This window comes from Vulpes vulpes, chromosome 8, assembly GCF_048418805.1.
Source record: "Vulpes vulpes isolate BD-2025 chromosome 8, VulVul3, whole genome shotgun sequence".
Taxonomy (NCBI): Eukaryota; Metazoa; Chordata; class Mammalia; order Carnivora; family Canidae; genus Vulpes; species Vulpes vulpes.
Window position 1 is genome coordinate 8,566,373 of NC_132787.1, and position 144,179 is coordinate 8,710,551.

At 37.4% G+C, this 144,179-nt stretch overlaps 2 protein-coding genes across 7 annotated transcripts in view; one reads left to right on the forward strand and one right to left on the reverse strand.

Annotated features, from left to right (window-relative positions):
- Positions 1-9,658, reverse strand: part of ARID2 (AT-rich interaction domain 2) — a 167,432-nt gene extending 157,774 nt beyond the window's left edge. Inside the window, exons 1-3 of one of the 6 annotated variants that reach the window (XM_026000163.2) lie at positions 9,192-9,658; positions 8,902-8,995; positions 7,556-7,653 (exon numbers count right to left, since the gene is read on the reverse strand). In XM_026000163.2, the coding sequence (XP_025855948.1) occupies positions 7,556-7,653; positions 8,902-8,995; positions 9,192-9,283 (284 nt within the window). In that variant the 5' untranslated portion in view covers positions 9,284-9,658. Of the gene's footprint in view, positions 1-7,555; positions 7,654-8,091; positions 8,220-8,901; positions 8,996-9,191 lie in introns of those variants that run through there. The other 5 variants (XM_026000164.2, XM_072765490.1, XM_072765489.1 and 2 more) reach the window with 5 other exon arrangements.
- A 1,410-nt stretch (positions 9,659-11,068) lies between these two features.
- LOC112921065 (uncharacterized) lies at positions 11,069-99,318 on the forward strand. Its single transcript, XM_072767887.1, has 6 exons — positions 11,069-11,140; positions 11,658-12,480; positions 31,634-31,793; positions 31,999-32,049; positions 83,814-83,909; positions 89,174-99,318. Exons 1-3 carry the CDS (start codon positions 11,069-11,071, stop codon positions 31,687-31,689), a joined length of 951 nt encoding a protein of 316 aa, XP_072623988.1. The 3' UTR covers positions 31,690-31,793; positions 31,999-32,049; positions 83,814-83,909; positions 89,174-99,318.
- Positions 99,319-144,179: the final 44,861 nt, after the last annotated feature.

The window sequence follows — 144,179 nt, forward strand, 5'->3', positions numbered from 1 at the left end:
CTCACAAAGTGGAAAAGGATTCAATAAATTCAATAAAACAAATGGCATCTCATTTGGGATGAATATCAAAGTCCTGCACAGGGGGAAACAACAACAACAACAACAACAACAACCCACCTAGATACTGAGGGAAACGTAATTACTTTTTAAAATCCAAATTACACAAAATACAGTTAGGATAAGTTTGAATTGGTTATTAATTCATGTGCCCTTTTATTCCCCTTAACTGAAGTGGAGCCCTTGTTAGCTTCTCTGGAGTCCAGAGACAAAGTATAGGGTGTGTCCAAGCTCTGCTTAGAGATGACAGGTGCAGCTTGAGCAGGTGCCCCAGACCAGATGTCACCCAGAGGTTTTGTTCTGGATGTAACCCTGGCCAATATATTGATGCCAAGTTAAACTGGTTATCTCAGCAACTAAGTTAGTTTCATTACAATACTTAGATCAGCTGTTCTCAAACTTTAGCACACTCCAAGAATCACCCATGGCACACTTTTTAAAAATACAGACTCTTACTATTTAAAACCACTGATCAATCTTAGCACCACTAAAATGGGACAACATAAACATTGTATGTCTCATGATTTGATGAAAAGCACAGCACTACATATAAAGTATGCCTAAAATACTGAAGTTGAATGTTACCAAGCTTTAAATCTAACTATCAATTTTCAGGAAATAAATACAGGGGATAGTGGAACAAGTTAACTGACACTAGAAGGAAGCAACGAACCAAATCTAGAATTTGGTGCAGCCTGAAGAACAAATGACCCCATTTACTTCAACAAATCAATGGCATAATAGGAAAAGAAAAAGGGAACTGTTAAGAGACTACTGAGATAAAGCAGCCAAAACAACAGATTCAGCCGCACCGCAAAATGTCTTGCAATAAGATGGGGTGGACCCTGTAAACGCTGACATAGATACTAATAGATTTATGGATCTATCATTTTGGGGCAACAATTCAGAATGTTGACAGCTACTGCTAGAGATCACCAAAAGATTGCAGTATCAGCAACAGGTTATTACAATATACTTAGTTAACAGGGTATTTACCTTGTAGAAATGAATTAATTTCCATCTCACAACATAACGAATATACAAAAGGTATCCATGTACAAAAGACATTTCTTTATATTTAGAAACAGAAAAATACATGTTAGACCCTGATGTTAGTAACAAAATTCTTGGAAAGCTTAGTGAAATTCACAGATAATCTGAACAGTACTGAGAGTGACATTTGCTCTAAACCATTTTTTTAATTCTAGGTCCCTCAGAAGGATAGGTAACCAAAAACAATTATCAATTGGCATATATGCATTTTTGTGCACTTCTGAATAAACAGAATCAATCTGCCTATTTTCTTTAGTTCTATTATGGATAAACTGTACTAACCATATTATTTTAATTTATTTCAAATTTCACAATGCTTTTGCTTTTCATAAAAATTATGCTTATAACTTCAAGCCATAAAATATTTGAAGATAATCTTTAATGCTAACGTCTCCATTTTTAACTCCAGTAAGTTTGGTCCTTAAAACAATATTTACTTCTAAACAGCTTTTCCTAATGTCAAAATTGATGATACGACTTCTCAATTTTTAAAGTCATAGAATTGAAGCAAATACAAATTTTCAACAGGACTATCACTATATTTTAACAAAAGTAGTACTATTTCATAAAATAATGTGATCAATAATTCTGCTATAATTCTTTAAAGAACCTTGCCTAAACATAAATTGTTTTAAAAATTTAAATATAAATACCCTCTTTAAAAAAAGCCTTCAGTTAGAACAATGGACAACAGCAGAAATAAAGGGCAATTACTTGCTTTTTTGGGGGGGGGGCTGCTGATTCAAACAAGAATCTTAAGCTAAAACAAGACTAAGTGGTCAAATAAAATCAATCATTAATTCCTTTGTCATAAAGAATATATCAAGCTACCACAGGAACACTGCCTAAGACTTAAAAATCTTTATCATGGCCTTTTTTTTTTTTTTTTTTTTTTTGGTCTTTGGTCTTCTGTCCTTCATCATGTTATAGTTTAAATAATAGAAAAAAAAATATTGTTATGTATCTACAAGGACAGCTTTCTCCATTCCAGACTAAGGCCACTGCTTATCTTACAGGTTCAATTTTTCTTCTTCCATCTGGACTGCAATATTTCTTTACCTTTCTTTTACAAGCAATGAACACAAGATAATTTTAATGTCCTTTTATTTCAAACAAATATTTAACAAGTATTACCAAGTAATTTTGCACAGCCATTGATAAGGACGTGAAAATTGTAACTCCTAAATATTTACGTTCATATTTATATATCTCTCTCTATAAATACACATAATTACCTCTCATTTCTCATTTCCTCATTATTTTCCACATTTAAAATTTCTCTTCCTTAAGCCTCATTTCTTCTGTCTAGATCAGAGTTTCCCAAACTATGCTCTACAGAACTTAATAAGTGTTCTTCAAACATGGGGTTTAACACCAGACTACTGCGATCTGTGGTAGCATTTGAGAAACACCATTTACTATGGGTAGGCAGAAGAATGTAATAAATCGTGTTTCTCCAAGCTGTCTAGAGAATCCACATGCACATTAACAATATCAAGTCTCTGGAAGTCCTGCAATAAAGTAACCCAAGTTTAGCTTTACTGCTCAAATTCACTTGGCCCTTTTTCAAGGAAACATATTGACATTTCAAGAGAACAAGTACTTCATAAAGCACAAATTGGGAATTTCTACACTAATTGATCCTAAATACCAAAGAGTATGGTGATAACGGGTGGTGGCAGATCAAAGAAGTGGAAACAGAGAAAATCCCTCTCACTCTGCCCCATGTGTCCTCTAATTCCCAATTCAGACAAATCCTATTTTTGCCAGTAAACTTCAGTAAGATCTATACCACTCTGGAAAATGCCCAGTAACTAGACTTTACCAAATATTAATAAAAGCTCTAAACACTTCGCTTAAAAATATGTACTGAGTACCTGCTTGTAGACTAATGCGCCTAAATTCCAATGAATTAGAATGTTCGTTCTTCATTCCTTTTCCAACTTCCACTATCATTCAGTTTGACAATAAAAATGATTCAACAGTAGTGATATGCTTTTCTAGCAAAGTTACAGTGGATTTCCCACACGACCAACTACGAAAATACTCCACAACAGAGTACAGGTAGGATTATAAGAGTGCTCCTATTTAGAAATAGACATTTTTAGTTAACTGCTAAGGCAGAAAATGTGAAATGTTAAGAAACGCAAATATTTTTGGGAGTTACTACGGTTCAGTTCCTCGTTGGTATACTCGGTAAAATACGTGTATCTTCGGTGAACGAACTATTTTGGTGTTAGGTTTCTTTCTACTTTGTGGCAAATTTAAGCTGTTTAAACATGATTTCTAAGACACAACATTAACCCAGCCAAGTGCTGATCAGTCTTTCAACCTTCTCTGCATTCTACTCCTCCTTTCAACATGTCTGCATGCCCTTTAAAATGTAACAGAATATCCAAAGAGATCAAAATCAAGTTTGTTCAAAATGAAAGGATACAGTTTATAAGATTAAATGTAAAATGCATATTTGAATAATTTATTTAAATACAGTTATCCTTCCAATCTCCATATTACTTTTATTTTTCTTCCTTGAATAAAGCAAGCAGTGTCTGCTTAACAATTCTATTTGGCAAGTCACAAAGTCAGCGTACTACTTTATATATCACAATTGTGAAGCATTCATTCACTGAACGTCAAGTGATTCATAGAACGTTTTCTCTTAAAAGAGGTGATCTACATGGTGTACACCAACTAGAGAACACAAGTGTATTTATTCTATTTACTGATAAATGTAAATTCTTTCTATTGGTATAATTTAAGGGAGGGCTTTATTCACCAAGGGGGAAAAACCAGAATAAATTCACAATGCAATTAAAAATTCACTCTGGTGGATACAATGCTATGATTAAGTGGCCAACTTTTCTAAAGGTAGGTACGTGTAAAAAAAAAAAAAAATCATTTAACATTATAATAATATCACTAGTACATAGCTTTGTACAACAAGTTTTTTAAGGTCCAAAATATTTCACCTCCTTACCAAAAACTCAAGTTTTATAATAGAAACATCAAGTTAACCTTGACTACTGTTGGCATAAGCTACAGCAAAATTCTTCAACTAAGTATTTGAAATATTTACATAAATCTTCATACCAAAGCTTCAAATTTTTAACAGAAATAGAGGGGCAAATTGTCCCCCAATCTTTGCACCAAAACAGAAAATTAAAAACAAAACAAAACAAAAAAAAATTCATGGAGTAAATACAGAACACATCATGTATAGCTATACATTCCTATCAGGCATACCTTTAACCATTTGTAACTTACAACCATATTTTAATTTAAAATCATTTGTGACTAACTGAATTCATAACAGACTAAGTATTACAGAACATGTGTCAGGAACACAACTTTTTTGTCCAGTTAACAAGTGCCCCTAAAGCCATTTAGATTTTTTCTACACTTTTAATTTCTCCAACTACGAAACGTAGAAAATATTACCTTATCTTGTTATACTTAAAGGGATATTCTAGTAATAAACATTTGTGGAAGAAATGGAGATGTAGAGGCCAAGAAAGGAACTAAGTGAAAACAAAAAAAATATATGGACATCACAGAGGATTAATACCCAATTTTTAAATAAGAGTACTTTTTACACGTTACTTGTAGGTACTAATATTTAAACCATCACATGCTGATGCTTAAATAATCAATCACATTTTCAATTTCAGACTGAGGAATTTTTACATGCAATCTACAACTGAATAAATGTATGCTTGATACAATCAAGCAAAGTTTTGGCAGACCACTAAACTCAAGTCTCTACGTTCAATGACTGTCTGTGTTTGTATCCAAACGAATACAGAACTGTTAGAATATATACACGGCCAGCATACTAGTTTGCTCCTCTTTATTTACATGTCTGTAATACCATGAAGATGTAATCACATCTTCATACTGGCTATACTAAGCTAACAGCCATCCATCCAATTAATAAAATTACAGAGGAATGTCAGCAAATATTAAACTTACAGAGTAAATGAGAATTGATATGTAACAGCAATCTTACAATAAGTCCAATGAAAAAGCAGTCCTTATTTAAAAAAAAAAATTATTCTACCTGTGATTTAGAAAACACAATGCGCTATCTACTCATCAGAAACCATGATACTCAGTTTGATACATCAGAGAGGGAACTCACAAAGTCACTCAATTACTATTTCTTACTCTGAAGAGGCACTCTTAAGGTTAAGTAAGAGAATTACTGTGAAAGCTTGGCATCCTGTCTGCCAGTTAAGATTTTTCAGAGGAAGGTGTAAAACCCAGCATAATACATGTCCTCTAATTGCGCAATATTACACCACCATGGAAAAAAAAAAAAAAATCTTCCAAGGTTGGTAGTACCCAATTTTTGACCAGCATATTTCTCTTGTATTTCTTTACAAGCCATGCAAATCTTCACATGGCTTTATTTTCCAAAACAAATGCTTCAACTTTTTTCCTAGTAGCCTAGCTACAACCCTACAAAAACAAACCTGGAGAGTGACATATGGAGGAAAAACAAGTTTAGCTAAGGACATAGTTCAAAAAGCAGCTTCTAATGGGAGCGTAAAGCTCAAATTGATCTGAGAACAATGTAAAGAGTTGCAAACAACCCTAAAGCTATATAGTTGAAAATAGTACTTATAAGTATAATCAGTGAATGATATCATCTCAGGACAGAAATCACAACTGGAAAAACAGTATTTATGTGACTTGTAAAAAAAAGAAAAAAAGAAAAAAAAAAAACTAGAGTTCTAGACATTTAATTAATTATGCTAAAACCCTGTTAGTATGCGTGCAATTTCTTCAGTATAACACACATCTCCTGAATCATATGTATCTTTCAGTACCTTCCGGATATTAAATTTCAATCAGTCAACCCAGTAAGGCATAACTTTAAACTATGTTTAAAACAGTTTAAAATCCAAATAGTCCAAACTGGTTGCCAGAAAACCAAGACCTGTATAAATAATATTCCTCTCAATGTTATAAATGGAAATGTACAAATGAATATCACCACAAATATAAAATTCTCTACTTCTCACCACATTACCCAATCAGCAGTTTGGGGGGTGAATTTCACTGTTTTTTTGTTTTGTTTTGTTTTAGACCTTTATTTAAAAATGTACTCTGCCACACACTGCCATCACACACACACACACACATCAGAACAGATAACAGCTAGCCATATTTAATATTTTCGAGACTTCTGTGTAACTCAGTAACTACCTACAAAGTTCTGTGAACTCTTCAGCTTCAAGCCTGAAGTCAATCTAAGATAGCCAATAGAAAGTACACCTGGGCAATTACCGCATTTCCTACTTCAGAAAGCTGAACTTAACACAGCATATCTACATGTGGGTATTGCATTTGGAGCAATGATAAATGCCAAACTCAAACTATGCAGAAGGTACATTAACTAAAAAAAAAAAAAAAAAAAAAGGCTATCCTTTTTTTATATCCCTTAATGGTATCATTATTAAACAGCAATAAATACGAAGAGCACCCCCTGAGTTTTAAATCACCACCACCACCTAAAGACCCTCTATAAGTAAGCAAGCATTAAAAATAAAAGATGACCTCATAATAGGTTACAATATGAAAATATTCTTAGCAGAAAAAGAAAAAATAAAGCTTAATCAGAAAATACAATATCTAACGCGTACCACACATCAACTGAGTAAGAAACTTACTTTGTCATAGACTGTCAAAAAAGGAGGGAGAGAATGAAAGGAAATCCAAATCATAGTATTCCATTTCATAGTATCCTTAATCTTCCTACATATATAATAATCCTTCTGAACGTTTTTAAGTCACTCAAAAATCCCAAAGAACCTATTCTAAAAAGAATCCCGGTCACCTAAGGCACCAAACATGTTGTTATGCTGTGTGTAAATATTCTACTGAAAAACCACTCTGTTACACGGTTCCACGCAAGAGGTATCATTTTTGTTTTGTTTTGTTTGAGAATCTTAAAGTGAGGATTTTAAAAGGCAAAGGAGTTTCCGAAGCCAAGCAAAAATTTTCCCAGGGGATACAAAGTTTCGTTAACTATCTTAACTCTTTTACTAAGCATCACCTCTCTGCCCCTCCGTGGATATCAACCAATCAATAACAATGTCACAAAAGAATGTTTACCAAGATGGGAGGTGGGGTGTCACCTGTAATGATCCCGTATGAAAAACGTAAACAGTCCTAAAATAGGCGAGGAAAACTTTCACCTTCCTATACAACCTCACTTTATGGATATTTGATGTTTGTCGGACTGAAAAGATGAAGACAAGTTTAGAAACTGGTGTGCAAGGTTTGTTTGGGGGGAGTGGGTGGGGGGGGGGCTTATCCCTACCACCACCACCACCACCAAAAAACAAACAAACACAACAACAACAACAAAAAAAAACACACCCACAAATCTCCCCTTGGGTCCCTCAGTTCCAAATACTGTGCAAGAGTCACTACTACTCACCGCAAGTAATACTGTTTTAAAGCAAAGGCAGCGTTAGAACAACTTCTGGGAAAGTTGAACTCTTCAACAATTTCTCCCCACTGATTCTTCTCAGAAACCTGTTAAAAACACAGCCACACTTGTCTGAGAGTGCACCGTCCAGGGAGACTGCAGCCTAACTGTGAAATAAATACCCATTCTACAGAGATCTGAGGATACACCACCTCGGGCATCAGTCGGTGTTTGGGATCGATCCGTGAGGGGAACTAAGCAAGGGCGGGGGGGGGGGCCTGGAACCACTGTGTTTTCACCCGAGAGCCCTGTATTTAATAGCACTTGTTTTGTTTGGGGGCGGGGAGGGGGGGGGGCCGGCGGCGGCCGAGGAGGGGGGGGGGGGGCCCGGGAGGGGGTGTGTGTGGGGGAGACTGGTGGGTTTGTTTTGTTTTTGAAGCCCGGACAATAACCAATCGCAAGTCCCTCTGTCGCCCCCTTTTAAATCTCAACGCGGTCCGTTTACACTAAAAAAAAAAAAAAAAAAAGTTCAAAAGGATCAATACTGTTCCGGACAGCGACGTCCGCGGGTTCCGGGGGGGGCGCCGGGGCCGGGGCCGCTCCCGATCCCTCTCCCACATCTATCCATCTCCATAGGCCCTTCTTTGAGGCCTACAGCTTCTGCCTAGCCTTGAAGCCTAAGATGGCTATTTGGAGACAGGTCCTGGTTTCTTTTGTTAGCCGTATAAACCGAGGGCGACGGGGCCGAGGCTGTGCCCCCGGCCGCCGGGATCATTTGGCGGCCGATTATCGATGTTAAACCTGCCCGCGCTAATTTTGAGTTGCACGAAAACTGCTCTCAGAGTCTGTGTGTCTCTGTGTCTCCGCCTGTGCTAGAGCGGCAGCCGCGGCGGAGCCGACTCGCGAGCGAGCGGGCGGGCGGGCGCGCGGGCGGGCGGGCAGCGGGCAGGCGGGCGGGCGCGGGGCGGCGGGGCTCGGCCCGGCGGCGGGGCTCGGGCGGGCGCCCCCTGCACGCCCGCGCTCCCCGCCGCGGCGCTCGGACCCCGCCGGGCCGGCCGGCCGGCCGGGCGGGCGGGCGGGCGGGCGGCGGGCAGGGCGCGAGCCGGCGCCGGGCCGCCCGCCCGCCCGCCCGAGCCCCGCCGCCCCGCCGCGCGCACGCGAGCCACCAGGCCAAAAAAACAGCCCCGCCGCCCGGCCGCCTCCGGGCCACCGGCTGCGAGCGCGGAGAACGCCTCTGGCCCCCGCGGGCCGCCGGGCCCCCCCCGCCCCGGGCCCCGAGCGCCCACTCCGGGGTCAAAGGAGACTTTTCGGAGCAGGCCAGCGAGAGGGAAATACGAATTAAAACTTCCACTCACCTTCGCGAATCCGCCTAAAGTAGTGACTCTGGTGTAGAGACCGTGAAGATCCAGCTCCTTCCCACCCACCGCAGGGATTTTTTTAAAAGGCGACCTGCGGGAGAGGAGACGAGAGAGAGAGAGAGAGAGAGAGAGAGAGAGAGCAGAGGAGCCGAGAGCGAGAGGAGAGCGAGAGCGAGCGAGAGAGAGAAAGCCCCGCACTTGTCAGCCGGGACCCCGCGCCCGGCCCGGGCGGGAGAGCCCCGTCCGCCCGGCTCGCCCCGGCGCTGCCCCCCCGGCTCCGCGCTCACCCTCTGCTGTGGTGGAACTGCCGCAGCTCGTCCAGGAAAGCGAGTCCCTTTCTCCGCTCGTCCGGAGGCGCCTTCCCCGTCGAGTTTGCCATTATTTTTGCAAAGGAGGTTTCAAAAAAAACCCGGATCGGCGTCTTAAAGGCGGCCCCCGCTCCCCGCGCGTCCTACCAGAGCCCGGAGCCCATTCCTCGGCCGGCGGCGGCGGCGGGGCTCAGTCATGGGCCGGCGGTGGCGGCGGCGGCGGCGGCGGCGGCGGCGGCGGCGGCGGCGGCGGCGCAGGGAGGGAGGGAGGGAGGGGGAGGAGGAGGAGGAGGAGGGGAAGGAGGGAGCCGGAGGCCGGGGGGAGAGGAGGGAAGGAGGGAGGGGAATTTCTAAAAAAGTTTAAAGAAATCGGAGCGAAACTAGAGGGGCAGGCGGCTGCCGGATCGGCGCGAAGCCGCGGGGCGAGCGCGGCCCCCACCCCTTCCTTCCCTCCCTCCCTCCCTCCCTCCCCGCGGCCCGGCTCTCGCCCGCCTCTCAGCGCCGCCGGCCCAGGCGGCTCGGCCTGCGGACGCGATTCGACATGGGGCTGCTGCCGGGGGGCGCGCGGGCGGGCGAGGGGCCAGGCGGGCGGACGGCGAGCGGCCGGAGGCCCGGAGTTTCGGCGGCGGCGGCGGCGGCGGCGGGGCTGGGGCAGGCGGGGCTGGGGGTGGGGAGGGGGAGGTCTGTGTGGTGGTTTGTGGAGAGGGGTGACAGCGTGTATTCCGGCCGCGGCTCCGCGGGGCCCTCGCACACATTCACGCGCGGCCTGGGCCTGGGCCGCGGCGGCCGGGGCGTCCCCGGGCAGAAAGCACCGGCGGCGGCCGAGCCGCTGCGCGCCGCCCGCCCGCCCGCTTCCTTCCCCGCCGGCCTCGCTCGCTGCCGCCGCCGCCAGCGCCGCCGCCGCCGCCGCCGCCGCCGCCACGGCCGGGCAGCCAGCGCCGCACAGCGACCCCCGAGGGCCGGCCGCGGCACTGCGCCCGGCTCCACACCGCCCCGGCAGCTCCTCGCGGGGAACAATAGACTCGGCTCGCCGGGCTTAGGGTTCATCTGCAATGTGCCGCACATTTCACACGCACACAAAGCCGGCGGAAAGGGGGGCGGCGCGGGGAAACGGCCACTACCGGTTGTTCCAGGGTTAGGGGTGGAGGCGATGTTCGCGTCCCCGGCCCGGCTGTTGCGAGGCCCGCCCCGGGGTCCCCGCCGGCCCCGCAGCACCGGCCTGGCGCTCGGCGGCCGAGGGAAGCTCCGAGGGGCAGCTCCTGCCGCTGCGCATCCTTCACGGATCCGAACAGAGTCCTTTCTTTTTCATGTTTATTTTTTTGAGGGTCCAAGGGAATCGGCGTTCCCGAGCCTTCTGCTAGCATGTTGGGGCCTGATTAGCACATTTTCCATGAATTATCCACAAACTAACTTGAGCGAACTGTAAATCAAATACGATGGGAACCGTGTGTGTGTGTGTGTGTGTCCTAGTTCTCTTGGAAACACACGGATGCCCACGTCGTCTCGCCTCTCTGCTCGCTTTCACCTATCAAACTAGATTATTTTATGCTGAGTTATGCAAAAACAGTAATTAAACCGGCTCGGGAGCCAACCTCCTGAACTTGGACGATAATTAACGTTTTATATTTTCGCGTTAAGGTGCCTTCAAGATAGATGCGCTCATAAATACATGGCAAGACCTTGTGCCTCCTTGCTTTCAAACGTCTCAAAAGCCATCCCCGTGTTTAAAAAAAAAAAAGACAAAAAAAATGCTGAAGGTTAATAAGAAAAAGGCTGCTTAAAGGGAGGCTAATCAGCTCAACAAATACTCCCACCTAAGTTTGCATTTACAAGGGGGTGTCGGCTCCTCGCCACGAATGGTAATGAGGCTTCGCTGTAACGGGAGGCGTCCCGTCGTTCCCATTTTAGCGATGGCCACTACGGGCAAAGTCACCGAGTAACCCCAAGGTCACAGGCTTAGAAAGGTCTGGAGGATGATCATTTCAGGTAGTGGTTCCAATGGGAACATTTATTCGGCGGGTGGTGGGGGAATTAAAAAAAAAAAAAAATTATGTAATACAGCCCAGCGTGCTTCCGGTGCTCACTCTAGGAAACGGATTTATTTCCCAAGTAAAGTTTGTGTCTCGAACGGGGATTGGAATGAGGCTGTGGCTAGGAAGTTCCTGACACCCGAGGGCCAGTGAGTGTCACGGAAGCCGGGGAAAGGCGGAGACCCGGCTGGGGGAGTGGAGGAGCCGGGCCCGGGCTGGCGGGGGGGAGGGGCGGGGGGAGGGAGGGGGCGGGGTAGGAGGGAGGCCAGGTCATCTGTCCCTTCCCCCCACCGGTCCTCTTAGGGGTGGTGGAGATGTGGGCCGCAGAGCTGCGTGGCCGGGGCTGTGCGGATTCCCTAAACGCCGCACTTGCGCACAGCCCCTTACGTAACTGTCAGCGCCGGGGATTCCCTAGAGGGGGTCATTCTATTCAACCATTACACACACCCCGGGCCGCTGCCGCCGCGCCGCCGCCGCCGCCTCACAAAATGGCGGCGCCCATAGAGGAGACAGCGGCCGCCTCCTCGGCCCCATTTTGTGGGAGGCGAGAGATCTGTCAACATGGAATACCTCGGCTGAGGATGCAATCGGAGTTTGGAGATTCTGCTCAAGGGCTGGAGCCGAGGGGAAACGAGTTTCCGCGTTCAACGGAAAATGTCCGCGACGTCTCTTCCCTCCACGCTTTTTGTTTTGTTTTGTTTTTACTATTTTCATTGTCTCGAAGGGAGCGCCAGCAGCCGCCGGGGTAACTGTAACTAAGGGGAGAAGGGAGAGCGGCGGCCGGCTGCTCGGGGCCACTTGCCGCCGCCGCGGCTCGGCAGCTCCGGCGCGGCCCGTCCCGCCATGTCGTCCCGGAGGGTCGCCTGCGCCGCTCGGCCCGCCGCGAGGGGCCGGGGCCGGGGCCGGGGCCGGGGCGACGCGCGGCGGCAGCGGCCGCCTCCGCCTCCGTCTCCGCCTCAGCCGCGCCACTCGTGCCGCGAGACTTTCCGGTAGTTTGGAGGCGCCGGAGCCCGCGGCAGCGTCGGTCGCCCGTGTGAGAGTCGCGGGCTCGGGGCGCTCGCGACCGGCGGGGAGCCGGGGAGCCGCGGGGCCGGACGGCGGCGACGCCCGCAGCCCCGGCCCGGACGCCGGTCGCGCCCCGGTCGCGCCCCGGTCCCGGCCCCGGGCCGCTGCTGAGGGGGCCGGCCTGGGAGCCGAGGCGCGGACGCGGAGATCCAGCTCGGCCCGTCGGGATGTAGGTCTGTGCGTTCCTAGTGTCTCCGGTTCTCCGGCGTTGGGACGTCTTCCCTAGTATCCCGGTGTGCGGTGGGCACAGCTGTTTGGTCTTCTTCCGTAGGGAAGCGCGGAGTGGAAGGATGACCTTTTTCTTTCTTTTTCTTTTTTTTTTTTTTTTCATTTTTTTTTTTTTAGATCTTTTTTTTTAATTTTTATTTTTCAGGGGGAGGTTGCCACTTGGAAGCCACAGTTTGCTGTCTGTCAGTCTGTGTTTGTGCGTACACACACATGCCTATGCAATAGTGTGTCTTACTTTTAGGAACTAACTAATTTCTAAGGGTAAAGACTTGGAAGGTGATACTAACGTTTTAATGCCCTTTAGGAAAAGAGGAAAAAAAAGAAAAAAAGAAAGATGTGATCTGTCACTGGAGAGTTGACTCTGGGGAAAAAAGAAAAAAAAAAGCCTTTTCTGAAGAGAAGCTGTCATCTTCAAAATGGAGTCCTAAAGCATATCTAAATGAATAGAATTTAAATTCATGACACTTTGGATATGCTCTAGTCGGAGAAGAAAAAGAGAAAAAAACATAAAATTTGAGGGACGGATTACTACAACTTCTCCAGAACTAGAAAAATGTAAGGCAAGAGTAAGCTCTTAAGGGTATTTGCTTTAAGAGGAGTGCATAGGTTTTGGAAGAAGAGGAGATACAGCTGATGAAACTTAAGTGTTTTGGGGAATTTATTGCATTTTTTTGTTGTTGTTTGTTTACAGCTGCAGCAGTCATTTGTATTTCCGTGAGTGTTTTGTTTTGTTTTGTCGAAGTGTTTTATTTATGTTGAGTTTGACCCTCGTATTTACTCTCGAGGGCAGAACTGCGTTTTCCTGCAGGCTGTGCCCCCATCACCAGGTTCCATGCCCCAGGCCCTGCCGCACCCAATTGCTACTCCTGGCGTGTGGATCACCAAGATACAGCTTCTGGCACTGTCTGTTCCTGCTGATGTTCTTTTTATTTAATAAATGTAGTTACCACGAAATCAGTCTGTATCTCTTGCAAGAATACCGCATCTTAGAACCCAAGAGGCCCAGGGAATGTTTTTTTTATGGGACTGCATGCATGCACTACGAGTAACCCTGGCGGGTAGTATTACGTCCCTTGGAACCGTACTGCATTTCCTATAGTGGGCAGCATAGAGCCTGTGGATCCTGGAAAACCATGTCCCACAAGTTCAACAGTCTGACAACGTTCTCTAGTTTGGTGATATAAATAAAATGTACTTCATCGTTTTCAAGCATTAATAGAAATCATTCCTATAAAAATTACCAGTGACCATGGAAATTGCTGAAATTCAGTTGGTGTAGTTTACTGTTCTGGTGAGAAATATTGACAAGACCTTTTGATGTGGGGAAAAAAAAATGGAAAAGTAAGTGTGGTTTTTAATAGTAACTGCAAAGCCAGAACATCATAATTGGAGGTTTCTGTTATTCAATGTGCATCTCTGAGTCTTATGGTCAGTTTTAATATTATTTAGTCAAGGAATAAATAGTGATGTTTAAAAGCCCCTCAGTAAACTTAAAAAAAAAAATTAAACCAAATTTCAAATCAAGCATGTCAGGTTATAAAATTACAACAACTGGAACAGACTTAATTGAGGAATTGGTACAGGGATTTACTGGAGAAATTTTTGGATATTAAGTTACTCTACGGTTTAAAAGAACTGGTTAAACAGGGTATTGAATTTACATTTTTATTTCTTTAATGATCTTAAGAAAGGTATTGTTGGTAAGAAGAGAATGCTTTCACCTCTTGCTGCTCTTGCCTGTGTCTCTTGCTGTACTTTTCTATGTAATTTGTCTTATTTCAGCCTTTGATTACAATATAATATCACAGATAAGGCCTTTTTCCTCAGATAGTGACTCGGGAATAGTAGTAACTAAGATACTAAAGGCTATGCTTTGTGCATAATCTAGTGGAATTTGTTTTTTAAAAAAAGATAATTTTCAGCCAATGAAGACTTTTTAATAAGACTTAAGAAATCATCTTTTAGCCAATTACAGTGTTCTTTTGAGAGACATCCCTGACTATGCTTTTGACTGGGGGTTGTTCTCATTAATTGTTTAGGTCAGTTACCTAATCTTGAATTTTTAAGATTGTTATGGGTTTAAGGTGCTACATTTGTGCATTATTCATTTTATCTAATTTGATCACTGAAAAGAACAGTAGGCCCCAAATAAACTGTGCTCTTTATAAAGTGTCACAGTTTATAGTAGCTTAACACTTGGTTTTTTATAGCATTTAATCACTTGTGAAAACTGTAAGAGCATAAACATAAATACGTATTTTTACCAATGCAGATCACTGAATAAATTTTTATTGAATGCCTATTTTGGGCAAAAGGTAGGAGGGAGGAATTGGGAAATTGACTTGAGCCTCTAGGAAATTAGAATACTCTAGTACTACATTTTTCTTAACTGCTAGCTTTAAAAGATTATAATGAACTATTCAGACCATAGGGTTCTTAATTTTTAATACTTAAGCAGGATATTTAGCATAGAGTTAAATTCAAAATTCTAGTTAGAATAGAGACATTTAGATATAATTAGGTACAAATAGCATTACGTTACTGTTAGGATCAATGTAAGATTGGTGTTACTCCAAGTGCTGTAAAAATATTAAAAACAGCATTTAAATTACATTCTTTGAAAACTCAGATCCACAAAAAATATGATTCCAGTAATTAACTTTTTAATTATGGGAAAAGCAAAGGAGTGTAAAAAATATACTACTGAGCAAACGAACAGGAATTGTTTTAATGAAATTTGATTTTCTGTTTCAATTTTTTGGTACATTGACTCTTCTGACATTGCACTTTGCTATTAATTTAAAAAAATTAAACTCCAAAGACACATTAATTCAGTATTTAATGCAGATTTAATTCTTGACTAGCTGTAAAGCTTAAAGAGTTGGCAGTCTTGTTGGTGAAACAATAAAATAGGAATTAAGCCAAAATGCAAAACTATGTAATAATTAGGTTTCATAAATATATATGCAGGTTTTCTTTTGTAGCTATATGAATCAGAGTAGTATTGACTTAATAGTTTATTTAGTTTTTGTTTTTCTCTGAAAATATGCCACCAACTACATTTCAAAATTGCAAGTCAACCAAGGCCAGTATAAATAGTTGAGGCTTAGTGCTATACATTAAGGGAAATTCTAACCAACAACTTCACGGCAACAGTTTTTTAAAGGTGCCGTGGTTCTTTGATGTAATTCATAGTATATAGAATTGAAAAATAGTCTAAAAAAATAAAAATAAAAAAATAAAAATAGTCTAGAATAATCTGTGATAATGCACTTGAGAAATACTTATAATCTGTTCTTTGGGGGTATAAAATAACTGACTTACTATTATACGGGTAACTACAATGCTTGCAGGTACTTTAAACAAAGATGAAAATTTTAAGAGTGTTGTACTATATCTTATAACCAAATTTCCTTCTTATTAATAATAGTTGAATTAAACAGTTAGCCATCAGTCATTATTGATAGCCTAAATAAGTATAAGTGTAGGTCCTATTCTAACATCTAGTAATTTTAAGTACATTGAAAGATAGATTGCCTCGCGGTTAATTGGGGGTTAAACGATGGCCTCTTCTTTTGGAAACTGAGAAGAAGCTTCCCACTCTTTAGGAAATGCAGGAATTTGCTCTCTTCCCACTGAATAAAATCCGTCTTTGACATGTCATTTGCTAACCTCAATAGTTTTTCTACCCCATTAAAGTTGGGGCCACCAAAAATAGTAATGATATCAGACGGCACCACCCTGCGTGGGTTTGTGCTCACTATAGATACTCTCCTCCCTACCTTATCCTTGTTCTCAATGATAGTTTTTAAAGAAACTTGGAATATTACTCTTAGTATATTCCTAAACCGGGTAAGAGAGAGTTAACTTGTGGTCTATATATGGTGTTCAGAGAGTCCACTAACCCAGTGAAACAATGTGTTTATTCAGTTCTTCTAGGGAAAGGGTCTCAGCAGGCATGGGCATCTTAAAGGGCCCTGTGATCCCAAAAAGCTAAACTTATATTTGCTAAGGACAAGTAATCAGTTTAGAGGATCACCTCAGGCACTGCTTTTTATTTTGTGTGGGAGCCTCAAGGGAAAGCCATTTTGAAACATTAGTTAAGGAATACCATTATAGTTCATCAAATTATAAAAATTAGAGCAAATGAGGGGTGCTTGAGTTGGCTCAGGAGGTTGAATGTCTGACTCTTGATCTAGGCTCAGGGTCATGAGTTCTGCTCCACATTGGGCTTCAAGCTAGGTGTAGAGCCTACTTAAAAAAAAAAAAAATTACAGCAAACAAGCAAATGTTTCTAAAAAAAGAACTGTAGATTTTTAAATGACGTGTAATTAAATGCACTTCACCACCTTTCTTCATTCCTTGCCAATGAACATCCTCTACTGAAAATTTATAGATAAGAAATTAAGTCAATTCAAAATGGGCCTCAAATATAATTCCTCAACTAACTAATAGGGAATGTCTAAGGATATATATGCATTTATTATAATTGCATGCATAGGAGTGTGTGCTTTGTGTTCCTGGGTGACATTGATCAGAATGTTTATAATGGCCTGGCCAGGTCACACTGCAATAATCTTCCTGTTCTCCACTGTGCTTACTTGGTCTGCTCCTCTTTGCTGCAGTTTCTGAGGAATGTGCCTAGGAGTAGGCCCAGACCTTGCTTTTGTAGAGATCTGTCAACAGGGGTACTTTATCTCACAGCAGGTTCTTGCAGCTTATCTGTGGGCTCAGTGTATGATAATTGGAACTTCAAGGATACTAGTCTGACTGCAGTTCATCACAACCTTTTTTAAAAATGCTGAACTGCTTGAGTCTTAAACTACATATTCTAAATTGTTCAATGGATATTAGAAATACATTATTTCTCTGCCCTTTTTTGTTTATAGATCTTTATATGCATAATTCTTGTTATTTAAATCGAATTCCATGCATCATCTGTGAGGGTGGTGGAAGGGTAGCATCTCATCATGTTTTATATCTACATTAACAGTATGATTTTGGCCCACTCCCTACTGAACCAAAGGGAAAGGGCATATTTGAGAGAAAACATGTGCTTTACTCAGACTCCAATAATTAGGCTGATGCACTTGATTTATGTTACACATTGAGCTCATTCTTAAAAGGTAAACATTTTACAGTGTGCCTCCTGGCTCACAAATCAGTGCTTTTTTTTTTTTTCCTACTAAACACTCCTTCTGTCTTGCTAATAAAATCCAATTTCCAGAATCATAGTTAGTTGCTAAGCAAATATGCATAAAACCATAAATTTATCTGAATCATTTATTATTTAAAGAGTAGTATATAAAAGTTTAAACAGAAGTCATTGATCAGTGAAAGTGACAGAAAATAAGCAAAATAAAAATAGAATTATGGTAGAATAAGCTAAAAGACCTTACTTTAGGGAAAACTGAGCTCAAAAATGAGGTGTGGGGCTTCTTAGGCAATACTTTATCTTAAATTAGAATCTATAGGAATCCCCTTATCACTTATTCTTAGATTTTCTTTGCCAATGTGCGCTACTTGTTTATTAACCAGGTATAACATTTGAAATGAGTCTTTTAAGACTACAACTTCTATAACATATTTATAAATGTCACTGCTACATATGGACTAACAGTTTTAACCTTATTGCAATACCTTGTACAATTTTTGTAACTGCTAAAGGCCCTATAAAAGGCTAACAGCCCATGTAAATAGTTAGTTCTCAATCTGGTACAGATTGGCAAATTCTCTCTGACATAGCTTGAATTGCCAGGAATGTTGTGACATCATTCCTTGCCAATGAACATACATCCTTTCTTTGCTGGTGAAGGTGAAATCTGAGCCAAGTCATTCTGTAGGACCTAGTACAATGGCCATCCTCTGAGCAGATTTAGAGAAGCAATCTTATTGCTCTCTTATCTTAATAATTTGTTATCTTTCTGAGATTGTGTATAACCTCACTTGGAATGCTATTTCCTTAAACCATTGTGCTTCACAGATGTGAATATTTCCCACTGGGAAATGTTGGAAGATACAAAGCCAGGCCAAATGTGTATGACCATGAGTGTGCATGAGTTTGACAAATGAAATACTTATCTTTAAAAGTATCATGCTCCTTTCTTGAAAGTCACAATTTAAAGCTGGTGGCTTTGGGGTGCCTGGATGGTTCAGTTGATTAAATGTCTGACTCTTGATTTCGGCTCGAGTCATGATCTCAGGGTTGTGGGATTCAGCCCCACATTGGGCTCCACGCTCAGCGTGAAGTCTGTCTCTCTTCCCTCTTCTCTTCCCCCCCCCCCCCCGCCCCCCACCACTCATGTGTGCACACACTCTCAAATAAAATCTTTACAAAGTAAAATAAAGCTGGAGGTTTCACTCAGGGTCAAAATGACAGGTCGCATACTGGCTTGCTTATTTATTTATAAAGAACAACAGCATGTTTGAACAACATGTTTAGATTTAATTTCTTTTCATGAGACTGCTTTTTTTTAAAATAAGTGTACTATACACATAGTTTCAGCTGTACAACTTAGTAGTGATTTGATGAATTTATACATTATGCTGTGTTCACCATAACATGTAGCTTTTTTTTTTTTTTTTTAATAGTCCAGAATAAGCTGTATAAGAATTAAGGGACATCAGTTGGTTAATGTAAGGCAGGTACCTCCATATTCTCCCGCAGATTTTATCATGATAAACCAGTGCCATATTCTGAACTTTAAAGGAGGCTTTTACTTCTAGGTATCCAAACATTTGCACACATTATTCAGGTAGAAGATGGTGGTAGTGTAAAGAGTTTCTCCCTTAATGTTTTGGTTCTTTGAGAACAAACCCAACATTTAAGGAATGTATTGTTACTGTATCTTTTGAGTTTCTACAGCCAAAAATATAAGAGCAATAACTAGGTACAGGTCTATTATTTTTAGAAAAGTTCGTTTTATTCAGTCTTTGATAAGAAACCCTCCTCGCCTTTAATTGAGATTCAGTAAACCACAAAGCTCAAAAAGGGTGGTACAGCAAGTTGCCACCCTCACAGTGTTTGCTAGGTGTCATCCACTTATTGTTCTAGTGGTGGTCATTTGGCAGTTTTTGATGAAAGATTAGTGATCCTGGTTTCTCTGTGTTGCCTGCCGGGTCTCAAGTAATTTATTTTCCAAGAAGAAAAGTGATTAAATAGATGGAAAGATTTTCAGAACAGTAAATTTTACTGAAAAGTTATATAGTGTTTGGACTCAGTTCAGAAGTGTCCAAGACCAAACCTCAAAGCATGAAAGCAAAGGTTGGGCTATACTTCAGGGGGACAAGTTATAATCTAGTTAAGACCCATCAAATGAAGTCAGAGGCAAAACTTTACTATTGACATTGCCTGTTGGCAAGTTAGTGCTATCTTCTGGAGATTTTAGTTATTTCATGATGAATTCTCTTGAAACAGGTCTGGAAGGTTTTTTTAGAATTGTCTGACATACGAAGTTGAATTTTCCTGACCAGAAGGTCCACCAGCTATCTAGATAGACCCAGCACTACCAGGAGTTACCTGTAAGCTACTACTACTAGTCCAGTGCCTTAAGTAGGAAGTGTTCAAGAAACTTTCTTCTATACATTGTATCTTTAGGAAACTAAAAATTAATAAGAAATCTTTTGATGGGTGACATAATGATCTTCTTAAAACATAGATCCAAGACAAGAGACTTTGAACCTGACAAATAGGAATATTTTAAAAGGCTCCCTTAGGTGAGGTTCGGGTTACATCTTCCACTAAGGAACCTAGAAGGAAATAAGGTGGTAAGTACCTGGAAATCTCATAGGCCATTAAGATTTTATGAGGTTTTTTGTTTTGTTTTGTTTTGTTTTGTTTGATTTTTATGAGTTTAAAAAAGAAATCCAATCTGGTTGCTGAGGACTTCTTAAAAATGGCTAGTATACCTGGCCACTGTGATTGTTTTATAAGTTTCTTTTACTCTATCAGAAAAAGTATATTTCCTGATTATTATAAGTTTCTTTTTCTCTATCAGAAAAAGTATATTTCCTGATTATTACTAGACAGAATGACACTGCTGGGCTTTAGCAATAGACTTGCCAACAGTCATTATGTCAGCTCTTGCATATAAGTGTGTTTCTACCTATTCTGCAAAGGTACACATAATCACTGAAACATATTCTTGTGAACAGTACACATGATATTAACCTGAATATTTGCAAGGGACTCCTTAAAGGGATGGTTTTATTTAGTTTGCAGCCTCATCTTGCAAAACCGTAACATCTGAATGAGTTAGCAGAGGAAACCAGTTGGTTAATAAAGATAAGAGCAACGATGCCTGTGAACAAGAGGTCACCACAGCCTTAGTTTAGTAATAGCCACAACTCAAGACTATAAGGACGCCTAGATAGTTTAGTTCCTCCAAAAGTCAGGAACCTTAATTGTTATTAAAATCATCTCAAAGAACTATCCAAAAGTTTCAGGAGAATCTATCAGTTGTTAATGTTTGAGAAGGAGTATACTCAGGTAAAAGTAAAAACCGCACCTTCTGCCAAATAGGAAGAATATGGAGGAAGGGAACATTTTTCCTACTTTGTGCTGAAAACAAACTGCATATGCAGAGATCAATTTATGTTTTTTTCTGAGCTATCAGTTCCCTCTTCAATAATTATACTTAAGTGTCTGTTTTGGTCATATTATTTATTTAAGCAAGATGAGTTGGTGAAAACTCTGTCTTTAAATAAGATATACATAATTGGAGATATCTGTGTGACCATATATTTGGTCACATATATATTTGCAAGGGATGTGCCACTGATTCTGTTCTCACATTTGCCAAAAAACAAACAAACAAAAAAAAAACCTTTCAGAAATCAAAATGTTACTTTAGGTATTATTAACAAAGCCACAAATTACTGAGACAATCGGAATTACAGCTTATAAAAATTATATTCACAAGATATAGCAACACTGAAGTCTCCAGTGTCTAACAGAACTACTTTTTTAAAAGTCATGTTTGCAAAGGCGCTTTTATCATATAGAATTTTATCTGCTTTTCTGCAGCCACGAGAAAGAGACTACATGATTTCCTCATTTAAGCTTCCTAATTTTTTTTTTTCAAACCATCAACTAGAAGTGCCTAAATACTAGAATTCCATTAGTATCCAGAGAGAAGAGCAGGTACAAACTTAAAATTCAGAAAACAGATAGTGAATGTTAACAAATGGAATATGGAGCATGTAATGTCTTGCCTCTGCATGAAGTAAGAACATAAGTAAAGTTTATTGCAGATTAAGATATGTTTATTTGAAAGAGTCTAAACAGTATATTCACATAAGGTAGCTTTTACTAAAAGGCTTATATATTTAAATCACCTGTTAAAACTTTGTGACTATTTTTAGTCTTTATAAAACATTATTTAAAAAATAAATAAATAAATAAATAAAACATTATTTATAGTTATTGTTTTCCTTGGTTTCAGGATGTTATTTCTTACTCTCTTTCTAGCCCTTGACCCATCCATCAAATTATTTTTATAATTCCCAAGAATTTGCAAACAGAGGCTCTATTTTTTGTGTATTTTCTGAAAATGTGAAAAATGTTAAGTTTGTGTTCTCAGTACCCTAGGAAATATTTAGGAATACAATTTTTAAAATCTGTACCCAAATCAGCATTTTTCAGAGTGTGCCATGATCTGTTTATAGGTATTAGAAAGAAGAAGAAAAAATGCAGTTACGTAATTTTGGAAAGTATCAAGTTAAAGTTAAAATTCTTTTCTATACGACTTCTCAGGGCATTTCAGATCCTACTATGTTATCCTCTGGGTATTTCCTATTTTCCAAATATACCTGGCCTGATACAGTTGATGTTCTATCAAAAATACTGAAAAGCGGTCTTAACGTTGTTAAAAATTGAACACAAATGTCAAAAACAAAAGGAGCTATTCTGTGCTTGAGTGTGAGCTTCTTGAGAACAAGGACCGCTCTTTATTCTTTGTAACCCATATTGCATAAAATCAATATAATATGCTGAGTATACATTAATTGAACAAGTCAACATAGATCTAATAACTCTTGAAAGCCCATTTTTATTTATTTTTATTTATTTAAATTCAATTTGCCAACATATAGATAACACCCAGTGCTCATCCCATCAAGTGCCCTCCTCAGTGCCCGACACCCAGTCACCCCGTCCCCCCACCTGCCTCCCTGAAAGTGTATTTTTAGTCTATCCTAATTAAACTTCTGATTTGCTATAGTTAATTATATAGTATAACATTTAAAAATAACATTTTGTTAATTATATAGAATAATATTTTGTGTATTTTTTCTTCATACCTGGAAGAAGTAAAATATCTTTAAATGGTCTGTTTTATTTTATATTTAGGATGGTAACCAGTTATTTTTATCTCTTGAAGGATGTAGACCTAACCAATAATAGATCTGTTCTTAAACCATGAAGCACTTCAAAATTGCTAAGTACAGAAATCAGAAAATTTACTCACACTTGTATTTAATTTCAACCTAACATTTTTTCCTCTGAGAATCTGAAACTTTTCTCATATCCTTCTTTACCTTTGCTCCTACCTCCCAAGAAGACAATTTGTCTATTTTGTCCCCTTTCCTTTTGGAGTCCAAATAGTTTACCAGAATTCATGGAATCCCCTGACCCATTTCCTATTGCCTCATTAAAGATCTCCCAGTGTTTTCCCATTAGATTTACTTCTTCACTTACCAGAGGCTCCGCCTTGGACGTTTTTTGGATGTTCTAAAGAGTACTAAGTATACCTAATCCAAAATAAAGAGACTTCATTGCTATACTAGTTGTAATAGGCCCTTACTCTAGAAGGAGGACATTTTTTAGCATGTCAGTTACAAAACATGATGCATATTTATAGGCAACATTCACTACAGTGAATGGTTTTTATTGAAGAAACGGGAAATCTGGGTGTTCCTTGGAGATTTCGGGGCTTTAAGGTAATCAAAGAGTTTTGTAGACTTCAGCTGGCAATGTGGTTAATATTACAGACCACAGCCATAATATAATGTCAAGAGCAAATAGGAAAAAAAAATAAACAAGTTCTGAATTAAAAATAGAGAATGGGAAAGAATATTACTATCTAGTCATTAAATCAGTTTCAAAATAGACACATTTAGAATGTCAGGCAAAACATAGGTTTTCTTAATTGGATTATGCTTTTTAGAGGACACTTATTAGGTACTGTGAAAGTTACATTTTGAGGATTTAGGCATCTTTTTTTTTTTTTGTAGAATCTTGTAAAAATTTCCTGTGTAAGAAAGAACTTTTAACATGGGCTATTTGATAAAGAAAAAAAAAAAAATGTTTCTAATGAAAATTACAAGATTTCCTGCCTTGATTGCCTTTTAAAATAAGACCTTTTCATTGAGTAGCTTAAATGAATCTGTCTTATCTAGTAAATAACAGGACAGTTCCCTAATGCCCCTTAGAAACAGATGTTTCATTGCTGTTTTTTTTATATCTCCATTCAAACTAACATTTGTGGAAGGCTCTATCAGCCAGGCAACATGGTAAGACAGGAAACTTTAAAGAAGGTGCAGGAAATGCTTTACAGTTTTAGAGTTCATGAGGATAGAAGGAAGGAGTGGACATAGAAATAATTCAACTACAGTAGATCAAGGAATACAATGGAGGTGTTGGCTTCACCTGGAGAAGTCTGAGAAGTTTATAGAATAAGGGGTATTTGAGTCTATCTTACAAGAATGTTCATAGTTGGTGGTGGAGGGAAGGCTAGGGTTATTGAAAAGCTCAAAGGCATGAAAATATATGGTTCATTTGGGGAATGATGATTAGTCCACTTTGGGTGAGTCTATTTCTGGCTCATTGAGGCCAGTCTAGGAGAAGTATCTATGATGTTATGGAATTTGGACTTTTCAAGACTATTGTTCCCAGCCATTTTTCTTTTGCCACATAAATAATAGATGCATGTATATGCAATGACATGTAAATTCCTAGGCTCTTGCTTTTCCTGCAGTCATTTCCATCACATTCAAGCAGGAACTTTTATGATTATAGATAATTATATAGAGATATACAGATTTGACTGTTTAAAATATGTTTGATTTACAATTATTTGTGCACAACTGGTAAAAATGGTTGTTTTGACTTAGGTTTAGAACAGAAGGTGATGCAGTAAAGAATGACTAGTAGTAAACTACTATCACAATATAACAGGAGACTGGAAGACCTGTGGATGGATTTGAGAAATCATGAAGTACAATTGCGAGGACTAATTTCAAAGACTCATCCATACTCTAAATGGGTCAATTCTAGTAATACCGCCTTCATATTCCCCTTCCTCACACACTCTGTCTCTCTGTCTCTCTGTCTCTCTGTCTCTCTGTCTCTCTCTCTCTCTCTCTCTCTCTCTCACACAGACACACACACACAGAGACTAATTACTCATCTATTGCCTCCACATCGCTGTGGCCACTACCTCATCGCTACCATTTCCCGATAAACAGGACATTTTTCAGTAGCTGTTTTGACATAGGCTCATGCCTCTTTGAAATGACTGCTTAAAAACACACATCAAAAAAAGGAAAATTTAATAGGTATGCAACAGATATCCCTGGCCCTCATATTCCTTATCTTTGACCATCTCATCTTCTCATCACTCATTTAGGTGATGAAGTACAACATAGAGATGTGAGGATGAGTAAGATTATCTGTTACATGCATTACTTGGCATACTTGGTTAAAAACAAACACTTTTTAGGCATCTTCACAATGTCCCTTGCATCAAAATACTTAAGAATGTTAGGTACAACTTCACTATCATTTTCTTTCCCAAAAACATAAGTACTGATTTTTTTCCTCTTCCTCATTTAGAGGCTCATTTTTCCTCTAGGGTCTCCTAATGTCCCTTTTATGCACTTAACTCCAGCTCTCTGTTGTCTTTCAAGAGTACAACACCTGAAATTGCCTGTCGATTCTTTGTGCAGATACACCAGGCTTTGGTACAAAAGTAGAACAAAGCTTTCTAGTTCTTACATTCTTAAAGCTAAACAACTTGGCTGGTATTTAGATTTTAATATCTCATTGATCTGGTGGTTTCAGACAATGATTTATAATGATTGATAGTTCACAGTTCATCATAAAATACAGAGCTTAGAGATCAGCTAATCTTACTTGCACACTTTATGAATGAGAAAATGGAGATCAAGAGCACTTAAATATTTATTCCTGATATACAGCAAGTTAGGCCTAGAATGTCTTGATTCTGTGTCAGTGTCTTTTCTTCCCTTTCCTTTTTCTCTAATTAATTTTTGAATTGCATAATATAGATATATTTCTCTCATAAAAAGTTAAAATATTATTGGTAGCTTAAGGCCCTCTTTGCCCCCAGAATCACAGCCTTCTCCTTAGCATTAACCGCTGTTACTGCTTTGATGTATATTCTGTTAGCACTTTTCTTTGCATTTGCTTATGTAAATGTGTGAGTCTATGTGTGCCTATGTGTCACCTAAGTGGTTTTTTTTTTCATTAGTGAATTTTTCCGTGTACCCAGTCATCATGTAAGCATAGTCAGATTACTTGTTACAAATGTGTACTTTCCACTGAACACAGGTACACAGATCTGCTGCTTATCTCTCCTTTCCTTTAGCCTCATCGGATCTTGGTCCATTTATTCATTCAGTTAATATTAAGTGCCCATTACATACTCCCTTCAAGAATTTTATATTACATTTGCAAAAATAAAACATGTACAAAGATAACTAATATTAAATAAGTGCCATTAAATATGTATAAGAGATCATTCTGTTTTCTGTCTCATTACCCAGAAGACCTAAATAGCAAAGGAAAAGAATTTTAAATATAGAAATTCTTTGATGTCATTTTCTAAATTCAGTGTTTGTTTAGCTTAAAAGTATTTTGACAAGACTTCACTTCAACTGACCATAACTGGAGTATTAGAGCATTATAACGAAGACCTCAACTATTTTTGAATTTATGTAAGCTTAAGGGATAGCTTTAAATTAAAATGTCTGTCTTAACAGCTATTTTTTTTTTCAAAAATAAACTTGAGCCAGGTAGAATAGCAGAAGCTAACTGCAACCAGCAGTCATTCACAATAAAAACATTTTCAGTAAAAACGTATACTTATTTTAGAATTGGGCCAGACATAAGCAGGTGAGAAAAACTTTTGGGTGTTGATTGATTTGAAAGCTTGCTCTCGCTACTCCCTGATTCAGTTACAGCATCTGGATATCTGAGCAGAGGAAATCCTGGATCTTATGACTCCTCTTAAAGAATAGAATCTAGATTCAGATCTAACCATGTACATAGAGCGCCTACTTGTGCCAGGAACATTCATGTATGAGGTTTCATTCAGTCACTCACAGATGATTGAATCAGCTCTAAAAAGTTAAAATGATTTTACTTGAAATGAGATTAATGTTCCCTGAGACCTAGCACTATAAAATAATTATTTTTCCAGCCTGGTCATTTATTACAGTTAAAGGAAATGTTATAAAACATTTGGATATTCCTCATATGCTCCTTGTTTAAAGTGAACAAATTTATAGCTCAGTGTGATTAAACCCTACAGCTTAAATGCTTTCTTTTGTAATTATTATAATTCATAATAATTTTAACAATAATAAATATTTAAATATATAAGAATTGTCTAAAACTAAAATAGAAGTTCTGGATCTTACTAGCTCCAGTACTAGTGTATTTTGAAATATTGGGTGAGGAATTCCAGATTTCCAACCTTTCTCTTTTAAATAGGGAAAAGACTTTCTACTATATATGGTAAATTAAATTGCCTGAGAACTAGAGGTACAAGATATCGTATAAGTTTGAAGTGATAACTGCTTAAAGTATATTTTGGAGGGAAGTGGTTTAGGTTGAAAGATGTAAAGTGGGCAAAAAGAACATTCAATTTCATTGAACCTTTGAAAAGTACTCTCTTTCTGGGAGTGATAAGCCTTTAAGAACTATGTTCTTAAAAGCAGATATTGCTATTCATAGTTCTTTTAGAGAAAATAAAATCATGGGTGTTTGTATGTGAGCCAGTGTATTGATTATAATGGCAGACAAATCATGTCTATCATTTGGATCTGAAGCCTGTCAAAACATCAAAGGTTAATCAGGGTCTTTGTATTCCTATGTTTAAAAGCATGAGACATAGGGGTGCCTGGTGACTCAGTCAGTTAAGCATCTGACTCTGAACTCTTCAGTTCAGGTCATGGTCTCAGGGTCGTGAGACTGAGGTTCCATGCCCAGCATGGAGTCTGCTTGAGATTCGGTCTACCTCTCCCTCTACCCCTCCCTGTTCCCCATTCCTACACACATGCTCTGTCTCTCTGAAATAAATAATTTTTTAAATTTTATTTATTCATGAGAGAGAGGCAGAGACACAGGCAAAGGGAGAAGCAGGCTCCATGCAGAAAGCCCAACGTGGAATTTGATACCAAGTCCCCAGGATCACACCCTGGGCTGAAGGTGGCACTAAACCGCTGAGCCATTGGGGCTGCCCAAAAATAAATAAAAAAATTTTAAAAAGCATGGAACATAGCTCAAAAAAATAGTCTGATTCTCAAGGTCTTGCACCAAAGCTACAGAGAAATATAAACATTGGTAAACCAATTTGAATATAAAACATGTAAAATTCACTTATAACCCTTTCCTATGTATTTGGCTATTCTATGACCTAAATTTAAAGTCTTGTCTTTGGGGCACCTGGGTGGCTCAGTGATTGATCATCTGCCTTTGACTCGGGTCATGGTGCTGGGGTCCTGGGATCGAGTCCCACATCAGGCTCCCGACAGGGAGCCTGCTTCTCCCTCTGCCTATGTCTCTGCCTCTCTGTCTCTCATGAATACATAAAATCTTCAAAAAAATAATAAAATAAAATCTTGTCTTTAATTGTAAAAACGCTAATTTGCCGTGTTTAATATTATTTATACTAGGTTAGGAAAAGTTTTATGGAGGGAAAAAATATTTTAAATGAGATGAAGACTACTTAGTGTACATGGAAAAAGATTATTTTGGTTTTTTTTGAAGGAGTGGAGAGGGAAAGACAGAAAAAGAAGAGTTTGCCCATAGACTTGAGAGAGATAAAGGCAGGAGAGAAAATAGGTGATAGAATTGACATATGCATCTTCATAGATTTGTTGAAGTTTTTTTAAAAAAAATAATTGATAAGATACCTAAGAGAAAATTATATTCAATAAATTTGTATACACAGAGTAGAGAAGAAAGCTGGAAGCCAGTGAGGAAGTGGTACCAGGTGGTAACAACATATATGGGGAACTGAGATAATAGGACATTGAGAAAGGAATGAATCTTTAAAGTGCTAAGGAATTACTGTCAACAGTTACTCCAAGGTCCAATGACCAGAGTCCAGCACTTCAAGATATAGTAACTATAGTGCTGTCTCATGAATTTTGCCATTTCCTGGGTTCATGCTACCTTTTTTGGACAACACTATCTACAATATCTTGTTATCATTTGTCTCCTACTCCCATACTGGCTGCATTAGAATGTAAACTCCCTGAGGTTAAAAGTTTCTCTCTCTCTTTTTACAACTGTATCCTCAGTGCCTAGGATAGTGTATACTAAGTGAATTCCAGATCTAACCATCAGTGGTTGAAGTGTAGGCTCTCATTTCAATATTTAGAATCAATACATGAAAATCAAATTGTCTATAATTTGGTAGGGGCCTCAGGTCATACAGCTACTGTTTTTTCCACTGTCTGTGACTACTATGAGTCTTGCCTCAGGTTTGGGAATGACAGTTGTGATTCAGTGCATTTCTTTTCTCCATTTCTCTTTTTTGGGGATCCAAAGTACATAATTTAACTAATTTTCCAGGTAGTTCCTGATCTGGTTCAAATTTCCCACAGGAAAATATGCAGGAATTCCTTATAGGGCATATGGTTCCATGAGGGGACCCTTCTAGGAGTAAAGAGCACACCATTGCAGTGTGTGTGTGTGTGTGTGTGTGTGTGTGTGTGTACGCATGCACATGTGTTTCATCCAAGAAATATTTATTGAACAACTCTTATGTGCAAGACTAAGGATATAATGTGATAAAAGAGATGCATTATTCCCTGTCCCCTCAGGGCTTACAGTCTGGTAGAATTTTACAAACAACAAATGAAGTCTCTAAACTCTTTCCCTACTTTGTCTTCTCAAAGTTGTTTCTTTCTAGAAAAGGCAGAATAATGGGAAGAAATTAAGAACCATGGGAGTTAAACTTTTAATGAATGGTATTAAGGACAAATACCCATTTTTGTTTAGTTTGCAGGGCCTTTAAATTCAATCCAGTTCATTCAACAAACACCTGCTGGGGGGATAAAAAAGACCACCTGCTGAGCATCTCTAGCCCTTGGCTAACTTCTGAAGAATGAAAACAGAGTAGGATACAGCCCCTACTCACAAGGGGAAAAAAATGCAAATGTATACTCTTCAGTGTTTTAAGTGCCACATGTAACTATCTTTTGAGTGAGTCATTCCGTTGGACAGTTTTAGCTAATACAAAATCATACTAAATTAAAAAAAATTATTTGAGAGGGAGAGAGAGCACAAAGCAGGCAGAGCAGCAGGCAGAGGGAGAAGCAGGCTCTGTGCTGAGCAAAGAGCCCGACATGGGGCTCGATCCCAGGACCCAGAGATCATGACCTGAGCCAAAGGTAGAGACACTTAACAGACTAAGCCACCCAGGTGCCCCAAGATCTGCCTCTATTTGATTTTTATTTTCTGGTTCCAGTTGTATCCTCTATGCTCTTCATTCATTTATTCAACCCAAAAACATCTGTTAGGGATCTATCATGTGCCATATGTCAACAAGTTTTCTTCACAGACAAATAGGACAGATCTTGCTCTCAAAAAGATAAGGATATAATTTTGTGACTGAGGAAGTTGCTTAACCTGTAAGCTCAGTTTCCTCCCCTGGGAATCACAAATAGTATTAGTAACTACTTCTTAGGATTGTTGTGAGAATTAAATGAATAATGCATACAATGCACTTAATAGAGGTTAACAGAGCTTTCAACAAATGTTGGGTATTATTATTGGTGTGCTTAAAGAAGGATCCCAATAAGTAAATTAGCAGTTGCAGGATTGATACAAATGTCCTAATAGAAGTAATAAACCCAGAATGCTACAGGAATATAGCAGAGGAACACCTAATCTTGTCTGGAAAAGCTGGGGAAACAGCCTGTAGGAGGAGATATCTGAACTGAGTATTGCAGGACTAAATAGCGTAGGAAGAGGATAGGGAAAGAGGTGAAAGAGAATGATACATTTTGGGTGCTTGATACTTTTAGGAAAGCTACAATATGAATGGCTTTGGATGCCATGCTAATTAAAACTGTGTCATGAAGATAATGGGAACTATTGAAAGCATGCTGCACAATTAAACTTTCTATATTAGGGAAGCAATGTAGGAGAGTAGAAGACTGAAGAAAAAATTAGAATTTGATGACCAACTAAACGCAAACGTAGGAGGAAAGGAAGAGAAGGTGTCAAAGATAATTTCTAAATGACCGATTTGAATGAGTGAAAGGCAATGACATAGGAAGAGTGGAGGGGGACAGATAAGTTCAATTATAGGCCTGTTGAGTTTGAAGACAGGTAAGCACTTTATTCCGATCAGGAGTTTAGAACTGGTCTAAGGCTGCAGATTTGGGATTTGTCAATAGGTATTAGTTGAAGCCAACATGTATATACTAGATAGAGGAAGGCCAACATTTTGGGGTTATCAAACAGCTCATAAAATCGATTGAAAATGAATGTCCAGGCAGGTTAGTGGAAAATCAAGATACGGCACTATCCCAGAAACTAAGAGAGGATTGAGTTGAAAAGAAGTTAACAGTCACCAATGCTATGAGGAAAAGAAAAAAGTGTTCTTTGAATTAAGCAACTAGGAAGTCATTGGGCAAGAGTTATTTCAGTAGTGAAGGGACCAGAATGTAAATTGCCAGAGATTGTGGCGTTGATAGGAAGTGAGTGCAGAAGACATCGCCTGCAGGCCTCCTTTTCAGAAGTTGTGAAGAGCAGAGAGATAGTGTAGAAACTAGAGGACAAAGAGCAAGTCTGGTTTATTTAAAGATCATGGAGACTTGACCTCCTTTCTGTGTCCATAGGAAAGAGCCTGGAGAAAGGGAGAGTTGAAGATACAGAAGAGAGTGTAAATAAATAATAAAAAATTCTTAAGAAGGCAGAAGAGGTGACATCCTGTGGATTAATGTGTCTTGAACAGGCGAATGGATACCTCTGCCACAAACCAGAGCTATGTGAACACAGGTACATCTTAAGGGGGGGAGCAGACTTGAATTGTTTGATGATGTCTCTGAAGCCAGGTCATCTTCTGAGAGTTGATGAAGGTAGTGGGGATGGGATTGAAGTACAAAAACTTGTAAATGTCCCTTGAAAGGAGAAGAAACCTAGAAATAGTGGACAATTGGCATTGCCATCTGGGGCTCCATGCTTTGTCAATGTCTCACTTTAGGAATGGAGACACCCACAATGAGCTACGGGATCTGACCAGCACAGTGTTAAGGTAAGACCACAATCCCCCTTTAAGTGTTAGTTCCCTAGTTTGGAATCTTCTACTTTTACTAACGTAGCCTGTATTTGGATGGGCTGTTTTTAAACTCGTCCTTCAAACTGAAAGGCCAAGAAAATGCATTTCTTCAGAAGCCAGGGTCAGAGGAAATCTTGAGGCAGTAATGATTACCGTTCAAAAGAACATGCTACTTATAAAAGCCAAGCATTAACTCAGAAATTTTTGTTCAAATTTAATTAGAAACCCTCCTAAATATATTTTCAACAAAGTGATAGACACAAGCAAGAATGACTTGAAAAGTGAAGGCCTGGTTAATGTTTAAAAATGTCTATTGAATATTGAATGCAGATGGCAAGACATCAAATAACTGTATTATATGGATTTATCATTATTCCCAACTGTCAGTCACTGGGTTGGAAACCAGATTCAACTGTAGGTTGATTTTGTTTTTCAAAGTATTGTTTAAAAAAGTTTTTTTCCACTAACCATTTCCTCTTATCCCATACCTGGCTACTTGACAGTCTTCAAGTGGCAAGGTTCATTCCCTTGCCACTGAGCCCATTTAAGTATGTTACTCCTGCTCCACTGTGCCCTGAAGTCTACCATGTAACTAGATCAGCTGAAAGTTAGGGCCAATCAGGTTACGTTAACCTCAAATACAGTTGCTTTTACTAAATTGCTGTTTGTGTGCACTCATTGGTTTGCACTGAGGGAGGCAATAATAAAATATCTTCACAAAATATGTAGGGTAAGTGTACATTTTTATTTTGAAGGAACAGTCTCCGTTTATACCTGTCGTCCCAGCATAATGTCTAATAGTTCCCTTCACTCAAAAAATTGCAGTTATGTGGTCAGGATGTTGTTCTTCTCATTATACAATGTCCTGTTTCTGAGGTGCTTTGTGAGAAACTTTTGATCCTGTTCATAGGGATCAGTCGTATCTGTGCTTCTGAACAATGAGATTGTTTTTATTATATATACATGGTGACTCATAACTACTCAGGTAGCCCTTTTTAAGTTGGCCTGAGAAAGCCAGATTTGCCAGCTGTCTCATGATGAGCTCAGTGGTATACATTTTTTATTTTAATCTTCTCTGTTTTCCCTTTTTTTTCTTCTGGTTTCTTTTTCCCTCACCTATTTCTAATTTATATCTTGAATGTTATGCATTCTCATCAGCTATCTTAAGTTCTTTTTGAGATAAGGCAGCGAATAAAGCACAAAACAAATATATTGCTTCTAGAACTTATCTGATATTCTTAAATGACTGAAAAGAGCTCTTTTCAACTTGACTGTTCAATGTTTCCCATTTTTGTCTCTTTGATCCATGATAAGTTTTGTAGAAACTGTCAGATTTTGACCAAATTTTTGATACATCGTAAAGAGATGAAGGTTCCTTACTGCAAAGTTGATCTCTGATCAGTTTGCACATTAAAACAAAATATAGCTCGTAACATTTTTCAAATGGCTTTATCTTCTGTGATTGCAGAGCTTGAATAAAGAGGCAGTCCAGGGGCGGGGTAGGGGGTGGGGAGAGCACACAAAGGTTTATCAGACAAACCTATCCCTGCCATTTATTATGTGACTTTAAGAAAGTTTCTGAGTTATCTAAGTCTCACATCTTCCATCTGTAGCTTATACATAATATTACCTTATTCTTAGGGAGATGAAACAACTTGCATTATCTACCATTATTGTTATCTTTCCAATTTACAAATCACTAATAGTAATGGCTTTGCGCTTGATAAGAAGTCTGATTTTTTAATTTTTTAACAAAAAAAGGTTTGAAAAATCAAACTGTTTATGACTTATCCTCTGGCAGCATAGCAATCCAGATATTTTTGAAAAGGCTCTCTCAACAGCTAAACACTTAGACACTGGATAAAGTACAATAAACAAACATTTTTAAATGTGTTGTGTACCTTGCAAGAAAGTATGGAAAATCCTCAAGATTCTCATCCTTCCCCAACAAAAACGAAGCACCATGCTGAAATCAAAGGTGACTAAATGAGGAATTATGGATACTTTGGTGTTACATGCCAAGATTGAGAACCTAGCATCTTTTATATTATTATAGCATTCAGGACCCAAAAAACTAGGTCCCAAGGCCCATACAAGTTGAGAGAAGTAATTCTGAGACACACCCCCTAATGCTTACTGAATAAAATTGAGACATGTGAAGAGGCTATAGTCTCAGTGAATGGATGAGTGAAGAAAATCCCCTGCAGTAACATAGGCAAAATAAAAAAACAAAAACAAAACCTGTATATCATCGTCATAGCTTCAAGAGGAAAACAAAACAAAATAATAGAATGTATAAACTATGATCACATGGGTCTGGATTGAGATGTATACATTCCTTATGCACAGGGCCAAGAAATTAAAATGATCCCAGATTGATTGCCCCTTTTGACACCCAACAAAAATAATCAAATCTTTTCCACAGCAAAGTATTTTTTATTATAAACCCCTCAGAATTTCCTGAAAATAAATTCAGCCAAAAACAAGTTCACTGTAAAATTAAATGCACAAAGAATAAAAAACAACAAACAACAGATTTAGACTTGTAATGGCTTCCAATATTAGCATTATGAGATGAACAACAATAACAAAAAGACTGAATGTGAAGTGTTAAAGATGGAATTGAAAATATAACAAGAAAAGAGACTATCAATATGTGACCAGGCAGATGTTAAATGGAACCACATAGGACTTCCAGGAAGAAAAATACAATCATTGCAATTCCCAAAGCAACAGACAGGTTAAATGGTGGATTAGGCATAGTAGAAGAGAGAATTAATGAATTGAAAGATAAATTTGAAGATACTACCCAGAATGCATCAGAATTGTAACATGTGGAAAATAAGAAAGAGACATGACGATAGAGTGAGAAAGATAATAGAGAAAACAGGAAAAGGAAAAATATCTTTTTTATTGAAGTAAAGTGGGCACACAATGTAACATTAATTTCAGAGTGACTTTAGGACTCAACACATTATGCACTGCTCACCATAAGTGTAACTACATCTGTTACCATTCAACATATTACAGTACCACTGAGTATATTCCCTATGCTGTGCCTTTCATTCCTCTGAATTATTCATCATGTAACTGGAGGCCATACCTCCCTCTTCACTGTACCATTTTACTTAGCTCCCTAACCCCATTCTCTCTGGCAGCCATAAGTTTTTTTCTCTGTATTTATGGGTCTGTTTCTGATTTGTTTGAATGTTTGTTCATTTGCTTTTTTAGATTCCATATGTAAGTGCAATCATATTAGTCTGACTTAATTCACTTAGCATGATATCTTCTAGGTCCATCCATGTTGTTGCAAATGGCTACATCATCTTTTTTAGCGCTGAGTAATATGGAAGAGGAAATTTAAAAAATATATATATATATATACATATATAAGTCTATGTATATATATAGACTTCAGGATAAGATTCTTTTTCAGATTCGGGAGGCCCAGTGAATTACAACAGGATAAATACAATAAGAAATCACATTTAAAAAGAAGAAGAAGAAATCGCATTTAGACACATTACAGGGAAATTGTATTACCTCCCAAACAGATATATTAGTAACAAACCAGAGAAAAGATCACCTTCAAGGGGGCAACGAGTAGATTAACAGCCGATTTCTCAACAGCAACAATAGGAATCAGAAGGCAGTGAAAGCATATCTACAAAATACCAACAGAAGATGACTTACCACTTATTAACAGTCTACCCAGCAAAACTGTTTCAAAATGAAAGTGAAATAAGTATGTTTTCAGATAAAGAAGAACATTTTATAACCAATAAGCCCTACCAAAAGAATTTTCAAAGGATATTATTTCAGGAAGAAGGGAAGTCTGAGATGCAAGCAGAAAAGATTTCTAGAGAAGTTGGTGTGAATGTGCACAGATCTAAACAATGAATGTAAAAATAGCAAAATGACCCGGCCAAAAATAAGGGACACTAATTACTTTACTGTTTCCTTCTAATTTTTTTCTAATTTTGATCATATAAAAGTTCTATGGATAAATATACAAAAAATAAAAACAGGTATGCCCCTGCATGTCTCCTTTTGTATATGGTCAAGAAAATTAAAATTAAAAAAAATTAAACTGTCTTTTTGAAATAGCTGAAGGTTCAACATTAAGACTCTTTGTTTTAGGGAAATAACAATTTACTTGTAACAATACCAGTTATAAAGGAACTATTCTAGATTCTAAAAACCATGGTGAAATGAAAAAGAAGCAACTTTGTTGTGCAGGATACATGTTGCCTACAGTATTCTAGCACATACCTCTTTTTGGAGCCTCCAGTCCTCTCGTTTAAATACTTCTGCATGTATATTAGATCAATAAAAATGTAGAACATTAATTTCAAAGAACACTAAGCAAAATTATAGCACAATTCCATAAGCAAATAGGAATGATACACACCACAATAACTCAGGAAAATTATTTCAAATGTGTCCTAGTAAGTAAAGGATAGTTACATTCAAGATTTCATTTGAAAAATGTGATACACCATTTGAGATGAGCAATGCTTTTAGTATTAGCAAAACACGTAGCTACTCATTCAACTTTTCTTAATATGTAATTCTTTGTGGTAGCAGAAACTTCTTTATTTAGATGGAACTTAAGTTGAGCGCTCTCTCGAATTTTCTGCTGAATACCATTTCTCAAAGGATTGCAAAATGTGAGGAACAATCCAAAAATGTGCCTTTGTTTTTATTATTGAAGTTATATGCATATCTCAGTAAAAGGAGGAAAGACACAAAGATAATTTTGTATCTTTTATATAAAATAACCCTTTCACTTGGATGTGATGCCCAGAGATATTTTATGGTGACAATGTGCTTACAGTGCATCTGTTGCATGAGACAGACTTTTTCTAGCATTATCAATAAAGACTCTTAGGTTAAGCTGTCAATGATCTAGAATCAACAGTAAGAGACTTGGGCATTTGACAAGCAGGACATTGACAATAGAAGAAATCAAAGGCAAGTATAGGGAAGCAATGTTCAAAAAATGAAATCGATGCTCTATCAAATTTCAGACCTTGACCCTCACTGCAGCTATTATTTGAGACCCTGGAGAAGGGGATTATAAAGTCAGCTTCTTTGGGACTTTTGAGTTTAAGATCTGTGATACTAAATTGTGAACAGCTTGAGGTGAAAGATGCAGTGGTTTTCAACCATGTTTGAACTCTCAATTTATATTTAAAATGTTTACATCCATACTTATAAATTATATTTTCTCTAAAGTATTCTTATCCAAAAACAATACAAATTAAAAAATAAAGTATTATCCAGTTTTTCGATAAGGTATGTATTAGTCCTATACTTAATCCTTTCTATATTTTAAGGATTTATCATGACTCACTGTGAAATTTTCTACATTTTATTGGTAAATTTTGCTAATAAATGTATTTATATAATGATTGTTGGTCCTTTGAATAAATATGTTATAATTACTTTTCTGGGAATTATAATTAAATCTAAAGTTTTAAAATATTTTTACAGCAAATAATATTTATTCCTGTGTTATTTTATTCCCTTTCTTTTTTCATCAATCTTACCAGTATTTTGTAATTTTTCTAATCATTTAAAAGCCTTAAGATTATGGACACTGTTGGGACACCTGGGTGGCTTACCGGTTGAGCATCTGTGTTTGACTCAGGGCATGGTCCCGGGGTCCTGGATCAAGTACCACATTGGGCTTCTGCAGGGAGCCTGCTTCTCTCTCTGCCTATGTCTCTGCCTCTCTCTCTCTCTGTGTCTCTCATGAATAAATAAATAAAATCCTTAAAAAAAAAAAGATTATGGACACTGTTGATAAACCTCATTTTTCTTAAATCATTATACTGATTTTTGCTCTTCTTTTTCTCTAAAAAATGAGTTCTGTGATACTGTATATTGCTTTTACAATGAATTGGGGGTTTGGATGAAATTGGTCAAAAGGCATAAACTTCCAGTTACAAGATAAATTCTGAGATTATAATCTACCACATGATGACTAGCTAACATTTCTGTATGATGTATTTGAAATTTGCTAAAAGAATAGGTTCAAAGGTTCTCATCAAAAGGAAAAAGCTTTCTGAGGGGTAACTATATAAGATGATGAATGTTAACTAACCAAATAAGATGATGAATGTTAACTAACCAAACTCATGGTGATCATTTTGTGCTACAGGGGGGTCAAGTCATTATGCTGTATATCTCAAATGTGAACAGTCCTGTATGTCAGTTAGATCTCATTAAAACTGGAAAAAATATTATTCTACTTTGGAATATTATTCAGCTTTTTTAATGTTTTAATTTTTATTCTTTAAAAAGATTTTATTTATTTATTCATGAAAGACAGAGAGACAGAGACACAGGTCAAGGGAAAAGCAGGCTTCCTGCAAGGAGCCTGATGCAGGACTTGATTCTGGATTCTGGGGTCACGCCCTGGGCCAAAGGCAGATGTTCAACCGCTGAGCCACCCAGGCATCCCATTCAGCTTTTTTAAAAAAGGAAACCCTGCCACTTTTAACAACATAGATGAACCTAAAGGACCTTATGCTGGCTGAAATGAGTCGGACACAGAAATACAAATACTGCATTATGTGACTCCCATATAGAATCCAAAACAGTCAAACTCATAGAAGCAGTGGGGATCAAGGAAGGGGCAATGGGGAGATGTTGAGGGGTTAAAAATTTAAGTTGTGCAAGATAACTGAGTTCTGGAGATAGAATGTACAATGATGTGACCACATACCATATTACATTCTTGAAATTTACTACATAGGTAGATCTTAAGTGTTCTCACCACAAACATTTTTTGAAAAAGAGGAAATGTAATGACATCATCAAGGTGGCACCAAGAATGACAACATCATTCTTGACTTTGCTTCTCCACACAAAAACAATTATTCAAGAACAAGATGGCACTGAGAGAATCCTAGATGATGGAGGTGAGGTTGAAGCACCCCTCTGTACCTGAAAGACCAAGACAGACTACATCACAAGGTAAGAGCAGCACTACATATTGGCTGCGTTGCCCCTCCCATAGATCAGCACAGGACCATGCAGAGAGGTCTCTCCTGAACATCTGGTTCCCCCCAGTGGGTAGAGAACCCAGGGGGACGAACAGCCTCCTCAGCATTGCAGGCCATTTTGTGGGAGCCTCTAATCTGATGTCATACCATAAGGACTATAGAAGGATGTTCAGAGCTCAGTCATTTGGAATCTGAATGTGACAGGAGGGGAATGGGCTTGCAACAACTAGTACATGGATCTTGGCAGACTGAGTTCATACTGGCAAATAGTAATTCCAACCAGCAACTTTGCTTACCCACAGAGCCAAGTTGGGGATGGACTCTCACCCAGGAACTTGGAAGGGTGCAGATCCGCCTCAACTGGATCCTCAAGCAAAGAGTTTTGTGGGTTCTAGAACGCAGTTTGTGCATGTCTAAGCAAGGTGCTGAGTCACAGTCCCACGTGCTGTGGAGAGTGGCTCCATCTGACAAGAGGGCTGGCTGGTGACCACTCCTGGAAGCTGTGTAGTCCAGTGGTGCTCCAGCTGAGAGGCAAGCAGGTATTGCTGATTGTTCCCAGAACAAAGCCAATACAGAACAAGGAATGTTCCCATATTATGTCAGACAAGGGGATTGATTCACAGACAATGCTCAGGGAAGCTCTATCCCTTCCCAACCAGAGAGCCTGTATGGGAAACTGATAGCCTGGAGCATCTCCTCCCTTTTCTACCCAGGCAAAGGGGCTGAGTTATAGCCTCACCGGCTGTGGAGAGTGTCTTCTAGCTCCATCTGACCATAAGGGCTGGCAAAAATATCTGAAAGCTATGTGGCCTGGCGGTACTCAAGCTGAGAGAAGGGCAGACAGAGCTAATAATTTGAAGAGCAAAGCCAGTGGCTGTGTTTGGCCAGGGAACTTGACCTGTGGGTCAGCTTGAGTTAAGACAACAAAGAGCTTTACCAGCTTTAGAGCAGCCTCTTCTCACTGTGCCCAGGAAAGAAATCTAATTCATAGTCTCATTACTGAATACAGCCTTTAGCCTGTCACCAGGAAACTTAACCAGAGCACATGGAAAGCTGTATAGCCCTTTCAACAGTCTGATATACAATAGTGTTTGAACAGAGTGCAGCCTGTGATTTCTCCACCTGCAGAGCAAAACAGGTGGCCTCACCATACCAGGGAATTAAGTGCACAATGAGCTTTTTGGCCCTGCACCCTGGCTTGCTTGTAGTACTACAGCCTCACTTGGGTAAGGAACAAAGCCATCAGTCCTACCCAATTTTTTCTCTAGTCAGTGACTCACCATCCCCAACCTATCCCCATCCTTAGAGCTCAAAACAGTTGCCTTGTCCCAAAGTAGACCATAATAGTAGACCCTACCTGCTGAAAAACATTACCCACAGACACCTCCAGAAACCCAAATTGAACTGACAGGTAAAGAATTCTCCCTGCTAAGCAAACTTGTAAAGTTTGGAAAAGGAGATTTTCATATGCACAGACACTAATGTAAGGAATCAAAGATCACAAAACATCAGATAAATATGACATCATCCAAAGAAACTAATAAAGCACCAGTAATCCACCCTAAAGAAATGGAGATCTATGAACTGTCAGGTAAAGAGTTCAGAATAATCCTCTTAAGGAACTTTAGTGGATTCTAAGAAAATGCATACAATTATGTAAAATTGAAAAAAATGCTGGATAAAATGAGAAATTTGATAAGCAAATAGCAACCACCAAAAAAAAAAAAAATTCTAGACTTGAATAACTGAACTGAAGAATTCAGCGGTTTCAAAAGTAGACTCAACCTTGCAGAAGAAAGGATCAGCATCCTGGAAGATAGGACATTGAAAATTACCTAGTCAGAGGAGTAAAAAAAAAAAAAGAAAAGAAAAAAAAATGAAGAAAGCCTACAGGATTTATAGGATGCAATGAAAAGAAGAAATATTCACACTGTGGTAATTCCAGAAGAGAAAGAGAAAGGGACAGAAGGTATGTTTCAAGCAGTAATAGCTGAGAGCTCCCCAAACCTGGGAAAAGAAATAAACAATCAAATCTTTAAGTCCTAAGGGACCCTAAATAGGTTGAACTTAAATAGGATAAATGGGATTACACCAAGACACAATATAATTAAATTCTCAAAAGTCCAAAACCAAAGAAAGAATTTTGAGAACAGGAAGAGAAAAGAGAGGTTACATAACAGGAACTCCTATAAGACTAGAAGGAGATTTCTCAACAGAAATTTTTCAGGTCAACAGAGACAGGAATGATGTATTTAAAATATCAAAAGAAAATAACTGGTAACCAAGACTTCTGTACCTGGCAAAGCTGTGCTTCAGAAATGAAAGATGGATAAAGACTTTTCCAAACAAAAGCTGAAGGAGTTCATTCCCATTGGATCTGCCTTACAAGAAATGGTAAAAAAAAAAAAAGACTTCTCTTAGTGGAAGTTAAAGAACACTAATATCATAAAGACACAAAAAGGTAGTATAAATCTCAGTGGTAATGGTAAATATACAGTCATAATGTGATTCTGCAATATGATGCACAAAGAAATTCTAGTTTAAAAGTTAAAGAAGGGGCACCTGAGCATCTGCCTTTGGTTCAGGTCGTGATCCCAGGGTCCTGGGATTGAGTCCTGCATCAGGCTCCCTGCAGAAGAAGTCTGTTTCTCCCTTTGCCTATATCTCTGCCTCTTTCCTGTGTCTTTCTTGAATAAATAAAATCTTTTTAAAAAGTTAATTTTTTAAAAAATTTTTATTTATTTATGATAGTCACAGAGAGATAGAGAGAGAGGCAGAGACACAGGCAGAGGGAGAAGCAGGCTCCATGCACCAGGAGCCTGACGTGGGATTCGATCCCGGGTCTCCAGGATCGCGCCCTGGGCCAAAGGCAGGTGCCAAACCGCTGCGCCACCCAGGGATCCCTTTTTAAAAAGTTAAAAAAAGGAGTAAAGGTAACCATAATTCAATAATCTATTATTAGTTACATGATATAAAAACCATGTAAGTTGTATCAGCAGCAATCTAAAATGTGAAAGAGAAAAGAAGTAAAAGTGTAAAGTATATAAATTCTATTAAAATTATCAGTTTAAAGTAGGGTATTATGAGTTTAGGATATTTATGTAAGCCTCATGGTAACCAAAAGGGGAAATCTTTAGCAATTACCCTAAAGAACACAATAAAGGAGTCAAAACATACTGATACCAAAGACATCAAAACACACAAAAAAGATAGCAAGATAAGAAACAATACTGGATCTACAAAACAACCAGAAAACAATAAAAAGAATGACAATAGTAAAAGTCTAAAAAAAATAGTAAGTCCTTACCTATCAATAATTATTTTAAACGTAAATGGATTACATTCTCCAATCAAAAGACATAGAATGACAGAATGGATTAAAAAAAAAAAAAAGGTTCAACAAATGCTGCCCATAAGAGATTCACTTTAGCCTTAAAGACACACTGAGAGCAAAGTAATAGAAAAAGACCTTTCAAGGAGATGGTAGCAACAACAAAAAAGTAGGGTTAGTAATATTTATATCAGATAAAATAGACTTTAAACTAAAAATTATTTTTAAAAAAAGGTCATTATATAATGAGAAAAGGGTCAATCAAGAAGTGTAACATTGTAGGAGCACCTGGGTAGCTTTGTAGTTTAAGCGTCTGACTCTTGGTTTCAGCTCAGGTCATGATCTCAGGGCCATGAGATCAAGCACCTGTTGAGCTCCATGCCCTGCGTGGAGTCTGTTTGAGATTCATTCCTCCCCTTTGCTCCTCCCCCAGCATGCTCTTTCTCTCTCATAAATGAATAAATTAATTAATTAATTCTTTTTAAAAAAGTGACAGTTATAAATATTTATGCACCCAACATCAGACACCTAAATATATAAAGCAAAAATTGACAGAGCTATAAGGAGAAATAAACAGTAATATAATACTAGTTGGGGGCTTTAATACCTCACTCTCAACAATGGATAGATCATCCAGGCAGAGAATCGATAAGGAAACAGTGGATTACCTTTCTACAATACTGTAGACCAAATGGACTAATAAAATATACAGAGCCTTCTATCCAACAACAGCAGAGTACACATTTTTCTAAAGCACAGAACATTTTCTAGAATAGAACATACGTAAGGCCACAGAATAGCCTTAGATAATTCAAGAAGATTGAAACCATATCAAGTATCTTCTCTGACTACGGTATACTGTACTATGTTGAACAACCAACGAATCAAAAAAATTAAAGGGGAAATAAAGTTTCTTGAGACAAACGAAAATGTGTCAATTTCGAATGTCAGAACTTATTGGATATAGCAAAAGCAGTTTTAAGATGGAAGTTCATAGCAATAAATGCCTACAGTAAGAAGTAATAAATATCCCAGATAAACAATATAATATTATGCCTTAACGAACTAGAAAAAGAACAAACTGATCCCAAAGTTAGCAGTAGAAGAAAAATAACTAAGATTAGAGCAGAAATGAATGAAATAACAGAAAAACAATAGAAAAGATTAACCAAACTAAAATAGTTTTCTGAAAAGATAACAAAATTGACAAGCCCTTAGCTAGACCAGCCAAGGGAAAAATAGGGAGGACCCAAATCAACAAAATCATAATGGAAAAGAAGGCATTATAATGGATACCACAGAAATTCAAAAGATCACAAGAGGCTGCTATGAACAAACATATGCCAACAAACTGGACAATCTAGAAGAGATGGAAAAATTCTTAGAAACCTACAACTTACAAAGAATAACTCAGGAAGAAATAGAAAACCTGAATATACCAATTACTAGTCAGAAGATTAAATCAGTAATAATAAAGCTCTCAATGAAATAAAGCCTAGGATCAGATGACTTCATTAGTGAATTTTACTAATTTATTTAAATTTACATCTAAAGAAGAATTAACACCAGTGTTCTTCAAACTCTTCCCCAAAACTAAAGAGTGAATACTCCCAAACTCCTCTTAGGAAGTCAACATTGTCCTCATACCAAAATCAAAAGAGAACACTACTTGAAAAGAAAACTATAAATCACTATCCCTGATGAATATAGATGCAAGAATTCCCAATAGTAACTAGCAGCATATGAAAAGGATCATTCAGCATGATCAAATGGGATTTATTCCTAGTGTACAGGAATATATCACATTAATAGAATCATATGTTCATCTCAATAGATGCAGAAAAAGCATCTGACAAAATTCAACATCCATTTGCAATAAAAACGCTTAACAAATTAGACATAGAAGAAATGTATCTCAACATAATAAAGGCCAAATATGACAAGCCCACAGCTAACATCATACTCAATGGTGAAAGGATGAAAGCTTCTCCTCTAAGAACAGGGATAAGACAAGGATGCCCACTGTTACCATTCCTATTCAACATAGGCCTGGAAGTCCTAGGTAGAGCAATCAGGCAAAACAAAACAAAACAAAACAAAACAAAAGTTATCAGAATTGGAAAGGAAGAAGTAAAATTTTCTTTATTTGCAGACAATATGATTTTATATAGGGACAATCCAAAATAATCTTTAAAAAAACCTGTTCTATCTAATCAATGAATTCAGTAAAGTTACAGGATAAAGAATTAATATGCAAAAATCAGCAGTAGTATACACTAGTAATACACTAGTAATGAAACTTTTGAAAAAGAAATAAATTGTTCCTGTTTGCAATAGCATCAAAAATAATAAAATACTTAGGAATAAATGTAACTGAAGAGGCAGAAAAAAAAAATCTCTTCACTGAAAACTCCAAAACACTGATGAAAAATATTGAAGAAGACACAATTAAATGAAATGGCATGCCATGTTCACGGATTGGAAGAATTAACATTGTTAAAATGCCAATACTACCAGAAACCATCTACAGATTCAGTGAAATCCCTATTAAGATTCCAATGGCATTTTTTATAAAAGTAGAAAAAATACTCCTAAAATGTGTATGGAACCACAAAAGACCCCAAACAGGAAAAAAAAAAAAAAAATCCAGAGAAAGAACAAAGCAGGAGCTAACACATTTCCTGATTTCAAGCTATCAGATAAAGCTATAGTCATCAAAACAATATGGTAATGGCATAAAAACAGACACATAGGGGCACCTGGGTCGCTCTGGTTGAGTCTCTGCCTTTGGCTCAGGTCATGATCCCAGGGTCTTGGGATTGAGCCCCAATGCCAGGCTCCCTGCTCAGTGGAGAGTAAGCCTCTCCCCCCCCCCATCTGCCTCTCCCCACTGCTTCTGCTCTCTCTCTCTCATGCACTTTCTCTCTCTCAAATAAAATCATTTAAAGAAATTTTTAAAAAACCAAATGGACACATAGACCAATGGAACAGAACTGAGAGCCCAGAAATAAACCCAAGTATATATGGTAACTAATATACAACAAGGTAGCCAAGACTACTCAATGGAGAAAAAGTCTCTTCAATAAACAGTGCTGGGATAATTGGATATTTGTATGTGAAAGAATGAAAATAAACCCCCATCTCACACCATTCACAAAAATTAACTTGGAATGGGTTAAAGTCTTAAATGTAAGACCTGAAACATTGAATTCCTAGAAGAAAACATAGAAACAAAGCTCCTTGACATGATCTTAGTAATGATTTTTTGGTTATGACACCTGAATCACAGTAACAAAGGCACAAGTAAACAAGTTGGGACCACATCAAACTAACAAGCTTCTGTACAGCAAATGAAACCATCAACAAAGTGAAAAAACATCCTGTGGAATAGGAAAAAATATTTGTGAACCATATATCTCATACCAAAATGTACAAAGAACACATAAAACTCAATAGCAAAAAACTCAAATAATCCAATTTAAAAATGGGCAAAGGGCCTGAATAGATATTTCTACAGAAAAAATATGAAAGGCTAACAGGTACATTGAAAAGATTCTCAAAATCACTAGTCATAAGGGAAATGCAAATTAAAATCACGTGAGATATCACCTGATGCCTGTTAGAATGGCCATCCTCAAAGAGACAAGAGATAACAAATGCTGGCATTGATGTGGCAAAGGGAACACTTGTGCACTGTTGGTTGGACTGTAAACTGGTATAGCCATTAAGGAAAACAGTATGGAGGATCCTCAAAAAATTAAAAATCGAACCGTATGATCCAGCAATTCCACTTCTGGGAATATATTCAAAGACAATGAAAATGCTACCTTGAAAAGATATCTGTACCCTCATGTTCAAAGCAGCAGCATTTATAATAGCCAAGATGTAGAAACAACCCAAGTATCCACTAATAGATGAATGGATAAAGAAGTTGTGTGAGAGATATATAGAAAATGGAATCTTATTCAGCCATAAAAAAAAGTGAGGAAATCCTGCCTTTTGTGACAACATGGATAGACTTTGAAAGCATGGTCCTAAGTGAGACAGAGAGAGGCAAATCTTGTACGCTCTCATGTATATGAGTAATGTGAAAAGAAAAAATTTTAAAACCCTAAACTCATAGAAAAATAGATTAAACTTATGATTGCCAGAGGTAGGAGTGGGGGAAGGAGGATTGGATTAGGGCAATCAAAAGGTACAAACATTCAGTTATGAGGTAAGTAAGACCTAGGGATGTAAAATACAACATGATGAATATAGATATCACTACTATAAGATACATGAGAAAGTTGTTAAGAGACTAAATCCTAAAAGTTCTAGTCACAGAAGAGATATTTTCCTATGTTCTTTTTTCTTTTCTTCTTATTGTATGTGTATTGAGAAGGTGGATGTTAACCTATTATATAGTTTCATAAAACATGTAAATCAAACCATCATGCCATACATCTTATACACTGATATATGTCAATTATTTCTCAATAAAACTAGGGGAAGGGGTACCTGAGTGGCTCTGGTTGAGAGTCAGCCTTCAGCCCAGGGCATGACCCGGGGGTCCTGGGATTGAGTCCCACACCAGGCTCCCTGCAGGGAGCCTGCTTCTTCCTCTGTCTATGTCTCTGCCTCTCTGTGTCTCTCATAAATAAATAAATAAAATATTTTTTAAAAACTAGGTGGAAAAAAGAAAATGGTAACTCTATGAAGCTATGCTTGATTAATATGTTAATTAGCTTGATTGTGATTATACCACAATGTATATCAAAGTATGTTATATATGTCTTATATATAACTATTTGTCAATTACATCTGAAAGCTGCAAAAATTAAAAAAAAATATTGGCACTCAATAAGTAGAAAATAGCATATCATCTCAGTTCATAAACATATTATTAATTTGAAACATAGATAGGCTAGTCTCTAAAGGCCTGGCTAAAAAAGCAGAAAATTCAAGTATAGTAACACAATACTAAGAACAGAGGTGCTTGATAAATATTTGCCATTAACTATGACTTTGGACAAGTCATCATTACCTTTTTATGCCTCTGCTTTCCCCTCTTAAATCAAGATAACTTCTACAGTTTCCTCATTAGCTAAGCATCAAGAGTTAATGTGTTAGTAGTGTTTGAAAGTGCTCTTGTCATAGCCTCCACAGAACAAAACTAAATGAAGAATTATGCCTGTTTTTTTAAGAGAGAAACTGAAAGAACTGAGAAAAGACATATATTTTTATCAAAATTGGGTTGTACCTTGAACAAAACGGGGTTTTTCTGAAGGATCAACAAAGTTCAAATCAAAAGAAGCCACAGAATTGCAGAAACTTTAGAAGTCACATGTCCTAGAAGTAGTAAAGTTAGTTTGTGATTTGAGGCAGAGGAAGAAAATATATTATCTCTGTTGGATGATGTCATCCACTCCCAAACTGCTAATGTTTTTTTCTACTATTTTGAAACAGATCAGGGAGGAATTTTTCAGCTACTGCTTTTAGCATGCCACTGGGTGAGACTATTGGACAGTCTAAGGGCAAGCCATTTCCTGGTTTCCATCTATTACATGCTTACCGTGCCATTAAAAAAAAAAAAAAAAAGTATTTTAAGAAAGCCTTTTGAAAACAGTAAAAGCAATCAATATTTTTGAAATGGTGAAAACCTTTTGTCAAGCAACTGTGCTTCCAAGTTTTTCCATTATATCCATGGCACATGCTAAAAACAGTAAATTTTGTACGGTAAAATAGGATGAACATAGGGGGTTGCTTAAAGAAGAGACTGTCCCTATCCACTTGCTACAAGGATAGAGGAGATCATTGTATTGAAACATGTGCAACCCATTCAGGCACAGAGGGCTAGGATGTTGTACTCTAGACTTTATGTGGTATTTGGTGAAGAAAAAAGTTCCATGCATTAATGACTCATTTTTGATGCATTGTCATCAAAACCTCAGTCAATAGTCCTGGAAGAAGCTTTGCCTATTGCTAGGAAAGCCAGTGAGTCCCTTAAAATCATTTTGTCATGAAATGTGACTATATGACATTCTCATTTGCACGGAAATGTACTGACTCTCCCAAGGAACAATTGCAAAGCGTGTGATTAAGTTTTAAACATTTTTCTTTTGTTATTATTTTTGAAAAGAAAACAAAGCCCATTCTAAGAACAGTATGACAGGGAAAAGCCCATTCAAGTCTTCTTTGGTAAATTAACTGAGGTGAATTTTTAAATGTTGCTTAAGATCATGAGAGAAAAGATTTAAGAGAAACAGCTATGTAAAGTGTCCAGTGATACAGGAAGTGATTCTGCAAATAAAGTGGGGGTGGGAGGTGGGGATAAGCTTTATCAATTTTTCTGAAGGCAGTAATCCACAAAACCCAAGAAACAATGCAAAGCCCTTTTGAAGGTTGCTTCCTCCGATAATCTTAAAAATTGTTACAGATGTTACACATGACATGAATGTTGCTATGGGTAAAGACTACTCCTTAGAGTCTATTTTTGCAAAGAGAACAACCTTCTCAATGAAATTTTCTTTTGAGGAGAATTAAAGATAACCTTTTCCTTCCAGTTTGCATTTTAATTCTTTTTCCAGAATGAAGCTGTTAATCTTTGTGTGAAAAAACAAGGAGGACATAGTCTTGGTAAAGATTTTTTTGTGTGTGTTTGTTATGTAAGGAAGATCAATAATCAACGTAATAAAAATAATTGTATGTGAACATTATAGTGCACGCTTTATGAACATTTTTCTAGAGAGAATATAGTTTTCATTTGATTCACATAAAGGTCTGGCTCCACTTCTATCTCATAGTTTATGGATTGCTATTATAGAGTATCAGGATACTGTTCAGATCATACAATCTTTCCTTTGAACTCCCAATAACCTAATTATTATCAACACTCCTTTGGTATCTTTAATATCACTTTTACTATTGGATATATGTTTTAGGTTTATCTCATCTTTATAACATACATCCTAAGGGTAGAGGGATACCTTTTCTCCAGTTTAATTGGCAGTACATGGCAAATTTTTCTTTGGTTGCTAGTTAATTTTTTAAAATTCTGTTTTAAGATCAAACAATATGACAATACATTAATGGACTGCTGCATGTATTGTACTGATCAGAAGGGTGTGCTAGTTTTGCGCTTTTGAGAATTTGAATTACGTTGGTCACAGATTAGATCCTAAGCACCTACTTCTATTGTATATACCTAATGTAAGTTCTAAGTATTTTAACTTTATAGTATACATTCCTATTCCAGTAAGGGCAAATTCCCCTAGATTTTTGCCCAGATTTTCCCCAACACCTAGAATTTTGCTTTGCACATAACAAGTCCTCAACAAATATTTATTAACTGGGGAAATTGTAACAATTCAATGACAGATTCAGTGACAGGTGGGTTGCCTAAAAACTGTAGGCTTTTCCCTACATATTATAGGTACAAGAACAGGATGAGGAGTGCATAGTACTGATTTTACTACTAACTTTGCTTTGCCTTACTTCTCTCTCTTCCTGTTCAAGTGTTTGGTGGAAGGAAGGAGCAGTACATAAAATAATGAAGTTTGAGGGGCACCTGGGTGATACAGTGGGTTGAGTGTCTGACTCTTGGTTTCTCTCAGGTTTCGATCTCAGGGTCATGAGATCGATCCCTGCTTTGGGCTCTGTGCTCAGTACAGTCTGCTTGGGATTCTCTCTCCCTCTCTCTTGTCCCTCTTCACCTGACTTTCTCTCTCTTTCTAAAAATAAATAAGTCTTTTTAAAAAATATTTTATCTATTTATTCATGAGAGACACACAGAGAGGCAGACATATAGGCAGAGGAAGAAGCAGGCTCCACTCAGGAAGCTTGATATGGGACTTGATTCTGGGACTCGAGGATCATGACCTAAGCCAAAGGTAGATGCTCTACTGCTGAGCCACCCAGACACCCCTAAATAAATAAATCTTTAAAAAAAATAGCAAAAGGTATCCCTGGGTGGCGCAGTGGTTTAGCGCCTGCCTTTGGCCCAGGGCGCGATCCTGGAGACCTGGGATCGAATCCCACGTCGGGCTCCCGGTGCATGGAGCCTGCTTCTCCCTCTGCCTATGTCTCTGCCCCTCTCTCTCTCTCTCTCTCTCTCTCTCTCTGACTATCATAAATAAATAAAAATTAAAAAAAAATAAAAAATAAAAAAAAATAGCAAAGATTGAAAGTTGTGACTAAATGCTTTGTCACTATTAACCCTGGTAAGGATATGGTTATTTCTATACCAAACTCTATTTATACATCAAAGAGACTTTTTACTTCTCCATCAGATCAAGTCATCTGTGCAACAAATACAGTAACCAAAGCTAATTTTTTTATTAAATACTTACTATGTACCGGGAACTGTATTAAATACTTTAATCTTCCATTTAATACTTGTAACAATCCTGTAAAGTAGATACTGTGATTATCCCCATTTTATAGATGAAGAAATAGGACTTAGAGATGGTTAAGTATTTCACTTGTTATCACTCCCATAAGGTGAACCTGGGATTTGCATCCTGGCAGTCTGGACCCAGACCCAACATGTTGATTACTTCAGGTCATTACATTTGAAGTTGAAGCATGACAATGGCAAGGAGCTGTCTTTCTCTACTTCTGTGTTGACAAAGTCAGTGTTATACTTTTCATTGGCTAGTGAGAACTTTGAGGGACAATCAACCTTTCTTTCATAAAGCCTTTTTTGTGTGTGTGCGTATGTGTTTAATGTGCAAGGTTAATTCCTTAGTGTGGCCTCATTTTAATGTCTGTAGCTGTTAACAAAATGTGGAACGGTATTTGAAAATGAAGTGTTGCACAATGTTATTTTTATCCTTATTTTTAATTTTAATACAATAAATTGCAGATATAGTTCAGGATTACCATAAGTGTCCTTCTTCACAACTTTAAAGGGTCAGTGCCAAGTACAATTTTTTCAAGATTCAGATTTTCTAGATCAGCATAATATTAATTTCCTATTATTCCTTTGGGAATAATAAATTGAGAATCTCACTCACAATAGTATACTTTGATTTCTCCCCTCCAGACACTTATATTATTGTTGAGTATGTTTTTCTTGTATCCATATTAAACTTATACATGTACTATTAGGAATACATATATTATAAACCCCCAACACAATGTTATTGTTTTAGTTTAAGTAGAATTTTTATACGTAGAGCTTTATATGGACCTAAGTAAATGCTCAACAAATATTTTTTTTTTATTTTTTTTTTATTTTTTTTTTTCAACAAATATTAATGTTCTTTTTAGAGTGTGTATAATATGTTTTGCCCCCTGAATAGTTTAAAAGTAGCATTTTGTATAAAACACAACAAAATTAACTCCTCAAAAAAGATACTCAGAAAGATTCAAGTTCTGACACACAGCATTTTAATAAATATTAACTTAATGTATATTAAAGAATGTTTAAAAATATTAAGTTTCTGGGGGTGCCTGGTGGCTCAGTTGTGTCCAACTCTTGATTTTAGCTCAGGTCATGATCTCAGGGTCATAAGATCGAACCCAGTGTCAGGTTCCACACTCAGCACAGAGTCTGCTTAGGACTCTTTCTTTCCCTATTTTGCCTCTCCTCCTGCTCGTTCGTTCTCTCTCTCTCTCTTTCTCTCTCTCGTAAATAAAATCTTTTAAAAAATTAAGTTTTGGCACACACACACACACACACGCACACCTGGAATGTATTATAAGCAACTACATTTTTATTATGATCTTTTAATTACATCTCTGTTCTTTCTTTATCATTCATTTGGCATTCAAAGTATTCCTTCAAAGAGCTATGACTTGATATTTTGCAGGAAAATGGACACCACTACACTGTCCCAAAACATGCTACCATGAAAGAAATTCCTTCCTTTCTCCTCAGACCCAGGAAAAGTTGGGGGAAAATTTACTGAGAATGGCCATTTAGTGGCCCAATATCACAATAATAACACAAATAACAGAACTAAATCTGTTCTTTCTCACCGTCATCCTGATGATCTCCAGTAGGAAACAGGTCATCATATTAGATCTATGAGATTTGAAAGGGAATTGCACAATGATATACAAAAGGTATCTGATGAACATACAATTACTTTTCCTAATCTATGGAGACCCAAAAATACACACACACATTCAGTATTTGGTTTGGCTTGTACATTAAATTGCACAGGCATATGAGAAGTATTTATTAGCAATTGATTTCTCTTCAAAGTAAGAATTCAGCATGCTAATCTGAATTGCATAAATTCTGAGAAAGAGGTCTACAGTGATATTATTCCTGACAGAAATAGCACCAATTCTAAGTAATTTTAAGACAAGGAACATATGGTATTGTTCTTGATATTCTCCACAGTACCCCCAGCACAATGCTACATGTGGAATAGGTTCTTAGTATTTGTTAAATACACAGATCAGCAGGTCTCTGGTACATGCTGCTGCTATCTGGTGTGTTTCTTTTTATTTGTTCATTGATTGAATTTCTTAGCTATATTTGGAAAAATTCTTTTGAACATTAAACTTAAAACATCAGAGTCCTCATTAGAATTCTATAAGACACATGGATCTTAGATATTTCTGTATTTTGTAAAGGGGCATATATAGGGCAGGCCATTGTAATGATCCATCAGTCACTCTTATCCTGATGAACCAAAGTGGTTTTAGGCAAAGGTAGGATTTAACCATTTAAGTGTTTTTTGTTTTATTTTGACTGAACTCCACAGGTGAACTCAAGAATTTGAGCATGCTAAATATTCAAATTAGAGTCAGGTGCACAGTTATAAGCAGGTGCTCAATAAATAGTGCACTTGATAACAATGCTAAAAATGAGTGGTATAAGATTTACTCTATTAGAAGTGACTTACCAACCACACAAATTTTCGTCCTGGATTTCCAGTGGATTCTTTTTCCTTAGTTGTTATAATTCCTTACTCCTGTAAAGCCCTTTTGATATAAAACAGTGATTTCCAATTTGTATTTATCATATTTATTACTAAGGAATTGCATTTCCCCCACAAAATGAATAATCCAATTTAAAAATGGGCTGGAGAGATGAATAGACATTTTCCCAAAGAAGGCATACAGATGTCGAGTAGACACATGAAAAGATACTCAACATCACTCATGATCAGGGAAATACAAATCAAAACTATAGTGAGCTATCGCCTCATACCTGTCAGAATGGCTAAAATCAACAACACAAGACACAATGGGTGTTGGCAAAGATGTGGAGAAAGGGGAATCCTCCTGCACTGTTGGTGGGGATGCAAACTGGTGCAACCATTGTGGAAAACAGTATGGACGTTCCTCAAGAAGTTAAAAATAGAGCCACCCTATGACCCAGCAATTGTACTACTAGGTATTTACCCAAAGGACACAAAAATACTAATTCAAAGGGATACATGCACCCTGATGTTATAGCAGCATTATCTACAAGAGCCAAATTATGGAAACAGCCCAAATGTCCATTGACTGATAAATGGATGAAGAATATGTGAAGGATATATATAACTTTTAATATATATATACTTTATATATATATATCATTTTTATGGCCGAATATTATTTGGCCCTAAAAAAGAAGGAAACCTTTCATTTGCAATGATGTGGATGGAGCTAGAGAGTATTATGCCAAGTGAAATAAGTCAGGCAAAGACAAATATCATATGATTTCACTCGTGTGTGAACTTAAGAAATGAAACAAGTGAGCATATTGGGAAAAAAGAGAGGCAAACCAAGAAACAGATTTGACTATAGAGAACAAACTGATGATTACTAGAGGAGAGGGGAATGTGGTGGAAGGATGGGTTAAACAGGTGATGGGGATTAAGGAGTTCACTTATGATGAGCACCAGGTGTTGTATGGAAGTGTTGAATCACTAAATTGTACACCTGAAACTAATATACTGTATGTTAACTAACTGGAATTTAAATAAAAAGTTTAAAAAGGCATTTTTTTCATCTTTCTTATTCTGGTTGCTTTAGAAAGCAGACTCTGAGAAAGGATTTGAGAGTGAGAGTTTATTTGGAAAATAGGGAAAACAAGAGGGCAGGAAAGTGGGTAACTGTTCCCAGGAAAGAAAGGTAGCTAATAAAGGGTGCATTATAAAGTCAGCTAGTGACTGGCTGTAGCTTAATTCTATGAGAAAACTCTGGGAAGTGGTTAAAAATAGTGTCTTGGGCAGCCCCGGGGTGGGGGTGCTCAGCGGTTTAGCTTCACCTTCAGCCCAGGGCCTGATCCTGGAGACCTGGGATCGAGTCCCATGTCAGGCTCCCTGCGTGGAGCCTGCTTCTCCCTCTGCCTGTGTCTCTGCCCTTCTCTCTCTGTGTGTCTCTCATGAATAAATAAATAAAATCTTTTTTTAAAAAAAAAAAAACGTGTCTCAGAATGACCCCAACTGAGAGATGAGGAAGCTGTAGCATTTATACACCAACTCATGAGACGAATCACTGGGTGAGAACTTTTGGGTGGGTGTGGGAGTGTTGATTCTTTGGCACTTGGCCTGCTGGATGCAAGGGCTGGGGCTTTCTATCTTCTGGAATGGTGGGAAGAGTGAAAGGAAGGAGGCTTCAGGAGCAAAGATTCAGACACTGAGAGTGCAAGTTGTTGGTCAGAGAACAACAAAAGGCCAGGGCACTGAAAAGGGGCTACAGTCCTCTAGAGTTGGACAAATACACCCCTTAGAATAGCAGGTTGTGCCTTATATATATCACTATTTAATCAGATATTTTAATTCCATATTGTTAATTCAATTTTTCTTTTTTATTCTTTTGTGTCTTCTAGGCAAGTTATTAAATATTGTATTTGCTTTTTATTGTTGCCAGCCAGTGTTCAGTGTCCAAGTATTGTTTGACAAATGTTGCATTATGCAATACTTTCTGCTTGGACGAAATGTATTAAGAGTTATCATCCTGAGTTTTGACATATATGTGTTACAGTTTTAAAGTTTCTCTTGATTACTTTTTTGTTTCCTCTCTAGAAATCTTGAATATGTCTTTTGAATTCAACCCTACTTAATTCTCTAGGGTATAACCATGGTTTCATTACTTTACATTTCTTTAGCGTTTCTCCTCCTATCCCCAAATACTTACCAAAAATGTTATATATGTGCTCATAATAAAGAAATTGAATCAGAGTGTAACCATTAGCCTCAATCCAATTCCTCATTATCATCACCTCTCAGAGGTAGATCTGCTTAATTCTCTGGCTCCAAAATTTAATATTTGTATGACCCTGGACAAGCTATGTTACCTGTCTGTGCCTTTCACACCAATAGGCATGTTTTGAGAATTTATGGAGATAATTCAGGTGTAACGCTTAGGACAGAGGTTAGCATATAGTGTGTGTTTTATAAATGTTAGCTACTATTATATCTCTTTTCCACATATGTAAATGCGTGTCAGGGCTTTTTTTATTCCCCCCACAAAAATGGAGCTATACAAGTGGTTCTGACTTTAGCTTATCTATATATCTACCTGTTCTTTTTAATAATTGCATAGTATGCCAGGCCTCTATTAATGAACCATTTTGTAGTTTTACAGTGTTTGTCACTATATGTGAGGCAATTACCTAATAAATTGAAAAATGGGATTTTTAATTTTATTTATTTTCTATTTTTTTTAATTTAAATTCAATTTGCTAGCATATACTATAACTCCCAGTGCTCATCCCATCAAGTGCCCTCCTTAGTACTCGTCACCCAGTTACCCATCCCTCCAGCCACCTCCCCTTCTGTAACTCTGTTTCCCAGAGTTAGGAATCTCTCATAGTTTGTCTCAATAATGGGATTTTTATATTGCTTTCCTCTCCTGTCAGATTGTCCAATATTCAGAATTTAGCATACATTGGAGTTTTCTCACTTTATTATAATAGTCTGTATGCCTCTGGACTCTGGTTATTGCTTATAAATATTTGGGCTATAAGATAGATGATAGATGATAGATAGATAGATAGATAGATAGATAGATAACCTATTGCATCAGTTAGAATTAGGCTTGTTTGCAAGTAACAGAAATCCAAAAGAACAGTGGTCGTACAAGACAGAATATTTCTTTCTTAGGAAAAAGTCTAGATATTATGTGTAAATGGTGCCCTCAAAGTTGTGCAAAGCTCAACCTATGAGGTCCAAGAAGACTGTTTGAGATTCAGCCATCACAGCTGCATTCCAGCTAGCAGGAAAGAGGAATAAACAAAGAAAAGAGGGCAAAAGGCTCACCAACTACATTTTAAAATGTAGTTATAAGACATAAAATCGACCATTTAAACCATTTTTAAATGTATGGTTAGGTTAGTGGCATTAAGTACATTCATATTGTTGGGCAATCATCACTAATATCCATCTCCAGAATTACTTTTCTCTCTTCCCAAACAGAAACTCTGAACCCATTAAATAATAGCTCCCCATTCTCTCTTCTCCCCAGCCCCTGGCACCATTCTACCTTCTACCTTTACAATTTGACTACTTGAGTTATCTCATATGAGTAGAGTTATGCAGTATTCGTCTTTTGTAATTTATTTCACTTAGCATCACATTTTCAAGGGTCATCCATGTTGTAGCACATGTCAGAATTTCCCTTGTTAAAAAAAAAGATGTATTTATTTGTGAGAGAGAGAGACACAGAGACAGAGATGGAGAGGAGGGGCGATGGGCAGGGGGAGAGAGAGAGACTCTAGCTGACTCCCCACTGAGTGTGGAGCCCAATGCAGGGCTCTCTCTCAATACCCTGAGATCATGACCTGAGCCAAAACCAAGAAATCAAGAGTCAGACACTTAACCAGCTGAGCCACCCAGGCACCCCTCCTTCCTTTTTAAGGCTGCTACATTTTATTTATCTGTGTAACCATCAATGAACTAGTGGATTGCTTCTACATTTTGGCTATTGTCAATAAGGGTGCTGTGAAATATGGGTGCCCAAATATCTGTTTGGGTCCTTGCTTTCAATCCTTTTGGATATTAACCCACAAGTGGAATTGATAGATTATATGGTAGTTCTATTTTTAACTTTTTAAGGAATAGTTATTCTGTTTTCCATAGTGGCTGTATCATTTTATATTCCCACCAGCAATGCACAGGGGTTCCAATTTCTCCATATCCTCACCAAAATTTGTTATTTTCTGATTTCTTGATTATAGCCATCCTAATGGGCATGAGGTAGTATCTCATTGTGTTTTTGATTTGCATTTCTCTAATGATCAGTGATATTGAATATCTTTTCAGGTATTTATTGGCCATTTGAATATTTTCTTTGGAAAAATGTTATTTAACTCCTTTGTCTATTTTTTAATTGGATTTTTTTTGTTGCTGTTGTTGAATTGTAAGGGTTCTTTATATATTCTGGGTATTAATTCCTTATCAGATATATGATTTGCATGCATTGCCTTTTCACTCTGTTGATGGTGTCCTTTGATGCATGAAAGGTTTTCATTTTGATGTAATACAATTTATCTATTTTTTTCTTTTGTTGCTCATGCTTTTGTTGTCATATTCAAGAAATCATTGCCAAACCCAATGTCATGAATTTTTTTCCCTGTGTTATCTTCCAAGAGTTTGATAGTTTTAGCTCTTATGTTTAGGTCTTTGATACATATTGGATTAATTTTTGCGCATGATGTTAGAAAAGGGTCCAATTTTACTCTTTTGCACATGGATACCTAGTTTTTCCAGCAACATTTGCTTGAAAGACACCAACTACGTTTATTAAAAAGGTCCTGTAAACTGCCACATAATACTTTTATTTTTAACTTAGTCCCAGGGTTTCACTTAGCTGCAAGGTTGGCAATTTAAGTAGGAGAAGCTGTTTTAGTTAAAAATAAAATTCAAAACTTTAATCTTTTCCTTTTCTTCTTTGATTATCTTGAAGATGCTACAAAATAGCATTGTACAATGATGCGCATTCAGGTGTCTGCATTAATGTTGAGAGCAGGATAATTGTATTTTATACCCGTGATATAGTCTTAAGGGCTAGTATAATATCTCAATAGGAATAAATGTAAAATAAATGGTAGTAGTGGAGTTGGTGGGGCTGGAACACTTTTACAGAGCCTATAAATCTATTATGGTGATACTGATCTTGCTGCTGAGTCACCAGTATTATGTTTTCCATTATTCTTGCCCAGATACTTGAGGATTTTTAAAGGTTAAAGATGTATCTGCTACATTCAAGGGTCTTGGCATCATTTCAAATATTTTGCAGTGTGCCCTATTCTAAACAAACAATAGTGGATGTTGTAGACTTCGGCTTTCTTCAGAGCAATTTATCACATTTAACTTTTCCTACAAAGTTATTGATATGGGAATGTTTTCAAGCACCAACATCAGCACTTGATGCTACTTTTTTGGCTATTAAAAACAATTTACATTAAAATAATGGTGAATGTTAAACAGCAGAGTGATCACCAAAATTATTCCATTCCAAACCAAATAATTGGGATGTTCCTAGTGTATGAAGGATAGATAGCTAGGCATTTCTGTTGAGCAGTCATGGTGACAAAAGCATGAAAAATATTTACTTTCCTACTAGCTCTGAAACTGCAGTTTTTAATAATTTTTTTCTTGATAATTAAAAAAATAATTTTAAACTAGCATCTAAAATGAGGCTCTTATATTAATATTTTTGATGTGCAGGGCACCTGGGTGCCTCAGTTGGTTAAGCTTCTGCTTAAAGGTCCTGGGATAGAGCCCTGCATTGGCTCCCTGCTCAGCTGGGAGTCTGCTTCTCCATCTCTCTCTGCCCCTCCTCCTGCTCTCTCTCTCAAATAAATAAAATCTTTAAAAAATATTTCTGATGTGCTATTTCAACTTTGCATAAAGTAGTACTATACAGTGTCTTGGTGTATCTTGTGTTTTGGTCATGTGATTGATGAAAGAGAAATAGATATCTGAAGTGTTTAAGTTTAAAAGTCCTATTTTTGGGGGGGTCCCTAAGTGGCTCAGTTGGTTAAGTATCTGCCTTTGGCCCAGGTCATGATTTCAGGGTCCTGGGATCAAGCCCTGCGTTGGGCTCCCTACTCAGCAGGGAGTCTGCTTCTCTCTCCTCTCCTTCTTTCCCTCCTCACTGCTCATTGTCTCTCTCTTTCTCAAATAAATAAATAAAATATTTTTTTAAGTCCTATTTTTAAAGGAATCCAACTTGGTTTCCAAAACCAGGATGTAGATGGGAGGATGGAGAGGGGAAAATATAGATGAAACAAAATTGACCATAGGTTGTAATTATTGAAGTGATTAGTAAATGGGAGTTCTTTTTTTTAATATATTTTCCCTTTATTTTATTTTTTTTAATAAATTAATTTTTATTGGTGTTCAATTTACCAACATACAGAAAAACACCCAGTGCTCATCCCGTCAAGTGTCCCCCTCAGTGCCCGTCACCCATTCACCCCCACTCCCCGCCCTCCTCCCCTTCCACCACCCCTAGTTCGTTTCCCAGAGTTAGGAGTCTTTATGTTCTGTCTCCCTTTCTGATATTTCCTACCCATTTCTTCTCCCTTCCCTTATATTCCCTTTCACTATTATTTATATTCCCCAAATGAGTGAGAACATACACTGTTTGTCCTTCTCCGATTGACTTATTTCACTCAGCATAATACCCTCCAGTTCCATCCACGTCGAAGCAAATGGTGGGTATTTGTCATTTCTAATGGCTGAGGAATATTCCATTGTATACATAAACCACATCTTCTTTATCCATTCATCTTTCGATGGACACCGAGGCTCCTTCCACAGTTTGGCTATTGTGGACATTGCTGCTATAAACATCGGGGTGCAGGTGTCCCGGCGTTTCATTGCATCTGAATCTTTGGGGTAAATCCCCAACAGTGCAATTGCTGGGTCGTAGGGCAGGTCTATTTTTAACTCTTTGAGGAACCTCCACATAGTTTTCCAGAGTGGCTGCACCAGTTCACATTCCCACCAACAGTGTAAGAGGGTTCGTAAATGGGAGTTCTATTATCCCCTTCACTTTTGTGTATGTTTAAAAATTTCCATGATAAAAAGTTAAAAATAAAGAAGGCTTGTTCTCTTAACATGAAGTTATATCTAATTAGATTGGTTTCCTCCCTCTTCATTTTCCTATCAGAAACATAGGAAAAGGTAGGGAGGGGCAGGATAGCACATATACATTGGTCAGAGAGCTCTTTTGAAAGAGATCGGTATTATTTATGAAATTGATCGCCTTGAGGACAATGAGATTTTTACTTTCCTTTTTTAATATATATATATTTTAAAGATTTTATTTATTTATTCATAGAGACACAGAGAGAGAATGAACACAGGCAGAGGGAGAAGCAGGCTCCATGCGGAGAGCCCGACGTGGGACTCGATCCAAGGTCTCCAGGATCACGCCCCAGGCCGCAGGCGGCACTAAACCGCTGCGCCACTGGGGCTGCCCTTTTTTTAAAATATATTTTTAAAAGATTTTATTTATTTATTCATTCATGAGAGAGAGAGAGAGAGATAGAAACAGGTTCCATGCAGGAAGCCTGATGTGGGACTCGATCCCTGGACTCCAGGATCACACCCTGGGCTGAAAACGGCTAAACTGCTGAGCCACCCAGGCTGCCCAATTTTTACTTTCTCAATCTAAACTTGAACATTCTAAGACCCAATAGAAGTTTCCTGTGGTAGGAGATAAACCCTATTGACAGTGTGTGGCATCCTGATATTGGATGAAGGAGAACTTAACTCAGGTGTCACTGCCTCAGGCAGAGGCCTGTGAGTATTCCTGATAGACAGAAACCACGGAAAGAAGGTATATTTAATTCCTGGGATTCACCCTCACAGCTTTCCCTCTAGACTCAGAAAATTAATTGTTTCTTCTCCTGTTCAAAGTTAACTCCCACACCTAAACTGTTGATCACATTTATTTCATCTCCTGTGGGATTTTACAACACCAATTGCTCCCTTATTCCTCTCTCATATGTTCACCTTTTCTATCCACTGGCCCCTTCCCCACAGCAGGAAAGTGTGTTCAGATCTCCCATAACTTCCCATCCTCCTATAGCCAAGACTGCCTCAAGGGGGCACCTGGCTGGGTCCGTGGGTAGCACAGGGCTCTTGATTTCATTGAGTTCAAGCCCCACATTAGCCATAGAACTTAAAAAAAAAAAAAAAAAAAAAAAAAGACAGCTCCAGACCCCTTTCTCTTTCCATTCCTAAATAATTCCTCAAAATAATTGTGTGTACTTTTTTTCTCCTATGTCTTAACCTTTATTTTACTGTAATTAGACCACAACCACTATATTCCTGAAACTGCAATGCTAAAGATCACTAATTGCCTAATGAACAAATCCAATGGCCAGTTTTAATTCCTTGCCTTATTTAATCTCTCTAATTGCTTCTAAAAAAACAACTATAAGCCAGACACACCTTAGGTGCTTTATAAAGATTAGCTCACTTAATCCTATAACAAACCTATGAGGTAGTTACCATTTTTATCTGTTTTGTAGATACACAGAAAGATTGAGTAATTTGTCCAGGATCACCACCATCTACTCCTTTATTTCTTTAATGTTTTTGTTTAGGTTGATTCGTTTCTGAGATGACAGCTGGGGTAGTCAGAATAGTGCACCCCCCCCCCCTTCTAGCCACCCATGACTTAATATCCCTAGAACCTCTGAATATGTTAGGTTACATGGCAAAGGAGAATTAAGGTTGCAGAGAGATTAAAATGACTGATCAGCTGGTAGGGAGAAGAACCTGAGTTTTTCAAGTGAACCCAATATAATTACAAGAGTACTCAAAAGTGGAAGAGACAGAGACAGAGACAGGCACAGCCAGAAGGAGAGCTTGGAAGAAGGTGGTATGATGGCAGAAGCAAGAGTGATGTGGCATAGAATGATAAAGACTGGAGTTGCTATTACTGGCTTCGAAGACGGAAAAGGCCAAGGAATGCTGATGACCTGTAGGATCCAGAAGAGGCAAGGAAACCGCTTCTCCTCCAGAATCTCTAGAAAGGAATGCTGCTCTGCTGACACCCTGGGTTTAGACTAGTAAGACATAGGTTGGACTTCTAAAGCTAAAGAACTGTAATAAATTTGTGTTATTATAAGCTGCTGAAGTTGTGGTGATTTGTTAAGGCATCAATAAGAAACTCATACAATAGCCTATCTTGGCTACTTTGACCATTTCTTCCCAGGGTCCTTTCCTGGTTCCTTTTACTCTGATACCCTAATGGTTGTTGTTTCCCAGAGTTCTGTCCTTAGCACCTGTTCTCATCACATACATTTACTCTGGGTAATGTTACCCATTCTAATGGGCTTGACCACTATTTATACTCTGATTCTCAAATCTCTAATTCTAACCCTCCCAAATCCTGAACTTAAGAACTTTGCATCTGACAGCCTCTAAGATTTTCTACCTCAATGTCTAACTGGCCACTCAAACTTACTGTATACCCTCCTAAGAAGCATTAATTCCTCCTTTATTTTCTGTTTAGGATATACCCTTCGGTAGATCTGTAGATAGATAAGTAGATGATATCAAGCCAGAAACTCAGAAGTCATTGTTATCTTTCTTTTTCCTTATCCCCTAAAACCCAACAGTAGATAAGTCCTATTAATTTCACCTCTTTGATATCTGTATAACCCATTTTCTTCTCTCCATCCCACCACCACCTCCTACATCATTATGTGCCTGGTTCTTCTGACTTCTCTGGACTATAACTATTGCTTTCTGACTTTCTGCCTAGCCTGGGCCCTGTCACTCACTCCTCCCCAACTTTTTTTCCATATAGCCACCGCAGGTGCTTTTCAAAACACAAATCTAATTATGTTACTTCATTGCTTAAAATTCTTTAGTGTTTACTCACTCCCTCAAATGCAAAACAAGGCAAAATAGTATCTGGCCCCAGCCCAGCTCCAGTCTCATGTGTTCCGGTCATACTGAAGTACTCATGGTTTCCTGTTGAGCTGTGCTGTTTATTGCTTTGTGTCTTTGCAATACTAGTCTTGCTGCTTGGAACCCTGTCCTTGTCTTTTTCTACCTACTGTCGGCTCAAACATTACCTCATGTGTGAAGCCTTTCTTGTTCTTCTCAGGTAGAGTGAAATACACTCTTTTGTTCTGTACTTTTCTCTTAGAATGACGTTTGGTCCCTACTGTATTTCTTTTCCTGTCTACCTTCCCCACGAAACCAAAGCTCTTAGTGAGTAAGAAGCAGGTTTTATTCACCTTTCCATTCCTGCCACCCAAGATAATGTCTAGCTTATGGATAAGACATGCATTAATTGTTGAACACATGAAAGATTTGAGAATAGAGTCAGAGGGAAGCAGGTAAGTGAGGGGCTCTTAGAAACTTCTGTGACTGCTAGAGGACCTAAAATACTGTTGAAGCTGATAATGTGGTGAACTTGAGCTTAATAACCCTTTGTGGTCCATTCACGACATGGAAAACTAGTCCATATTCCCCATGGCGTAGGTCAATGTCTGGCAAACAGTACATGGTTAAGAACTACATACTAAATGAAGGATTGAAAGGGATGAAGGAGAGACCATGATGGGGGTGAGGGTAATTGGGAAGGAAGAGTAGAGTTAAATAGTACAGGCAATAAAGGATGTGGGGGTGAAGACAGGGAGATATGAAAATGAAGAAGACAAATCTGGCAGATAAGGAGACCCAGTGAGATATTTTAATGCTCCAAGTGTGAGGTATTGAGGGCCGAGACCAGGAGGTGGTATGGGATTAGAATGGAAAAGGGCTGTGTGAAATAAAGCCTCATCAGGGGAACTTAATGAGTGACTCCATGTAGAAAAGAGAGTGGAATTAAGAATGATTCCAAGATTTTGAACATCAGAGACATGACCAAATTAAGCAAGCCCAGGAAAGGGAGTTGGCTTTGCAATAAAATGGAAGACTTTAGCTTTCCCAAAGGTTTTAGAAGACTGTGATAGAAATAGGAGGCATCATGGCCCTTTTAAAAAACTAGATTAAGAGCACGCTTGGGTGGCTCAGTAGTTGAGCATCTTCCTTTGGCTCAGGTCATGATCCCGGGGTCCTGGAATTGAGTCCCGCATTGGGCTCCCCACGGGGAGTCTGCTTCTCCCTCTGCCTCTGCCTCTGCCTCTCTCTCTGTGCCTCTCATGAATAAATAAAATCTTTAAAAATAACACTAGATTAAGATAAACAGACTTTTTAAATAAATTCTAATAGTTGTCTTGTGTAATCTATAAATTAAACATTACCGTAGTTTATTTCTTTCTCAAATTACAAAATAAATACATAATTAATAGAAAGGACTTGGAAAACACACATACACACACACACACTAACACACACACAGACATTATCCATAATCCTATCACAGAGGCATAACAACCAAAGTCAAAATTTGGGAATACATCATTTGAATAATTTTCTGATGGATTAATGTCTTATGCACAGTTTTTCCATCAGAAATACCATTATTTCTTCAATGTATTTACATAAGATCTGTTCATTCTTATTTTCCTTCAATTCTACAAATCCCACTCTTCTAAAGGAACCACTGTGAACAGTTTGTGCACCAAAAGAATTCTTAAAATAAATACAATCCCATTAACCCATATAATGATGTACAAACATATTATCTATACACATGGATAGATATAGATCTCTACATATTGTGTATACATGAATCTCATTCATATGCATGCATACATACATGTACAATAATATAACAGCCATGTAGTGTCCTATATTATAAGTATCATAAATTAATTGTTGAACATTTAGATTTTCATTTTTGTGCTCTAACAGATAATGCAATAAAGAATACACTTGTCTTAATTCTGACTTTATTGGAAATTCTAGTGTTTCACTGTTAAACATGATATTAGTTTAGATACATATTCTTTGTCATGATAAAGTAGGGTTCCTTTACCCAGTTTACTGAGATACTTTTCTTCAATTATGAGATACTTTTCCACATTCTTGCAAATACCTTTTTTGGATTCTACTGAAATAGTGTTACTCCTTTGACTTATTAATGAGATGAATCATTAGTATAGATGGCCCCTGTCTTACTGATGGTTTGACATAAGATGTTTTGACTTTACAGTGGTCCAAAAGCAATATACATTCATTGGAGACATATTTTGAATTTTGATCTTTTCCCAGTTGAGTAATATGCAGTGTAATATACTCTCGAGATGCCAGGCAGCAGCAGCAGCAGTGAACCACAGCTCCCAGTCAGCTACATGGTCATGAGGTAAAATTACAACTATTCCTGTTTTCACTTTCAGTACAGTAATTCAATAAATTGCATGAGATATTCATACTTTATTGTAAAATAGACTTTGCATTAGATGATTTTGCTCGACTGTAGGCTAATGTAAGTGTTCTGAGTATGTTTCAGAGAGGCTAGGTTAATCTATGATATTCAGTAAGGTTAAGTATATTAAATGCACTTTCAACTTATAATATTTTCAACTTTGTGATGGGTCTACTGGGACGTAAGCCTATTTTAAGTCAGGGAAAATCTGTATGTTAATAATCCTTCCTTATTACTGGATTAACCCTTCTTGGCAAATGTTACTATTCTTTCAATGACAAACTGTTGAATTTCCTTTGCTCATCTTTTATTTAGAATTTTGAATCTATATTCATTTGCTGATATTTTTAACTTGAGCAGGAACTGGCTTCTAGATGTTTAAAGGATGTGTCATTGCAAATATCTGAGGCTTGAAAATAGACACATACCCAGGGGCCTAGGAATCTGGGATGTCTTCCACATAGCTCTCATAATAAGCAACTGCTTTAGTCTCTATTAATAATAGGAGAGAGGACTTCCAGCCCTTCTTGTCCTAAGTGATTCTACCTCTTTCTCAGGCCTCTAAGGGGCAGGGCCAAAGGGAGAGAGAGTCTGATCACTGTGTTTGTGCCCCCTTCCACTCAAATCCCCTATTTCCTCTTTCAGAGGAAATGTTTGCTCTATTATCTTTCTTTAAGGTTGGGCAACTGGGAGCCAGGCACATCAACTCTTTGAGAAGAAACAGGATCTAAACAAATTTAAAGGTGAATTAAAACAGCAATTCACTTGGATATCTTGAATCCTTATAGCCTTTAATATCAAAAACTTAAGAAGATTTTTTATTCAGTTTTTAAAACCGAATAAAAAAAGATATATTTATTTTTGTAAGTTATAATGGAAACAAATAACAGTTTAAAAATTTCACTTATTTTAGAATAACTCTTCTTCCCCATCCTGAGGACTAGTAGAGCTAGAGGAGAACTTTTTGTGAAAATACTGTTTGCCACTAGCTAGAAAAGGCCCACTTTGTGGATAAGAGAAAAGATTCTTAAGAAGAGTGTGGTTGTGGTAAAGTCAGGTTATGAGAATAGGTTTGGAGCATTCTAACATTTTCTCCATTAGAATATGGGAGCATGGCATTCTTTATTCTTTCCACCCCTAAGTGTAACCATGGCATTCCTCATTCCTGTTCCTCTGTCGTTTGGGCCTTGTTGCAAAGATTAAATGAATTAATATAGGTAAAATATTTGAATTGTTACCTGGCACATAGGAAGCCCTCAATAAACATTAGCCACTGTTAATTATTATGAAGGTAAGAAGCTCTGATATGACTCCCACTGATTCTCACCTCCTGGTATTCATGTTCTTGTGTAATCTTCTCATCTTGAGTGTTACTAGACTTAGAATATGGCAATAGTGATAAGCTGTCTCTCCTATGATTACATTATAATAGATCACAACTTCCATTTTGCTGAACTCTATTGTCTTCCCAGTTGGCACACTTCACAATCTGCCATATTTGGCAGAGAATTAGGGTAGCTTTGTCCCACTGCCTGCAAGAACCTGAATCTTACCAGTAACTATATGAATGAGCTTAGAAGTGGATCCTTCCCCAGTAGAGCCTTGAAATGATTATAGCCCCAGATGACACCTTGACTGCATCTTGTGAAAGACCCGGAAACAGAGGCTCCAGCTCCATTGTATTCAGATCCCTAACCCAGAAACACTGCTGGTGTTTTAAGCCCCTAAAATTGGAGCCCCTAATATTTGTTATATAACTTGTTATGTAACAATAGATAATAATACAATTTCTATTAATATTGTGATTATTAGCAGTATAGCAAATTTAAACTATTGACTCTGAAGCCTGATTCTGGGGTTTTGATCCCAGTTCTCTCATTTACTAGCTGTTTGACTTCATATAACTACTTAACCTCTCTGTGCCTCAGTTTCCTTATTTGTAATATAAGGATAAATAATAGTTGTGAAGAGTAAATGAGAATACAACTCACGACTCTGATACATGGTAAGCGCTATATATGTTGGATGTTATTTATATGAAGAAGAGACTAGTGCATAGACTATCATTGCTCACATTAACCATCAGCTCTGGTTTTTTACTAAGGTCTTTTGCAAACAAGGGTTTGCCTTATAGTTTTAGTTTATAAGTACATTTTGCCCAGTGCTGAAGTGAGAGAGGAACAGAAGGAATAATGGTATCTATATTATTTCATGAGGAGAAATTGGGTGTTCTTCCAAGTACATCTTCTTAAAGATAAGGAATTGGTTTATTTCTCTGAAAAAGAAGCATAATTCCATGCCACCTTGTCTTCTCAAATACTGAATATTACTAGATGGGTTACAGTGGATAGGGGAGTGTGCTCTAATTTTACACTCACAGTTCTTATGTGGCAGATTCAGCATGGGCCTAAAATTAAATTGAGTCAAATGGAAGCCAGAGAAGTAATAAAGTTCTAATAGTCCAAGAAAGAGGTGGGCAGAGGCAAGGTCTAAAGCAATAACTTTAAAATGTAAGAAATGAAATCTTGAGCCAATGTGAGATCAGACCTGAACAACCTTGAAGGAGGTCACTGATTGATTCAGAGAGTAGGTGCCAAAGATCTCTAAAGAGCAAAAATTATACATTTGTATAGCACTTCGAGTTTACCGAATATTTTCACACTATTTCATAAGATTATGTTTGAATCTGCACTAACATGTTATCCTCATTTGGTGATGAGGTGATGGAAGCTCAGAGGGGTTGCGTTTCTTGTTTGAGGACCCACAGCCTCTCAATGGGCTGAGATTCAAAGCTGCTTTCTGATCTGTATAACAGGACATTCTGTCTGCTGGGTTATTTTTATCCATTTCTGTGTCATTCAGGATAGAATTATTTAGGACTTAAAATTCCTAACTAGGAACGTACCCTACATGAGCTGTGCATGGCAGACAACCTATAAATGAGCTGGGAATTCAAATTCTAAGTTCCAAGTAGGTTTATTTTACTTCAGTTAACAAACACTGCTTTTCTCTATTACTGTTCCTGCTCAGCAGCTATTTTGTGACACTTTCCCCAAAGATTTCCCCTGAAATCTCTTGATGAATAGGAAAATGTTACATGGGCTTTCAAAAATGGGTAATGGAAAAATGAGCCTAGAGTCTCTGTTGACCAATGTTTTGATGCATGTTTTGTACTCTTTGTTCTAATATCTTCTATAAAGACTTTATTTATTTACTCATGAGAGACAGAGAGAGAGAGGCAGAGACAGGCAGAGGGAGAAGCAGGGTCCCTGCAGAGAGCCTGAAGCAGGACTTGATCCCAGGACCCCAGGATTATGACCTGAGCCAAAGGCAGATGCTCAACCACTGAGGCACCCAGGTGTCCCTAATATGAGGGTTTTTATCTAACTTTATGTTTGAAGCAAATGGTGCCTTAGCTTTATCTTTCTTTGTCAAATAGTATGCATCAGTAATCTTTATGAATGGTCCATTATTAGATATGAACAATGCCTGGGACCCAAGGCCTTCCCTAGTAATGAGTGTCAAAAAGATGTAATGTCATCAGGTCCACGTTGAGAAGTTTTGTTCTCCTAATAATTTGTGCCTTCATGGTGTAACTGGCTGAGTTGTTCCTCACTGGTATATTCTATTCAGATGTGCCATTCTTTGGAACCATCTCAGGATTCCAGATCTTTTTGCTATACACCTGATCTACTGAGTGCCAGATGCTCTGTTAGGTCCTCCAGGGATATGGTAAGACTATGCAAACACATTTAGTCATTAAACAACTATTTACTTGACCTCATACAGCTTACATTCTGATGAAGGAGTCATCCAATAAACACACTAACAAGATAGTGAAGTAAAATGTATGGTATATAGAGGGAAGTGCTAAGGATTTAAAAAATCAGAAAAGATGTATTGAAATTTTAGATAGACGGACCAGAAAGACCTCACTGAGAAGGTGAGTTCTGAGTAAAAACTAAAGAGAAAAGGCTTAGAAATAGGACACAAGCCATCCTACAGTGGAAGTCTGTAGAAGGAATTTCAGAAACATGTGACGATGGTGATGCAGCTGATGTAGCCAGCACTCCCATAATACATGTGATATTCCAGGCAAGTTTGTGAGCACTTTATTTTAAAGATTTTATTTATTTATTCATGAGAGATATAGAGAGTGAGGCAGAGACACAGGCAGAGGGAGAAGCAGGCTCCCCACGGGGAGCCTGATGCGGGACTCAATACTAGGACCCTAGGATCACTCCCTGAGCTGAAGGTAGATGCTCAACCACTGAGCCACCCAGGTGCCCCTGTGAGCACTTTAAGTAGATTAATTCATTTAATCTTCACAACAACCCCATTCTAAGAAAGCAGTCACCTGTGAGAAAGTGTGCTTCGAGGTGAGAGTGGGAAGGAAATCAGGGAAAGCCACATAGTGGTGATGTAAGAGTGGCCCAAAATGATAACTGTAGTGGGAAGTGAGAGCTCCTGGATGCAGGAACAGGAGAAGAGAAACAGACGAACAGAGACATACATGCAAAGTGCAGAGACAGAAATATGTTTGGTATGAACAAGGAATGTGTCTGTGAGTCAAAGTCATTTTTAAAAATAACTGTGTCTTGATATTTTTCCTAAGAGGAAAAAAAAATCTGTTTTATTGAAGATAATAACATTAAGGGGTAGAGGAGGGATACTTTTTATTTATGAGGCACAAAGGATCTTTCTACTGTCTAGGATTCTATCAGAGTGGGGGGGGAAAAAGACTTCCATCTACCACTGCTGACTTCTCTCAGGGAAGGCCAGGATTCAAGAAATGAAACATTAGAAAACTCCCTGTCTCATTCCCATCATCCCTTTTTCTAATCAGGCAGATATAAATGACTTTCAAATCATTTAAGTAACTACCACTTTACCTAAATATTGGGCCAACTTTGGCGGTACCATGTGGTATGCACAAAATAGCCCTGCCTTCTGATTTGTGTACATGGCCTATTGTTTTCAATGTCCAAGAGAATTTTTATTTATTTTTAAATTTATTTATTTGAGAGGGAGAGAGTGCATGGTCTTAGGAGGACAGAGGTAGAGGGAGAGAGTCTTAAGCAGACTCTGCTGAACATGGAGGTCAACGTGGGACTCAATCTCACAACCCCAAGATCATGACCTGAACTGAAACCAAGGGTGGGAGGCTTAACCAGTTGTGCCATCCAGGTGCCCTTCCAAGAGAATTTTTAAGTGCCTCATGAATTTTCTTATGCAATTTTTCTCCAAACTAACATCAAGGTGTTATGCATCTTGCTAAAGAAATTCTAATTCCATGCTTCTTTGAAAACTCCTAGTACAAAAGACAATGGTAATTTGAATATTTTAAAGCCATTACATTAGTTAGGAACTTACTTCATGACACTGTCACAATTTACATTACAAATATGAGCAAATGGAAGGAAATTTTTCTCGTGAGATTACGAGGCTGTTAAAGGACAACATTTCTCTCCTGAACTTGTCTACAGAGCTGCCCAAACTCTTGCAGTATTTTAACAAGTACCTTTAACTATTAAACAAATCTTTCTTCTGGATAGTCTTATTTTTTAAAGCAGAAATGCCTCTGTAAATGAATTCAAATCACATGGGCATTAATCTATTGGCTTTAAAACAAAAACCATCATCAGTGACATAAGTAGGTGACTCTTTGGAATGAAAATAGGGAGTCTGACCTTATGTCTCAGTTTCTGAATATGCTAATAACTATTAACTTGTTCTATTTTGTGGATTTTTGTTCCAGCAGCTCTTCAAGAACTTTGAAATGGCAATTTGCCAGGTGACTTTATCTCTCTCTCTCTCTCAAAAGCAGGGTAGAGTTGTAATAATATTTGAGTAATAAAAACAATAGTAGACAAATGGAATAAGAGGCAAGGAGGAAATCATTTCAAGGTTCATCTGTGTCTACCTATTTTAAATGAAAGATATAAAGTGACCATGATTTGTGCAATCTGTTATGTTTTACATAACTAAAACATATAAAAAGATTAAAGTATTAGCCTTGAGTTATTGTAAATAGCAAGAGTATCAACACTGCATGTAAGTTGCTAAAATGAAATTATGGAATTCTCTAATCAGAGTGAAGAACTAAGTTATTAAAATTAAATCAATGGAAGAAATCTATAAAATAAGCCATAGTTTGATATTGAAATGAACTGTACATATTCCACAAGGGTCCACACTCAGTCCCTTTCTATTCTCCTTTCTCTGTTCCCTAGGCAATTCTCTACCCATATCTGTAACTATCATCTGCGAACTGATCATTGCCAAATCTCATTCTCACCTCTAGCCACTGTCATGAGTTACAGACTTATATTTTTAATTACTAGATCTTTCCAGATTGGGGAACCTAAGAAGCAACACATCTCCAAACATTCTCCTCTTCTTTCTCCCCCAATTTTTGGCACTGTGGTTCATCCAGGTGCTCAAGCCAGAAACCTGTGAATCACCCAGGAGACTCCCCCTCCATCTGTCTCTGTATCCCACTGGTAACTATCTTCTTTTGCTTATTCTATTTTTTAAATATCCCCATCATTTACCCCGTTTCTTTTCTCTGCCCCTCCCACATTCAAGTCCTCATCACTTCTCAAATGAATTCCTGGTGTCTACTCCTCCTTGCCATCCCAACTTATTAGCTAACTTTGGCTAGAGTGATTTCTCTAAAATGCAGATCTGATCATGTTCTTCTCAGCCTTGTCATCTCAAGTCTCGTAGTCACTTACAAGGTAAAGGTAAAACTTCTTAGTGCAGCCTGGCCTTTGTCCTTATTCTAGGCTCATCTGTTGCTACGCTGTTTCACCTTGTGTTTGCAGCCACGTTGAATGACTCATGATCCCTCAGATGATCCTCTCTTTATCTTTATGGATCATCTTCTGGATTGCTTTTCCTCTGTTCTTTATTCAGAAAATTTCTTGGCATACTTTAAGACAGCTCAAGCACAACTTCCTTCAGGAATCTTCTTTATACTCCACGAGCAGTTAAGCACCTTCTCCTCTGTCCTGTTCACAGTGCTTGTTTTGTATCTCTAACATATTGTGTATTTACTCTGCTCTAATTATTAATTTATATTTTTCTTCCCTAAAATCGGACTTCTGAATGCTGGACCAGTGGTCTACTCACTTTTTCATCTCCAGTGCCTAGGTTATAGTCAACAAATTTATCAAACCACACTGTATATACCAAGCACTTTAGGAAGTGCTGGGGTACAAAGGTAAATAATACATAATATATTGATATATTAATCTATCCATCCATGTATCTACACACTGATCCTCCCATCCAGCCATCCAATAAATAATTGTTGAGGGCCTACTAAGTACTGATACTGTATTCTCTAATGGTAAACAAGGGCATGTGATCTCTCTTCTTGTGAAGCTTATAATCTACAAAGAGAAATAGGCATCAAGAGAAGAAATACACTATTCCAAATTATGAAAAGTCTATGAAGGTCAGGAACAAAACATGATGAGAGAAGTGATAGAGGGAATCTTCTTTAGATTGGATCACGAGAGAAGGCTGCTCTGAAGAGTGGCAAGTCACTACACAGTAGGCTGTATGTGTTTGGTAAATAAATGAGTGACCTAAAACAAAGTTGTAAATGGTTGTTCTGGAGGAAGCCTATTCCTTTGCTATAGCATGTAGGAAGTCAGTAGGTACCGGAGGCTGAATGGTCATAGGTGCTAAAGCTTCTGAAAGATGGAGACTATTTTCTGACAGGACCATAGCCCTTGTCCATGGAGTTGGTAAACATACAGCTGTGGGCTAAGGGAAGAGGAGGGTGTCTTGTGGCTCCTTTCCCTAAGATTTGAGTGTGAAGAACACAATAGCACTGGAGAGGATTTCCCCAGGAAGGCTTTTTCAACCAGACAGTCTTACCAAGGACTGAGACCATTTACTGGTTTAGAGTTGGATTTCTTTACTACAGGACTCTCTTCTTTCTCTTTTATCTTCACTTGTCTTCGTACTCGGACTAGAGCTCAGCATCTTGACTCCCTGTAACAATTTCTTGCTGTCACAATGCCCACTTGTTGACTTTTTTTCTCTTTCTCCTTCATTTACCTCCTATTTCATCATTTACCTTCTTGTTTTCTCCTTGCCTTACTTTACTGTAGGTCTTCATTTCCAGAGCTTAGGGATTTTTAATTCTATTTTACACTCATATGCTATCTTATTTTCTGATCTTTATTTGCACCTTTTTTTTGCTTTTTATCACTTACTTTATTTTTTTTTAATATAGGTAAACTCAGGAGATTACATATTATATGACACTCTTTTTTTTTAATTTATTTTATTTTTATATTTTTATTTTATGATAGTCACAGAGAGAGAGAGAGAGAGGCAGAGACACAGGCAGAGGGAGAGGGAGAAGCAGGCTCCATGCACCGGGAGCCCGACGTGGGATTCGATCCCGGGTCTCCAGGATCGCGCCCTGGGCCAAAGGCAGGCGCCAAACCGCTGCACCACCCAGGGATCCCTTATCACTTACTTTAATGTTTTTGCTTTTAAACTATGGTTCTTACGCCAAGATAGAATCTATCATTTAAAATTCCTGACTTTCAGAATTTTGATGGTTTTTAATTTTAGTTTAATTTCCAGTTTATTTTGTAAATAATTTAGTTTTTAAAATTAAACTTCCTGAATATAAAGAAATTTGTTTTGTAACAAAATTTGTGAGACCTTTAAAAATACAAAGAAAGTAAAAATTACCTGTAATTCCATCATCCTGAGGTAGCCACTGTAAAATAATATGTATATATATTATATATATATATACAATGGAGGCATATATTATATGCACATATATGCAAATTTATGTATCTATGTGGATTACACCTAAGATTAGTGACATATGGAGTTCTGTATTTAATTTTTTATTTTAGTTTATATTTAGGGCACATTACTACATTATTAATATTCCTTGAACATTTCCTGGTGGATTCCAATATGAGCGCTTAGGCAAGAAGACCATTATTGAGCATTCTGAACTGGTCTGGAAACTATATTCTCCATTCTTTGTCTTGTTCATTCTGAAGAAGATACAAATCATCCTAATAGACTGGATCCTGGGTATTGGAGCTTACCAGATCCCCTTATCAGAAACAGTCCCAGTTCTCATCTCTTCCTTAGATGTCTTAGATAGCTGGAGCAGATGCTCACATGGAGAAATGTGATCCCATTTGTTTTTTTGTAGCTTCTGCTCCAGCATGTGGATTTGTAGAGCAACTACTTGATAAACTCCATTTTTGACACAGTATGGGAGTTCATGTGCTGCTTTTGCTTATGATACCTGTCTCTATTCCAAACCACTGTTTGGTAAGTAGATCTTTAGTTTCCAGTCTGGGAAACTTATGTGTGATCCCCACACTTAAGTGTCTCCATTATTATATGATATGATGCAACGAGGAACCTCTACAAACCATGTTCATTGTCTTGACCTAGGCAGAGTTTTGGCTCAGGTATAACCTCTCCTGGCCTCAATGCAAAGCTACTCACACTTTCATCAGACTGCCTTGGTCAGCTAAAGGTGGGCTGATTTCCATAAAGCCTTCTGGGCAGAGGATATTGTGGGGCAATCTAAGACCACCTGGAAGTTCTATTTCTTCTCTTGATGCCTGGTTCTATGATGGTAATCCAGACATGTTCTCAGAAAGATGAATCACCTCGCCTGCTGTGAACAGAGTTACCTTGTCTAAGCAGGTTTCTCCATTGCATGGTAGTTGGAGCATGTTGTCCATATATTCATGAACTTCTTAAGATACTACTTTTAACAGAAAGACTCTCATCTCCCAACTGGATGAGTGATATCAGCTGAGCTATCATGAGAAATACCTGTAGTGGCAGAGTTTCTAGAACTGAATCCTCTTGGGAGAAACTGAGCTGCAGGCGTCTGTTTTGACCATGTAAGACGAGTCTGTTTGGGGCAAGACAGGATAGAAATGAAGTAAAATAAGCTTTTTAGTGTTTTAGTTCTTAGTTTCTTACAGCTATTAAAACAAATTACCATAAACTTAGTGACTTAAAACAACATGAGTTTATCCTTTTACAGTTCTGGAAGCCAGAAGGACAAAATCAATTTCACCAATATATGCCTCCATTGTATATATATATGTAATATATATACATATTATTTTAACAGTGGCTACCTCAGGATGATGGAATTACAGGTAATTTTTACTTTCTTTGTATTTTTAAAGGTCTCACAAATTTTGTGGTGTCATGGTGTCAGCAGAGCTGGTTTCTTCTGGAAGCTCTAGGAGAAAACCCATTTCTTGACTCTTCCGTGTCTAGAGGCTGCTGGCATTCCTTGTGGTGTCCTCATTCTAATCTCTCTGCTTCAGTTGTCCTATTTCTATCTTATCTCCTGCCTCCCTCTTAAAAGGACCCCTGTGAAATGTTAGGCCCACTTAGATAATCCAGGATAATTTTTCCAACTCAAAATCTTTAATTGTACCTGCAAAGTCCCTTTTGCCATATAAACCTGTGACATTGACAGGTTCTGGGGATGTGGACATCACTGGGGTCACCATTCATCCCACCAACGCTAAAATGTAATAACAACCTCTGAAATTCGTAAAAGTGATCTAGTGAGCATTCTGGGAATCATACACTGCCTCTATGATTTTATTTGAGGCAGTCATAATAAACATAGGAAAAATAATATGCAAATTGTGGGTCAAGTTCCAGGAAATGAGAATCTTTGATTTTCTGGAGAGTAGGTAAAGAAAAAATTTCGAATCCAAAATTCTTGATAATTTATTTGCATCATGTAGACCATCTAAATGGACACGATAAAGCAGATAAATTCAAACAGGAGTCTCAAATACAGAAGTTCATATGATGTTAAGTCCAGATACTATCTCTTGGCATAAGAGGTCACCTGGAAGGTAGTGTGGCCATTTCTTAGACTAAGCACTATTTATGGTATTGTCATTCAGCATGTTCTGAAGGCCATCTTCCACTCCTCACTTTCCTGGGTTCAGAAAATTTATAGGGCCTCTGGGGTATATAGTTTGTTAGAGCTTGTGTCCTATCAAGTTGAGACAGGGGCTAGAGAGTAGTAAATGTAGATAATGGCTACAGATTGTGGCTATTTAATGCCATGATGCTCCTGTGTAGAGCTCTCCATTCTTTTTTCATTATGAAGAATATCAGGAGTCCTGCAGGGAAAGTTAGAGGAACCCTCATCCATTATATTCTTGTGAAGTACCTCAGCTCAGAGAAAGGAAAACGAGTTCTTGGGATCTAGGCATGACATCAGCTGCAGAGTTGTCTCTCAATCAGAATTGGGGTGACAAACAATTGTTTCTTATATTTGTGAAAACAACCAACCCAGGCACCATCTTTGATGAGTCTGTTTCCTCTCACTGCTAATAAGTCAAGTCCTATCAATACTAATCTCAGTATACCATTTTAACCACCCACTTCACTTCCACTGGCTTTGTCCTGGCCTTGATAAGCTCCCACCTGGATTTCTGAAATAGCCTCCTAATTTCTCTATATTCTATCTTACCATGCTTACTCTACTCTCTATACTAAAATGAGACTTCATGTCACTCTCTGGGTCAGTTTAAGTCCTCTGGGAAGCAAATGCCAAGATAGACTTAGAAGTGCAAGAGATTTATTTGATTTGGGGGGGTGGGGAGGGGGATACACTTAAAGATAAAAGAGGGAAGAATTTGTTGGGGAGAGCCTCAGACCGTGGTGTAGGGGATGGGAGAGAAGGAAGGAAGGAGGACTGGGTAGACAGAGCCTCACACTTGAGAAAGTCTTGGCAAATCTGGTGAGAAGCCTAAGAGCACAAATCTCCTGTGAGAGAAGTCCCATGTTGGGCCATAATGGCGTGGCTCTAACATCCCCACTATACTGTGCTCAGTTCCAGGCTGGAAGCAGCCCAGGAGAAATGTGACCTCAGAATGAAGACTAGTGGATGCAGGTGCGGCAGCTGGAAGCTATTAGTTAACTATGTTCCTTGCAGCTGATTCTCTTGAAGGAAGATTTGAGGGGCACATTCCTATGACTATCATGTGCTCCTTTGTAGAAGAGTTCCTTAGCTTCTCCTTTGAGCTCCTTAATGTGGCTCACAAGCCCTGGCTCTCCTCTGTCTCTCCAACTTCATTTCAGTTTTCCCCTTCCACATTTCTCAGCCAATGAAATTCTGTGCTGGGTCCTATTTCCTCTTTCTTTTTACTTAAGTAACTCATACTCTTCCCCCCTTCCGGGTTTCTGCTTAAATATCCCTTCTTCCAGAAAGTCGTGCACTCCTCTATTTACTTCCATCCATTTACCTGTCCATCCACACACTGACCCAATTCTAATTTTAAAGTAATACATGCACATGATAAAAAAGAAACAAAACCCACCAGCAACAAAAATACTCTTCAAATGTAGCTCTTTTTAGCCATTTCTGATTTTAACATAATGGTTATCATTATATCTACTTATCCCTCTGCTTCTTGGTTTACAAAATTTAAGCAGTACCTATTGACTTTATGCTATGAGAGATAAAGAATTTGAGCACTTATATTCATCACCCCTCTGCTTTTCCTTTTCCACCTCCAAGTACAGGTTAAGTATACTTTTACCTATGTAAGTGTTCACCTTTGTAAGTGTGTGGTAGTTTATATTTGTATTTAATAACTTTTTGCCCTAAAAAAAGAATAACTCTTTGCTCTATAAAATAAGGAAATAAGCACAGCTCTCTACTTCCCTTGCATATACCTTTCCTGTCCCTTCTTTTTTTTTTTTTTACATCTTAATCACTTGTTTACTTATATGTTAACAAGGATTCTATTTTCTTTGTTTTATAAAAAATACACTTGTTTTTCATGCTTTTCCTGTAATTCTAAAAATTGAAAACCAGTAAGGTGCATTTACAGTATTGAGTATGTAAATATACATTGGAGAAGCAACTGGTGTGATTGGACTCACATTGACAGAAATGTTTGTGTGACTGATTCTGTCCCTTCAGAATGAGAATGTTCTAAGCATTCTCTTTCTTTCACTCCAGAATATGGCTCAAGATTGAGTTTCCAATCGCCATTCTTTTTTCTTGTTGACAGGAAAAATACCTGCCATCATTTTACTATTAAGGGTTTCTGTGTTTTAATCATACAGTTTGTGTAATAGGATCTCCTTTTTGAGAGCACCTGGGTGGCTGAGTAGTTCAATGTCTGCCTTTGGCTCAGGTCATGACCCCAGGGTCCTGGGATTGAGTCCCACGTCCAGCTCCTCGCAGGGAGCCTACTTCTCCCTCTGCCTGTGTCTCTCTCTCTCTGTGTCTCTTATGAATAAATAAATAAAATCTTAAAAAAAAAGAATGCTTTCTGATTTTCTATTTTGATTTCCTTGGCATCCTGCAGAGCTGTCATCCTGAAACCTCTGGATTCTCAGGTTACTGCCATTATCTCTTGGATTTCTCTTTCATCTTACTGAAGTATATCCTCAAGTAATTTTTTTTTCAAGAAGGCTATGTGGGATATGAATTTTCTGAGTGCCTGAACAACAGAGTGACACTATTGTGTCATAAGTAAGAGCATGTACTCTGCAGCCAAGCTCCCTGGATCCAAAGCCCAGCTCTGCCTCCTCCAAGTAGCATAATCTTCGGCAGGTTTTTCATTCTCTATATGCCTCTTGTTTTCTCATTTGTGAAACCAGGGATAATAGAACCAAATTAATTGGATTGTTCTGAGGATTAAAGAAGTTAATAATTACAAAGTACCTGGTTCATAGTAAGTAAAATAAATATTAGCCATTACGATATTCCTGAAAATGTTATTATTTTCCCTTACCCTTGATTAATAGTTAAATTAATCTGAGTATAGAATTCTAGATTCCAAATCCTTTTAAGTTTCTACAGAAACTTAAGTGTTTCTATTTAGATGCTTAATTTTATTTCATTTGTAGATGGCCTGCTTTTTTGGTTTTATCTCTTAACCATTCTGGGATATTTTCACATCTTTTCTTTGTGCTTGAAATTCTAAAATTTCATGAGGATGTACCTAAGTATAGTTTTTCTTTCATGCTCCTTACTATTTGGTGAACTCCTTCATTTTGAGAATTCTAGTTTTTCTCCCAATAACATTCTGTTCTATTAATATTTCTTTTTCTTCCTTGCATTATCTTCTTTAGTTATATTGACCATTTCTGTGACTTTATTTTCAAGATCACTAATTTAGTCCTTAACTTTGTTCATTCTGTTAATTCCATTACTTAGCTTTCCTACTTTTTATTTTAACAGTCCTGTTTTAAAGCCTATTTTCTTGATCTTTTTAAAATTAGTTAAAAATTTTTAAAAAGATTTATTTAATTTTTAGACTGTGTGTACATGAGTGCAGGGTAGTGGGTAAAGGAAGAAAATCTTCAAGGAGACCCCACGCTGAGCATGGGGCCTCAGAGGGGGCTGCATCCCACGATCCATGAAATCATGACCTGAACTAAACCAGGAGTTGGATGTTTACCCAACTGAACCATCTAGCCGCCCTTTATTGATCTTTTTTATAGCAGCCTATTTTCCATTCTTCAATATCTTCTTAAATATCCTTGCAAATACTATTTTTAATGTATGAAAGTTCTTTTCTGTTCCTTGCCTCTTCTCTTTCTTCTTGATCAAATGTTTGTTGCTCGTTGATCTTTTCTTTCATGCTTTAACTTTTTCTCAGATATTTGGCTGTCTGACTATATTTAAGAATAAAGGACTATGTTGGTCAGTATAGGTAGGCATCCTGGGCTTGTACAGATCTGAGAACAATAGTATAGGTCTGATTACCCAGAAGTCCTCTCTCCTAATGGAGGGCTGACTTTGAATAAGTGGTGGTTTCTGTGGCTCAGGCATCCTATACATTCATGGGCAAGGGATGAGCAGGTAATAAGCAAAGTAAGGAGGCCTTGTTGGGGTGGAGCTGATTCTGAGCAGCAGCTAATCATAGTGTTCTAGGAGCCTCCAGAACTCGCATATACTTGTATGTATGTTATCTCTATTTTTGTTTTTGGGACCCAAAGTTACTTTGGGCCTTTTTCTGCCTTTATTCCTCCAATCTCAACAGCCTATCCAAGTGGAATGGAATGAAATGCTGTGATCAGCTGCCCTCTATTCATATGAGAAGAGGATAGGGAATTTAGTTGCTTCTCAGAATTTCTGCCCTTCCATCCAAATGACTTGATCTTTGTACCTGCAGAATACCACAGACTGGGTGACTTATTAACAACAGAAATTTATTTCTCACAATTCTGAAGGTTCGAAAGTCCAAGACTAAGGCACTGGTAGATTTGATGTCTGGTGAGGTCCAGTTTCTTGGTTCATAGATGGTGGTCTTGTTGCTGTGCCCTCCCATGGTGGAAGCTGCAAGAGAGCTCTCTGGGGTCTCTTTCAGAGGAGCACTAATCTCTTCCTAGAGATCCCACCTCCTAGTACTGTCACATTTTAGAGGGTAGGATTTCAACATATAAATTTGGGGAGTGAAGACAGACACATCCAGTCCATTGCAATCACTTTAAACTAGAACTTTCCCACTAATTTTTAAAAACTAAATTTAAACTTATTTCATCTTTTGAAGGGTAATATATTCATATCATTTGAAATCACAAGACATAAAGTAATACTGTACTTTTAGAAAAATCTCTCTGGCTTAAGTATGAGGCAGTTCCTTGAATTAAGAATGACAAATGTATTTACTTATCAACAGAAAAAAATAATCTTGAATTTCATAAAAGTTAGTTGTGCTTCTAAACTTTTTATTTTCTTGTTGTTTTTTTTTTTCTGTATGAGGTCAGTCATATTTAAGAAAATTCCTAAGCAGGATTAATAAAGCGTTTCTTTTGCCCCACCTGCCCAATACCTCCCTTTTCTTTCAAAAGTATACTACTATGAGGGTGTAAATACAGATGACTCTTGAACAATGAGAGGGTAGGTGTGCCAGCCCTCACTCACCCTCACTCACCTGCACAGTCAACACTCTGTATACTTTTGAGGAACACTGAGTGGCTTAGTTGGTTAAGTGTCTGACTCTTGATCTCAGCTCAGATCTTGATCTCAGGGTTGTGGGTTTAGGCCCCATGTTGGGCTCCATGCTGGGAATGGAGCGTACTTAAAAAAAATCGGTTTATAAATTTTGACTCCCCCTAAAAGTTACCTACTAATAGCCTACTGTTGACTAGAAGCCTTACTGATAAGATAAAATTGATTAACACACATTTTGTATGCTATAAGTTATATACTATATTTTTACTATATTTTAAGCTAGACAAAAAAATGTTATAAAGAAAATTGTAAGGAAGAGAGAATACATTTATATTACTATATTGCATTTATAAAAAGAATCCACATATAGGTGGATCTATTCAGTTCTAACTCCTGTTGTTCATGTCAATTAGGTGGATATATATATTATCTTTATTTAACCCAAATAGAACATACTCTAGACAGTGCTCTATATTTGCTTCTTTCTTTTAATAATGTGCCTTATAGATATTTTTCTTTTAAATTTTATTTTATTTAAATTCAATTAACTATAGTATAGCATTCATTTCAGAGGTAGAGGTCAGTGATTTATCAGTTGCATATAACACCCAGTGCTCATTATATCATGTGCCCTCCTTAATGTCCATCACCCAGTTACCATCTCATCACCCACCTCCCCTCCAGCAATCCTCAGTTTGTTTCCTAGAGATAAGCGTCTTATGGTTTTCTCCCTCTCTGATTTCATCTTCTTTTATTTTCCCTCCCTTCCCCATATGATCTTCTGTTTTGTTTCTTAAATTCCACATATGAATGAAATCATATAATTGTCTTTCTCTGATTGACTTATTTTGCTTAGCGTAATACCCTCTGTTCCACCTATGTCATTGCAGATGGCAAGATTTCATTTTTTGATGGCTAGGTAATATTCCATTATATGTATATAACATATATGTATATTATATATTTTTATATATATTTATTTATTTATAAAAATAGCTTCCTCATTTTTTATAGCCATGTAGGATTCAACTTTTTGAATATACTATAATTCGATTCTTACAACAATGCTTCAGTGAATAATACTGTACATGTTGTATTTTCCATTTGTGCAAGTATACTGTAGGATAAATTTAAAAAGGCACAATTTTTGGAGCAATTTTATATTTTACTAGCTATTGCCAAATGGATCTCTATAGGTGTTTTATCAATTAACACCCTCACTAGCAAGGTTTGAAAATATTTTTCAAATATACAATATACAATAGGGTGTATTATCAAACTTGGAGATACTTGTTATTGTGATGTGAAAAATAGTATCAATATAGTTTTCGTTTGTATTTTTCTTATTATGAGTGTGGTTAAACATATCTTCAAATAGTTAACCATTTTTCTTCTTTTTTTGTAAATTGTCTTCACACATCTTTTGCCATTTTTCTAATTATTCTTGAAATAATTTTCTTAATTTTACAAGCTTCTTATGTTATCTGTGATATGAGCTGTCAATTATTTTTTGTTTTGCTTTTGTATATTATTTATGGTGTTTGTATGATCTGAGTGTTTGTGTTCCCCCAAAGTTCATATGTTGAAAACTGATCCTGAAGGTGATGGGATTAGGAAGTGGGGCCTTTGGGAGGTGATTAGGTCATGAGGGTGGAGTTTTTATGCATGGGATCATAAGAGGGGCCTTTGAGAGCTCCCCTCTACTTTCTTTGTGAGGTTGCAGTGAAGAGACAGCTGTCTATGAGCCAGGAAGGTTGCCCTCATCAGACACTGAGTCTGCAGTTACCTTGGTGTTGGACTTATCTGCCTCTAGAACTGTGAGAACTAAATTTCTATTGTTTACAAACTACTTAGTTTATGGTATTTGTTACAGTAGTCCAAGAGGACTAAGACAGATGTGTTTTGCCATGCAGTTGTTTTTTACTTCAATATGCTTAAATTCACTTTTGTTAATGGCTTCTTGATTTTGTGTCATAGTCAAAGACCATCCCTACTCTGAAGTTCTAAAAATTTGTTTTGTTCTAGTCCTTTCAGTTTTTCTTTTTCACGTTTAAATGTTTGGCCATTGGATTTGGCTTCGTGTTAACTGTGAGGCTTTAATCATGAGATGAGTGCTGGGTGTTATAATGTATGTTGACAAATTGAATTTAAATAAAATAAAATTAAAAAGTGTGAAGCTTTAATCCAAATTCATTTTTTTTTTCAGATGGCCACCCATTTGTCCCAAGAACGTATGCACTCATTTATGATTTTGGCATCAGGATCATTTCCCTCAACGATGGTGAATCTTTTAACATTCCAGGTATAATCTGAGCAAAATGGTATAAACTCTTTTCATTAGAATGGCTTGGGAGCCAGGAGCAAGGCCAGCAGAAGAAGACAGCCAGTAGACTTCGAGCCAGTGAATCCCAGCACTGGGAACCACCAGAATTAGTTCACTGACTGTGTCCTTTTAGACACAGTATACTCCCTTCACATGACTTAACAGTAGAGTGAATGCCTTCACAGTAGACTCTCCTAGAATGTAGCTTGTTGCTGTTCTAAAGGTAAGGCTCCTTATCTGTTGGGTTTTCTGTTGGTTTTTAATATCATATGCCGAAAATAGCCCTGGATTTCAGAATGTTCAGTTTCCTATATTGTCATGTATTTTGAACTTTTTCTCTAGCTATCAGAGAAAAACCTTCAGTCAAAGATAACAGTAGATTGGAAGCCTTTTTCTTGTTAGCCTCCGAGGGGCATGGACAAGTTTCCTGACTTATAAACATGAGGAATTTTTCTGATTATTTTCTCGGCAAGATGAATGTGATTTGCCTTCATACTTACATAGTTCCTGTCAGGAGACACATTGTCTAATTTGATATATGGCACCTTTTTATGTTCTTTCAACTTTTATTTATTCTACATACCCTGTAGTTGGTTAAGTTGCTGCTGGGGACCTCAGTGCTATGACAAGAGGTATGTTCAGCGGAGCCTTCCTAATATGGCATTTTTGGGGTATGAGAGAGCTCTTCCCTCTCGGAAGTAGTTTAAAAAGACAGATACAAAAAAAAAAAAAAAGGACAGATATATTTTCTACCTAAAATTTGTCTTCCCATATTTAGTAACCTAATCTGTTGGAGTGAAAAGGAAGAACATGGTGTTGAGCAGGGGGGATTTTATCCATAATATCTTTTAGAAACTAGTATCATAGATTACGTTAGTTATTGTTCCTGTATCCTAAACTACCAAGACTATTTTAGATTTCATGAAAAGTGATGATTTCCACTTCATTATTTTCATCTCAGAGTCTGTCTGTATTTGTAATGAGACCCGGGGACATTAGAAGATAAGAGTGGCACAAGTGAAGGGCTGCAAATGATGAGTACATTTTACTTTCTGAAAACTTTTAAAACTTAAAAAAAATCATCCTCAGGTATTTTGAGGTTTCTTTTGCCAATTTCTATTATCAGGTGACTAATGATTTAAAACCGATTTAAACTGTACTATAGTCTAGGAAATTCTTCTTCCTACTGCCTGGTTTGCAAGAATGCGTAGCTTGCAGACAACCCTGTAGTAAGGTAGCATTTAAGAAAACAGTAGGGTAACATATGAAAAGGAAATTAGAAGAGGTCACCTCAGATTTTATGAAATATAAATCATATCAATTTTTTACTATCTGAAAAAAAGTGTTGTCAGGTATTATAATATGGAAAGACCTAAATTTGACTTAACCATCCAGTGATTATGGCAGATTCAGGGGCAAAGCCATACAAGGTATTAATTTGATGTAAAGTTATAGATGTATAGATTTCATTCGTTTTCTGAGTACTTCACTTCTCTAAGTTTATAAATCAAGGTTAAGTTCCCTAAACTTTGTAGACTCCACACCAAGTTTCTGCTGGAATGTTATTAATACATATCTAGATTCTATAATCACTTAAACAAAAATACCTGAAGATTTCCTACCTTCACAATGATTGATATACAACTCAAGGCTCAACAACTCAAAAAAGAGTTTTGAGTCTTCACTATTTGTTTGCTTTTATTAAAGTTATGAATATGGTTTTGAGGTTAGATTATGACCTGCTTTTAGGAGAGAAAACAGATACATTTTCTGCCCCTCTAAAATATTGACCTATGGGCTTCTAGACATTCCATTCAAAAATATCCTCTCGTTAAATTCTAAGTCTGGGCCTCACAGACCAAAATTGTACTTCAAGTGCAGGTTGGCTTTAGGCTTCATCATCACACTACAGATTGTTTCACATTTTGTGAGAAGAAAATGTTAGGATTACATATGATTTTTTATGATGTATTGACCTTTTATTTACATTCCATTGTATTGGTGTGAATAAGCTATGTGCTAAGATATATTATTAAGCTAGGAGCTTAATAAAGACTAGTGTGTTTATGCTTTTTTTTTTAATTGACATTTTTAAGACACTTTTATTTTTAAGGGTTTTATTTATTTATTTATGATAGACATAGAGAGAGAGAGAGAGAGAGAGGCAGAGACACAGGCAGAGGGAGAAGCAGGCGCCATGCCAGGAGCCCGACGCGGGACTCGATCCCGAGACTTCAGAATCGCCCCTGGGCCAAAGGCAGGCGCCAAACCGCTGAGCCACCCAGGGATCCCCTGTGTTTATGCTTTTGCACAGCATGCAAATTGATAGGAATTTGGCCAAACTGAGGCCAAATTTATATGTAACCTCGGAAAGAGTATAGAACCTAATGTCATATATTTATGTCGTAATCTCCCTGAGGGTTGCATCTTGTTTTTCTGATACTTGTCTTTCCTTCCCCTGATTTCTTTACCTAATTATATCCCTGTTGTATTTGAATCCCATCTTCAATAACTTTGCAAAGAGGTGATATACAAATATGTTTTAGTATTCTTTTGTTCCAAAATAGCTCAGTTTTTGTTTGGGAATGGTTCTGAGAGGGTTAACATTTGATGTTAATAGATACCTATACTCTCATTCTATAATACTATCCTATAGAATTATAGTGGTGCCATGCTCTGTACAAAACACAGTTTTCTGTGGCTGAATCTTATAAAATGGTGTGATCAGCAATTTTGTAGTCCATAAGCTGCAAGTAATGCAAGCTTGAAAATCAATTGTGTACAATTTTCTGTAAGACTGATTTTATCTAGAAGAATTGTATTCCTTTTTTAGGTATTTGATATATAATTTCTTATTTGGGGAGTTTATAGAATGGGAGTTATAAATAGAGCTGATCTTATTTTTAGGTTGGTATCCTGTTAAGACACATCTAAAGAGCAATAATTCTCTTTTCACTAAAGTTGGCATACATTATAAAAAGAATTGTAGCACTTCTTCTTAATCCAGTTTTAGTACTCATATAATTATACTGCCAACATATTTTTTTTAAATTCCATCTTTTTTTGGGAGATGAGAGTACATGGTAAGCTTATTTACCTATTTATTGAATAATTACTTGCAGATGGTCTATTATGTCATTCAGTGCTAAGTTCTAGTAATTCAGTGATAAATTAATGTAAATTTCTTGGTCTGGAGGAATTTACCAGCTACATTTAAATATTCAGACAACTAAAGACAACGTAATTTCATAATTTCTATATGAATGTAGAGATAATCTTCAATGGCAGCAGAATAAGAACACTTCAGCCTATCTGGGATAGCATTTTAGCTGAAGTTTCAAGCATGAGAAGAGTTTTCCAAATCCAAAAGCAGCAGAGGGAATATCATGTGCAAAGAAAGGAAGTGTGAAAGCTTGGTGTATTCTGGGGGAACAAAAGGAAGGTTCCTTTATCATAGAGAAACCTGGATTGGATGATGAAGCTTAGATGTACAGTCATACGGGGCTTCTTAGTACTTCCTTCTGAATTACATTCGTGTCCTAACCTGCAACATCCCTTCCTCAAAGGGACAGAGCCTGCCCCTAAAATATTACCTTACGGATGAGCAGCAAATGAAGTATGTGTACAGATCAGCTAACTCTGGAAGGCTGAGCCAAGCATATTCCCTGAAACTCACCAAGCAGATCAGTGAGGCTTCATTGAGAAGATGTGAGTTGGGGATGATAGGCAATTTAAAAGACAACATGTATTATTGTGGCAGGAGTCTAAACATGAGACTAAAAGAATGAATGGAGATGATCTGCATTGAAAAGTTTTGAACTGGGGGGTGTGGTTTCCACTTTCATTATAATGAGAGCATGCAGTGTGAAGTATGAAGGAGATAGAGAAGGAAAGACTGGAGGCAGAAATTTCTTAGGAGGCTATGGTAGCATTCTGGAGAGAGGATCTGGGCTCAAACAAGAGTGGTCAAGGTGCTTAGAGATAAAAATTGGTGGGAACTGTAGTTCAATTGCATAAAGAAAACAAGAAAAAAATCAAGAATGACTCTCAGATTTATGGCTAAGGAAGTTAATTGTGATTCATTAATCTAGGTGATATAAAAAGAAAGCAAAGGGGCAAATTCAGTTTGGGGCCCACTGAGTTAAATACACTTTGAGGAAATCTGAGTATATATATTAGAGATTGGATAGATGGATCTGGAGGTAAGGAAGAGGATATGAATTAGGGATAGAGATTTGGGGTGATTAGTAATTTGGTTATAGTTAAAACCAAAGTCATGATTAAGTGAGTTGAGGAGAGGATAAGAAGGTGGTCCTACCTCTTCACTCCATGGGCCCAAATTATTTGGGATGGATATGGGGTACTTATAGAGTCTACCTATTTCCATCCTACACAGCACTATGTTCACTCTTTCTCTATTAGAATATAGCTGTATACTTTATTTTTTATTTTTAAAGATTTTATTTATTTATTCATGAGAGACACAGAGAGAAAGCAGAGATATAGGCAGAAGGAGAAGCAGGGTCTCTGCCAGGAGCCTGAGGTGGGACTCAATCCCAGGACCCCGGGATCATGACCTGAGCCAAAGGCAGATGCTTAACCACTGCGCCACACGGTTGCCCTAATAGTTGTATAATTTAAACTTGAACTCAATCTCAGGTTAAGGAAGTTTCTCCTATTGTTTCATACAAATCAGTGTATTATCAGAGTGTAAATTAGAGGCAAAATTTGAATTGTAGGCCTTAAGACATAACTAATGCTGACAACATTTTTTATCTGTAATAAACTCAGTTGACTAAGGCCCAAAATAATTATTTAGAGACTGAGTAGAAAGTATTGATATCACTTACCAAATCATTGTCCTAAGCTCAATATAGGTCTAAGACCATAATTCTAAAACATGCATTCTCAATGAAGGCAATAGGTGTCCCCTCCTGGAGTGGGAACAAAAATTTGTTCTTTTGGGGCAAAAATCGTAGATATAACCATGGTGGTCCTCCATGGCTCAACCCTACCTGACAGAAATCTTACTTCTTAGTACTTAATTTTTCTTATTACAGAGAATTTAAATCAAGTTTTTCTCCTTAGAGGCTAATAATGAAAAAAGAAAAAGGCTAGGAAATACTATTCTCCAGATATTAAGAAAATAATTTGTAGAAGAAATTAATTTTAGGTATCTTCCCTATGGTGTCTGAGATGGACTGACTTGTCTTTTTTTTTTTTTTTTCTTTTTTTCTTTGTAGAATTCATTCAGCCAAGAGAATGGAAGACAATCACTTGACCTAATTGTAAAGTTTTTGCCACTGTTTGGTGTAGGGATTACAGAAAATATGGGCATCTAACTATATAAGCCTTCAACTCTGATTTTTTTTTGGTCCATCTGACACTAAAAATATCCGATTATTTTGGGTTTTAGCCAACATATGAAATAAATATGTATCAACCTATCATTGGCAATTTGAATATTAAATCTATACCAACTCTTTGAGCTTAGGGATTGAGTCTTTTATGTAGATGGTGTGTTTTAATCAGGATTTTTAAATTATGAAAATGGAAATATCCTCTGCATATAAGTGCAAAAAGAATCCAGGGTAAGGTTGGGGAGCCAGACTTGAGCAGGTTCCAAGCTAGATGAGGCACAGCCAAGATCCTACCACAGGCTGCCTCTGTTTAGGATACTGCTGCTTGCACAATTGCCACTGGACACTGCCACTGCAGCTGTTGGCAGCACTGCCCTGCATGTGTGCCATCAAGAGACTAAGTTCCAAGCCACCACAGCTGCTGCGATGACTCTCTGACTCTGTGCCTGTGATTGTCATGGTCCAGGCAGGAGCCTCTGCTTGGGTCTGCTCTACCAGCCAGAAGTTAGGGAATATTTACCATTACTCTTGGTGAGGTGAGGTGAGGTGCCCTGCTCCCATCTTGAGAAAATGCCAAGAATTCCTTACAATATCAATAACTAAGATCTGAATAATGCTTTGTGTTTGTAGAGTGCCTTGGAATATTTTTCATTTGATTCTTAGTATAGCACAAAGTATTACAGTTTTTGAAATGAGAAAACTAAAGTTCAAAGAGGTTAATTGACAAGTCAACAGTTGCAATGTCAAGGAAGAAATGAAAAATTTTGAGTGGCTGTCATATACTAAATATAGTCCTAGATGCTTGCACATACAGTATCTCTTAAAAAATGTTTACTTTAAATATTTTATTTGACCATATATATTTACATATTAGCTTTTGAACATGTAATCAATATTAAACTGTCAATAGATAGTTTACTCTTTTTCTCCTACAAAGCTTGAAAAATCAAGTATATGTTTTCTATTTACAGTACCTCTCAATTAAGATACTAAATATTTGTTGGATATACTTCCTCTGTATTTATATTTCATAAAATGTATGGTTGAAAACAAAGATTTGTATATTCAAGTTCAAAACAGTTTCTTTTTGCATTGGCCCTATATATACACACATATATATACATATATAAAGCTGTGCATAATTAATTAATATATATATACACATATAGTTGTTGAGTTTGGAGATAAGTATATATCTGGTAAAAAAATTACCACGATCTGTGCCTTCAGCCTATCACTTCCAGTGATTTCTCCCTGTCCTCTTATTTTATAATTGTTATTATTTTTTGAGAAGAATACTTAAAATCTACCCTCTTAGCATATTTTAAGGTATACAGTACTTTTAACTATAGGCTCTGTGCCATACAGTAGATCTCTAGGGCTTATTCATAACTGAGTAACTGAAACTTTATACCCTTTAACCACTACCTCCCTGTTTCCATATCTTCCCAGTCTCTGGCAATCATCATTCCATTCTGTGCTTCTGAGTTTGACTATTTTAGATTAATCATATAAGTAGTATCATGTAAGTATTTGTTCTTCTGTATCTGTCTTCTTTCACTTATCACAATATCCTCCAGTTTTATTCATGCCAAAAATGGCAGGATTTTTTTTAAAGGCTGAATAATATTCCATTGTACGTATATACCACATTTTCTTTAACCATTCATTCATCCATGGACACTTAGGTTGTTTCCATGTCTTGGCTATTGTGAAAAATGCCGGGCAATTAACATGGGAGTATAGACACCTCTTTAAGATCCTAATTTCAGTTCCATTGGATATGTACCCCAAATAGGATTGGTGGATCATATGATGTTTCTGTTTTTAGTTTTTTGAGAAACTTGTTTTTTTTTTTTTTTTTATAGCAGCTGCACTGATTTACGTTCCCACCAACAGTATGCAGAGATTCCCTTTCCTCCACATCCTCACCAATATTTGTTCTTATTTTTGGGTAATAGGTGATATCTCATTGTGGTTTTTGGTTTGCATTTCCCTGCTGATTAGTGATTTTGAGCATTTTTTATAAGCCTATTGGCCATTTATATGTCATCTTTGGAAAAATGTCTATTCAGTTCCTTTGCCCAATTTCAAGTTTGAGTTTCTTATACATTTTAATATTAATCCTTTATCAGATAATGGTTAGCAAATATTTTCTCCCATTCTGTAAGTTGCCTTTTCATTTTGTTGATCATTTCCTTTGCTGTGCAGAGGCTTTTTAGTTAGATGTAGTCTCACTGTCTATTTTTATTTTTGTTGCCTGTACTTTTTATGTTTTATCCAATAAATCATTGCCAAGACCAATGTCAAGGGAATTTTCCTTATGTTTTCTTCTAGGAATTTTATGGTCTATGTGTTTAATACATTTTGAGTTAATCTTTGTCTATGGTGTAAGATAAGGGTCCAATTTTATTCTTTTCCATGAGGATATCCAGTTTTCCCAACACTACTTATTAAAAAGAATATACTTTCCCATTGTGTATTCCTAGCTCCCTTATCAAAATCAGTTAACCATGTATGCATAGCTCCATTCTGAGCTCTATTCTCTTCCATTGCTTTTATTATGTATTTCTGTTTATGCTGGTACCTTGCTGTTTTGATTACTGTAGCTTTGTAATATATTTTGAATTCAGAAAGTGTGATGCTTCTTTATTCTTTCTCAAGATTTCTTTGGCTGTTTGGGTTATTTTGTGGTTCCTTACAAATTTTAGGATTGTTTGTTATATTTCTCTGAAAAAAATGTCACTGGGATTTTGATAGGAATTGCATTGGATCTGTAGATCACTTTGAGTACTATGGGAATTTTAACAATTATAATTCTTCAATCCATGAACATGGGTTATCTTTTTATTTGTGTCTGCTTTAATTTCTTTCACTAGCATTTTACAGTTTTTTGTGTATAAATTTTTTAAGTTTATTCCTAAATATTTTAATTTTTTATGATTTTGTAAATGGGATTGTCAATTTCCTTTCTGGATAATTTGCTGTTAGTATAATAGAAGTGCAACTGATTTGTGTTGATTTTGAATCAATTTTTGCAGTCTTTAGGATTTGCTAGATATAAAATCATGTCATCTACCAACAGAGATAACTTTGCATTTTCATACTCTATTTTAAAATGCCGTTTCTTTTTCTTGTGTAATTCCTCTGGCTAGGACTTCTAGTACTTTGTTGAATAGAAGTGGCAAGAGTGAGTATCCTTCCCTTGCTCCAGATCTTGGAGTAAAAGCTTAGTTTTTCACCATTGTGTATTAGATTTTAGCTGTGAGCTTTTCATATATGGCTTTTATTGTGTTGAGGTTAAGTTCCTTCTACCTAATTTTTAAGAGTTTTCATTATGGAAGAGTATTAAACTTTGCCACATGCTTTTTCTTCAAGATAATCATGTGATTTTTACCCTTTATTCTGTTAATGTGGTGTATCACATTGATTGATTTTTTTACATATATTTATATTGAACCATCCTTGCACCCCAGGGATAAATCACATTTGGTCATGCTGTATGATCCCTTTAATGTGCTGTTAAATTTGGTTTGCTAATATTTTGTTGAGTGTTTTTGCATTGGTGTTCATCAAGGATGATGATGACCTATAGTTTTCATTTCTTATGGTGTCTTTAGCTTTGATACTAGGGTAATTGTGGCCCTGTAAAATGAGTTGGAAGTGTTCTTCACTCTTCTATTTTTTGGAAAAGCCTGAGAAGGATAGAAATTAATTCTTTAAATGTTTAGCAGAATTTGTGAAGTCATCTGATTCTGAGCTTTTCTTTCTTGGAAGGTTATTTTATTACTGATTCAATATTCTTATTTGTTATTGGTCAGTTCAGGCTTCTATTTTTTTCTTGATTTGATCTTAGTGGATTGTATATTTGTAGAAGTTTATCCATTTCTTCTAGGTTGTCCAACTTGTTGGCATATAATTTATCACAATAATTTTTTCACAATAATATCTTATAATTTTTTCTTATGATATTAGTTGTCTCCTTTTCCATTTTTCATTTTATTTATTTGATTCTTCTTACTCTGTTGATTTTTGTGTACCTTTTCAAAGGATCACTATTAGTTCTATTGATTTATTTATTTTTATTCTTTATTTCATTTTTTTCTTCTCTAATCTTTATTATTTTCTTCCTTCTGCTAACTTTGGCCTTAGTTTGTTCTTTTTCTTAGTTTTTTAATGTGTAATGTAAGGTTGTTTATAGAAAGTCTTTTTTCTTTCTTTTTTTAAAAGATTTACTTATTTTAGAGAGAGTGAGCATGAGAGTGGGGAGAGGGAAAGAGAGAGAGAAGCAGACTTCCCACTGAGCACAGAGACTGACATAGGTCTCAATCTCATGATTCTGAGATGGTGACCTGAGCCAAAATCAAGAGTCAGAAGCTTAACTCTCTGAGGTCCCCAGACATCCTTTCTTCTTTTTTTGATGTAGGCATTTATCACTGAAATTTCCCTCAATACTGCTTTTCGATGTATCCCATAAATTTTGATACATTGTGTTTTTATTTTCATTTGTCTTGTGATGATATTTTGTAATTTTTCTTTTTGATTTCTTCTTTAATCCAATGGCTATTTAAGAGTGCTTAATTTCCATGTATTTGTGATTTTTTTCATTTGCTAATGTTACTGAGTTCTAGTTTCATTGCATTGTGGTTAGAAAAATTCCTTGAAATGATTTTGATCTTAAGTTTGTTGTTTTGTGGCCTCACATGTGATGTATCCTGGAGAATGTTCTGTGAGCAATCGAAATATGTGTGTTCTGCTGCTGATTGGTGGAATGTACTATGTAAGTCTTTTAGATCCATTTGGTAGTGTAGTTAAGTCTGCTATTTCCTTCTTGTTTTTGTCTGTATAATTTGTTTATTATTTTAAGTGGAGTACTGAAGTCTCCTATTATTGTATTGCTATCTATTTCTCCTATTTCAGATCTGTCATTGTTTCCTTTATGAATTTTAGTGCTCTGATGTTGGGTGCATATATCTGGTGCATGTATATTTATAATTATTATATCCTCTTGTTGAATTGATCCTTTAAACATTCTGTAATAACCTTCTTTGTCTCTTTTAATAGTTTTTTACTTAAAAGTGTATTTTGTCTGACATAATTATAGTCACTCCTGCTCTCTTTTGGTTATCACTTGCAAGGAATATCATTGTTCATTCCTTCACTTTCAGCCTACAAGTGTCCTTAAATCTAAAGTGGATCTCATGTGGATAGTACATAGTTAGATATGTTTTTCTTTTCATTCTACCACTCCATTTCTTTTAATTGGTGAGTTTACTTTATTTACATTTGAAGTATTATTGATAGGTAAGGAGTTACTATTGTCATTTTGTTGATTGTTTACTGTCTGCTTTGTAGGTTTTTTTGGTTCTTCCTCTCTAATTTGGTGACGTTTTTTAAAAAAAATAGTGATACACTGATTTTTTTTTTTCTCTTCACCTTTTTTTTGGATCTGTTGTAGGCTTTTTCTTTGTGGCTACCATGAGGCTTGGATAAAATTTATTGTTGTAACGGTCCTTTTTGAACTGTTGTTAACAGCTGAACTTCATTTGCATAAGAAATTTGACACCTTTCTTTCCCTCCATACATACTTTGCTATTGATGGTCAGAATTTGCCTTTTTTATATTCTATATTCATTAACCAATATTTTGTGTTTATAGTTCTTAATATTTTTTAACTTTTATAGTGTGTTTAAAAGTGATTAATGCACATTTGTTCAGTATTGTATTATGCTGTATTTGCCTATATATTTGATTTTACCTGTGAGCTTATACTTTCATGTGATTTTATGTTGCTATTTAGTATCCTTTTTGTTTCAACTTGAATTCACTTTAGCAGACTTTGTACATCAGATTTAGAGGTGACAAACTCCCTCAGTTTTTCTTTGTTTCAGAAAATCATTATTTTTCCTTAAATTTTCAAGGACAGTTTTGCCAGGTGTACTATTATTTGTTGGCAATTTTTTCCTTCAGCCCTTTGAATATATCCTCTTACTTTGTCCTAGCTTGTAAGGATGCTAGAAGAGGATTATAGGGACTCACTTGTATATGATAAGTCACATTTCTTCTGCTGCTTTCAAAATTCCCTTTGACTTTTGACAATTCATTTATAATAAGTCTCAGTGTAGATCTCTTTAGAGTCACTATATTTGGGATCTTTTGGACTTCATGAATTTGGATGTCCATTTCTTTGCCCCGATTTGGGTAGTTTTCTGCCATTATTTCTTTAAACAAGATTTCTGCCCTTTCTCTTTCTCTTCTTCTTCTGAGATTTCCATATACAAATATCGGTCTGCCTGATGATTCCCCGTAAGTCCTGTAGGCTTTCTTCACTCCCCTTTTTTTTTCTTTTTTGTTCTTACGCCTGGGTAATTGTAAATGACTTTTTTGAAAGTTGGTTGATTCTTTCTTCCACTGTTGAAGCTCTCTATTGACATTTTCAAGTTAGCCATTGGTTCTTTAGCTTCAGAATGTGGTTCTTTTTTATGATTTTTATTTCCTTGTTGAACTCCATTTTATTCATGTATAGTTTACCTCATTTAGCTGTGTTCCCTTGTAGCTCACTGGACTTTTTAAAGGTAATAGTCTTGAATTATTTGTCAGGCAGTTCTTAAGAGTTTCTTTTCCTTAGGGCTAGTTACTGCTGCTTTATTTTGTTCCTTTGGTGGTGTTATGTTTCCCTGATTCTTTGTGGCCCTTGTAGCCTCATAACATTGGTGTCTGCATATTTGAAGAAATAGTCACCTTTTCCATTCTTTAAAGACTAGTTTCTTCAGGGAAAACCCTTCACCATTGAGCCTGGCCTGGCCAGAGATTCTGGGTAGGTCGTTGGTAGAGTCTGCAGGTAGGGTGTTTCTGATGCCTGAGTCTGTATGCAGGTAGGTCTGGCGCTTAGTCTCATAGGGACCAGTTGGGGACCACTGGAGTGAATGTGGAGTGCAGGTCTATGAGGAGCAGGCCTGGAGCCTGATATACAGTGACAAGCTCCACCCTGGGGTCCACTGGGATGGGCCTGGAGCCTAGGTCTACAGAGGCTGCCCTGGTGCTGAGTTTCACTGGAGTGGACCTAGTATCAGCTTCCATAGCAAAATCAGACACTCTTTTTCACTCTGTTTTCCCCATAAGAGAACGCTCAGGCAGAGGGGATCTCTCTCAGCACTGTGATGCATGGCCTTGGGGGAAAGGTGATGCAAGTAAAATGAAACCATTCTTCTTATCCTCTTCAATGCATCTTTTCTCATTTCCATACTCCACTCAAGTGCTGTAATCTGTCACCTGGATTCTGGAACTCTTGTGAAGGTACTCTTTATCTTTTGGTGGTTTTCAAATTTGCATTTTTGTGAAGGCATAAGGGCTTGAAACTTCTGTCATCTTGCTGATGTCACTGCTACACACAGTATCTTATTTGATTCTCACAAAATTTTATGATGTAGTGTAGTTATCCTGTTTTTCCCCAGATGGTACTAGCAAGTGGCAGAACTGGGATTTGTTCCCAAATCTTTTGACTCCAAATCCTATTCTCATTCCATGGCCCAATGAGGTTACTTTCATTCTTTCCCTCCCTCTTCTGATATTTTTCATGTCCTTTTAGTACCAGCTAATATCATACTACTCTTGCATCTCAAAAGTTTTTATTGAATAAATTCATCTGTAAAACTTTACCCAAAGCATGGGGATGGAGGGATATTCTGTAGTTATTTTTAGACAGTTTTTCTCTAGAACATTGCTCAATATAAAAATGCAAAATAGAAATAGATTTGTGTCTATTTGTGACTTCTGTACTCTGGAGATCTTTCCATGTCAAAGATGTCATAAAAAAGGTAAACATTACCAAATGCCAAAAATGCTAAAAATGAAGTGTATTTGTGTGGTATATATTATATGTAATCTGTGACTCACTGTTAATCGTAGTTTCTACTATCCCTTCTCTACGCATGATCCCCAGAAGCCTTGTTATGTCATGTAATTTGCTTATGTTATGGGGAGGACATTTGGTCACTCGAGCACTGCAAAAGGATAATGGCTAACCTGCAGTCACTGCCTAGTCTCTTTCTACTATGATAAACACCTGAGAGTCGAAGGATGTCAAATTCCAGCAGTCAAACTCATGATTTGGCATAGAATTTAGCTTTGTTTCCTGTTGTTATTCTTGCTGACTCTCTGCATTTCCAGATTTTAGCATAGAGTTGAGAGGACTTGATGGCTTACCTGTGTTTCCTTTCATGCCTTAGTTTATTTTTCCAGATTTAGTCCTTGACACCTACATCTCTAGGATTGCTCAGGATTCTTTGGCTGTATTTCCTCACCTACATTGTCTTTTTGATTTTCTCCTATAAGTACTCTAATTATTTCTAGGATTTTGAGTTAAAGAAGTCTGACCAATTGGATATCTACTTAAAACTAAGGAAAGGATTTACTTGGGCAGGCCTGGTTAGTCACTTTTCCTTCTTTTCTCCAGCACCTAGGTCTTAACTTTATTTGGTATGCCTAACTCCATTGTTCCTTCCTACAGCAATTCAGACAAAGAACAGTTGAAGATATCTCAGAAAGTTTGTTGACCTCTGGATTATAAGAAGGTAACTTGAAGAAAAGCCATTTGGCCTGACCAGGGGACAGGAGTATAGGGCTGGCTTAATGGATAAGTGTAAAGGTATTATAAAGGCACTTGATGGAACTACTGTTTAAAAGTTTCCATTTTAATTTGTTTTTCTGATAGCACAGATATGCTAACTGGCTTTTAGATTTGTGGTTTCATTGGTTTCCTGAGAACAGATTCTCTAATTCAGAGAGGTTTCTTCCCGCTATCCTTTTCATTGCTTAGTCCAGTGGATTCTATGCCTCTGAGATAAAGAAGGAGCTCGCAGGGGAAGTAAGAGACCTAAACCCTATAGAACTGAGTTTGGTTACAAAACCAAACTCTAGGGGCACAAAAGACAAAAGCTAAATGCTGGTGGTTAAATTATAGCCCTAAAGGAAGATGGGAAGTACAGTTTTAATCATTCATTTGTTAAGCATTTATTGATTTATTGATGTGTCAGACTTAAGATAAATAAGATCAAGGACCTCTCCCTACAGTCTTATTGACATAGACTCTCAAACTAGTAAGTCATAATGTAATGTGGCAAGAAATATAACAGGTTATGTTAACCAACAGGGAGATGGCATTCAAGCAAGAACTTGAAGATAACAGACTCCACTTAGGACTCTGTGATCAAGTTTTCCTTCAGAATTATCCAGGCAATTATGCTGAGGTAACACGATGGAGTTTCAACCACTGTTGACACAATTAAAGCTTGGGGTATGAGTGTGGGTGGAAAGGTAGAGCTTGAAGATTCCAGGAGGAAGTCCGGATTAAAGTGATGTCTTTATTTCAGAGGGTCATGAGATGGAGCAGCAGATGGGGCTCTGTGCTCAGCCCAAGATTCTCTCCCTCTTCCTCTGCCCCTCCCCCCACAGGCACACATGTTCTTTCTCTAAAATAAAATCAAATCTTTTCTTTTTTTAAAGATTTTATTTATTTATTCATGAAAGACAGACAGAGAGAGAGAGAGAGGCAGAGACACAGGCAGAAGGAGAAGCAGGCTCCATGCAGGGAGCCCGTGGGACTCCATCCTGGGTGTCCAGGATCACACCCTGGGCTGAAGGCAGTGCTAAACCGCTGAGCCACCTGGGCTGCCCATAAAATCAAATCTTTAAAAATAAAGTGATGTTTTAGTGGAAGAATGTGTATTTTTATATATAAGAAAATCTTGTAAATAGTTTTATTTTCTAAACATCAATAAAAGGATTTAGAATTTGAAAATATGGAGCAATTATATATGTACAAGAATGTGTTTGTATAGATGTATACACATTCACACCACAAATACAAAAATATATATATAACATTTTTTTTCACAGAATTACTATTTCAACTCTGAAACTTTCTTTTCACAACATTACTAAATATGCAAATACTAATTGGCTTAGATTATTATAAGAAAGGGTGCTAATAAAATAATAGCCTATTTTTGAAGCTTGATTTGTACATATTAAGAAAGATTATAATTTAAAAGATTGTGAAGCTTTGACGCATGAATTAGAACATAACCCAAAATAAATTATGACTAATGTAAGAAGTTTCCTAAAACACAATTTTCTTATATTCCAGAAAATTTTTTTTACAACTCAAAAAAGATTGTAAGATATTCTACAACATACTCATTACTTTAAGTCTGTAGTTTTAATTGTTTAGTTGGGAAATGAAATACTTTAGTGATATAAGTGCTGAAAAAATGTCTTAACAAAAATTGAGAATCAGAAATACATGCATACTTTAAAAATCTACTTTCCTTGGTCCTTCCCAGACCCATCACATCAGATCCTCAGGAGCAGGTATGAGTATGTACATGTAGATTTTTCAGACATGACATCCCTGTGTAAAGTACCATTGCTGATAGATGTTAGATGTTATTGATTTTAAGCTCCATGAGTGCAAGAGGTTGGTCTTATTTATTTTGTCCCTAACAACTGACATATAATGGGGTTTGCAGAGTGGATGGATGGGTGGATGGATAAATAGGTTGACTTGCTCTTTTTTAGATTCATTTAATTCTTTTTTTCTATTAAATTCAGACACAGTACCAACAAGTTCTTATTCTGGCACTAGGAAAGGAGTGTTTGATCTAAGTCCTTTGAGCAGATCTAGTCTCTGCTTAAAGGTCTCATTCTGTGGGGGTTTTAGACCTTGGCCTTTGTCCCTGTGAGGCTCTAATTGTAATGTACTAATGAGCTGCAGCTGCTTCTACATTTCCTCCTTTTCTGGGCTTCTCCCTTTTCTGTGCTCTTCTATCCTTGTGCTATGGTCAAGGATGTTTTCTAGCTGGGGCGGCAGGAACTTACATGTCTCAACTCTATCTCCTCAGACTCCTCCCCACAGCTACAGAAAGCACTTTCTTCCCCTTACTATGTGGCAGGAAGCTGCCGTTTTGTCATATCTTGCATCTTCCTACTCTATAGCTTATGAGAAAACCTCTGTTCTAGTCTTCTAGACTTGGTCCACAGAGAGTTAAAGGATCAGCTTTGGAAGATTTCCAAAAATAAGCAAAGGAACTGATCTGAGACCGATCCTCCCTCAAGTGCCTAGCTCTTAAAATTTAAAACCAGAATTTTCATGATTATTTCTTTAACTTTGAATCATTTTAAGATTTATTTTGAAAATCAAAGCTCGAAAATGATTTCTCTATTTTAGATTATTGCTACTCAAAGTGTGGTCTACTTTAAGCAGCAGCATTTCGGCCTACCCCAGAACTTGTAAAAATACGGAATCTCAGCCCCTATCCTACCTGCTGAATCAGAATCTGCACTTAAACAGCCTCCCCTGGTAATTTGTATGTACATTAACATTTGAAAAGCAGCCATTCTTGGTGATTTTTGCTCTGTATCATCTCTGCTACAATAAGTTGCTAGTGACAGCTTTACTAGGCATTGAAAATGCTCCAGAAAATTATGTGTATTGCATCCCCAAAGCCAGAACCATACTTAATGAGAAAACACCTGCCAAAGACAGGAATAAGACAAGAATGGCCAATATCATTATTACTATTTAAAACCATTTGAAATTGTCATCTAGTGCCAATAGAGAGAATCATATGAATTAGAAAGAGGTAAAATCATCTCTGTTTACAGATTATATATCTGGAAAATTGAAAAAATCATTGAAAAAATCTAGCAAAACATTTAAGAGAATTTAGTAAAGTAGCAGTTTATGAAATGAATATATGAAACTCAACAATTTTCATATATAAAAATAACTGATTGGAAGTTAAAGACTCCTTTTATAATTGCAACAAAAAGAAAAAAAAAGTACGTAGGCATCATTCTAATAAGGGATGACTGAAACACATATGAAGAACTTTTAAAATATACCAGACCGACACAAAAATAGCCATAAACAAATAGTAAGCAATACCATCAGTTTGGATAGGAAGACTCAATATCATAAAATTTTCTTCTGGTGATACACATTTTTTTTCTTGAAGCTAAAGAGCAAATTGATTTTATATTTCATTTGTAAAAGCAATTAAACATAAATAGACTGGAAAACCTTAAGAAAAACAGTGAAGGGGGGCTATATCTTAAACCAGATGTTAAAAAACATATTACAAAGTCTCTATAATTAGAAGAAATTATATTAACAAGTGAGTAAACAGACAAGCTAATGGAACCAAATAGAAAATCCAGAAGTAAACTTAATTGCACATGGAAATTTAGACCATAATAAAGGCAAGATCTGAAATCAGTAGAGAAAGACTTTTCAAAAAGTGATGTTGGTGTTATGCTATATGTTGGAAAATTGAATTTACATAAAAAATTAAAAAATAAAGGGCACTTGATGGGATGAGCACTGGGTGTTATACTATATGTTGGCAAATTGAATTTAAACAAAAAAATTAAAAAAAGAAGCAATGTTGGGACAACTGGATAGGTATATGAAAAAAAAAGGATTCATCTGCATATTGTATACTGTTGTAAATCTGAATAGGTAAGATATCTGAATGTTAAAGATGAAATTGTATAAATACTAAAAGAAAACATGAGTGAATCTTTCATTACATGTGAGTGAGTGAAAATTTCCCAAATTAAGGGAAAATTTTGATAACTTGCCTACATTTTAAAAATCCTGCATGGCAAAAAGCCATTAAAAGCAAAGTAAAAATACAAGTGACACAGGGGGAAATATTTACAACTTCTCTCACAGAAAGTAAATATCTCTCATATTTAAAGAACTTCTACAAATTGAGAAGAAAACAAATAACCTTATAAAACTGGTCAAGAAATACATATGCATAGTTCACAGGAAAAGAAAAGCAAATAATGCTTACAGATACAAAAAAGTGCTCAAACTTGCTCATAATAAAAGAGTTGTAAGTTAAAACTATATTAAAATACCATCTTTCATCTATGAGATTGGCAAAAATTAAAGACTGTAACAATTGCATTTTGTTGGCAAGACTGCAGAGAAATAGGTATTCCTCCAATACTTTACTGATGAGAGAGTACAGCCCTGGTGGAGGGAACTTGTCCATATCTAACAATATTGATAAGCATTTATGCTTGACCCAGGATTCCTACTTCAAGGACTCTTTCCTAAAGATTCACTGGGGAAAGTATGGAATTACATGTATAAGGCAATTCATAGTAGTACTAGTTTGTATTAGCAAACTAGAAAACAATTCAAATGTCCAACAATGAGGCTAATTGAAATAAACTATGGTGCATATGGTCCTCCTCACAGAATGGATGACCAGGAAATAGTTAAAATAAATGAAAATTATATCCTTTTCTGGATATTTTAGGTGAAAAAAATAAAGGGCAGAACAATGTCTATAATATGCTACCTTTTATCTAAGAAGGGGGAGATTATAAATATATATTTGTATTTGCATGTATTAATAAGACATTGGAAGGATAAACTACTATAAATAGTTGTCTGATGAGGGAAGTAACAGGATGATGGGGATAAAAGTGGATATTAGATTTCTTTAAATATAGTTTGATAATTTGATTTTGGAACCATGTAAATGTCTTTACCCTATATTAAAACAAAATTAGATAAAAATGAAAACAACGAAGAAGGCAAATTCGTAAAATTGAAAGAAATGAAGCAAAATAAATGTATTTCAAACTTGTGGATTTGTGTAGTATTATTTCGTGTCACTTTAGAACAAATGTAATTTAAAAATACATTCTTAGTGAAATATGTCCTTAGGACAAAAAGAACTGCAAAGAAATCTTAAATTGTACTTAGTAATTATATTGTTTTAATTAATACCAGTATTGATACTGGTATTGTTTTGAAAACATGTATGTTATAGGATAAATAATGATGTTATGTCATTAAGGAACCAAGATTTTCAGGATAAAAGAGATACATATATAAAATTAGAGAAGTTAAATTAAAACTTGTACTTTGGAAAGATGATATGTACTCATAAGTACAAGTTGAAAAAAATCAAGCATATTAACAACTTATATTTGAAACAAAACAAACTAATTGGTAATCTTTGAAAGTTTTTAGGCACCAACACATTATTGTAAAAACAAATAAGGAAAAGTATCAAGCATTTTTCCTGACTTCTTGGACAAATTATCTTAGAGTTACCAAATACTTTTGATGAAAAAGTTGTCTTTATAGAAGAAATCAAACAAGTGAGTTTTGAGAGAATGATAGAAAATCACCATTTTGAATCCCGTAATGAAATAATGGCTATAGGTCATCAATGATCATCAATGGCTACTAGAAATATTGCGTGAAAGGTTGATGGAAAATCTTATAATGGATGGATTAAGCTGACAACATGTGAATGCACTCAGTCTTAACATTAGACAAAGAATGGCAATCAGACATCAGTTCTTTTCTGACATGATGCAATAGGAAGCACACAACATCACCTAGAAAGTATTATTGCCAAAAAAAACTGAACTTGAATCTAATCAGACCCTTACATCTAAGTACCAGGCTATAGGAGACAGAAGAACATGTTAAATGAAACTACGAATGCAATCAGCCAATCCAGGATGCAGGAAATTCACAAACTAAACAACTTGGTCCCTTCAACAATAAAAGGTAAAAAAAAAGACGTAGGTGAGAGGGAATTGCTTTTAGTTAATAGAGACTTTCAAGACCAGTCAATTAAATGCAATATGTGGACTATGGATGCCAATTCAGACAAACAAGCTGTAAAAAGAAATTTATGAAGCAATTGGAAATTTTAAAAATTGGGGTAATATGTTTAAATTTTACCATTTTAATGGTAACAAACTGTTTATTGAATGAATTAATAAAGAAAATTGTGTGTGTATATATGTATATAATGGAATATTATTCAACCATAAAAAATAATAAAATCTTGTTATTTGCTGCAACATAGATGGACCTTGTGGGCATTATGCTAAGTGAAGTAAATCAGGCAGAGAGAGACAAATACCGTCTGATTTCACTTACATGTGTAATCAAAACAAACCAAACACAACCAAAAAAAAAAAAAAAATCAGGCTAATAGATACAAAGAACAGATTGGTGATTGCCAGCAGTAGGGAACAGGATGGGGTGGGAGAAATGGATGAAAAAGGTGAAAAGGTAAAAACTTCTAGTTGTGAACAAATAAGTCATGGGAATGTAATGCACAGGATGTGATTATTAGTTAACACTGTATTGTATATTTGGAAGTTGATAACAGAGTGGATCTTAAAAGTTCTCATCACAAGAAAAATTTTTATAACTAAAAATTATGCTATTATGGTGATCATTTTGCAATGTATACAAATATCAAATCATTATTTGTACACCTGAACCTAATATGTGTCAATTATACCTCAACCTTTAAAAATTACCATTTTTAAGTGTACAGTTCAGTGACAAGAAGTATAGTCACACTGTTGTGCAATCGTCACACCATTCATCTCCAGACCTTTTTCATCTTCCCGAAGTGAAACTTGGTACCCATTAAAAGTGATTCCCCATTGGAGCTCCTGGGTGGCTTGTTCTGTTAAGCGCCTGCCTTTAGCTCAGGTCATGATCTCAGGATCCTGGGAACGAGCCCCACATTGGGTTCTCTGCTCAGCGGGAAATCTGCTTCTCCCTCTTACTCTCCTTCTGTGATCTCTCTCTCTTAAATAAATAAATAAACAAAATCTTAAAAAAACAAAACAAAACACTCTCCATCTTCCTCCCCCAAGTCCCTGGCAACTACTATTCTACATTCTGTCTCTATGAATTTGACTACTCAGACAAGTAGAATCAAATGATATTTGTCTTTTTGTGAATAGCCTATTGTACTTAGCACAATGTCTTCAAGGTTTATCCATATTGTAGTATGTGTCAGAATTTCCCCTGTAAGGCTGAATAAACTACATTTTGCTTATCCATTTATTCATCTATGGATACTTGTACTGTTTCTATCCTTCCAGCATTGTTTCCATGCTGCTATGAAAATGAGTGTACAAATATCTGAGTTTCTGCTTTCAATTCTTTTGGGTATATACCCACAATTGAAATTATTAAATCATATGGTATTTCTATTTTTAGTTTTTGGAGGAATCACTGTACTGTTTTCTGCAATGGCTGTACCATTTTACATTCTCACCAGCAAAGCACAAGGGTTCCGACTTCTCCATATACTCACCAACACTTGTTATTTCTGAATTTTTGATAATAGCCATCCTGGTGGCATGATACAGTATCTCCTTGTGGTTTTGATTTGCATTTCCCAATGATTAGTGATGGTGGACATCTTTGTGCTTATTGGTTATTTATGTATCTTCTTTGGAGAAATGTCTTTTTAATTCCTTTGCCCATTTTTTAATTGTTTTTGTTGTTGAGTGGAAGAAGTTCTTGATATAGTCTAGATAATAACTCCTTATCAGATATATGATTTGCAAATGTTTTCTCCCATTCTACGAGGTGCTTTTTCACTGTTAATGTCTTCTGATATACAAAATTTTTCAATTTTGATAAAGTCTGATTGGTTTATTTTTCTTTTGTTGTCATATCCAAGAAATGATTGCCAAATTCAATGTCAGAAAGATTTTCCTTTATTGTTTTCTTCTAAGACTTATAGTTTTAGCTCTTAATTTTAGTTCTTTGAACTATTTTGAGTTTTTTGGCATATAGTATTAAACCTCATTCTTTTGCATGTGGATATCTAATTTTTTAAGCACCACTTGCTGAGAAGACTATCCTTTCCCCATTGGATGGTCTTTGTACCCCTTTTGAAAATCATTTGACTGTATATGCAAGAGTTTATTTCTGAGGTCTCTATTCTATTCCAGTAATTGGGAAAATTTGAATAATGACTAGATAGTTGTTGCTATGAAGAAATTAATAGTAATTTTATTAGATTTGAAAATAGTTTTATGGATATGTTATAAAATAAAAATATATACCAAGGCACTTATCTAAAATACAGATAAATGCTATAATATCTCAAAATTAATGTGAAATACACCAATAGGGTGGAGTGAGGTCGTAGGTGGGGCAACTGAATGTTAGGGAGAGAGATGAAACATGGTTTGCTGAATACTGATAGTTGTTTAAGCTGGATGGTGGGTATATATGGGAACCTACTATATTATTCTCTCTTCTTTTGTGTATATTTGAAATTTTTCAAAGTAAAAAGTTAGAAATTATATAAGAAAAGCACCCTTAAAATATCATCATACCATAGATACCTAATAGGCATCTCAAACTTTACACATCTCTGCACTTGCCCTCCAAACCTACTCTTCACTCACCATCTTAGTCAATAGACCTTCATCATATGGTTGTTCAGGCCAAAACCATGGAGGCATCCAGGATTTCCTTCATGCCTCACAGTAAATCCATTATCAAATTCCTCTTGGCTCAACATCCAAACCACTTAACATTTTTGCTCGTGCCTCCCTGGGCCAAACCATCTCTCACTTGGACAACTTCAGTAGTTCTTGCATTCCTCTTTTCTTCCATCTTCCCATGCCACAGGCCCTCCAAGTCTAGCCCTTTAGTTGCTGGAGTAATCTTTTAAGAAATTGAATCGAATCAGATGATATGTCAACTGCTTAAAACTTTTTAATGGATTTCCTTCACATAAATAAATCCCGACTTCTACAAGGCTCTCTGTGAGCTGGGCCCTGCTTACTTCTCTCTTTGTAGACCTTCTTCTTGAAATATGTTGCTCTGAGAGGCAAGTCTCATCTCAGTCAGGTCTCAGCCAAGGGTAGTTTCCTCAGAGAGGTCTGTCTTCACTACTGTCTGGGAAGTTGTCAATTCCACTCCCAATGCATTATCCCCCACATTTATTGTTCTTTCATGGGACTTTTAAAGTCTTATTTACTTATTTGACCACTTGTTTGTTGTCTGTTGTCTAGAATTGTTTATTGTCTGTTGCCACTAAAATGTCAGCTCTAAGATAGTAGGAATATTGTCTTAATTACTCCTGGTTCACATTCGCTTAGAATGGTGTCTCATGCTTGGGCAGGTGGTCAATAAATTTGTGTTGAATGAGATTCTGGCACTGTATGAAATGCATTCTGGTTTTCTCTAGAGAGGGGACTAGCCAGAATTTGGAAGACTACTACTATTACAGTAGTCGAGGTAGAAGGTTAGTGGTCTAAGTAGGAAGATGTGCTGAAAAGGAGAAGAGGGAAACACACAAAGGAAAATCAACAGAGATGAGCAACTGATTGTATGAAGAGGGAAAGAGATGAAGGGTAAAGAGGTTTTGATCCAAATGACATGGGAGTAATAGTAGTATCATTAACAGGAATGGAAACAGGAGGATGAGGGAAATTATAGATTCTGTTTTTTATATATTAGGATGGGATGCTATGTTAGCAGGGAATTCGATATGAGGAATGTGACCCAGGAGAGAGGTCACCTCGAGAGATACTACTTTGGGAATCATCTTCTTGAAAGTGCTAATTGAACCCATGGGGCCGATTGGAAGCTGCCACAGGAGAGAGCCCAGAGAAAAAGGGTGAGACAGACCCTAATCTGGCAGAGGAGCAGCTCAGGGAGGACGGATGGTCCAGTGTTGAATGCTGCCCCAAGGCTGCTGAGGATGAAACTGATAGAGGGCCAGTGAATGTTGGTTTTGAGTCAAATCGTTCTCTGCTTTGTAAACCTTATTCCTTTCTACTATAAAAGTTGTTTATATTTTCATTCTAGTCTATCAGCCTACAGAAACACTCCCCAAATCCAAATATAGCAAAAATTCGGCTGTTCTCTATGTCTACAGTCCATGTCACATTCTAATCATTGCCTCTCATTGGGTTTTCACCTTTTCTCAGATTGAATCTTACGTTGCTTAATTGTTTGTCACTGATCTGCCCATAAACAGCACAACAGTAATAAAATAAGCATATGCCACCCTTATGGAAAAACCCTGTATTTTCTTTCATTTTTAATTATACAGTGATAAATTTGTCTTTGTAAAAATTTAAACATTCAGAACCATAAAGAGTAAAAAACTACATTGTCCTCAAAATCAGCCAACTGCTCTCTCCAAAGTTTACTATTGTTTATCCTTTGGTGTGTATGCTTCCAGATGTGTGTGTATGCACACATCTTAGAGAAAGAAAAATTATAAACTTCAGGACACAGACTCAGGTGTGTAGGAAATATAAATTAATTTTTCTATAATTGAATTTCATTTGTATTTTAAGTCCTTTTATGCTAGATGGTAGGGAAAGAAATCTCAAGTGAATTCTAAGTTGTTCTAGTCATATATATGCCCTCCCTCTACTACTCTGTCTTTACCAGAACTGTATCTAAATTCCAAGAGCCTTGGCGTGTCAAGGTTTTGCAGGCAAGGGGAAGGGGCTTAGGTGGTCCTGGGCCATCATTTATCTACCCAGATGGTCCTTGGTTGTCCATTAGGTTGATAAGCCATCCTTCCCTATGTGGTCCATACAGGACACTGTTGTGTCCTCCTTATGTTCAATCTCAAGGCTTCCTGGATCTGATTCTTCAAGTTCCTCTTGGGCATGCAGAAAGCAGGCAACTGTTTCAGGTGGTTTCAGTTTCTCTTAGCCTAGATTTACCACAAACCTGTTTCTGTTATTTTTCTGAACCATGTTGCCTGGCATTACCAAGGCATCTTATCACTTCTTTAGGTTTTATCTCACAGGGAAGGCATAAGTCCCCTTGCTCTTGGATTTCCCAAATCTCTTTTAGGTTTTCATTATTCTTCCTTTGCAGAGACTAGTTCTTCAACACCCACATCAGCATCAAATTATTTTACTTCTCTTCTGATGCTCCCCCTATTCCAAGTCTGTGAACCATAAATGGTTCACCTAAAGGTAATCTGAGAGTATGGTAACCAACTGTCATGGTTTTCCTGAAATCAAGAGGGTTCTGGAGATGTGGGATTTTCATTGCTAAAACTGGGAAAGTTTGGGCCAAACAGGCACCTTATCTGGGAGTAGAAGTGGGGATGAGCAGTGAAGGAGAAAACAGTCTTTGATTGATAAAGAATTCTCCAAAATCTTTTCTTTTTGTCATAAACTTTAATTCTCTCAGGGATTAGATACTTTTTTAAATGCACAGGAAAGAATAAGCTATTTTTATAGTTTCTGTTTCTTTATCGCTTTCTGGACTTTTCTGAGCTTGCATTTGCTTCTTTAGACACATTGTCCTATTTTGTGTTTTAATTTCTTTCTTGAATGGTACCTTTTGTGTCACTTTTCTGGCCCCTATCCTCTGTAATTCATGGACAAACTCCTCCTTTCTTGGAGCCCAGAAGTTTCCCAGGACTCATACTTCAGCCTGAACTGGGGGCCATCAGTCTCTGCTTCTCTAAGAGAGGTATCATAGTGACACCCAAGATCATCAGGGTGAGCAGGGGCTATGGGCAGACTAGAAGAATATATTTGAACTTGCGTTAATATTACACTTTATTCTAATTTAAAATATTTGTTATTAACATCATTTTATGAACTGATGCCAACACTCACACTTGATATCAGATAGTCACAGATCATATATAGTATGTGATGTATCCTGAGGGAAGAATGACAGCTCCACAATGTGGAAGGGGATGATGGCAGCACCCTTATCTTTGTTTATTTTCAGCTTTTTGCAAAGTATTGCAATTTATGTGTACCTGGGTAAGTGGATTGTATTGGTTATATTATCTACATTCAGTAAAGCAAACACTATAAAATATTGAAATGACTTAAAGTATCAAAAGTTCTACCAGGAATGTAAGCACAAGAATAATAAGACCCACCTCCCACCCCTACTCACTCTTCAACATTCTTCAACATCCACACTGGTCTCCTTGATTTTCTTTAAACACTCTGGCCACATCCTGTCCCAGGGCCTTTGTCCTGGCTGGTCCTTTTGCCTGACATGCTCTTTCTTCAGCTATTGGCAGGGCTCACTCCCTGACTTTCATCAAGTCTTTGCTCACATGTCACCTGACTGTCATTTAAAATTGCAATGCTTACCCCTGTAATTCTCATTCCCTTCATCTGCTTTATTATTATTTTCTTATGCTAGCACTTCTCATCTGCTAACATGTCTTATAATTTACTTTTTAAATTGTATCTGTGATCTGCTCCAATAAAAGCCTCACAAAGACACGAATATGGCCAGTGCTTAGAATAGTGTGCTAGCACATGGCACATCATACAGATATGTTGAATCAAGGTAAGAAAATTGCTGAACCAACACCCTTCCCACTCTTCGTACAAGTTTTTCACTAGCCATTGTATCTGAAAATATGCAGAAGTGCAATTCCATCTATTTCTAGAAATTTCCAACATGATGCCTCACAAGTGCTCACACTAGTCTATTTTGCCAGCTGTGCTCACACTTCGCATCTGGCCCTAGTACTCATTCATGTGAAACCACTTGGAGAAGAGCAACATTCTGTCTATGCCAGGTACCTCCCAGGTTGTTTTATTCCCCAGACTCTCTTTATAGGGGGAGCTTCATGGTGGCAGTCTGAGTGGAAGAGGCGGCTTAGGAGATGGTCTTGAGCTACATCTGCACAGCACACACCCCAGCTTTTACTGAGATGCTCTGTTTATTTGGAGTGGTTGGAAGCCTTAGGAGCTACCTTGGGCACCAATTGTTACTGAGGTCTTAATAGTAGGGCATAAGGGGAAGAATGGCTATAGCTTTCTGCTGTGCTTTGTTGCCTGCGTCTATGGGCCATCTCTGTGTCCAGAATCTCACAGGTTACTCTTGAAGAGATACATCAGATTGTCTTTACCTCCCTCTGTCTAAGGAGGGCACAAAATTTGTTTTAAAAGGATTAGATTCAAATAAATAAATAAATAAATAAATAAATAAATAAATAAATAAATAGATTCTTTTATATGCTTTTTTCTTCTCCATTTTTTGTTCTTTCCTCACCAAATACTGCCTTTATTCTTTCAAATGTAAAACATATCTTCCATGCTTATGCATAGTATGCATTTGTATGTGCCTGTGTTGGGGAAGGGGAGGCAGTGGTAACAGAGAAGTTATATTAGCAACAGCCAACAAGAGATGACCAATTATATTAATATTGATCATTTCTGAATGAAATATTATCTCAAACCTTGCAGATGTTACACCTCAAATTTATCACCACTTCCTGAACCTTCCCTTCTCTACAAAATTACTCCTATATCCTGTTTCTCTCATGATCCAACTCAAATATCATCTCCTCTATGAAGCCTTTCCAGCTCTCTTAAGAAGAGAAAAACTAATTATTGACTTGAATGTGTAAAGTTGACTACATGAAAGCTTAATGGAGAAATCACCTTATTATGCTGGCTTCTCAACATGTGTATGAATAATGCATGGAAATAAAGTGCTATAAGAGAAACAAGCTTTGGAACCACTAGAGAAACAACTGCTAACAGCAGAGAGCTAGTTTAAATCCACTGGAAAAGATGCACTATTGATGAAAGTAGGAAATCATTTGCTTTCCTATTATCATAATGGTAAGTGATTTTACTCCTCTGTCCAGGAAAGGTGACATGTTGTAACTATAGGAAGAACCCCCAAACTCTGGGTCAACTAGCCTCTAAATCTGTGCTGGGACAAGAGACCCTTTGTTTTTCTTCTGGGAGCTTTTTTCCCCTTTATTTTATTTTTTAATATTATGCCCACTCACAGTATATGCTGCGAATAAAGAGAAAGTCCTTCAAAACATATTTTCTTTATGACTTTTTTTTTTTTTGAGAATTCAACTTACTTCAATCACTGGCCTGTCTAAAAAAAGTTTTGATAATAATGGTGGGTAGCATTTATTGAGTGCTTGTTTGTGCTTAGTACTGTTCTAAGTAATTGATATGTATTATATCATTTAAAACTGGAGCGACTCCATGAGGTGAGTATTATTATTGTTATTATTATTTACAAATGAGGGACCTGAGATGCAGAGATATTAATTAACTTGCCCAAGGCCACTCAGCTATGAGATATGAGCGCAGGTGGTTTGTTTGCTCTTCACCACCATGGCAGTTTACTGCTTCTCTTTAAGAAATTAACCATTAATACTGTTATTCAAGTGTACATTTTACATAGTAACTACAGAATAAGGTATTTACTATGAAAACTACAAAAATGAATCTATCACAAACATAATGTTTTTACAGTTTATAATGATTAGGCTGGTTTTAGAGGGCAAGCAGGCACCAGGAAACACAAACCCATACACTTCTTATTGTAATTAATGGTTCAATACCTCCCCAAGGCTCTTAAGCATTACATAATTTTGTTTCTATGTTACATTTATTGGTTACCTTGATTGCCCTGTAATGTAAGTCTCATGAGGGCAGGGGTCTCCTCTGTTTACTTCTGTCTCCATGAAAGCTGCAACATTGCCTGGAATATAGTGGGTGCCAAAAAAAGACTCCTACTTTATTATTTATTACATATTCATTATATTGTTATATGCATTATACATTATATGTTTATCTTTATGATACATTATAGAGATTATACATTAAATAAATATATATTTAAATATAAATATATACATGTAGATAAAAATATATAATTATTATAAACAATAAATAAATTATAAATAAAAATCCTAACAGCCCACCAATATTTGTTGAAATGAATGCTTATTTTTTGTAATTGTTCTTTACTGCCTTTTATCAGTAAACTATGTTATAGTTCTTTTTTCTACTTAAAGATTTTACTTATTTATTCACGACAGACACAGAGAGAGAGAGAGAAAGGGAGAGAGAGAGGTAGAGACACAGGCAGAGGGAGAAGCAGGCTCCATGCAGGGAGCCCAATGTGGGACTCGATCCTGGGTCTCCAGGATCACACCCTGGGCTGAAGGCGGCGCTAAACTACTGGGCCACCGGGGCTGCCCTGTTATAGTTCTTATTTTGTGTGTAGCATTGTGTTATTAAAGTTCTTTAGAAAATGAAGACATAGGAGTGCCTGGGTGGCTCAGTTGGTTAAGTGTTTGCCGTAGATACCAGGGTCCTGGGATAGAGCCCCACCGAACAGGGAGCCTACTTCTCCTTCTCCCTCTGCCTGCAGCTCCCCCTGCTTGCGCTCTCTCTGTCAAATAAATAAATAAATAAATAAATAAATAAATAAATAAATAAACAAACAAAATCTTAAAAAAAAAAAATGAAGACATAGTCAACAACTTAAGTAACATTTAGTAAACTATGACAATTGAATCTTTCATAATACATCCAAGGTGGCTTTAATTAACACCCTTGTGTTCCAGCCTCAGCAAACACTAGCAATCCCAGACCATCCCTGGTCATACCTCCCTTTCCACCTTGCACTTGTTGAATTTTTGCTTTTTTTTTTTTTCTCCAGCACTTTGCTTGAATGTCAGTCCCCACAAAGGTTTCCCACACGCACCTCCCTATCAGAATACTTTACTTTTTTCCTCTTGGGACCTTAGAGCACTCTGTAATTACTCACTTGTTTATGTGTTTGCCTCTCTGACTAGACTTTTCTCTCCTAGGGGGAAGGATTATGTCTAACACATTTTTATATGCATTTTGTATCTGTGGTACCTGACCCATAGTAGCTACTCAGTAAATGCTCCATGAATGAGTCATCTTAATCAAATCAAAGGGGAAGTCAGATAGATAGACTTCCAAAACAGTCAGTGGGATAGAGGAAGATAACATTTTAATTTAGCTAGCCTCTGTTTGAAATACTGTGCATAGCATTACATTGTAAGTAGTAGGAAGCTGGACTCACACCATCCTTAAAATATTTTTAAAAGTTTGCAGTCAGATGAGTTAGCCATTAGTTGCAAGGATCTCACATTAAAGTTCTGTTAATTGAAGCAAAAGAAAAGAAAACGCTAAATCTGTTGGGCCAGGAGAAGCCCTTCTTGGTGTTGACAGTACACAAATGAATTTATTCTGGGCGATTAGTAGGACACATCAGTAATGAATTATAAATTTTCCCTTGCAAAGGCAGCTCTTTCTCACTAATTTATATATAGGCAAAAGCCACATCCAGCACAGAAAACAAGATAAAAATAACTGCATGTATTTATAAGCAACTTCAGTTACAAATCAGTACATTCCCCTTTTGAGAAAATAGTGTAAAATCCAAGCGTGGGTGGTAGTTTGATTATGGAGATCTGTCATCTGCTTTCAGATACATTTCAAGAAAAGCACTGGCTAGTTAAATTTATTATTCATCTTCTTCCTTCGAAGTCAAGCCTATGCAAATTTTCTGTGGCAGATCACATTCCTAAGGAAAAAAGCACCATCTTCTGAGGTGGCCCCAACTCATGGCTCTTTCTAGTAATAAGAGGTACAGGTGAATTGGGAAGGAAATTGTTTTGGCAGAATTTTCCATGGGAAGATGTATTCTTCAGTCTTCTTTCCCTTAGTAGAGTCAGGAATCTTCAATGCTTTCAAATGGAATAAAAGTCACATCTTTTTTTTTTTTTTTAAAGTCACATCTTTTTAGCTGCAAAAAGAAACCTCAGTCTTCATTGCTATACCATTGACTACTAACGAGAAAGTCACCAGCTATTTCTCTGTGTATTTTTTTGGAGCTAAACAGTCATGCACATCTGGTTTGGAAATTGAGAATTCTCCCTCTTTTAGGTTAATGGCAAGAGTGAAATAAGAAAGGTAAATCAGCCATCTGCTGAAGAGCTCACCAACCAGGCTACAGGGGCTGGGCAACATTTACTTCTCAAGGAATCTGGATTTCAAAGTATTCACAGTAACCTGTTTGTCTTCCTGATGCCACCTCATCCTCTAGAGCCTGGATAATGATCTACTAAACATATGGCTGGGGCTGCTTTCCTTTCCCATTTTCATTACGATTTAAACTTCTGGAGGGCAGGGTTGTGCACCCTGGTTTTTTTGTGTTTTGTTTTGTTTGTTTTGTTCTGGCTACAGAACACCTGGAGTATGCTCAATTTGGGGCAATATTTCAGATGATGGCTCCAGATTAGTCTTGAACATTTTTATTGAACAATTTTAATTCCCTCCTGTACCAAACTTATTGTTTGATTGTGTCTTTTTAGAGATAGTACTGAAAATACAAGCAATGGCTTCTTAGGGTTTACTAACACAAGAAATTTAGTATTAAAAATTTCATGGGTAGTTTCCTAAGTTTTATGCATCAAGCAAAAACAAACACAGCATATGTTACTAGGGAAGGTACATGCATTTTTATAATAACATATTTACAGAATTTCTTGGTATTCTGGGAGCATGTGATTAAAATCCTGATACCTTGAATGCTTTCAATACTAATCAGAGAAATGTGGACTACACCTGCACATAATGACCGGTGAAAAGATGGAAATAGCCCAGATATACCTTATGTTACTGTTTTTCAACTTGTATTTACTAGTTGCAATTAAGATTTGAGTTTTGCTAAATAAATTTCATGTATTTGTAAGTATAATGGTCAACGTTGTTGCTACTAAGGACTATAATTTTTGCATCTGCTCTTTAGAAAAAATTTATTAAAGGAACCTGTCTCCCAAAAAAGAGAGCCTAGCCCAGCAGAAAGGCATTGAGTTATGGTAATGTTCCTTTCTAACTCCAACTCCATGACGTTTTTTTTTTTTTTGTCTGAGCTGAGACCTACTTAACCCTTCCAAACTATAGCTTCCTTATCTACAAATATAATTCCCACTTATGGGATAATTGTGAGGGTTAAACTAGAAAATTTATGCAGTGTGCCTGGCACTGAGTAAACACAACAAATTGGAACTATTAATAAAAAATAAAATAATAAGAGCATTAAAGATCTTTTTAGAGGAAAGCAACAATCAAGGTTTACAACATACATTTTGAAAAAGGTAAGTTTTAAATCAATGGGCAAAATTCATCAACTTTGCCTTTATTCAATTCTCCATATATTCTTGAAGACAGTTTATATTTATTAACCTCCCTATTCCTAAAATTTGCCATAATTGTAATTCTGGTTTTCACTGTAACTTGCTCCAGATCATCCATTTGTTTCTTACTTTCATCCATTCTTTTAATCCAGCCACGCAAGAACCAATTTTGAGCTTATTCTTTGCACTGGGCACATTGTAACGCAAATGCTTCCCACAGGAGAAGGCAAGTCCGAGTCAGGTGTAGCTCAGAGACCACCAAACCTGGAAGTGAGTTATTTTCTGAATTTGCTATCTTTGGGCCTTATGATACGGACTTAAAGTTTGGTTCTTCATCCATAAAATGAAAATACCTGCCCTCCATCCAACAGGATTGTTATGATGTCCAAATGAGATAATATGTGTAAAATAATTTTATACATAATAAATCAGGATAAAATAATTAGTATTAATAATAATATCAGCTGTTTTTAGGTCTCAGCATTATTTTGGGAACTACTTTCCCGAGAGTCCAGCATTTTTGCGTTTGCTGCTTATAAATTTAATCAATTAATGGTGGATCTCTTCTATCCAGTTGGCCTCTTTCCTCTCAGCTACTTGGCAGATCTCTTTGCCTTGCACTTACAAGAGTTACAGATTAGGCTGTAGGCTGTGATTCTGATTCAGTACATGTGGAATTTAGAATTAATGCTTATATTCATTCTTGATGCCACTTGAAACTACACGCTTGGTAGGTGGCAAAATTGTGGCACATATGTATGTGGTGGTGGAGTAGCTCCATACTTTAAAGACCCTCTTAAATTCTCCTTTGTGTAAGAATTAAGAAACAAAAAAAGTTTCAATAGCCTATGACTTGCCTAAAATGCGTTTTTAAAAATAATTTCTAGTGGCATATGAATAATCTACAAGTTCTAAATCTGTATATCTCTAAAATATTTCTGAGGGAGTATCTCAGTTGTCCAAAGAACTTTCTAAACAGAGGTTGATAATTTGACCAGTGATTGACTCAGTGTCCTGGGAATGAAGTATGGAAATTTCTAGCAGAAAATTTGGCATCCATTTTATAGCACCTTTCACGAATGACAGCAGAAGTAAAGAAACTTTCTACAAGACAGCACACCTATGTTCGTGAGAACCTTGTAGGATATGTGCAGGGTTTGCCATAAGCAAAGCAGGCTGTTTATAGGATGTGATATCAGTAGTGTCCGGTAGTGGCTCTCAAATATCGCCCCATCTGGGTATAAGAGATTTTGAAATGCCACCACTTGGAGAGAGACACATGGTTCTTTGGGGGAAGATTTAGAGGCAGCTTTATCTGTAAAAATAGTCCATCAATTAAAAGGTATACTACCTCTATCCTTAGCACACAGAGAAGCACTTAGTGCCTGGAATGAGCTGAAGGAATAGACAGCTAAACAGTTTATGATGAACAATAAACCAGACCGAACCCCTTCCTTCTTCTTATGTAGTCCACATAATTCACAGGATACTGATTCCTTGTCCACCTCCAGGGTTCAGTCCTAAATCAACAATGGGAATTCTAGTCTCCTTGGTCATAAGTGGTCCGGAGCAAAGTTGAGACCAATCATCACATGACATTCTGCTGCCAACTGTCATTACTAGATCTAAGTTGGCTCTGACAGACTGCGAAGATGGATTTTTACACTGGAGGTGGAGATAGTTTTCTTTCTCTTTCTTTCTTGCTAGATATAGCCCGGAAAGCATGCTGCCCACTGTTACTGGCTGCCCTAGCAGTTGCCAGAGGACAATGACAACGCCCTGAAGAGGGTGGAGCCAAATGAATACCACAGAAACGGAGCCAGAGCCCAGTGCCTAGAGTTGGGACATCCTACTCCAGAAATAATAGTTTTCCTTATTGTTTAAAAAGTCAATTGTCTGAATCTCTTAGCCCAAAGCATTCTAACTAATCTAGCCCTCAGGCACATACTTGTTAAATAATTTGTCAAGTAAAAGAATAAGGGTAAAAGTGAAGGGGAAGACAGCCAGGGAGGCTGGGGTGGGTAGGGGAGTTGGTCAGTGAAGAGCTCTGACACCTGCGCCTGGAATGGACTCCCGGACTGAGGCCTTGACCTCTGAGCTGCCCTGCACTGGGGTCTGAGAGGAGCCCTGCGAGGAGCAGCGCTGTGAGGGACTGCCTGGCAGCTGGGCTGGTGCAGCGCCTGCCAAGAGTCCTGGGGAGTGCAGCTGAGCACGTGCCCCAGGCTGGCTCCAGAGAGAGTTGAGAGAGTCAGTCGGGCTGCAGGAGTGTGAAGTTCACTTCCACTTGTTTACTTATTTACTAGAATTGCAAACTCTGTGAGGTCAAGTGCTTTGTCTGCTTTGTACACTGCACAATCCCCTCCCGGCCTAGAACAGTAGCTGCCACAGGTAGGAACTCAGTACATGTTTTGTACATTTTTTTTTTTTTAGTAACAGCTTTATGGAGATCTGTTTCACATACCATAAAATGTACCCCTTCAATGTGTACAGTCCAGTGGTTTTTAGTATATTCAGAGTTGTGCAAGTCTCACTACTATCTAATTTCAGAACATTTTCATCAACACCAGATAGAACCTCATTAGTAGTCACTCCCCATTGCCCCTACCACCATCCCCTGGAAAGTACCAATCCTTTTTTTTTTTTTTTCTTGAGGAAAGGAGCATCTTTATCTCTGAAGACAAAGGGATGCTAAGAAGAATCTCAACAGTTCTGGCTTAGTTTCTCCCAGTTTCCTACCGTCACCTCGTACTCCTTATCCTGTCCTATCCTCCATGACAGCCCACTCTCAATCAAACCTGGCCTAAAAGCACACAGGTCTAACTGCTTCTTCAGGTCTTCATTTCATTATGAAAGCTGGCCTGTTGTGTAAAATATACACTAAATACATTTATGTGCAGGGGCACCTGGGTGGCTCAGTGGTTGAGCATCTGCCTTCGGCCCAGGGTGTGATCCTGGAGTCCTGGGATGGAGTCCCACATCGGGCTTCCCGCAGGAAGCCTGCTTCTCCCTCTGCCTGTGTCTCTGCCTCTCTCTTGGTGTCTCTCATGAATGAATGAATAAATAAAATCTTAAAAAAAGATACATTCGTGTCCATTTCTTTTATTTATCTGTCTTCATCAGTTTGATTTTCAGACACAGCCAGGGACCCTAAGAGGGCCAAGGAAAACTTTTCCTCCCCTACAGGACCCAGACTGAATTTTTAAGAATTTGAGATGAAATTCACATACCAGACAATTCACCCTTTCGGTGGTTTTTAGTATATTAGCAACGTTGTGCAACCATCCCATTGTCTCATCCTGGAATATTTTCATCACCTCAGAATGAAAGGCCACAACACCTGAGCAGTCTCTCCCCATTCTCTTCTCCTCTCAGCCCTTGGCACCACTGATTTACCCTCTGCCTCTCTGGATTTGCCTGTCCTTGACCTTCCATAAAAATGGAAACATAAGTGGTGTTTTGTGATTAGCTTCTTTTACTTAGCATGATGTTTTCAAGGTTCATTCATGTTGTAGCATGTGGCATGTATGGGTACTTTATTCTTTTTTGTGCCTGAATAATGTTCTGTTGTATGGATATGCTACACTTTGTGAATCCATTCATCGGCTGACATCTGGGTTATTCCCAGTGGAGAGCTATTATGATGATGTTCTTATGAACATTTACCTACAGGTTTTTAAGTGGATATGTTTTGAACTCTCTTGGGTATATATCTAAGAGTGGAATTGCTGGGTTACATGGTATGTTTACATTGAACTTTTTGAGGAATTGCCAGAACATTCGCCGAAGTAGCTGCACCAGTTTACCTTTCCTTCAGCAGTGTATGAGGATCTGAATTTATGTACCTTCTAGCCAGCTCTTGTTATTTGTCTTTTTAATCATAGCTATTCTAGTCGATGTGGAGTGGTATTTAATTGAACCATATTTTAAAAAGAACCAATAAATCTGGATCAAGAACCTCATTTGACATGTGTCACAAGGCTTTTTGCTGTCACCTTCTGCTTACCTTGAGAGGATATCTTCTTGAGAACTTCCAGAACAACGGGAAGATCAAAGGTAATCCCGGAAATCGAGTGAACTGGTGGGCATGAATTCTGTCCGTGTAAGTAGTAATTCATTTTATGTTATTCAGAAACTCTGATTGACCATCAGTATCTTCTTTGATTAATAAAAATGGAAAACAAATAAAATAGTGCTTAGGAACTACAGTTTAGTAAAAAAATATAAAATAACATGAGCTGTGGAGAGTCATGGAGTCTAGAATAAATGATAAAAAAAGGTCTTGGCGGAGGCAGTATTTCATGATGCTAAGAGCACAACATCCGGACACAGCCTGAGTTTGAGCTCTTCCACAGTCCAGCTGTATAACTTTGGGCAAGGTGTTTAACGTCTCTGCTTCTCATACATCTATATCCATCTGCAAAATAAGGAAAATTTTTCTGCCTATTGTGTCTTGAGTAATTTAATTTAATGACTAAATTAGTCATTTAGGTAAAATACTTGACATGGAGACTGACACAGTAAGCACCACGTAGGTGCTGCTACGATTATCATTCTTGGCTAAACTGTGATTAAAAGACTTGTTCAGATTACAGTCAAATTCCACTTCAACCCAGAATACACATTTCTTGGCCCTCACACCCCACTCTACTCCACTGCCTCCTTATCTGAATAAGCCAATAAAACAGAAAGAAACACAGAAATTTCTGGGCATATCTTCTTTCTCCCATGACTGGTTCTGCATTCGGCTCTATCAGAAGGAGGAAGGACTGTGGCAAAGGAAGATGTATTCTTCATTAGGACGTCAAGTACAATCGTCCTATTCCATTCGGTCTGACCAAATTGAGATTGTCAGTGCTCCAGACATGCCTCAGGGTGTGAGGATGGGTCAGCAGCCTCATTGACTCTAGAGGAAAGGAAGTCGGTCAAAGAATGCAAGATCCCTTTCCATTTGTAGCAAAGTTTTCCCTGTTATCCCTGTGCTCCTGTAATTGAAATCATAACGATGGCTAATAATTAGGATGGATTTCTACTGGGTTTTAATCAATTACTTGGCTAGGTAAACTTATGTTGCAAAGAACGTAAGTTTGGAAGTAAGCCCGCTTTCCAATAATCTTGATGGAAAGAGAACTTGACAGTGCAATTCAAATAATGAGCCAGAGTGAAGTTGGTTCTTTGGGAGAGGCTTGTTTTAAGACATCAACAAATATATAGATGCCTTTTTCTCTAAGAACACTTGTTCTCAATATAGGCCAGAGGCTAGATAAGATCAGGAACTTTCAAACTTTTGTGCCTGTGACCCACAGCAAGAAATACATTTCTATCACAGTTCAGCACACACACACACACACACACACACACACACTCACACATGCACAGTTAATTGTTGTAAAACAATTTTTACCCTTTACTGATTCAAATGCATTCTGATGCATTATGTTTTCTCTTTTATTCTATTTCATTTAAAAAATACTAGTTGTTATCCACTAAATTGATTTTAGGATCCATTTATCAGTTGCGACCTGTAGTTTGCAAACACCATGTGTGGTGTTTGCAGTTTGCATTTGCCAACATCATACATGCATCTTGGAGTATCCTCTTTAGTTCTGACACTATAATAACCCTTCTTAATAAGAATAGTAAGAATACAACTTTGATAGTCTGTGCCCTCCATGCTTCATCTTAAAACGTTGAAGAACCTTGTGTTTAAGGGCATTTTTATAGGGAAAGCATTTGCTCTTTACATATTCTTTGCTTCCATCTGGAGATTATTCCATCCCTCAGATTGAAAAGAAGCACTTGGATAGCCTGAAGTGAATCTTGATGTGTATACTGTGTTTATTAATGACTCATAGTAATAAACTTTAAGTAATATTACGAGAGAGCTTAGTTCTAGTGTCTACCATATTATAATTTTCACTGCATACAGATTCATTCCATTAAAAAATATATTAAGAATTTTAAGTGAAAAATAAGTTGTACAGCCATGTTTATCTTACATTATTGTTTGCATTTTATAAAACTCTAAGTATGTACTTTTATTTACATACAGTGTTTTTAGAAAAGAAAAATTTTTGTACAATTTTAGGGGGAAATGCCATATATACCTTAAGAGAATGGTAGTGCATGTAGTTAACACTTCCATAAAACAAATTAATTGGAAGAGAATGCTCTCCAAGATTCTTTTCATTCTAAAATTCTAGGATTCTAAACTCTTACTGTAGTGCTCAGATAGACATTCTATATCCAAAGCAAGTATAATATAACCAGTTCCTGCTATTGAGGAATTTATATCCTCAAAAAGTTGGGCATTCGTGTTATATGTCAAGGAGAATAGGAGAAATATATCGCCATTTATAGAGAAGTTTGGCTATCTTTTACAGATCAAATTGTTCCAGACAGTTATTTTAAAAATAACTTTGCTATTTTAAGCAACAAAAATTAAAAAAATCATGTCAGATGGAAGTCCATCTAAAATGTATCATATTCTTCACCTCACCAGGAAATGATATGAATGCAATGGACATATCATTATGAACCGTACTTACCAAGGACAGTGACATGTCCCAGTAGTTCCATCAGAGTCAGTTGAGGTATGTAGAGCTGTTTGTCCTGAGTTTAGTGATTTCACTCTGCAGGAATTTTTAGTAGTTGTGTTTTTCTGGATCCCTCTGTATATTACATTGTTGATACCTCTCAGAATGCTAATCTGGAGGAAGAAACTGTTTGTTCCATTTCAAGTTCACTGACCTAATATATTAGATTTAGAAAATAGCTAATAACATTTTTTAGAGCAATATGCCAAGTGTTAATGGGCCCTGAGTTCTGAATGACATACGTGCATTTTAATGGATAGACTTTGTAATATCTACTTCAGTTATTTAGAACTCTTATTTTTAGTAGTTCCTGGTTCTTATCTGTCTTCCTAATAGGTATGATTGTCTAGTAGCTTGGAGCGGCCTAGAAATATCCAAAAGGATGTGTAAGAGAGGCAAGATGTGGAGGGGACTCCATGGCAAATATTGAAAGTGAAAAGCCCAAATATGGTGAAGTTTAAAGAAATAGTCGTAGAAAATTTAAATACCAGGGATTTTGTCAAGAAATAGGCAAATCAGTTATTAAAGTATACGTTGAAGAATCGTTCTAATTTTATTCTTTTTCAAGAAAAGATTAAAGATAAATAGAACCTGGAAAGAACAGAATTCTTAGCTATATGACATAAATTGCTAAAAGGGAAAAATAAAATCGGGACAAGTAACTACATTTTTCTCTTTAACAATATTAAATACATATGATACATTTATATCAATTATCTTATTTGTTCCTCATAATATAATCAGAGTTATCAACATAATAGCTAAAGACCTAGAGTGCCTTAGGATTGCCTAACCCCAGGGGTACTAATCACAGAACCCTGGAGGTGGGGGCACATGACTGTTGAGGGGCCATTCCTAAGCTTTCTTCCTCCAGGAAGTTGGCCAGCTTTGTGACAGTGTGGACATAAAGCCAGTGAGCCTAAGGTCTTAAAACAAACCTCTGGAGTAGAATTGGTAGAAAGAAGCGTTAAGAATAGTTGCGGGGGCGGGGGTGGAGCGGAGGCGGAGCCTGAGTGGCTGGGTCATTTAATAGAGCATCCAGCATCAGGCTCCCTGCTCAGTGAGGGGTCTACTTCTCTCTCTCTCTCTCTCTCTGCCCCTTCCCCCAACTCATGCACTCTCTGTCTCTCCCTCTCCCTCCCTCTCTCTCAAATGAATAAGTAAAAATCTTAGCTTCAGGGTTAAACCCCACCCCAGCAACTCTGCAGGGAGCTTTCTGATCTGTCACTTGAAGGTGATGCTCACCTCGAGATCATGGACACCATCAGTGCACTCAAAATATATGCCCACTGCTCCACATTTGTGAGCTATTTCTGGTATACCTGTGAGCTCCCCAGATGTGCATTTGACACAACCAAAAAGCATCACACCATGTTATAATATCTGAGGGAGGGATGCTTAAAAACCTAGCCCAAACAAACTCCAAACTAAGTGAAACTGTAAAATAAAATCAACCCACACACCCAAATCCCCCATGAAGCAAGATCAGATTTTACAGAGATCTATTTATGGAGGAGAGATGGGCCAGCGATGGGAGCATTGTAGCACATTTGCATTATATTCAGACTTAAGCGAAACATCAGATTTGCCATGCTGTATGATTTTCCTGGATATGTTAGTTCCAGGCACCCTTAATAATACCACAGCCATGCCGGCTGGACGGGCTGAAAGGCCACCTGTGAAAGGTAACAGGAGCAGCATTGTGCAAAGTCCCGAGGGCTTGTCTCTTTGTGGGTCACCATAGTTTGTATTTTTTTGTAACCCATAATCCAGAAGAGGGAATCAACAGAATGGTAATGACAGTTGCTGAGATGACTAAATCAAGAGGTACTACAAGCTTTGATCAATGGCCAGGATATGAACAGCAGTATGATTTACAAAGACCAAAACAAGTCAGAAATAGGTGGTGAAAAATGAGATGGCTCTCAGAAAGCTGCAAATGGTGGCAAAATCACATCAGAAGCACTTGAGGGAGAAGAGAATCCTGAGAAGTAAGTGGGATTGCTAGAAGCCACCTATGATGGATAGATTAAACAGGTCTATAGTGAATAGAAAAAGAAGGATAGAGCAGGACTCCGAGGTAGTGTGGTAGCATCAGGGAAGGAAGGTTGTAGTCTCCATACAAGAGTGCCTGAAGGTACTTTGAGTTAACTGTATTCAGTTTTGAGCACCTAAATAAACAGGCAATGTTGACAGTCTTGGATGGAACCCAGTGATAAATAATGAACATGATTAATGGAAGGGACACATCGATTTATGAAGAAAGTTATGGAATATATTGTGTGGTGAAGCGGTGGCCAGAAACAACATTGTACAGTCTGGAAAGGATGACAAGACTTAACTTCATATTTAGGCTTTGACATGTAATGGAAAAAAAGAACGTGTAAAGATAAAATAGGATAGGATTAATTAAGAGGGGAACACAAGATTGAGTTTCAAGTGCTGATTCAACTAATGCTGAGACTGTTACCTATTTTGATGGTGAAACATTCAATTATGAATCAACTTGCAAAGACGAATGCTGAAGCCACTGTCGGTTATGACGTCTCCAACCAGAAAGGTCACTGAAAGGAACAATACCATCTGGGCGGTAACATGGACAAAACAAATAGGTCTCTTTTATTTCTAATTTCTCTGTTTCTCTTCTTTGACCTATAAGCAAACAAGCTTGCTTTTACCAGAATTCTAAAAGAGCTGCCTTTGTCAGTTTAATAAGGGGAAATGGCAAGAAAAAAAAAGCCCTTCATTCCCATCTTAAGCAAAAATGTAGTATCATTTTCTACACTTGAGTTTTACTGAAGGACCTGCCCCCGCATCCAGCATTCCTATCTTAAGCAAAAACGTGGTATCATTTTCTACACTTGTGTTTTACTGAAGGACCGGCCCCTGCATCCAGAAATTATGTGTAAATGGAAAAGAAAGAACTCAAAGGCTTTATATACTTTTAAAAGACATCTGCCTTCATTTTAGCAGACAAGATTTTTTTTAAACCCTTATTGGGATTTTCTGTGTCATCGATTGAAAAGACAAATGTTTTTATGAATTGTGTGAGTGATCATTCTAACATGATCTTTTAAAACTGAGAATACCAGATAACTCAATTTTGTTCCCATTTTCTCTTTACCATATTAGAGGCAGGTATTATTTGTTGAAGGAAAATAAGACATTCAGCACAGAATCAAATACATAGAAAAAATAGGTAGCCTGCCCACAAGTCTCCAGTCTGATATGAAATGCCTAAAAGAAATGACCCCCATTTTGGGTTATTTGTAAGTGGCACTTAGCATATGAGTGCAAGGTTGAAGAATTAAGCCAAGATCCTAAGAAGATCTGGTTGTGCTGTTAAATGTAAACTAGAATAAATCCTTGAGTCTTAGGGAGAATGAAGCTACTTAGTGAATGGCAAGATATATTTAAATGGCAAAATAAAAAGGGTTCTGCAGTTTAGCTTGAGCTTCACCTTGAACTTCAGCTCTGACTCTTTGTTGTCATATCTGTAAGGAAATCATGACAAATTATAGGGATCCTGTGTTTTCTGGTATCAGGCTACTGCAGTAGCTAATGATTGCCTATCTTTTGAACTCAAAAGATATTTGTTGAATGAATGAATGAACGGGGGAAAGGACTGGCCCAGTGATATTCAGTAGTTGACCCTAAAAGCCTCCATGTATCAAATCTACATATAATCAGCTCTCATCAAATGTGTCTAAATTTTGTCCTCCCCCACCCCCATATTCCTCTCTCATCCTTTCAAGTCATGTTACTGTTTTCCCTATCAGTCTCACCAGGCATTAATAGAATACCTACTTGGTGCTAAACACTGGGTGAGGTGCTGGGGTCACAAGAGGAGTAAGATCATTTCTCTTCCCAAGGAGGTTATAGTCTGGGAAGATGGCCAGCTAAATTTTATATATTTTTATATTAATATTAATATTTTACATTATATGTGTAAATAAAAATATATAATAAGCAAATCATTATAGTTTACTGAGATGAGTGTCACAGTAGGGGCTTGTGTCAGGAGCCAGGGAGGCACTGAGAAGAGCGGGTCTAAGTCCTCAGTATAACAGAAATGTGATCAAAGTGCTGGGACTTCTTTCCCCTTCCAAGGATTCTCTTGACCTTCACTTTAACCCTAATCTGTGTTCATGTGTACTTTAGAAGATAGGATGATTTACTCCAGACCTCATACTTTTCTGTCCTCTACATTTGGTAACACACAAGGATGTCCCTTTTTGGGAAGGGAAGGGAAGTTTGGTCTTTCAGGTTCTTAAAATTACTAGCCTGTAAAGACAAAAAGATCTGCTTACAATTTATTTGTGATATCCCTATGCAATGTTAACTTGTTTGCGTCGGTCTATTTCCATTGCATCCTCAAGAAATTATTTAAAATGAAATCAATGTGCAGAAATGCCTGATTTCCTGTGTCAAATATAAAGACCCACTAAAAATTGTTTATTCTCAGCAGGATTGTTGCATGTGAAATTGCTGGTTTGCAAAATTCATTTTACTCTATTATTTTTATAAACGTATTTTGTTGTCAGTAAGTACTAAAGGGTGCACTGGATAAAAGTACAATACAGGCTGTAGTCTGTAATATCTAAAAAAAAAAAAACCTACTTAGCAACATATTAGGTGTGCTTTATTCAGTCCACATAACACTAAGGTTTTGAATTTAATTTATGTTTCTGTTGACTGAATGTAAATAAATAAAAAAGAGGAAGTTCTTTGCATACTACTCTCTCAGGGGAAGGCAATATAGAGATAACCTGCACTTTGATCATTTTATTTTACAATCAGTATCTTAGATGGCAGATTTAAGACAGGTTCTGTAGATTGCTGTTCGGCTTTTATTACGAAGGCCTGATGTGAACAGGATATATACCACAATATAATATTACTATCCATCTTGTACTTCAACCACATTTCAGTGCACAACAGTAAATCACCTGTAGCTAGATACTAGATAATATGTTGTGTAAATTCCTCTTCGTTGGTCTGTGTATGAGTTTAAATATAAGCATATTATCTTGTTGAAGTACAGTTAGACTATCATAAGTTCCATTATCTACCTCTATTTTCAAAGTAGGAGTAGTAATATAGGCAATGAAAATATGTATCCTTCTTCTTTTGGAAATCTGTCAATCATATTACACCTAAACAGATAGAGTTGAAGCCAACTGCCTGCCAAACTGCCCTGACACAGAAAGAGATCAGTAAAAGGATATTTCATGCAGCGTATATTCAAAGAAAAGCACCACTAGGCCTAATGTAGAGGAAAGTGCACTGGATTTTAATGCAGGTGGTACACGTCCTGGGAGAGCTGGACTAATCTTTGGCTGCGAGCCAAAGTCTGAGGTCTGGTCTAGCTGATTTAGTTATGGTTTTTGAAATATTTTACATATTAGGCACAATATCTTGTAATTTACTTTATTAGTGACATTAGACAGAGGTTAGACATTAGACATCTAATTAGAAATGACACATTTCTTCAGGTGGGTTAATATATGTAAAGTGAATGAACAGCATCCAGAACTTAATAATTAATAATTGTTCTGGGTAAGGATGAGGATGATAGAAAAAGCAGAGGCATTTTTGTCAGGGTCACTGAGGCAAGTGGCATGCAGGGACCTGAAGGGCGGAGGGCTCCTCAGATTTTGCACCCTAAGCTCCTTGTTATTTCAGCCTTGTCCTGGCCTTGATGTTTTAATCAGACAAAACCAATCCCATTTTAAAATGATCACGTAACATTGGGGCACCTGGCTGGCTCAGTCGGAAGAGCATGCAACTCTTGATCTCAGGGTTGTAGGTTGGAGCCCCAGGTTCTGTGAAGATTACTTAAATAAATAAACAAATGTAAAAAAACTCATAACAGGATTATTAGAAATTATGCAACTTATACCTATATGCTGTGTTGATCACCATTACGTATTAGCTACGGATAGTCGTTAGATCTTATATTTGGGACAGTAACAAGAGAAAAAAATTCGTGAATATATTAGTATGTGCATTTAATAGACATTTAACATGTGCGTGTTATATAACACATGTTTATAGACCCCAAATTAGGCACGTACAAAAGACATGTATACGTCATATTATTTGTGTTCTCTGACATGTAATTTAGGGTATGTGTATATAAACATAATCAACTTGTTACCAACTTATATACACCACGTGTATGTACAAAAACCCACAAAGGTTTTGAACCCACATGCAAGCCCCTTCTGCTTCCTAAGGACTCAGCAAATTCAAAGGCACCTGTTTAAAGGGACTGACAGTGTTTTACATCATCCTCTCTGCTTCACCCATGCCTCAAAGTTAATCTGGTTTGCCAGGACCACAAAGCAAGCCCAAGGAAAAGCTCCGTTTAGAACTTAGATCTTCAGCATCCCACATATTGGAAGTGAAAACTGTCACCTAGGACTTTTTTATTGCTTCCTCCAGGCTGATCCTGTCGAGACTCCAGCTGATGAAAGAGTGGAAGGTGCGGGTTCAGAGTGAGGGGGGTGGGTGCAGAGAAGAGCCCGGCTCTCCCAGGAGACGCTGTGTTTGCTGCACACTTCCCTAAATAGGTAAATTTAGAACTTCGTGTAGGTGTGCCTATATAAATATACCTCTGCCTTATTTTTCAAGGCACCGAAGAAGACAGTGTACAAGATCGGGATCTTCTGTGTGGTTAAGCTCCCCTCCCCCCAAATTGATAACTGAAATCCTGTTTGAATTCTGAAATCCCAGGGACCCCAGGCGCAATTGGACATGCAGGAAATCTGGCAGGGGCCATGTGATTACTTACTTTACTTTCAAAAGATTATTTAGATATTTATATGAATTCCTTCTCTGTGCAAACATCGAAGCATAACGAATATGGGTAATATTCCTTTAAACCACTACCCACTTCCCCATCCTGGTTTCCTTCCCAGTTTGATGTTTGCCAGTCTAGAACTTCCTCTACACACTTACATTATGTATATACACACAGACACACACACACATATATATCCATACAAAATATGCATTTTGCATGTGTGTGATTTTGTAGGAATTGTATCACTCTGGATAACCTGTTGGGCAATTTCTTTCTCCCACTGAATTCCACATCTTTGGAGATTTTTCTATGATCATACATATAAATATATCTAGTTCTCTTTAGCTGCAGCATCATATTCTACAGTGTGTTTACACAGGAGTTTATTTAATCAAGCCCCCACTGAGCACAAGGAATGAAACTTAGTATGTGCTTAATAGGTATTTGTTGAATACATGAATAAATAAATTAGCTGGGCAACAGAAGGGAATATGTCTTTAGAAATGGATGCGTACTTGTGATGTATATAATCAAGGGATGACCATATCCTGTACTTAGTCATAGAATAATTTCCTCCTATGATACTAGTAATAACAAATATTCGTCACAGACTATGTGTCAGACACCATGTATGCACTTCACATGCATTTCTTCATCTTCATGCACATATTCTTATTATCCTCATTTTACTAATGGGGAAATTAAGGCTCAAAGAGGTTCTGTAACTTGCCCAAGGCTCACTGCTAGCAAGAGGTGGAACCTGTTTTCATACCCAAAGACCAAAGCCTCAGTGATTACCCACTCTGGCATTACCCTATTCTTACAATTTGACAGAGAGGGAGAGGGAGAATGAACAAAGGCAGGAGGGAGGGGTTGTTTTGTGTTCTGTGCTTCTGTTTTTATCTCTTGCTGTCGTCTACATTAAAAAAAAAAAAAAAAAACCCGAAGATGAAGAGTGTTCTAAGATGGGATTGGAAGCAGTAGGAACAGAAAAGACAAGAAATAAAGGTTAAGTGTAGGGAAGGGGAAGTAGTAAAGATAGTTGGTAGGAAAAAGGACATAGAAATCCCCCCAAATTTCAGGCTGGAGCACCCAAGCAATATAAAATAAATCTGATAGTTTTTGAATGAATATGACCAAAATGTTTAGACCATTGGACATTTAAAGGCAAGTTAGTGGGGAGAGCGATAACCTTCAGGGAGGGGAGAGTTCAGAGAGATGTCCTGAGGTCACATGGGCTAGGATGGGAAGGCAGGCGTCATAAAACAGCCTTGGGGATCTGATAGTCCAGAGAGAGATACCCAGAAGGGTACAGCACGGAAGTATGATACATCCCAGTTTCTTCTTGAGGCGAGTGCCCTGTGTGACTAGTTGATGAGTACCCTCGCTTAGGGGCCCTGGGGCACAGCTGAAAGAAGGCAGCTGACTTGTGGCAGGGGGTTATGGAGGCAGATTTGGAGAGCAGAGCCTGATGAAGAAACCAAGCCTGGAAGAACTAAGGGTCAGTGGATGAGGCCCAGCCTTTGCCTGAACGCAGGGGGTTCTTTCTGCATCATCCCCGCCAGTCACTCCGCCTCTGAATGAATATCACTGGTGACAGAGAGCTGGTTTTCTTCAGAGTTGTTTATCGAAGCCTGGGTATTTTCAGGACTTCTTTATTTTTACTTAGCTAAAATCACCTTTCCTACTGAAGCCAACCTTTGGCCCATTTTCTTCCCTGGGATTCAACATGGAACAGCTCTAGAGGATGTGATCCACTTGTCCTCCCACCTCTACCTCCACCACCCTCAACCCTGGGCTAAATATGTCTTCCTTTATTCATCATGTTCTCTCACCATCCTGAATTATATTCTCTGGATACACTGATTTGTCAACATCCTCCTTAAGATATAACTCCTAGAATTGATTATAAGAGACCAGACACCACGGGCCCGGGAATGGTTACGGTGGGGCTTTTACTGTCCTTGGCATGGGCAGTCTTATTAATGCAACTGAAGATTGCTTCCCTGTGTAGCTCTGAACGTTAATTGCGATTCCTGTCTGGGATTTTCTAGCTGTTGCACTCCCCTATGCCAGCAAGACCTCTTCCTAAGAATTACTTGAATGGCTTTTTCAAAGGTTAATGAACCAGTGTTTTGAGTGGTGGATTTGGAGGTTCTTTCATTACATTATTAAAAATAACTAACTAAAAAAATTAAAAAAATAGAACGGACTAAATAAATGAGTTAACTAATTCCATTGGGCCAGGCATGTGTCATGAACATGGATTGTGTTTGATCTGATTCTATGTGCCTGAAAGAAAAACTGAAAGTTAAAAAAGGTCTGCTGTATGTGGGGAAAGGAGGTCAGATGCGTGTTTATGTCATGCATTCCCTACATCTTCCAGAACTCTCGTCTTCTCCTCAAGTGGTGTTGGACCTGAAGTGAACTTGAAGATTTCCTCATATTTAGCCAGTGGCCAGGTAATCCCATGAATTCTTCTGGCTTCTCTTCATCCATCTCTCTCTGGTTGCTGTTGAAGAAGATCCCTCAAAGTAGGAGTTTGGCATTTTCCTAAATAGTGTTTTTTTCCTCTCATTTCTGTCTATACTTGACTGGGAAGTCACCATCACCAGTCCTATGTACAACTATGCAGCTCATCACACCCTCCTTTGGCTTCTCTGATACTGACCTCTCCTGGTTTCCCCCTCAATGAACTGTACCATCTGGTCCCCTTCATGTCTCTTTCCCCTTGTAGGATACACTCCTTGGTCACCTTACTCATTCCCAGGCTGGTGACTTATATGTATGTCTCTTCCTTTGGGATCTCTTTCTCTCTCTCTCTTTCTTTCTTTTTTTTTTAGATTTTTATTTATTTATTCATGAGAAACACAAAGAGAGAGGCAGAGACATAGGCAGTGGGAGAAGCAGGTTCCCTGTGGGGAGCCCGATGTGAGACTCAATCCCAGCACCCCGGGATCATGGCCTGACCAGAAGGTAGACACGCAACTACTGAGCCACCCAGATGCCCCTCTTCTGGATCTCTTCCTTGAGGCCCAGACTTAACATATCCAACAGCCTACTTGACACTGCAATTTAAATGATAGTAAGTGTCACAAACTTAACCTGTTCCCAAACTCTTGCTCTTCAAGTATCCCTGAACTGCTCATCTTGCAGTTTTTGTCATACTGTAAATAGTATTGTCATCTGCCTTGTTCCCAATCCCTGGTCTTGAGAATTACATACAGAGGCAGCCTAGTATCATGACCAAGGGCTAGGCCACCTGGGTCACATGTCAGCTCTACCGCTTATGAGCTTGACTCAGGATCCCTTGCTGAACCTCAGTTTCCCCAATGGAGAAGACCAAAATAGCTCATAGAATTGTTGTGAGAACTAAAGTATATTTCAAGTGTGCAAGCCGGTGTCTGGCAACGGTAAATGCTCCGTAAACATTAGCGGAAGTGGGACCTCTGCTCCCCTCCAGAACCAGAGGCAGACTTACTGTGAAGCAAATAAAGTTCAAGTTTGTCCAGGACCCTTTCAAGATCCTGTACCTAATTTTATGTTTGTATTTTTTGTATTTGCAGTTTTTAAAACCGGCATTCACAAATTGTATAAACTCCAGGGCCACAGAATTTGAATCTGCTCCTGTCTGCAGTGGTGCATAAAAACATCTTCAAATGCCACAGAAAATATATTCCTTGTTGTTCATCTCGACTAACACAAGCCTAGCTAAGCCACTGTCAGCTCTTGCCTGGACCATTAGAATAACTTCCTAATTGGTCTCTTGGCTTCTGATTTTTCCCTGTGTAAATCATTCTTGAGCCAGAGTGATCTCACTAAAATGCAAATTCTTGCTTAAACCCTTTCAATGGAATGCTATATAGAAATTTGGGGGGAGGATTATACAAAATGTAGAATTCTTTTTGTGTATGTTATCAAATTTTACTTTAGAAGCACACTTCAGGGCACTTGGGTCGCTCAGTCGGTTATGTGTCTGCCTTTGGCTCAGGTCATGATCCCCAGGGTCCTGGGATTGAGTCCTGCCTCCAGCTCCCTTCTCAGTGGGGAGTCTGCTTTGCCCATTGTCCTTCCCCTCTGCTTGTGATCTCTCTAACTCTCTCAAATAAATAAATAAATAAAATCTTAAAAAAAATAAAAGCACATTTCATTAGTTTTTTATCGTCCTTGAACATAAAATTCACACTCCTTCACATGGACTATAAGGTAATGAGGGACTGACACTTTTAGTTGCCTGACGTAATCTGTGCACATACCCTGCTCGGGCCTTTGATCTTGCTGGAAGATTCTTGATTTTGTGTAGTTCAGGATCAATCCTGTTGGCAGGCTAGTATAACCTAGAGATCCCTGTACAGAGTGCCCTTTTTTAAATATATAAATTACAGGGCAGCCTGGGTAGCTCAGTGGTTTAGTGCCGCCTTCAGCCCAGGGCATGATCCTGGAGACCCGGGATTGAGTCCCACATTGGGCTCCCTGCATGGAGCCCGCTTCTCCCTCTGCCTGTGTCTCTACCTCTCTCTCTGTTTCTCATGAATAAATAAATAAAATCTTTAAAATATATATATTAATATATATATTTTATATATATATTAATTACATCGGGTTACAAAAGAAACAGATCATATTGAAATACAGTTATCAAAAACAAAGCTGTACAATAGTAATACATGTATCCCTTTATTAATGCATCAAATAAACAAGGTTCTACATCTAAAACATAGGCATTAAAGTTTAAGTTTTTAGCAGGTTTGTCAGCGTGAAAGCTGTTGTTGCTCAGCGTGGATAAGAACATTGAACTGTGGGGTTGTCTCTGGCTTACTTCCTTCTACGTATTGATCAAACGTGAGTGAAATAGGGAATGCAGGAAAGCAACGCGATCAGAACTGTATTGTGATTTGCAAATATTTGTGGTTACTATTGGTGAGAAAGTCACGCTGCTGTTACTACCGTGGGTTTACTTTGCCCAGCTTTATAATGGGAGGAAATAAGATGTCAGTGAGAGATGATTGGAAAATAAAGATGTAATGTTTTCTAATCCTGGTTTACAGATCTCCCTGAAGTCTGTCTTATCCAAGGAATTCATGGGCCCCTAAGATGTAGTTAGGCCCCAGCGGGTGAATTCTGGTAAACCAGTCACGGCAACTGCATTCCTCTTGCCAGTGGTAGTTTTAGCATTGGCTACAGAACAAATCTGGTTAAGGAGACATAGTCACAAAGCTGCTGGAAAGGGAAGGTTGGGAAGGATTGATTTGCTCTTAAAGAATGGACTGCAGCAACCATCTAAGCACCATAAGAGGACCCAGCCTAAGCAGAGGTGACCGCCAAGAATGGCAGGAGGTAACACAGAAAGAACCTTCGTCCTTGATGAGGTGGCTGAGTAGCTGACCTACCACTCCTGTGATCATATGCCTTTGGACCTCTCGTTATGTTAGACTTGAGCTCTTTTAAATTTGTCTTTCTAGTATTAGCAGCAGAAAGCACCCAAACTTACACAAACTGCATCATATGGACCTTGCGTGTCTTTCAAACTTGATTTCCTGTCGTTCTTCACCTAATATGCTGGCCTTTGGTTTCCAGCTCTTTGCTGTTTGCTGCCCACGCTTCTTGGTCTGACCGGTTCCTTCCTGGTCCCTCAGGTCTGACGTTGAATGTCATTTCTTCAGACAGACTTGCCTGACCCTCATTCTAAATTTTGTACCCTCTCTTCTCCTCCCTCACCCCCTGCCACTTTCTGATTTTCTATTATTCCTGCACAGACCTCATCATAAGCTGCACTTAATAAATGTTTTCTTGGGTTTATTTATTTAATTTCTCTTTTTCTCAAGGAGACTGAAAGCGTCATGAGGGCAGGGGCCATGCCACTGTTGGATTCCCAGCATTAGCACAGGGTCTGGCATAAATGCTCAGGAAGTTATTTGTTGAACAAATGACAGCCTCATGTTGGCTTGTTTTTTTTCCTAGAGCTCAGAAGGTGAGATATATTTCCCTAGAAGACCTTCTCTTAGCACTGTTGAGCTGAAAGTCACCCCAACAATCTACCAGATGATTATTCTTATTAGTGCTTTGGCTTGAGGCAATCACCATAAAACACATCAATAATTGGAATAGTGAAGAACTGAGTGACTGGGATAGGATAGTTTAATTGTGTAGGAGAATAAATACCTAGTTATAACATGAGTAGGTAAACAATATTCCTATTATGTAGGAACTACTGACTTTTAGATAGGAAGCGCATTCATGCACTTCAGTAAAATTTGTTAATTCTAGTTTTCCCAGTGCATTCTCATGTCATCTAACATTGTAATCTACAACCTGACAACATTATTCACTTTTCAAATTGTTATGTCTTATTTCTGTTTCATATCTTATTACATTGTCCAGAGTTTACAAAGCAATTTTAAATAATGATAGCTTTATTAAGCATCTTTGTTTTCTTCCTGCTTTTAATAGGAATATCTCAATTGGCTGTTGATGTTTGCTTTGTGTGTGATATTTTTTAAAAATGAAATTAAGGAAGTATTTTTTTTTTGATTCCTGAGAAATGTTTAAATAAGGAACCAGTTGGAAACATGTGAAAAGGTGTACCTGTTTTTTTTTTTTTTTTTTTACTTCCTATGAGATTGTGGTTTATTTTCATGTATAAAATTGCATTAGTGGTAGATTTTGCCTCTCTGATCTTGTCTCATTTTTCTAGATAAATCCATTTATGAACATCCTATCTCCCTGCTGAGAGGTAGAGCTGAGGGTGCAGAGATGATAAGATGGACTTGCTAAGTGACCCACACATGTATTGTGCATTACTAATGTCTACTCTCACTTTCATTGACCCATCATCCTAACATGAACTATGTATTTAATATATACTTTAGGATATCCTACCTTTAGTTACTATTTAAAGAGTGCTTACTCTGTGCCAGCCTATATAAAGCACTTTATGTGGTTTATTTCATTTAATTCTCAGAAAATTCTGTTACTGTTATTCCCATTTCACAGATGACAAGTTAAGGAAGGTCAGTTTCTTTGCCTCCACATGGTTGCTAAGTGGTAAAGTCAGGATTTGAACCTTAGCAGTCCACCTCCATGTCCTGCACTGTTACCACCTATGTTACCAATAAACCACTGTTAATTTTGAAGTCTGTTTAAAATTAGTTATCATAGGAGGATCCCTGGGTGGCTCAGCGGTTTAGCGCCTGCCTTCGGCCCAGGGCTTGATCCTGGAGCTCCGGGATTGAGTCCCACATCAGGCTTCTGCATGGAGCCTGCTTCTCCCTCTGCCTGTGTCTCTGCCTCTCTCTTTCTCTCTCTCTTTCTCTCTCTCTGTGTGTGTGTGTCTCTCATGAATAAATAAATAAAATCTTTAAAAAAGATTAGTTACCATAATTTCAAGGATCCACAGCAAGACAACAGTAGATTGGAACCAATTTTGAAATGAAATGACAGTAAATATGCAAAGGTTTTCATCTAAATTTTTCCTCTGTTTTAACATTTATAACAGATACTTGCCCTAAAAATCCCTGTGTTGCTAAGAAGCTAATTATTATCAGAACTTTCTCAGTAATGAGCTTGTATAATGTTTCAAATATACATCTACCCCAAAAAGATAATCTAGAATTTCTAACATAATCTTGTTTTCCTGACTTATAGTAATGAATCCACATTTGTTTATTATCATTTATACTCACTACTCGCACATTATCAAAATGGAGTCAGGGTGTTTACATTTACATTAGAATGCTAAGGGTTTTTTGTTGTTTTAAACAATTTTCTAAGACAATGACAACTTACAAACAACTGAAAACCAGAAACACCATAGTCATTACCCAGATTTAAATTCTAAGGGGACAAAATGATCTCATAAAGAGTGCTACTTAAAACAATGATAAAATTCCAGTCAACATAATAAATGATGAAATCTTTGGAAATGCAATAGTGTCATAAAACATTTCACCCTTCAGAACTAAAAAAATCATGTTTGAATTAATATCTGGGATTATGGCCTTATTAAATTGATTGTAAGGCTTTTTTCCTAGTGCTTACTAAACCTCATGGTCTCATGTGATATTCTTGTGGCGTACACCTCACATTTAACTTAGATCATCTGTGCCTGCTCAGGTCAACTCTTTGCTATTATAGACACATGGAACCACATCACTGTTTATAATCTCAGTGAGGGTTGTCATCAAGCCTGTGAGGCTTCCAGGACCATCTGAATAGAGGAAGTGCTTGTGTCTTTATTGCAGGCATCACTTACTCTGATCAAATGAATTTTCTGAAAATCAATATTACAAGAGATTAAGTGAAATGTATTTAATATTCCGTAGAAGGAGGATTCTTCCTACATCTTCAATAAATTTCCCTTCAAAACTTGGTTCCCTTAGTACATTTAAAGCATGATTTGATTTACAAAACTTTTTAGAGATAAATCTGTTGCATAAAATGCCATGTCTATAATGGAAAACAAATAGCAATCAAAGTGTCTCCTATGTGTCAATGATTATGAATTCAATGCTATACAACTTTCTTTAGTTATTGCCTACAATAACCCCATGAGATAGATATAGTTCCTAATTTGTAGGTAAATATGTTACGCTTACATCAACTGAGTAGTTGCCAAAGACTGACTCTCACTTCCCTTTGTGGTCTGCGTGTTCATGGAGCGCTTGAGGCATGGTGGGAGAAACTGTGGAACCAAGGCAGTTGGTTCCACAACACATGATGGAAATGAATTGAAATCCAGGTTTTCTTACTCCAATTCCAGTGTTCTTTCTACCACAGCATCCTGTCTTTAATAATATTTTCTGTGGCATAGTAAATGAGGAGGCTTTATCAAGTAAAGCTAACTGCAGTGAAACTTAGGGACTCCTATCTGAAATAAGGTGGGTCAAAGTTAGGCAAAAGGTAATCACACTGAAATTCATGAACTTTCATAGTATCGTTCTATCACTGTGGTTGTATCAGCAAAGGAGAAGTCACCAGTTCAAAGATGAGCCTGATTGCTGATGTTTGGCTACAGAAGTGACTAACATGATCGACCAAGAAACGAAAGTCCTCGGGACTTCCGTTTCCAGTGATGGCAGACTAGGTAATTCCAATCAACTTTCTGTGAAGGACAACTAGAAATGCTGGACAAAATATTTTTTAAAAATCTTTGTGAAAACACCAGACATCTAACAAAATAGTAAAGAATTATAGCCTAGGGTATGGAAGAAATAGAGGGACAAAGACGTAAGCCCAGCATCCAGGGCCATTTTTTCTTTGGGAACATTTGCCAATTCTTGAAGAGATAGTGAGAACCTGAGAGGCTGAGAAGAGGTTAAAAATATTTAGTTTTTTTTTCCAGTTTTATTGAGATATAATTCACATACAGCATGGTGTAAGTTCAAGGTATACAGTATAAGGCTCTGACACATATTTTGTAAAATAATTACCAAAATAAGGTTACTTAATATCTGTTATATCATCAATATATTAATATTTTTTAGGGGCATCTGGGTGGCTTAGTTGGTTAAGCTGCTGACTCTTAATTTTGGCTCAGGTCATGTTCTCAGGGTTGTGAGCTCAGGTTCCACCCTGGATGTGGAGTCTGCTTAAGATTCGGTCCCTCGCTCTCCCCCTCCCTCCTTTTGCTCTCCATCTTTCTCTCTCTCCTCCTCTGTAAAAATTGTTTTCTTTTCTTTGTGATGACAACTTGAACAGAGCTTTTGATGGCTTCAAGGGGCTAGAGTAGATATTTGAGTCCAGGATTTGCCAAGTTGTTGGGGGTTCTGGTGCAACTGCCTCAATTAGGTTGTATCTTGAAGATTCACACTTAAAATGTAAGGATAAACCCAAAGTAGACACGAACTCTTAAAGAACTCAAGTTACTTGTAAATCATCTCAATCCTTGAAATTGGGTTTAAATTCTCAAATTGTTCATGCTTCCAGCTACCTGATATAAATATACATAAAACTTTTTTGAAAAAAAAAAAAGTCATTGTAGGGCAGCCCGGGTGGCTCAGCAGTTTAGCGCCTGCCTTCGGCCCAGGGTGTGATCCTGGAGACCGGGGATCGAGTCCCATGTCCAGCTCCCTGCATGGAGTCTACTTCTCCCTCTGCCTGTGTCTCTGCCTTTCTCTCTGTCTCTCATGAATAAATAAATAAAATCTTAAAAAAAAAGTCATTGTTGACTACAGATGAGTTCTACAAACAGTTCTATAAATGCAGTATACAGCACAAAGTAAAGAATAACCCGACATGTTGTAGTGATAAATTTTATGAACAAATACAACAGAAACAAAAATCAAAGGAAAAAGGCCCACACGGGTTGCCAATACTGTAGTCATCAGACATAGACTCTAAAATAAACGTGCTTATTATGTTCAAGGAGATAAGAGAATATTGCAAACTTAGGAATAAAACTGGAAATTATATGATAGGATACAATAACACAGAGAAGACTTTTAAAAAGACTTTTTCTTCTTAATAAAAAGAGAGATACAGAGAGAATTAGAAAATTAGAAGGAAGGTCGGAAGACAGTATCAAGAATGAACATGGAGGAAAATAAGGATGGCTAAAAAATATAGCGGATACAGTGAGAAGAGGTTATATATATTATACATATAGTATACTATATAATATATAGTATTATATAGTATTATATATAATACTCTACATTTTATATAAGATGTTTTATATATATAAATAAAATACATATATAATATATATAATGTGTATGTATATATATAATGTATATATATATAAAATGTGTATATATATATATATATATATATATATATATAAAATGTGAGTCCCAGAAAGATTGAGGAGAGGAGAGACAGAATGGGTCAGAAATAATATTGGAAAAGATAATGGCAGAACTTGCAAAACTAATAAAAGAAATTGAGCAACAGATTTAAGAAAGTCTGAGAACCACAAGCAGTATCATTGGAAAAAAATTGGAATCTACACACAACAAAGAAAAGCCAATGAAAACCAAAGCAAATACATTTTTTTTAAGATTCTATTTATTTATGAGAGACACACAGAGAGAGGCAGAGATATAGGCAGAGGGAGAAGCAGGCTCCGTGTGGTGAGCCTGGTATGGGACTTGATTCCCGAAACCCAGGATCATGACCTGAGCTGAAGGCAGATGCTCAACCACTGAGCCACCCAGGTGCCCCAAGCGAACATATTTTTAAGCCTAAATCCTTTATATGCATTTACATCTACGTAAATCTTGGTTACATTTTCAGCCATTGCCATTATTTGTAAAGCTTCTTTTGTGATTTTGATCTATCTTTGCACAGTCTTTGATTGTTTATAGGTAAATTTCTTTGCTTTTATTAAGGGATGGTAAATTTGTTCCTTCTAGTAGGAATGGCAGAGCAGATTCATGGAGTAACCAAATCAACTGCTTGAGGTTTAAATAGCAATCCTAACTCTGGGAAACGAACAAGGGGTGGTGGAAGGGGAGGAGGGCGGGGGGTGGGGGTGACTGGATGGCGGGCACTGAGGCGGGCACTTGACGGGATGAGCACTGGGTGTTATTCTGTATGTTGGCAAATTGAACACCAATAAAAAATAAATTTATTATTAAAAAAAATAAATAGCAATCACAACATCTCTAACTCTGTAGGGAATAAAGTTCTCTCTAATGTTATGGGAAGGAAGGAGATGACAAAAGGGATATTGTTTTACTTAGCTATATTGGGGTTCCCTGAGGAAAAGAGCCAACCTAAATGAGTTCTTTAAGATTTGTTTATGGGTTATTTAAAACAAATCACAATACATATAAAGTAAGACATTTAAAAGTAAAACACAACAAGAAAGAACATAAATAGTTCTTTTTACTGTATACAGTATAATTTATTATACTGTATAAATATACTATATATATTTATATTATAAATATATAATTATTATATATTATATATTATATATTATATATTATATATTATATATTATATTATATTTATTATATATAATAAATATATTATATATTTTATATTTTATATATAATATATAATTTTATATATTATACATATATACATATTATATTATATATTATATTATTATATTATACATTATATATAATATTATATATTATATATAAAATATATAAATATTATAATTATAATATATTATAATATATTTATACAGTATAATTTATACAGTATACAGTATAATTTATTATATGGTCCCTCAGCTCTGCCCATCTGGGGCAGAGCTGAGGGACCATATAATAAATTTGGATCCAAGTATTCTGGCACAAAAACAAAGAGGGATTGGGATGCCTGGGTGGCTCAGCAGTTTAGCATCTGCCTTTGGCTCAGCGCGTGATCTGCAGTCCGGGGATCGAGTCCCACATCGGGCTCCCTGCATGGAGCCTGCTTTTCCCTCTGCCTACGTCTCTGCCTCTTTCTGTGTCTCTCATGAATAAATAAATAAAATCTTAAAAAACAAAACAAAACAAAGAGGAATAAACCTAAATTAAGTTAGCTTTGACTTTTAATTTTTTCTGAAACACAGAACATATAGATCCAGTTAAAAGGGCAATATTTTCCCTGGATATTTAAGAAAGGAAACACCAAAAGTAGTTTAAAAAGCACTGGATTTGGAGGTAAGACAATTGGGCTAAATTCTAACTTTGCTCCTCAATAACTGCTCAATTAATCTCACTAAGTCTCAATGACTTCAAAAGAGAAAAGAATAAAAATAATCAACCCGTCTATTCCTTGGGGTTGCTGTGAAAATATATTCAAGTTGGAAATAATATAATACTATCATAAATGATGAGCTCCTAGAGAGACAAGACAATGGAACAATGTATCTGCCTGCTTTAAATGAATTCAGGAAATCAGATAAAGTTGGATTATGTTTCAGTAGATTGGAGATACGAATCCAACCCTAGTGTCAGTAATCTTAGAAAAAGAGCTGTATTAAGAATGAAGATAAGTCGCTGTTGTCTTAATATTTACTAAGTGTGTATGAGTGGAGACAGGGAAGAACATTGAATTTTGGAAACAAAAACCTACATTGTATTGATTTTTGGCAAGATTCTGTAGTGAATTTTGAGATAGATTATTTGTTAGGTTAAGAAAGAAAATTGCAATTACCAGCAATCAATATGTGTCCACTAAGAACAACTCACAATACCTATTCTTTTTGTTCATGGTAGGTTGGAGAAATGTATCACGATTCTAGCAAAGCAGCTGACAAAGTTGCTGGATGTCACTGAAGGCAAGATGAAGACAGGGATGTAGAAGACAAAAATAATTAGGCAGATTCAAAACTAATTGAAGGCCTGTAGGATCTCCTGCTAATGAACTGATTATCAACTAGGTGGAAAATTTTAGCTGGTATGCCACATAGGGCCATTCAACTTGTGAAATTATCATCTCGGATGAAAACAGAAGACATGCTTGCCTCATTTTCAGATGCTGTAAAGAAAGTTAGTGTGTTGAGCGATAAAATGAGATTCAAAAAGATCTTGATAGCCTGGAAAAGACCAGTAAATTAAAGAGAATAATTTTAACAAGGACAGATACATGCTAAGTAAACATTTCCTTTTCATTAAAAATCAACTGCACAGGATGGTGGAGAATTGGCTTAAATGTGGTTTATGCAAAAAAAGGTCTCATGATTTTAGTTGACAACAAGGTCAACATAAGTAAGTCATGTGATTTGCCAAAAAAAAAAAATAAGTAAATAGGGATCCCTGGGTGGCGCAGCGGTTTGGCGCCTGCCTTTGGCCCAGGGCGCGATCCTGGAGACCCAGGATCGAATCCCACATCAGGCTCCCAGTGCATGGAGCCTGCTTCTCCCTCTGCCTATGTCTCTGCCTCTCTCTCTCTCTGTGACTATCATTAAATAAATTAAAAAAAAAATAAGTAAATAAAAGACCCATCCCACAACCAATCAACCAACCAACCAACCAAATAAAACCCCCCTTAGGCTGGATTAAGGGAAATAGCCTTTCTAGACAAGGAAATAATAGTCCTTTGTATTTGGAATCGCTTAATTCACATCTGGAAGATTGCGACCAGATAGGGGTGTCACAGTTTAGGGGGAGGCTGTTGATAAAATGGAGCTGACCACGGAGGGTAATCAAAATGTTGGAAGGCCTGGAAACAGTCATATGAGAAACAGCTGTAAGATCTTGGTTTGTTTTGCCTGGAAAAAGGGATGGTGTGGGTCTGTGTTTTCAGAGGGAGATAACATCATAATGTCTATAAAGAATTTAGCACAAGGCTCTTTACATAGTAAACACCCAATAAATGCCAACTGCAATTATGATTCCAACAGGAGAGGACTCAACTATTCTGTGTCACCTCAAAGGGCAGCACTAGGAACGATGCATGGAAATTACGTGAAACATTAGTTCTTTTTCCTCTCAGAACTATACAAAGACTTAACCAGATTGTTTCACAACTTGATCATCACCTGAGATGCTGTAGAAATTTCTGTGTGTGTATAATAGCCATAATAATCTAAAAAGGTGAAACTCAGTGGAATTAGGAATCGTCCTGTGGCTTAGAAGCAGACTATCTTCTGTGAATTGGCCATTTCTGAATGATAAGTTTGTATACTGAAATAAGACACCTCATTAGTAATGATATGTTTGTTGTCTGAGCGGGAGACATTTTTGCAGAACGTATGACATTATTTTCTTCCCTCTTTTAAGGAAGAAAAT

Bases quoted from the DNA above. Each gene is read 5' to 3' on its own strand.
- LOC112921065 (XM_072767887.1), top strand. From the start codon at position 11,069: ATGGTAATGAGGCTTCGCTGTAACGGGAGGCGTCCCGTCGTTCCCATT. The intron at 11,141-11,657 runs GTCACCGAGTAA...GGGATTCCCTAG, and splicing joins CGATGGCCACTACGGGCAAA to AGGGGGTCATTCTATTCAAC. The intron at 12,481-31,633 runs GTCTGTGCGTTC...CTGTGTCCATAG, and splicing joins CTCGGCCCGTCGGGATGTAG to GAAAGAGCCTGGAGAAAGGG.